Source organism: Eriocheir sinensis, chromosome 50, assembly GCF_024679095.1.
Source record: "Eriocheir sinensis breed Jianghai 21 chromosome 50, ASM2467909v1, whole genome shotgun sequence".
NCBI classification, from domain to species: Eukaryota; Metazoa; Arthropoda; class Malacostraca; order Decapoda; family Varunidae; genus Eriocheir; species Eriocheir sinensis.
In genome coordinates, this window is record NC_066558.1 from 8,341,668 (window position 1) to 8,485,846 (window position 144,179).

Sequence of the window (144,179 nt, forward strand, 5' to 3'; positions counted from 1 at the left end):
GACAACACAGCTTATCAAATGCCTCCAACCTTACCTAATGATAACACTGCTGAACTATAACTCCCTCATTCACTCAGCACAAATAGGGTCATGAAAATCAAGATCAATTCTATCCTCCAGCATAAGAAAATAAAGCAAAACAACTGTACAAATGCATTTATTTAACTAATAAAAACATTGAGCACAATTATCAACAGGTACAAAAATTGTTTTTTTTTCTTATTACACAGATTAATCAAGAAAGAAACTGAATTTCAAGACATTGCTGGGTTCCCAGGTGTGATTGGGGACATTGATGGAACACGTTGACACGAAATTAAAAAATACACGAAACTTAATAATGATTATCATAACTGGGTACATGTTAACTTTACAGTTTTGGGTAAATCTTAAGAATTACCACTCCACCCCCTCCACCACCCCAGCCCCCCCTACCCCCCAAGACAAACCTGGGGACCTGTGGGGAACCAGGGTATTGGGGGGCGGAGCCCATATCACTGAAAAATGGCCTTCCAAAATTTCCCTGGAAAAATCCCTAAATCTTCCAGGAAAAATTTCCTAGTCTCGAAGTAAGGAAAGTCCTTAACGCATACTCTTGTAGTCTATTCCAATATGACCTAGCATTCAATATGTTGACGAGTGTCAGGCGTGTCATCAGATGGTGGGCATACTGCCCACCATCCCCCCTCCCCCCACCGCCGCCCTCCCAATCCGTCCTGCGGCGCGTAAGTTTTGACGGGCCACGCCACATGTCAAATATATTTAAACTAATCCAACCGAACTTTACGACCTGCTCGCACTGACTTAGGAACTAGTTTGTAGGGTGCACTGCAAGGCAGGTATGAGGCTCAGTCTGTGTATAGAGGCGGTTGTGAAATAATAACAATGGACTTAGAAAATCCAAGCCACCTAACTCTATAATTAAAGAGGCTTGCCCCCCTGGCCCCTCCCCAAGGTAAAACGTATACGAAAATGCATTATAATAATAATTCTTTCACGTGCTAAATTACTACGAATATTGGTTTGGAGTGGTTATTCTTAAGTTTTGCCCAATTGATTACCATTTAAATATAATATTGAATTGTTACTGCTTCACTCATTGATAATCTAACCTAACTGGTATTTTTTTGTGATATCAGTGACCCAAATAACACAAAGTCACTGAAACAAACGATTCATCTTTACATTATGCATAAATGGGGGTTACCAATGATGAAAATTAACTGGGTAGGTAATGATAAATAGTAAATCAACATGTATCAGCAATAAACACGTCAGTCACTGTAAGGTAAAGGTAAAGTTGGGGGCATATGCTATAGCAGCGCGTGGCCTCTGTGCTCATCTCCGTCGCATTGGCCCTTGAGCCTGTGGTGGGAGGGAGCCCATTACCCCGGGACACAGCGCCAATGTGACACCCGGGTGGGTGTTATTCTGTATAAAACAGCCGTCGCGTTTCACTCCCCTCTCTCGCCCGGCCACAAAACCCTTGCCCCGCCATACATACATGGCTCTCCACACATCTATTCATCCAACTGTTTTCGTTTAAACCCACTACAGGCCTCTTGCTGGGCCCGAAATTAAAATTTCAACGCCCCGCCCACTGTACCACTTTTAACTTATTATCCATGGTTTTCGGCACATATCTATGGGTAAGTATGTAACTGGCATACAGTACCTACAATTTCGGATCACCAGGCACCACCTGGATGCAGTGGTTGTCGCAAAAAATACCCAAATATAGGAAATAAGGTATGCAAATGGCGGCGGCGGCGATAGTCTTGGTCTTGGCCTGGGTCTTGGGTCGAAAGTGATCTGGCTAACCCTGCTCGGCAGTGGGGTCCCTCCGGGTCACCCAAATCCTTTAAAATGGGTGCAGGCTGCGACGTCAGCTGATCGGTTCCGCTGAATGGAAAACGCCAGATCACGACCCAGAAACGGGTTAAGCTAAATGGAAGACGCTATAAGGGTGTTAAGTACTCGTAACCGACACAGCCACTGGAAACGCGGGAGTCATACCCGTGCCTTAAGGACCGGCAATGCACCAAGAGCTGCTAAGTACTTGTCACAGACACATCCGCTGGTAAGGTGGCAAGCGTACACCCGTTCTCTCGGGACCGGTATTACACCATATGGAAGCAAAAGACTCGTCCCAGACAGCCTCTGGTAACGCGGCAGGCGTACACATGTGCCCTCGGGACAAGCAGTGTACCATATGAAAGCTAATCACTCGTCACACAGCCGCTGGTAACAAAGCAGGCGTACGCCCGTGCCCTCGGGACCGGCAGTTTACCATATGGAAGCAAAACACTCGTCATAGACAACCGCTGGTAACACGGAAGGCGTACACCCGTGCCCTCGGGACCGGCTGTACACCGTATGGAAGCTAATCACTCGTCACAGACAACCGCTGGTAACACGGTAGGCGTACACCCGTGCCCTCAGGACCGGCAGTACACCGTATGGAAGCTAATCACTCGTCACAGACAACCGCTGGTAACACGGTAGGCGTACACCCGTGCCCTCAGGACCGGCAGTACACCGTATGGAAGCTAATCACTCGTCACAGACAACCGCTGGTAACACGGTAGGCGTACACCCGTGCCCTCAGGACCGGCAGTACACCGTATGGAAGCAAATCACTCGTCCCAGACAACCGCTGGTAACGCGGTAGGCGTACACACGTGCCCTCGGGACCGGCAGTACACCATTTGGAAGCTAATCACTCGCCACAGACAGCCGTTGGTAACGCGGTAGGAGTACATAAGGACGCTAAGCACTCGTCACAGACACAGGCATTGGTAACGCGGGAGTCGTATACCCTAAGCACACGTCTGTATGGTGGGTATTAGTCACAAACTCGGCCGCCCATCTCTCCCGGTGAGGCGGGGAGGCGTGGACGCCGGTTTGGGAGGGGGTCATGGGCCCGCATCTCCGGGGACGATAGGCAGCCGCAGGGCGCCAAGGATTCGTGCACGAGTCCGGTCGCCCATCTCACCCGGTTAGACGGGGAGACGTGGACGCCGGTTTGGGAGGGGGTCAAAGACCCGCGCCTCTATGGACGAAAGCGATCCAAAGGACGCTTAGCACTCGTCAAAAGCCCGGCCGCCCATCTCTCCCGATGAGACGGTAAGAGTGAGCGCTGCTACGGGAGGGGGTCGTCCCGGGACGAGGAACAGAGCCGCTGCACGAGGAGAAGCAGGTCGAGCACAGGTAGACACGCATCTCACCATGGCAAGCGGCAAGCAAGCAGAGAGAGGGGCAGCGTCCGTGCGGAGACAGACGTCTTGAAAGAATGGAGTGGGCGGCTTATGGCACCTTCCTCTACCTGTGCCCAGGTGGTGCTGCTGGCGCCCTTCTCGACACTTCATTCGACTGTTTCACGTGTGATTAACTCATTTTTACTAGTGCAGCCTAGACTCTTTGTAGTCTAGAAGTTGGGATATATGCCGTTTTCTATAGGCTTTATCGGGAGAGCGAGGATCGCTTTCTTATAATAGCTATCATGCACTAGTCATGGAGGGTTCCCAAAAGTGCAATTTTGGGTAGATGGAATCACGCCCCCAAGTATCCAGCTCACGCCCATCTGGGGGGCGTACCCCCCAGTTTGGGAACCACTGTGCTAAATGGTCCACTTATTGAGAAAGTTAAAACGAAAAAAAAAAATGTTTTCTGTTGCATTTCTGGAGATACAGGATATTGAGGATTTTTCTTGTCATTCTTATTCCATTAATTGTCTCTATATAGCTGAATAAACAGCAGGAAAATACCTCCCAGAAATGTCAATTTTCAAAACCCGCGCCCTTCTTCAAGGGGTTGAAAATTAAGGTTCACATTTGTAATGGAAAAAGCCCCCTTCCCGCTTTTACAAGTCTGAGTACGTCCTTGTTAAACCTTAGTCACTTTACAAACTTATAACAGCTACTTTCGCCATACAAATCAAAGGCGAACACGAACTGAACTATTCTTATTATTTCGCAGCCTGAGGACTTCGCATGATGTACGTGCGAAATCCTCAGCCTTTTTCAGTGGCGCATGCGCAGAGGGCGATTTGTCTACTGTTACCAGCACTCAGTAGGTTGTCTAAGGGAATTTTGTTAAGTGACCGAACACTCGAACATTTAAAAGGTGATGGAAAGAGTGAATTAGCTTAACCTTAATTTAATTTAATATAATTAACAAAACAGAAGTATATCATGAAATCCACCACCTGTGGCAAGTGAAAAGAAGTGATCTTGCCGTACGGATAATGTTTAATGCAATATTTAATGGTAATACTCTAAGACAAGACAATAGTAAACCCTAATAAATTAATTCTAACACAAAACCACATGAACACAAGAAGATAACACAAAACACGTAATACATAGGACAATAACAAATACACGAGATTCACCACCAGAAATGAGAGTCAGAGTATCACTGGTCACAAGAGTGTCGCACAGTATGCTTACAGACGAAGGAAGATGGATACCACTACTATAAAACCTTATTCCTCGGGAGGGAAGAGGCACCTCAGCTACCTGGGAGACGACTGCTTAGGGTGGCGCGGCGAGGTATGCACGTCACCTCGCAATAGCCCGAGGTTGCGTCAGTTGCAGGTTCAGTGAAGCAAGCCGACGAGATCTCGAATCAGTGCCGGGTGTTTTCCCGAGCTGAGAGGATAAGAAGTAACCAGCAGTGGGAGTGTTTGGGACAACAAGTAATAGCCCAGTAATACGTAGGGGAGAGTGCGAGGCTTGTGATACCTCCCCCCTGAAGACGACGCCACTGAGGAGTGGAGTCGTAGGGAGTTGACTTGGTGAAGACGAGCCTCTAGACACGGAAGAGTGCGTCTGCGATGATGTTGTCGGTGCCTTTGATGTGGATGATGGTCAGATTGTAAGACTGTAGGAAGAGGGACCATCGAAGAAGGCGTAGATTTGTAACTTGCTTCGATTATGGAAGGACAGAGGATTTCGGTCAGTATAGACTTGCAGGGGTTCTTGGGTTGGTTGGAGATAACATTGGAACTTCCGTATAGCTGAGACGATCGCCAGGAGTTCTTTCTCGATGGTGCTTGTGAGGGAAGACTACTTATTTACCCTTGTTTCACCTCAGCAAGGTGCACTTCGAGCCCTGCTAATCCTCTCAAAGGCCGCGGTAATGCGCTTCGAACCCTGCTCCATACCTCCAAGGGTTCGAAGGAACGTGATGTGGAGGACCGGCGTGGAGGTGTGAGGGAGACTACCCTGGGACTCAGCCGACGTTAACACCTTTACCGGCCTCCCATTCTGCTCACCGCCGAGCGGGGTTGTGGCTGACACGAGCCCTGCCAGTCTGCTGCCCCCGTCATTGCTCTCCTCCTCATCGGACGTCGTGGCTTCATCTCGCTGCCTCATCTCCATCCTACTTGTGGCCCCTGGGCCCTTCCAACTCCGACGTCACGACACCGTCTCGCCGCCGCGTCACCACCCTGCCAGTGGCCCCTGGCCCTCTCCAACCGGGACTCTGTTGACGCTGGGCGACGCTACACCGGGAATACTATACTTCTCCCGTGTGTGTGGGTGTTGAGGAGGCAATTAAATGTAAAAGCCACTCTAGTGTTTATCTCGCCACGCACCCAGGGAAGCTGAGGGATACCAGGCCTAACGAGGGACTTGATCTGGCGTCCCCTCCACCTAACTACGCCTGGGCCCTGTCCCTCACAGTGCTGTACCGTTTTTGGTGAACGTTGAACTTGCTGGAGTGATACGCCACGGGGTGGAGAATGCCCTCCACTTCTTGCAGAAGTACAGCTCCCAAGGCAGTGTCGCTGGCATCTGTTTGTAGGGAAAAGGGTTTTGTGAAATCGGGAGCGATGAGTACGGGACCCTGGGCCAGGAATTTCTTCAGTTGATCGAAGGCGGTTTGGCAGTCGTCCGTCCAGTGGTAAGTCACAGCCCCACTCGTGAGCCGTGTGAAAGGGACGGTAGCGGCCGCGAAGTTGGGACAGAACCTCCGGTAGTAACCTGCCATGCCCAGAAAACGCCGAAAAGCCTTCCGAGTAGTAGGGGCAGGGTACTCCAGGATAGCGGAGACGTTGCCCTTTTTGGGTCGTACACGGCCTTGCCCCACTTCATGTCCCAGGTACGTCACCGTCGCTTTGTTGAATATGGTCTTGGCCAGCTTGACGGTGAGATGTGCTCCCTGCAGCCTCGTCAGCACTTCCCGGAGTTGAATGAGGTGCTGCTCCCAATGCCATGTAAATATCAGAATATCGTCTAAGTAAATAGAAACACCAGACAAATCATGGAATAAATAATCCATAGCCCTTTGGAAGGTAGAGGGGGCATTCCTCATCCCAACTGTATATTGGAAAAGCCCAAAGGGTGTGATGAAGGCTGATATTTGTTGGGCATTCTCCGTAAGGGGTATTTGATAATAACCCTTTAGCAAGTCTATCTTGGAGATGTAATTAGCCTGTCCAACCTTGTCTATGAGATCATCTATTCGTGGCAGGGGGTAGGCGTCCGGGACCGTCACAGTGTTCACTCTGCGGTAGTCAGTGCAGAGGCGATATTGTCCATCCTCCTTGGGGACGAGAAGACACGGTGACGCCCACGGGGACTGGCTTGGGATGGCCAACCCCTGCTGAAGTAGATAATCCACCTCCTGCCTCATCTGGTCACGCTTCTGAGGGTGTAGTCGGTATGGAGGGTGACGAAGAAGAGAGGTTCCTGGGAGGAGCTTTACATCATGGGAGGTTAGGTTGCACAGTTTAGGATGATCGCCGAAAACATGAGGGAATTGGTGTAGGATGGTAGTTATGTCTTCTGCTTGAGTGGGAGATAAGTGTGCTAGGTACTTCCCTAGGTGACTAAGTATGAAGGAGTTTTTAATACCTTCTGTGCCAGTGATATGGGTGGTGACATCTCCAATTACAGACACATTAATAGTACATATAGGTTTCTCCTTTGTGTCGGGTGCAAGGTTAGGTCTAGTCTTGTACAATTTTAATAAGTTAATGTGAATCAACTGAGTGCTCTGAGGCGGTCATGAGTATTTATGATGTAGTTATTGTCACTGACCTTCTTATTGATGGTATATGGACCATGGTATTTAACCTGTAAGGGTGAACCAGAGACTGGGATGAAAGCTAAGACTTGGTTACCCTCATTAAATGTTCTTACTTTAGCTTTAATGTCAAAATGCTCTTTCATTACTCCTTGAGCTAGTTTGAGATTGCTGCGGGCGAAAGAGCGAACCTTGTCAAAGGTATTCTTAAGTTTCTCAATATACTTAGTGACTGTGACAAGCTTACAAGTAGTGTCACTGAGCAACTGGTCTTTGATTATTTTAAGTGGTCCTCTCACCTTATGACCAAATAGTAGCTCAAAGGGGGAAACACCAAGGGACTCGTTGGGTGACTCGTATGGCGAATAGGACGAAAGGTAAAGCCTCTTCCCATTCCTGGTCCTGGTCAGGACAAAACTTGCGGAGAACAGCCTTAAGGGTCTGGTGACATCTCTCCAAAGCACCTTGTGATTGGGGATGGTAGGCTGTAGTTAGTCTGCTTAATTCCAAGTTCTGCTAGGACTGCTGCAAAGAGATCGCTCGTGAAATTAGTGCCTCGGTTACTTTGAATTTCCCTAGGTATGCCAAAGGTAAGTGAACAATTGGGTGAGTTTAGTTACAATTGTTTTGGCGGTGATGTTCCTTAGAGGAAAAGCTTCAGGGTATCGGGTGGTTGGACACATAACAGTGAGGATTTATTGATTTCCTTTCCGGGTTTTGGGCAATGGGCCAACAATGTCTATAAATTATCTTGTGGAAAGGTTCCTCAGGCACTTTGATGGTTTGGAGAGGATACTGAGGAATGCTTTGGTTTGGTTTCCCCATAACCTGACAATTGTGACAAGAATTAATCATTGCTGTAACATCCTTTCTTAGACCGGGGCAGTAAAAATCATTAAGTAATTTGTCACAAGTCTTTCTTATTCCTAGATGTCCTGCAAATTTACCATGAGCGATCTCCATGACTGGCTCTTAAGTTGATTGGCAATACAATTTGATGAATCTGCCCAAGTAGCATCGTCTGGAAGTTTAGGTGGTTCAAATAGCTTCACAAGTACTTTGTCCTGGTAATAGAAAGGGGAATGTGTGATCGGATAGTTAGGAATGACTTGGGCATGGAAACAAGACAGGGTGACATCTTCTCGTTGAGCTTCAGCGAGTAATTGTTCAGAAAATACCTTGCCAAGGTTTACGTTAGATGTATGGAGAGTGGTAGTTGGCAAGGGCTGAAGCGGCATCTGAGCAGTTGCTCTGGTCTGTGCACGGGTAACGGCACAACTAGGGAAGAGGTGTGGCTGCTCCTTTTCCATGTCAGCTGTGGGATTATAAGATAGTGGTGGGTTATTGGTGATAAGGGGTGGAATGACTAACTCACCAGCCAGATCATTAGCTAACATGAAGTTAGCGTGAGGAATGGGCAAGGACTTGTCATCACTGACAGCAACGGTCACTGTTCCCCTGACAAGCGGACAATTAAGGTGCACCTTAGCCAGAGGTACGGGGAATGTCTGGTGAAAATCCTTAAGAAATACCTTCTCCCCAGTATACTTTCGTTCTACTCCTGGAAGTGCAGATATCAAGAGGATTGACTGGGCAGAGGCAGTATCCCGCATAATCTGAATAGGGCGCCCCTCAGAGTCAGTGTTGAGGGAGACAGTGCCTTGTGACCTGAAGGGTTTAAAAGGATCATCAACAGGGAGTGAATCCGAGGTGTTCAGTGAAGCAACAGGTTTAGAAAATGTACCTACTTTAGCCACTTTACACCTAGAATCAGGACAGTTCTTTATGAGGTGGCCAGTTTTCTTACAAAAAGAGCAGAATATACTGGACTTGGAATCAGTATCTACAGGTCTACCATCTTTCTGAATACTTGCACCTGACTTAACAACAGGCCGAGTTTTCTTCTCTCCCGAGAATGTAGGGCGATGTACTAAGGAAAACACATCTGCTATTTGTGCAGCTTTGAGTAGGGCTGTCTCATCCTTGTCTGTGATGTGCAACATCATTGAGTATGGGATCTTACGTTTGAATTCCTCCAGCGCTACGGGGTTTACCATATCATCGAAAGTGGTAACTGACGCAGACTTGAGCCATTTCTTAAGAGCTCTGAGTTTTTTTCGAGGCGACCGGCAGGTTTGTTCAGGTTGCGGAAGTTTTGTCGGTATCTTTCTGTGGTTACTGCATAGGCTGTAAGTATGGCATTTTTTACTACCTCATAGTCGGTGTTATTTTGTACTCTATCTAGCACGCTTAGAGCTTTCCCAGTGAGCTTTGGCTTGACGAGCCATGTCCAATCCTCTTTAGGTAACTGAAAATGGGTGGTAGAGGATTCGAACACTCTAAAGAATGATTCAATATCGTAATCTGAGAATTGAGGTAAAAGAGGCAGAAACTTAGTTACTCGTATCTTATTTGGTGTTTGAGAGGCGTGACCCTGATTCTGAAGTTTAAGTTGAAGCATTTGTAATTGATGTTCACGGTCTTTTTCCTCTCTCACGTTCGCGTTCACGTTCTTTTGCTTTTTCCTCTCTTTCACGTTCGCGTTCCTCTCTTTCACGTTCGTTTCCCTCTCTTTCATATTCTAATTTCATTTGTAATGCCTGCATTTTAACTTTCTCAATTTCCAAGAGAAGCATGGGGTCTGAAGGACCTTTTGAAGCGGTTGTTTCGGACTGAGGGCTAGCTCCCTGTTCCTCTCCGAGATGAGTTAGAATGAGAGTCATTAATTGATGTTTCCTGGTCTCGTGAGTGAACTGGATGCCAAAATTTGCGGCGATGTATTTGAGCTGGTCTTTAGTAACTTTCGCAACTTTAAGTTCCTCAGCAGATGGATTACCGACAAACTCTTCCGCATTGAACGGAGTATCCATAGTGGTTGTAACCGCAGTTATTTACAAGTCAATACGAAAAATAAGAACCCACAGTAGGGTTAGAGAGATGTACTGATCGAAAGTCAGAATAACTCTTAAGCTATTAACTGAACTAGTACCCAGACATGAGATTTGATAGGGGAGCGACCCCTGGAGAGATATCACTTCGATGGGTATAACGAGCCAGTGGAGAATTACCAGAGAATGCGATACCCACAATACGCACACAAGAACTGACAAAGGAGTACTGGTTTGAATTTGGACTAGTCAAGTTATTATCGAGTGAGTGAATTAGATTCGGAACGTCGCTGGTTCCGTGAGAAGTGAAAGATGAGTCCGTGTAGCTTAGTGGGGAGGAAGTGCTCCACCAGGGATATGCGAATAGGCTATAGCGTAATTTAAGCACTGCGATGTACTGGTAAATGCCTAACACCGGATCCTTGTGTAGTGAGTTTTTTTAAAGGCACAGTTAACCACACGCAGCAATTGAACAACAATTAATACACAGTGAACTCTCAAAAAAAAACATCTGGGGTGAAAATACACAAAAATATCACTAGGGTGAAAATACACAAAAAATAGAGTCTGAAAGCACAACGAATTTTTAGTCACATAAGGAGAGATAACAATCGTGTAGCAACAAAATCACTAACAATAGATTATCATCACGGACAGGCCCCCAAAAATGTTACGAGCACTCAGTAGGTTGTCTAAGGAAATTTTGTTAAGTGACCGAACACTCGAACATTTAAAAGGTGATGGAAAGAGTGAATTAGCTTAACCCGAGGAAGCTCCGCAGCTCCTTCACGTTGGTGGGTGTCGGCCAGTCCCTTACCGCAGCCACCTTCTCAGGATCAGTGCGTACTCCAGCCTCGCTCACGATGTGTCCTAAGTATTGGACCTCCTTTTGGAATAGGCAGTATTTCTTCGGACTGAGCTTAAGGTGTGCAGCTCTAAACCGGGCGAAAACCTCTGATAGCCTTTCCATCTCCTGCTCGAAGGTCTGGCCAAAGACAATCACGTCGTCGAAGTAGATGAGTGCCGTCTTCCAGTGAAGTCCCTCCAGCACCCTCTCCATCAGCCGCTCGAACGTGGCCGGCGCGTTGCACAGGCCAAAGGGCATGACCTTAAACTGCCACAGGCCTTGACCGTAGGAAAAGGCTGTTTTCTCTTTGTCCTGCTCCGCCATTTTGACTTGGTGATACCCAGACATCATATCTAGTGTTGAAAACCACTTGGAGCCCACCAAAGCGTCGAGCGTGTCGTCGATCCGTGGGAGTGGGTATAAATCCTTGATGGTGAGATCGTTGAGGGCTCGGTAGTCCACGCACCACCTGAGGGAACCGTCCTTTTTCCTGACGAGCACTACTGCAGACGCCCACGGGCTGCTGGACCGCTCGATTAACCCCTGTTGCCGGAGATCATCCATCACCTCATCCATCTCCTTGCGACGGGCTGGTGCCATCCTTCGAGGAGCTTGCTTCACTGGGTGTTGGCTAGCTATGTCGATGTGGTGCTCTTTCTTGTTGTTGCTGTGCTCTTTCTTGTTGTTCTTTGAGTTCTTGGAGTGTTTCTTCTTGTTGTTGCTGTGCTCTTTCTTGTTGTTGCTGTGCTCTTTCTTGTTGTTCTTTGAGTTCTTGGTGTGCTCTTTCTTGTTTCTCCCCCTGTAGTCTCAAAGTTTCCAAGAGTTCAGTCAACACGTCGTCCCTCTGTGCAGCTTGGGAACGAGTCTCCTTGGCAAAAAAACAAATGCCTACACTCCTGACGCCAAATGTTATGCCGGACGTGTTACTTTGTTCCCCGCCCCCTTGCTCGCTCCTCCCGGAGTCTGCCAGAGGCCCATAGACCCCGGGAGAAGCTTCCAGCACAACAGTACTTTGCACTAATTTTCTCTTCATATGCTAAAGTTTTCTGCAAGCAGGTAACGGAAAGGAAGCAAAGTGCCTTAATTTGCATTGATGGAGCCTGGGTAGTGTGTCAGCCACGTGGCCCATGACAAGTAGGGCCTATATCAAGGCGCATGACGTTCAGGAGGCAAAGTCCCTCCCTGCAGGCAAGGGTCAGGCGATGAAGGGATATGTAGGTAATAGAAAGACTTCCCCAACTGCTGCTGATAATATTTTACAGCGATAAGTATTGCTAAATCCATCCATCACAGCAGCAACACTAAAAGAGAGCAGACTTGTGTGAAGTCTCTCGGTACCCTCTGATCTCGAGCGCTGCCGCCTCTCAAGGTCGTCAGCAGCCCGCCTTGACACCCCTATAACACAGGCTGCGTGGGTTACTGAGTGTCTATACTGAGACAGTGGCTGATTGTAAGGCTAATAATTATCTCCTGTCACCTTACGGCACATTCCAACGGCTGGTGACCAAATTATGGTAAAGTATAAGGGCGTAATGGTGGTACTTCGACCCTATTCGACTTTCCGTATTTCCCACCCATCCACTTTTGAGAGTTATTGACACACACACACACACACAGCTATGCCGTCTCCCACATTAAAATGTAGAGAGAGAACACACACACACACACACACACACACATCGTCTCTCACGTTAAAATATTGTAGAGAGAAAACATTGAAATGTTGCGGGATGAGTGAAAATATAGAAAGCTAGCCTAATCGGATTGAAGTCGAAATATTAATATAATCAATAACTCTTACAAGTGGATGCATGGGTGGGAGACAAGGAAAGCCGAATAGGGTCGAAGTAAGGTAATATAATGTGTGTGTGTGAGAGAGAGAGAGAGAGAGAGAGAGAGAATACTCATTTTCAAGAATAACCTATCAATAACTTCTGTAGATATAACGGGATAAACTATGATTATACGGTTATACCCATTTATTATTTTTTTTTTTATATGGTACACTTCAATTTTTTTTTCTCTCTCTCTCTCTCTCTCTCTCTCTCTCTCTCTCACACACACACATTTCATTACTTTGACCCTATTTGACTTTCCGTATTTCCCACCCATCCACTATTGAGAGTTATTGACACACACACACACACACACACACACACACACATAGCTATGCCGTCTCCCACATGAAAATGTAGAGAGAGAACACGCACACACACCAACTCTATCCACTTCGGTTGTAAGAATGAGGTCTAATATGTTGCCCGATCTGTAGAAGGTGGACTCACTGACCCACTGATCCAGTGTTAGAGAGCAATGATAAAATCTCAGGTCATTAGGGGTAACACCATCGCAGTCCCTCTCATTGCCCCATTTGATGGATAGCAGGTTTAGATCGCCCAAAATAAGTAACTTCTTGCCCGTACAAAATAGACAGCTTAGTTTATCGACCCATTTTAGATTGGGATGACTGTCTTCGACTACAGGATGATTTAGATGCACTTGAAGACTGGGAAGCCAAGTGGCAGATGATGTATAGGGCGGCTTTCACAGTCATTTTGTTTGTTTTGATCGCTACCAATGGCGGCGATCGCCACTATAGTATTTCCACGTAAAACTTGCCGATGGGGTAGTGGCGGCTACAGGGTTAGCCTAGCACCGCACCTTACCTTAAATTTCCCCAGGGATAACTCCCCTTCTGGCTGCCGATCTGAGCGGTGCCTTGATAACTCCTCGAGACTTTCTCTTCTCAATTTCTGCAACATTCGCGGTCTTCGTTCTAATTTTCATTCTGTGGAACACCATCTCTCCTCCTCTAAACCTCACCTTCTCTTCCTCACCGAAACACAGGTTTATGAAGCTACTGACAGCACTCTCTATTCTTTTCCCTCCTACTATCTCTATCCTAAATTTCAATCCAAAGCTGGATGTTGCGTCTACGTGCGGAACGACATCACTTGTTCTCGTGCCCACGACCTTGACTCTTCTGAATTTTCCACCATCTGGCTAAGACTTCATTGTCATTCTATCACTAAATACATCTGTGCTGTTTATCTCTCACCTAACTCTACTATGTGAAATTCTTTGACTATATGAACTCTAAAGTGGAACACATCTTGACCCACTCTCCCTTCGCTGAAATCTCTATCTTGGGAGATTTTAATGTTCACCACCAGCTTTGGATTTTATCCTCTTTCACTGACCAGCCTGGTGAACAAGCCTACAACTTTGCTATCCTCAACGATCTAGAGCAGCTGGTTCAGCACCCTACACGTATCCCCGACCGTCTTGGAGACTAGCCCAACATACTAGACCTCTTCCTTACCTCTAACCCTACTGCTTACTCTGTCAAACTGTTCTCTCCGTTGGGCTCCTCCGATCATAACCTTATTTCTGTATCCTGTCCTATCTCTCTTGTACATCCTCTGGACCCAACGAAGAGGCGATGCTTCTGGCATTTTGCTTCAGGTCGTTGGAACGACCTGAGGATGTAATTTTTCGATTTCCCGTGGAATGATTACTGCTTCCAGGAAGGAGACCCCTCTGTGTGTGCCCAGCGCGTCACAAGAGGTGATTGTCTCTGGAATAGAGGCATATATTCCACGTTCTTTCTCTACTCCTCATGCTAAAAAGCCTTGGTTTAATCATGCTAGTTCTAGTGCTGTTAAAGATAGAGAGGCACCTCAAAAAAGGTTCCAGAGCCTTCGCACTCCTGCTAACCATCATCTTTTTATTTCTGCCCGGAATCATGCCAAATATATTCTCCGACTTACCAAAAACTCCTTCATTAATAGAAAATGCCAAAACCTTGCTTTCTCTAGTTCTTCCCGTGACTTCTGGCATCTAGCCAAAAATATCTCCTCCAATTTCACTTCTTCCTCTTTCCCTTCTCTCCTTAACCCTGACGGCAGCACTGCCGTCTCATCTGTATCTAAGGCTGAACTCTTCGCTCAAACTTTCTGTAAGAACTCCACCCTGGACGACTCTGGGCATATTCCTTCTACTCATCCCCCCTCTGATTTCTTTATGCCTATTATTAAGATTCTTCCTAATGATGTTTTCTATGCCCTCTCTGGCCTCAAATCTCAGAAGACTTATGGACCTGATGGAGTGCCTGCTATTGTCCTTTAAAACTGTGCTTCCGTGCTGACACCCTGACTGGTCAAACTCTTTCGTCTCTGCCTATCAACATCTACCTTTCCTTCCTGCTGGAAGTACGCCTTCGTACAACCTGTCCCTAAGAAGGGTGACCGTTCCAATCCCTCTAACTACCGTCCTATAGCTTTACTTTCCTGTCTATCTAAAGCTTTTGAATCAAACCTTAACCGGAATATTCAAAAGCACCTTTCTATTTCTAACCTTCTATCTGATCGCCAATATGGGTTCCGTAAAGGGCGCTCTACTGGCGATCTTCTTGCTCTCTTAACTGACTCTTGGTCATCCTCTCTTAGCCGTTTCGGTGAAACTTTTTCAGTTGCGCTAGATATATCGAAAGCCTTCGATAGACTCTAGCACAAGTCTTTGCTTTCTAAACTGCCCTCTTTCGGATTCTATCCCCCTCTCTGCTCCTTTATCTCCATGTTCCTTTCCGGCCGTTCTATCTCTGCGGCGGTAGATGGTCACTGTTCTTCCCCTAAACCTATCAACAGTGGTGTTTCACAGGGCTCTGTCCTATCACCCACTCTCTTCCTGTTATTCATCAATGACCTTCTTTCCATAACAAACTGTCCTGTCCACTCATACGCCGACGACTCCACTCTGCATTATTCAACTTCTTTCAATAGAAGACCATCACAACAGGTAGTACATGACTCCAGACAGGAGGCTGCAGAACGCTTAACCTCAGACCTTGCTATCATTTCCGATTGGGGTAGAAGGAACCTTGTATCCTGCAATGCCTCAAAAACTCAATTTCTCCACCTATCAACTCGACACAATCTTCCAAACACCTATCCCCTATTCTTCGACAACACTCAGCTGTCACCCTCTTCAACACTAAATATCCTCGGTCTATCCTTAACTCAAAATCTTAACTGGAAACTTCACATCTCCTCTCTCACTAAATCAGCTTCCTCGAGGTTGGGCGTTCTGTATCGTCTCCGCCAGTTCTTCTTCCCCGCACAGTTGCTATTCATATACAGGGGCCTTGTCCGCCCTCGTATGGAGTGTGCATCTCACGTGTGGGGGGGCCCCACTCACACAGCTCTTCTGGACAGAGTGGAGTCTAAGGCTCTTCGTCTCATCAGCTCTCCTCCTCTTACTGATAGTCTTCTACCTCCTAAATTCCTTCGCGATGTTGCCTCTCTTTCTATCTTCTATTGATATTTTCACGCTGACTGCTCTTCTGAACTTGCTAACTGCATGCCTCCACCCCTCCTGCGGCCTCGCCTCCCACAACTTTCTGATCAAGCTCATCCCTGTACTGTCCAAACCCCTTATGCAAGAGTTAACAGCATCTTCACTCTTTCATCCCTCACGCTGGTAAACTCTGGAACGATCTTCCCTCATATGTATTTCCTCTTGCCTATGACTTGAACTCTTTCAAGAGGAGGGTATCCGGACACCTCTTATCCCGAAATTGTTTTCTCTTTTTGGTCACTCTACTCTATTCAGGAGTAGTAAGCAGCGGGCTTTTTTTTCATTAGTTTTCTTTTTTTACGCCCTTGAACTGTCTCTTCTGCTGTAAAAAAAAAAAAAAAAAAAAAAAACTCAACACCTCTTGCTTCCTTTGCAGCCGCCACTGCCCCATAGGCCGGCCAGATTCACGTGGAAAACCATAGAGTCGATCGCCGCCATTGGTACCGATCAAAACAAACAAAGTGACTGTGAAAGCGGACGGCCCTTAGACCATACAAATGCCATCACATCCGTTTCACCCGTACTAACAAACCTATTCCCTTCATTTACAAACTCCATGACACAAATCTAAACACTGTCTCTTCACACAAACACCTGGGCGTACACATCTCAGCAGACATACGGTGGAACACACACGTGAGTAGCATCAGGGCCAAAGCTCACAGGGCCCTGGGGTTCCTGCGTAGGAACCTTAGCAGGTGTAACACAAACATCAAAATTCTTGCACACAAAACACTCGTTCAGTCACATAGAATATTGTGACACCGTCTGGGACCCACACACTAACACTAACATAAATAAATTAGAGGCCATACAAAACAAAGCTGCAAGATGGGCCAGACGTGATTACAGACACATTACATCAGTCACTTTGCTTAAACAAGACATAAAACTAGACCCATTAGCAACACGAAGGCAAATACACAGACAACATATGCTATATAAAATCACAAACAATTTAGTAGACATAAACAAAGACATTTACACCCGACAACTACACGATCCACCAGAGGCAGCCACAACCTTACATACCACACTTACCAGACTAACACAAGTATATTCAAATATTCATTCTTTCCCTGCAGCATCCAAGAGTGGAATCATCTTCCATCTCATGTAGTTAATAGTCCGCACAACCCCCGCATATCATGCCACCCGAGAGTGGCCCTCTGCGGGTCCTCTAAAAATGAAATGAAAAAATGAATACTACTCCAACCGAACTTAACATAACCACCTCTAAAGGGGGGGGCTTCGCCCCCCTGGACCCCCCCAGATGTATGATGCGCCGGCAAAACTAGAGAAGTACAACAGTATGTGAGACCTTGGAAAGGTTATTATTCTCGTGGGGGCAATATTGGAGGCCCGTAATTATCTCGATCCATATCAATCGGTTAGTTTTCCTTAGTTTACATTGGATTAGGTTAAATTTAATTCGAGTATTTAGTTTAAGTTACATTATGTAAAGTTGGGTTACATTAGAATAGGCAGGGTTGGTCATGGGCCAAGTTCGTTTTACTAACTATGCCCAAAGTGGATGAAAATATTTTTATTTCGCTTGTTTTACTATGCTTTTCCTCATATACATACCTACCTACCTAGTAACAGGTGCTAACCTGCATAATATATATTCAGCTTCCTTTACAATAATATTAGTGTGTGTGTGTGTGTGTGTGTGTGTGTCACCAAGTCTGCTGTAGCCTCTGTCAGTCATCATATACCTACCTACCTACCTACCTACCTACCTAATAACAGGTGCTAACTTGCATTATATATATTCAGCTTCCCTTGCAATAACATTAGTGTGTGTGTGTGTGTGTGTGTGTGTGTGTGTGTGTGTGTGTGTTTCACCAAGTCTGCTGCAGCCTCTATCAGTCATCATAAACATAGGTACCTACCTACCTACCTAATAACAGGTGCTAACTTGCATTATATATGTTCAGCTTCCCTTGCAATAATATTAGTGTGTGTGTGTGTGTGTGTGTGTGTGTGTGTGTGTGTGTGTGTGTGTGTGTTTCACCAAGTCTGCTGCAGCCTCTATCAGTCATCATAAACATACCTACCTACCTACCTAATAACAGGTGCTAACTTGCATTATATATATATTCAGCTTCCCTTGCAATAATATTAGTGTGTGTATGTGTGTGTGTGTGTGTGTGTGTGTGTGTGTGTGTGTGTGTGATGTTAGCAGGTACCTAGGTGCTTACCTGCTTACCTGCAGCTATTACTGTGTGTATAATATTTACTAGCTATGCCCAGAAAAAGACTGTCAGGTTCACAGCAAAAACTACCAGAAAAAACTTTAGTCAATCATTGTGAGTGGGGTGATATAGTTTATTTATTTATTTATTCTTTTTTTTTTGTACCCTCTAGCTGATACCACCCCTGCCGTAGCAGTCCCTGAACCAGTCCTGTCACCCAGGGTGAAGCGCATGAAGGCATTGCAGGAAGCATGTCCTTCAACACCAGCGGTCAGCAGGGAGAACATCATCCTCGACAAGAGTGTGCTCCTGCAGATGTTCGAGGCAAGCTCTGGTATTTGTTCGGTCTGTATGGCCAAATTGGAACTGGACATAGAGACCAAGTCTGCGGATGCTTGGCTTCGAGTGAAGTGCAAGGCCTGTGGGAGCAGGCTGTACTCTTCTGCACCGAAGACTGCGAACGATGGCAAGTTCACAGAAAATAATGTACGTCTGGTCGCAGGTGCCCTTCTTACTGGTGCAGGATATGAAGGGTACAGAAAAACCGCAGCAAACCTACATACCACACCCCTGTCATGCATTGCATTCTACGATGTACAGAAATATGTCGGGGAAAAGATAATGAGCCTCGAAGAAAGGTACCGCCCCATCATCAAAGAAGAAGTTTTCAAGGCTTATGCCAAAAGAGGTATCCTGCCTGATGACAATGGGATATTGGATGTTTGCGGGTCATTCGATGGCTCTTGGATGACCCGTGGACACAGTTCCCATATTGGCCTTGGGTGTTTCATTGACATAGAGACTGGCTATGTTCTAGATTGTGAAATACTCTCCAATTTTTGTATGCAATGCTCACACTTGAGCACAAAATTGAAGGAAAAAACCATCACCAGAGAAGAGCATGACCAACGTTTGCGAAGCCATCAGCCCAATTGCCAGAAAAACTTTGATGGGAAGGCAGGAGCCATGGAGGCAGAAGCTGCGGTACGGATTTGGGGCAGGTCCGTCCAAAAAAACCAGATGAGGTACCTAAAGTTCGTCGGAGATGGTGACTCTTCAGCTTTCCGAGCCGTCACCAACCTTCAGCCTTACGACGATGCCAACGTCGTGAAGGAGTGCATAAATCACATCAGCAAAAGGCTCGGGACTCGGCTCAGGAAACTGAGAGAGGAGACCAGAAGAAACCTCATCTGGAAGGAAGCGCACCACCATTGGAGGAAAGAACAAGCTGACCGACAAGGTCATCGACAAACTAACTTTTTATTATGGACAGGCCATCCGGCGAAACATTGGTGGTAGCATCGACGCACTGCAGAAAGACATTCTTGCAAGCTACTACCATTGCACAAGCACGGACAGTAGCCCGCAACATCAATATTGTCCAGCTGGAAGGGACTCATGGTGCTTCTATCGACGAACCCAAGCTACAGGGAGAACAGCGTCACATTCAGAGATGAAGGTGAAGTTCATCCTTCCACCCAAGGATAAGGCAAAAGTTGCCCGAATCTACAACGAACTCACTGATGATGACCTGCTCTCCCGATGCTTATTGGGAAAAACCCAAAATCCTAATGAGTCCCTCCACAGCAAGATATGGTATTCCATCCAGAAAATAAAGTTCTTTGGCCTGAAAACAACAACATATAATGCGCACCATACCATCCTGGTGCACAATATAGGCCATCAGAAGGCAGACATGTCGGAAGAGCTTGGCTTTGGTCCAGTCTGTGAGATCGTTGAAACTTTCCACAAAAGCCAAGACTACACCACCACCCGACGTTCCATTGCCAAAACATCAAAACGAAGACAGCCAAGGCAAGCACCAGGCGAAGGATATGCTGCAGGAGAGTATTAGAGTATGGCTAGGAATATAAGTGGAGTATGGGGAAGAGGCCCACCTCTGGTAAATAAACACCCCTATGCAAGGAAACTTATATTCCGATGATCCCCAGAGGTGAGGTAATTTGTTTACCGCCAAAGGCCAATATGTATGACTCATTCTACCATTACTATAGTAGCCAGAGCAACCATTTTCACAGAAATAGATGATCATAAGGTAAACATTGTGTGTACCAAATTTCATGCAGATCAAGGAAGTACTTCCGGAGATATGATGCATAATGTATTAGTTTTCTTTATCAGCTCATATCTCAAAAAAAAAAAAAATAACACTGTAAACGACAAGGATTTTTTTTATTTATCAACCAATACCTACAATACTTCTAAGTATTCTTTTTCAACCTTTTTTCTAAACTTTCGTGTAACGAAAATTTCCAAAATAATTTTTAAAATATTTTTTTTTAATTTTTCAAAAAAAAATATTTCAAAGTTTTTTTTGAAAATAAAAAAAAATATATAAAAAATTATTTTGGAAATTTTCGAATACATTGAACTTCAAAACAGCATGAAGCAGAATTACAATATATTAATTTTTAAAAAGTCTAATCACTTTACATTAACATGGGGTCCAATTGTTTAATCAGTAATTTATAATAAAATAGGATTGAACGTGAAGTTGTTTAAGTCGAAAATTAAACGCCAAAGATGATAGATATATTTAACTTCGGAATTATTAAGGAACTTGATGCTCGCGCGGATGCACGAGTACGGCGTCCCCAGGCGCCACTGCGTTACAGAAAGCGTTGAGAGGGGGAACTCTAGCTCTACGTACATATATTATGGGTATTCTTCTAACATTATACAATGTATAGGCTGTATGAATTATCCATAAGGATATTTTTCAGAATAAGTTATCATATTTGCCATTATCCTAGCACTTCTTTTATACATTAAAGGAAATTTTGTTTATTTGTTTTCTTTAATATACTATATAGAGGTTTTGCAGTGACGTCACGAAATAGCGTCGTCTGCACCTTGTGCGTCGTCTGCAAACCCGCTGGTGGTCACCTCCCCAGCAGAGTGAGCAGACGGACCACGTGTGCCCCACCCCAAAGTCACTACTCGCTGGCAAATGGCAGGACCTTCAGCATCATTTGTGTTAAGTGACTACGCGAGATCGCTTGAGGATGCTGCGAAGCTAAGATACATCGAAAAAATCAGTGCTTTTGGAGGAGGAGACTGGTAGACTGGCTGTCTAGCTGGCTGGCTGTCTGGTTGACTGGTGGGTTGACTGGATGCCTGGTGGGTTGATTGGCTGGCTGATTGGTAAACTGACTGTCTGTCTAACTGACCGACTGGATGGCTGACTGGTTGACTGGATGACTGACTGGGTGCTTGACTGACTGGCTGATTGGTTGGCTGGCTGGCTGGTTGACTGGCTGATTGGTTGGTTGGCTGACTGTCTGGCTGGTCGGTTGACTGGCTGTCCCTCTGCCTGGCCGATCTCCTGTTGCTGACCAGTGATGCCCAGGTAGGCCCAGGTATGCAGCACAGGCAGGCAAACAAGTGAGGGCAAGTGACGACAGGTGAGGGCAGGTGACGGCAAGTCACCTTACACTACGCACTCTGGGTCACTTCCATGCGTACACTTATATAATCCACCCAGCACTGAGCTCTGTCCCTCTGTGCACTTTGCCTCCACTGAATTTCTTTTCCTATTTTCTTCCCCTGCTTGAGCGCCGCCATGCGTGTTTACCTCCGCCAGTTTGTTTGCCTCCGCCAGCTCATGTAAATCCCGTTCCACAGTAATCCCCCGCCACACAATAATCTAGGGGACCCGGGGCAATACCTAAATGAGTGTTACCTCATGTAATAATCTAATCAGTCTTGCCTGTACTATTTACCTCTGACAAAATGAGCACTGCAGAGTCGAGATGAAGCAGCCGGCCGCCAGTTTTCCCTCCTCACAGCTGCTATCCACTTCCCCCGCCCTTCTGGATTCGCTGGAAATCTATAAAATGACACAGCATCTCTCCCGTGTCGGATAGAACATCCAACCGCACAGCATACGTATCCCATGACGAACACACAGAGCACTTGTGCAGCCGCCACCAAGGTTTGCTTTGATAAGTGACCACCGCCACTGACCACCAAGATGGCCGTGCAGGCCCGCGTTACCCCCGCACCCCCACTAATGACGTCAGCTGCAAAACCTCTATACTCTGTAATGCAATTAATGGAAATACACAAACTTATGGTGAAAAAAAAATAGCAAATAAAGATGAAAAATATTTTATCTTTCCATATTCCCATTTTTGAAAACATTAAATAAAGTCAATTTAAAGTGTCTTTGAAGCTTGCAAAAGCGTAATAAAGGCTTCTACAAGGTGTAAGGAAAGCATATTTGAAGCTGCTAAAAAGGCACTGAAGTGTCTTTGAAGCTTGCAAAAGCGTAATAAAGGCTTCCACAAGGTGTAAGGAAAGCATATTTGAAGCTGCTAATTAAGGTGTGTTTAAAATCTCTTTGAAGCTTGCAAAAGCGTAATAAAGGCTTCCACAAGGTGTAAGTAAAGAATATTTGAAGCTGCTAATTAAGTTGTGTTTTAAAGTCTCTTTGAAGCTTGCGCAAACCAAAAAGTGCCTACTAAATAAGGTGTTTTTTAAGCACATTTAAGGCAATATTGAGGTTTGTTTCAAGAAGTTTGCAAGCTTGTAACAAACATTCGCCAAACGTTTCATGAATGTTAAAATTCTGGGGGGTTAATATATATAGTGTACACTTATTGCATTTTATTTTCCTTAGTTTTCTAGCTATTTATTTTTATTTGAATAAGTTCTCACAAAAACAGATAAATTTTATATATATATATATATATATATATATATATATATATATATATATATATATATATATATATATATATATATATATATATATATATATATATATATATATATATATATATATATATATATATATATATATATATATATATATATATATATATATATATATTGGAAAATCATGCATAATATTCTTAATTCTTTTCATCATCAGATTTCCTCATTCACGATATATTGCCAACCGAAAATGATTTACAAAAATTGTAACTGTGGAGTAGGACGTATATACGTATCAAAGTCACAATAAATATATATAGGTGAGATGTAATGAGTAAATTTTCTAAGTCCTGCAACCGTTTAAGCAAAGTTACATTAACGTTCGTCCTGCGTTTGTTAATCACGAGCTTGAAAAATGCTTTCACGAACGTGAAATCCAGTGTATTTCAGGCTCGCGAACGTTTGCTTCGGGAGGGATGCAATGAGTATAAAGTTTTAAGTCTTGCAACCGTTTAATTATTAAGCAAATTTACATTAACGTTCGTGCTGCTTTTGTTAATCACGAGCTTGAAAAATGCTTTCACTAATCTGAAATCCACAGTGTATTTCAGGCTTGCGAACGTTTGTTTTGGGAGGGATATGCAATGAGTAAATTTTCCTAGTCCTGCAACCGTTTAAGCAAAGTTACATTAACGTTCGTCCTACGTTTGTTAATCACGAGCTTGAAAAATGCTTTCACGAACCTGAAATCCACAGTGTATTTCAGGCTTGCGAACGTTTGCTTTGGGAGGAATGCAATGTGTTAAGTTTTTAAGTCCTGCAACCGTTTAAACAAGGGTATACATTAACGTTTTTCATACATTTGTTAATCACGAGCTTGAAAAATGCTTTTACGAACCTGAATTCCACAGTGTATTTCAGGCTCGCGAACGTTTGCTTCCGGGGGGGTTATTGTTGATTGACTGATTGATGGTTTATTATTGCAAAAGTAGGTAGACAACAAAAGAGAAGGGAGAAACATGCCATCCCGACCCCCAGGTAATACATAGTGTGATTTAATATATATAGTTTGAGAAGTTGCACAATGTCATGGGGTACGTTACACCACGTTACAGACACCGGGGAAAGCCGAGATCCAGCCAACAGACCAGCTGGCAACCCAGACCTTCTATAGTAATCAACATCAAACCGTAATATCACACCTGTATAAATTACCATGCACGGGCTAATCCAGGTGCATGATGTACGGACCTGGTAACTAATAGCCGTGTTATTGTGGGTGTTAAAATAGCCTGTGTATGATTTATAATTAAAGATGTAAGTATGTGTAAGTGGCATTCTCGTACATCTGGCAGCGTCTGTCACCGCGCAGGGGTGTGTGTGTGTGTGTGTGTGTCACAAGGGGCGTGTGCGTTGCCAAGTGAACATTGACTGGAAGATAACCCGCAAATACCTGTATAGCTCACTCTTCAGGTTGCACACACAGGTAAGAGACGATCACCTTCACTTTCTGTCTCAGCACCAGACTGTCACGGGATAAATCAGCATCACTTCATCTTTTTCCTGCTTTTCTGTTTCGGCTGTTCGCCTGTCATTGGTTGGCATATACGCAGTTGACAGCAGTTTATTTCCCGTCTGAAGAATGCTTACAAGTGCCTTAAGTCTTTATTTGTTTGTGGGAAAGGTGAAAATTAATTAAATAGGAGGGAAATACAATTGGAGAAGAGGCGATGTTTGGTCCTGAGCCTAATTCTTATTCGTGTTCTTCCTTTTCTATTCCAAGTTCGTGTTTTTGTCATCTTCAATCATGCATAAAGTGGAAATACATCAGGTGAGAAGGTAAAAGGAAAAGAATTAGAAAAAGAAGAAGGAAAAGAGAAGTAAAAGGAGATCGATATAAGCCATTTTCTTCATGTTCCTTCTGTTTTCATATCCCCTGAAAAATGAGACCGGTGAACATGCATCAGGTGAGAGGAAAAAAACAGGAAAAAGTTATGTCAGTTTAGAATTATCGGAAAGCAAAGGAAAACGTCAAATCGCAAAGGTCGGCATGGTTATGGTTCGCCATTTTGAATTTAGAATTTTGGGAAAAGGTGTGTATGTTGTGTGGTGTGGATAGAGAGAGGATCTGTCTTTAGAGAGCATGCTGAACTACTGTGGTGTTAATTCGTTTCTCGGTTTTAAGACCCCAAATTGTCGTACACATACAACTAACGATATTCAATTGAAGTTATCCTTAAAACCGTTAAATGTGGATGCCTTTTTCCGATAGTTATGGGTCAGAAACCGGAATTTATCTACAGTGTGTTGAGTACGGTAATCTTATATCGGTGCTCTCCATCCTCCATTAAACATCTCGAGCTCGCCAAAGTTCACATATTTCACAAGGCTTTCGTAGGAGTTTGTGGCATTTCAGGGGGTAGTTTTATGACTCTTCTGGTAGTGTGGTCATTCATTTGTGCCACGGAGCTAAGACAACACTCATGAGATCGCGAGTGATCTCCTTTTCGGCCTTTGGAGATAGTTGCCGTGAGAGGCGGAATCATATTAAAGGTTTTCCGGTTATTTTCGTTGTTTTTGCCCTTGAGCTGCCTCCTTACTCTTAATAAAAAGACTGGGGGACACATGACTTTTATCTTGACGTTTTTCTAGCGATAAGAATTAACTGTTCTTATCTATCACGTGAGTCTGGGACCACATGGTACATACTATCTCTTCGTAAATGTCAGCAGGCGATAAGAATGTAGTTATCTCTAACTTACATGTGTAATATCTCAATTCAATTACTTATATTTTAACACATTTTCTGAGGGGTGACCGGCAAAAATCTCCTTTAAGCTGTGGCATAAATTAGCATCTCCATTTCTGTTAGTTTTTCAGCATTGTAAATTACCCTCATAATTATTCACTGTATTAAACTATTACATAATTTATATGCGCCATTAGTGTCGGTCTCAATATACAGTTTGTCAGTATTAGGTTTGCTGATCACTTAAGGCAATACTATGCGTTATTCAGACTACCATTTACCTGTAAGATATTCACAAAAGGAATTAAAAAAAAAAATTTAATATATTGATCGCGGCGTACGTAGCAGTTATCACAAATTTCCGGCCGCTCTTTCTTTCCACTCTTGCCTTGATCCTCTCAGATCCTCGCAGTGTCTGTGCAGCTCTGTTTACTTATTTATTTATTTATTAATTTATTTGTTTATTTTCTATATTGGGCACAGTTATCACAAATTTCCTGCCACTCTTCTTTTTCACTCTCGCCTTGGTCCTGCCCCCGCCCATCCTCTCGGATCCTTCCATTGTCTTCTAGTTACTATTTTAGTGGTGGTAGGTTACTGTTTTAGCGGCGATAGGTCACTCTCTGTCTCGTGGTGTTTTGATACTAGTATGTAAGTAATATATGAAGGGTCTCTGAGTACAAGAAAACACAGCGTGAGGACGACGGTTCAGGGTTCAGCAGCTGTTTCGTCGAGTTCGGGACTTTTCGGCCGTTGTCCTGTTCGGCCGTGATCCTGTTCGGCCGTGAGAACTTTAGACCGTATGTTGTTTAGGCCGTTAGATAATTCGGCCGTAAGACGTTTCGGACCCAGGAACGTTAAGGCAGTGAGATGCTTCGGCCGAAGGGGCGAAGGGACCATGCAGTGAGAAAAACGTGTAAAACAGGATCTTCATTATGAGGCAAGTAGGAATTGTCTAGCTTGGGAGTGACATGAGTCGTAATATTATTCCTTTGTATATCTATATCTATCTATCTATCTATCTATATCTCTTTATCTATTTGTTTATCTATCTGTATCTCTCTATCTATTATATCTATGTATTTAACAAGAAAAAAAATATCAATAGGATATTTATAGTTTAATTAATAATAGTGGTAGGATATATAAATAATTAATTAAAGTTTAACAAACAAAACAATGGAAATTGTCTAACAAAATAAATGCTATTAGTTCAAGCAAGTGTAACGGTAATGAGTTAACAGTGATATGCCTGACTCTACTGTGACAATAATTGTTTCCGGACTTCACATAGTGTCGTCTATCCATGAGATCTTGATTTAGGCAATTAACTCCTTGGGTCTGCAAGTTGTGCACGTGAAGCGAGCTTAAAAATTTCAAATGAATGTTTGATGTGCTCTGCAGGAGTGTATCAAGTGTCCAAGAACCTCCCAAGCCCAAAGCCCAAGGGAATCTTTCTTTCTTCACACTGCCAGTCGCCATTCGAAGTTACATTCCTTTATGGTGATGTCAAGAAATAAATTTCTCGTTGCTCCCAAAAACTAGCCCCAAAATCAGCCACTACAGTCTTTAGCTTCACATTTGGCAAGACGCTCTCAATGTACTGCATGACCTTCTAGCTGTCATCTTGCTGTGATTTTCTAGATCCCCCTAAAGCTCTGCCCACGTGACCTGCCATGCCCTATCCTACTCTCTCTCTCTCTCTCTCTCTCTCTCTCTCTCTCTCATGATAGATAAATGATTCCCCACCCACGTGGAACTTCTTTTCCGCATACCAAAGCGAATAGCACCCCACCCGGATTTGACCTTGCCCACCGCTCTCACTCTTTTCGGCTGTTCTAGGCGTCCTACCTCTGCAATATAGTATGAAGCATTCAACACTCTCTTACGCATACGCATTCACAGTCATTCCCCACCCACTCTCTCTCTCTCTCTCTCTCTCTCTCTCTCTCTCTCTCTCTCTCTCTCTCCTTCCCCCTTGCACCCCAACACAAACATACACACACACACGGCCACCCTTCTCCGCTGATCCCTTGCCGGTCCTCCCACCAAGCACACCTGCCACGGCAAGCCACACCTGCCACACCCCTTCTCTTCCCCAGTCCTTCTCTAGCTAATATCTCTGCCCACCCTCTCCTCACCTCACTCACTACCCGTCACTTCTCCCCCCCCCCCCCGACACACACACACCTCGCTCGTCCGCCGATTTCTGCTTTAGCCTCTTTCTCTCATTGTTAATTCTAATTTCTTTCCTTCCTTCCCCCTCTCCGAGTAACTGCCACTCTACGGAGGACCTGTGGGGATAACTCCGCCCTAGATGAATTGACATCGTCCAGCCTCCCTGCATCCTAGCTCTTACTCGCCTTTCCCTCCTCCCCCAGCCACGCAGCGTCACACACACGTACACACACCTGCCCTCGCTACCATGCGCCGACATGGCCTCTCCTCCGCCACCCTCGGCCTCTCAACACGCCTGCGCGGTCTGTGGGGAAGGCGGCCGCGCCAAACTTAACTACGGGACCCGCACCTGCGCCTCTTGCCGCGAGTTCTTCCGCCGCCGCAACGGGGCTGACCTGGGCCCATGCAAGAGGGAGGGCAACTGTCCCATCAACCAGCACACACGCGGCGCGTGCCCTCCATGTCGACCACAGAAATGCCGGGCCATCGGAATGCGGCCTCATGCCCAAGCTGCGCCCATCCTCTCGCAGCACCCCACTGATCAACAAGGCCCTCCAGCAACACCACCATGCTTCGCCTGCAACTCTGTCAACGACAGGAAACAGACCCGGACCTGTGCAGCATGCCAACGCCAAGCTCACCTCTCCTGTATAGGCCTCACACGCGCTCAATCGAACACTCTCCCCATTTGGCACTATGCAGACTGCTTGCGTCCCACCCTATTGGCCGGACCTGTAGGCGATCCCCCCTCTGCCCAAGACTCTACTCCCACCGACCTGGCAGCTACACTGGCCGACCTCAAGCGACGCACACGTGTGCCGAAGCGCATCCTCCGTCGTAAACGACACCGGGTCGCCTCTGAACTAGCCGACCTCATCTTCAGTGCTACCGTACATAACTCCGCGACTGCCTGGTGGAGGCTGCTTTCCTATGCTTATACCATCCTAGGCTAGCCTGTTCACAACTCTACCCCTGCTACGACCAGTACTACACGTTCACACCCGACAGAGACCAACCGCACGGAAGCCCACAACGACGCCCTTGCCAGACATATCACTTCAAAATGTGCCGACGGACACACCAGAGGTGCCTTTCGCCTCTTGACCACTTTCGACACCGTCGCCCAACCGGACGCAGGAGCTATAGAAGAACTCAGGGCCAAAGACCCCACAGCCTCTCCCGACGAAGACCTGCAGCATTAAGCTACAGTCACACTGACTTTACGACCTGCTAACGACCACCCGCGACCCCAAAATGCTGCGATTCACACCCACCGCTCCCCGACCACATAGATGGCAAAGTAGTCGTGCGACCGAACGGCTACCGGCGGTCGTTTAGTGTCCGTCCAGTGTCCCTCCAGTGGGTGGCCGGACGGCGACCAAAGGTAAGATTCACACCTTGACCTCACACCTGGAGTCAGGCCAAGACGCCCACCATACGCCGACCGGTGACCGACAGGCAGAGACCAGTATACGCGTCCTGCCGCAATGAGAACGGCGACCTCTCTTAACGACTTGCTGCTGACGCGTTAAAGTATAAAATATTTTCACCCAGTTATATTACACATTTCTCATTCTCATTTCTGTAAATTATTTGTAAAAAAAAGTTACTTGTAAAGGTAATGAAAGTATTCTGTGCTTCACTGCAGCAAAAGACTGATATTTGTGACCCCCCGCCTCCTATGTGCCGAAAACATGCAAAAAATGCTCCAATTAAGCAATCTTGGTTTAACTTGTTATTATGTATGTAACATTTTATTCGTTCTAAAGCATTTCCATCACCCTGGGCAGAGCAGATGAAATTAACAGTTCTTTTTGAAATGGATAAAAGCCATTAGCTCTACAGACTCTCATTAATGTTACTGCTGTGCACATCATGTCGATCCTGCAATAATTTATTTTCGTTAGGCAGAGGTGACCTATACACATTTGGCCGTGTGCTTGACCTGTGGAGCAGGTTGAGTTGGGACGGAGCTTGGGCGGGCTGAGGGGCGTGGGATGTCACTGCTCAGGAATGTACCTCATTTCCGGGCAAGGGTGGTTTGATCTACCACCGGTCGCCGCACAACTTGCCGTGTGGTGGAAGGCCGGACGTCGACCACGGCCAATGACAGATGAAAAGTGGACGGCGACCATCAGCGACCTCCTACTATCTGATGGCAACCAGACGGCGTCCGCTTGCCATCCGGTCGCACGCACGACCAATCGTCGACCATGTGAGACCTCCCGCGACCTGCAGGTCGCTGGAGGTCGGCAGTAGGTCGTAGAGCCAGTGTGACTGGGCCTTTACCCTTCGAGTTCTCCGAAGCAGAAGTGCTCGCTGCCATCCAATCCATGCCACGCAGCTCGTCGGCCGGTCAAGACGGCATCAGACCTCCACCTACAGCAGCTTACCACTGTAGTGACCCATCACACACACCATTTTCTTTCTCGTTCATTTCTTCAGTCTACTCTTAACTCGCCACGTTCTCTTTCTCTTCTCTCACTCTCAGCACACACTCTTCCATTTCCTTACATCTACACATTTCCAAAACATTTTCACTATCGCTATGGGTTGTACTTTTTTAGGTGTTATTTTTAAAGGTGGTTCGTGTTAAGTGTTATTAAGGCGCGAACTGTTATCTCACTCGTCACAGGGTCGGCGTTACTGTTGTCCTGCTTCACAAGTTGATTGTAATAGGCGAGATAACACAATGGCCTTTAGTTAAGTGAGGTAGATGATGTGTGGCCGAGCGGAGCCGTTGTAAGTTCACTTTAGTTCACTTTAGTTCACTTTAGTTCACTTTAGTTCTCTCTCTCACAGGGACATTAAAAGGTGCGTGGTTTTTAGTATAAAAATGGTATTGACAATTTTACACTACAGTTACAAAGTTTATGTGAGCGAGTCGCACTAAGATAAGCAGGCCACACCCAACACTCCAGGAGCGGAGGTGTTCGCGCCCGCGCCCCAGGTCCGTTTCCCCCTGCCAGGGCTGCGTTTGAGAGAGGAATCCGGGCCGCCCGGGCCGATCCGTGCGCTCTCAAATGTGTGACGCGGAGCCCGGATTCCGAATCCGGATTCCTCGCGGGAGCCCGGTTGAGAGAGGTGGAGCGCCTCCGTGCTGTGATGACGTCATCAGCAAATATGGCCGCCCAAACAAACACATATGTGTTTCCATTACGTTTCACCTCTCTGTGCCACTATAACCGCTAGCTGCAACTTCCTTTTCATCCTCTGTTGCAAGGAGCTCGTCGGCCAGAACAGCTTGTGATGAATGTTTAAACGTCGTCAAGAAGATTAGCGGACGCCATTTTGCTGCCAGAACAGCTAGATTTACATAGATTTACATAGAAAATCAGACCACACAGACCCCATGGTCCAGACTTGGTGGTCTGTCCTTAAACCTAAGTGATTTTACATTAATCAGAAGACTCCAAAACGTTGCATTTCTACTCTAGTTAATATTACGTTGAAGGAAGTGACGGTCGAGCTTATTTTTGAAGGAGTCAATCGTGTTGCACTGGACCACTGATGGTGGAAGCTTATTCCATTCTCGCACTACAACGTTGGTGAAGAAAAATTTGGTGCAGTCTGAATTTACTTGTCTACATCTGAGTTTTACGCCATTGTTCCTCGTGCGCAAAGTGTCATCGATCAGAAACAATGTTGATCTGTCTACATTCGTGAAACCATTAAGTATTTTAAAACATTCGATCAGTTTTCCTCGGAGGCGACGTTTCTCAAGAGAGAACATGTTAAGGGTAGAAAGCCTTTCTTCGTAGGATTTGTTGCGCAAAGAAGGGATCATTTTCGTTGCCCGACGCTGAACACCTTCTAATTTAGCTATATCCTTTGCATGGTGGGGAGACCAAAACTGTACTGCATATCCCAAGTGGGGTCTGACTAAACTGTTGTAGAGCGGGAGTATTACATCTTTATTCTTGAATAAAAAGTTTCTTTTAATGAAGCCCAACATCCTGTTCGCTTTATTTGCTGCATCGATGCATTGCTGTGAGAATTTGAGGTTTGACGCGATTTTGACCCCCAAGTCCTTGACGCATTGAACGCTTTTGAGTTTAAAGCCGCGCATTTCGTAATCGAACTTCTTATTCCTCGTTCCAACTTGAAGGACCTGGCACTTGTCTACGTTAAAGGGCATCTCCCATCTATCCGACCAAGCTGAAATTTTGTGCAAATCCTCTTGGAGGCTTTGCCTGTCTTCGTCAGTGAGAACCGAGTTACCAATTTTTGTGTCGTCTGCAAATTTACTGATGACGGACGCCATTTTCCGGCCAGTTAGAATGACGTACCATACCAACGACGAAGCTTAGCTGAGAGGCGCACAAAAGCGTTTGATAGAGGGGTCCGGGTCGTCCGGGCGCACGGGACGGCCCGGATTCCTCTCTAAAACGCAGCCCTGGTGGCTCGGGCGAGTGGTATATACGTGCGTTGCTCGTTCACCGGAACTATGATCCTTCCGGAGCTGACTTGGGATGATTTGTCATCATTTGCTGATTTAGTGTTAGCCAAGCATCTGCTCTCACGGCCTCAAGCACCTACGTGTTCTTAAACATCCTGTAGCGGTGTCGCAACACACACAGTCATACATTTATATACACATGATGATATATACATTACAGGGTCACTACATCTGTACATCATAAATACTCATTACCTTATCATCAGTAATATTATAACAAATCTACTCACATGTATAAGAATGCCAGTTCATCAACATTGTAAATATTTCTGTATATGAACTCTTGTAAGTAAGTATTCATCATCTCTTCGGACAAGGGCCCGTTCCCCTATACTAGGGGGGGGTAAATCTTAACAAACAACAGCAACAACATTCACAAGTCAGCCAGGTGGTTTTTTGTTTTAACGTACGCGCTTGTATCCCGCCACGAGCAAAACATGACAGTAGTGTACGAGTGTGCTCGCGCAGTTGCGGCACACAAGGGCGAGGCGGAGAGGTGGAAGGAGGAAGACTCTTCTTCCTTCCTTCAACCTTCAGAGACAGAGCGCCGCGAAGCTTACAGCACAGCCAAGTATGGCGCTATGCGTATAGCCGAATGCACAAGCATCATCCAGCTTGGCAGGTAACGCTGCAGCGCAAGTAAACCACAGCAACCCGCAAGCTTGCTAGCTCGTTTGCGCTTCAGCCTTAACCCCTTTATGGCTCATCCCCGCCTCTGGCTGCCGCCAGCACTCTCTGCGGTGCCAGTTTAAAAAGCAGGGAGGCCTGCGACCAATCGCCATAGGAAGCTCCTATCGCCGTCTCACTGGTAGACTCGTCGCCAGGCGCACGACAGCTTTCCTTTCCCCAATTTTATACCCAGCTAGGTGTCGGGTGCTCTCTTCTTTTGCCGAGGCCGTCCACCGCCATGCGCGAGTTCAGTTCACCACCCGAGGCAATGACGAGCTGCTCGTTAAGTACCTCTCCTGCAGGGGAGTCCAGCAGGGAGACCCTCTAGAGTCTACGACTTCTCCTCTTTGCTCTCGCTATAGACCCCATCATACAAAACCTACGTTCTCCACTCAACATCTGGTACCTTGACGATGGCACACTCGCCGGGCCAGCCGACTCCGTCACTGCCGACATCTCCACCCTACTCCCAGCCCTACAGCGCATCGGCCTCAAAGTGAACTACCAGAAGTGCGAACTTACAAGACTCGACGACACCCAGGCCGCCAACATCAGCATCCCCGCACTCCCTGATGCTCGCATTGTGCCTCTACACCAGTGGTTCTCAAACATTTTCGTGATCGACCCTATTTGGAACATTTCAATCCTTCGCGACCCAGAGTAAAGAGAAAGAAAATGTGCATTGATATATACATTTTATTTTGCAAAAACATAAATAAGGCGTACAGCTTCCCATTCACAAAACTAAACTAGTGGGATCCATGGTACTGCTTTTCTCTTTCACAAAACTAAACTAACAGGATTCCTGTGTCCCTGCGACCCATCAAAATTGATCTCGCGACCCATAGTTTGGGAACCGCTGATCTACACTCTCTATTCCTCCTTGGCGCCCCCATCCAAGCAGAGGGCCTCCCTGATGCTCTCGAAGGCTCCACACAATCCAGCAAAAGGATGATAGAACGTGTAGATGGCATCGGTAGCCACCTTGCCTTCTTCCTCCTCTCCCGATACTCCGTTGTCCCTCGCTGCACCTACCTGATGCGCGCGGCCCCCACCTATCTTGACCCTGAAAATTCTTCGCCGTATAGACATCACACGCACGGCCATCTCCAGCATTTGCAACATCGACCTCCCTGAAGAAAGCTGGATTCAAGCGTCTCTGCCCACTCGCCTGGGCGGGTTCGGCATCGTATGGAAGACGTTGCCCTACCCGCCTTCATCTCCTCCATGAGTGCCACGCAGGAGCTTGTCGGACGAATAACCTGTCGCTCAAACGACGACGACCCGACGCTCCTTGCCCCAGCCCTCACAGCCTTCACAGATCTCATCACAAGACGCTCAGGATTTCTCCGCAGAGTCGCCACTTCAGCAACGCCAGCTGGACGAAGCCGCCTCTCGCAAACGCCTTGACACTCTCCTCGAGGAAAGTAACCAGGTACATCGCGCCCGCCTGCTTGCTGCTGCCGAACCACACAGCGGAGCATGGCTTGATGCTCTCCCCGTGGAGAAGCTCGGCCTTCTCCTCCCTGATGAAGCCATTCGGGTAGGCGTTGCCCTGAGGCTCGGCATTCCCGTGTACCTTCCACACAGATGCAAGTGCGGCGCTATGGCGGACAGCCTAGGTCACCACCAGCTATCCTGCCCCCGAGACCCAGGGCGCTCCCAAGACACACAGCCATCAACGACATCATAGGGCGCGGCCTGGCAACGGCAGGAGTGCCGGCCCTCCTCGAGTCACGAGGCCTCGACCGCGGTGACGGCCGGCGGCCAGACGGCATCACCCAAGGTAAAGGGAGGCAAGCCAGGTAATCCCCCGTGGGGGGGCACTGGACCAGAATTTATGTGGACTGCGCAAGCAGACCGTGACGTCACAGGCTAGACGAGGAATAGGTATGATTGCTGCGGGGACTTCAGTCTTGACCTAGCCACCGGCGAGAGGAGGATTATCAGAGCGGTCCGCTTTCTTTGACATTTTTTTTTTTTTTTTTTTTTTACATTGCTGCCTATTGCGCCGGTAGGCTTCTTCCCGGTGGATCCTGATGGTCGGTCCAAGGCTTCATTCCGGTGGTTCTGGGATGGTCAGCCCAGCCTGGCGCAGGCGCAGGCGAGTGTTTATGGCGCTATCTTTTGATGCTCCTGCCTCCCCCTCCTCATTTTGATTTTAGAATCTAGAGTCCGGGTTGATAGGTGGTCTTCTGGACAGCATGGGACATGGGAAACTGTAGTGTTTTTTAAGATTAAGGATTTTGAATAGAAATCGGGATAACACCTCAAAGAAGGTGAATGAGAAAATAAAAAGTCATGATATAAAGTCTACAAACATAAAACATATTTCATAAGAATCTTTGTTACAAATAATACCCCTTTTGGCTTATTTTTCATGAGATCCTAAGCTAATTTAACAGTTTAGTACTGTGTTTAATTTCATCAGGCATATACTGTACAAATACAAATCGTAAGCCTGTAGCCTCATTGCATAGCACAGCGGAAGCTGCCAAGCTGTAGTGGGAAGGACTTCAATGAGTTTAGCTACACTGGGCAGTGGGCACCATGGTCTGTACCCAAAGACTTTGGTGAACAAATACTCTAAAGAGGAATGGGAACCCTGGATTATGTGTGAATGCACTTGCCCTATTGTCATTATTATTATTATTATGAGTGAATTGTCCTAACACTCCAGGGAAAATTAATGCAGAGGGCACTAAAACAGTACTGAAAATGCATTCCAGGATCAGAACCTACTTAGATGTGCAACGGACTACATTACATTAGGATACCTTTAAATTCTCTCTCTCTCTCTCTCTCTCTCTCTCTCTCTCTCTCTCTCTCTCTCTCTCTCTCTCTCTCTCGTCTAGCCTGTGACGTCACTTAGAATGCGCAGAGAGTGGTGGGGTGAGGGGGATCGGGACTACCTGGTGTTCCTTCTACCATGGCATCACCATCACACCGTTCAGCAGTGGAAGGCCGCTGGTCTGGGGCGCCACCTGCTCAAACACCTTCAATTCTACCCAAGTCACCGCCTGTGTGCCGTAACCCCCGGAGCCGCCGCCCGCGCTACTGAGCAACGGAAACATGCGCGTTACTCCGCACTTGTCCAGCGATACCGCTTCGAACCCCTTGCAGTGGAGACGACCGGCGTGCTGGGACCCGCGATCTCCAAGTTCCTGACAGAGCTTGGACGTCGTATTACAGCACAGACGGGAGAGAAGCGGGAAACCTGCTGGCTCAGGCAACGTGTCAGTCTTGCTTTTGTACGCGGCAACGCTGCCGCCATCACGGTGCCGGCAACGGACCCGTGATGTGCCCTTTTTTTATAAACGTAATATAGAATAAAATTTTTCCTCTGACACACACACACACACACACACACACCTTAAGAGGTGCACGTCACAGCAGCCTGCGGAAAGGTCGGGGCAGCTGCCACCACACTCTGTGATGCAAACGAAATAAATATTGGTGGAGACGTTAAAAAAAAATAACACTGCCCGCTCAGGCCGGATTCTTTCCGTTGACTAGGAGTGGTTACTGTTCCCCCTTGACCAAGGGGAATGGGGTGTGTGAGGTCCTGGCAGTACCCAGAGATCGACGATAAAGAGCACTTGCTCATGTCGATTACGGCGATTACGAGTCCAGCACGTGATCAGGCCGTGGTGAATCACACACACACACACACCCACACACAGAGAGAGAGAGAGAGAGAGAGAGAGAGAGAGAGAGAGAGAGAGAGAGAGAGAGAGAAGACGGGCGGAGAGCGGAGGGCAGGTGTGAGTCAGGTAAAGTGTCGTGGTGGGACTGATGGGGTTGCCTGCTCGGTCAGCTTTTTTTATACCCTGTCCTACGTCACTAGGATCTCGGGGAGTAGCCTCGAGAGGATGCGAGGAATGGGACGAATTTTGAGCCGACCGTGGGTTGAGCTCCCTTTATTTAGACCTTGGTCACAGCTAATACAATAGGTGTGTTCACGCCCCTGGTAAGTTGCTAAGGTGTGTGTGGGGGGGGACTCAGACCTCCTCCTGGGTCACTGAAAGACGGGTGAATTGTGAAAACATCTCTCCTATCGAAATAGGAGTCCAGTCGCCACAGTCAAAGTCCAATAAGAGTGTTCACGCCCTTGCTAATGGTGGGGGAGGGGGCTTCAACCACCCCTAGGGGCACTAAAAAGACCTCGCCCTCTACCGAACACCAAGGCGGAGCTTCAAATGAATCTTGACCGAGTTCACCCCAAAGTTTCTTTTCCGCCTGGCTCTTGCCGCCCCTGAGCACCTCTTGAGTTGATCCTCTTGGAAAGGGGGCTTCGTGGTGCAGTGGTTAGCACACTCGGTTCACAACCGAGAGAGCCCGGGTTCGATTCCCGGGCGGAGTGGAAAAATTTGGGCAACTTTTCCAATACCCTACGCCCCCGTCCACCCAGCAGTGAATGGGTACCAGGTATTAATCGGGGGTTGTGTCCTGTCTCCTGGGATCTGTTCCCTTCTCCTATAATTCCTTCCCCCTCCTGTCTCTCTCCGGCATATGACCACAGATGTTGCGCCGACTAAACGAAACTTTCCAACTTTTCCCCTTGGAAGGGTTTTGTTAAGTTGAGGTGGATGGTTGATCATCTGCCATCCTTGTACACATCCGTCCATCCAATATTTCATCCCCACATTCCATCTACCCTTTAATTGTTTGTTGTCCATCGTTTTCTGCAGATAAACCACCAGCATGGCCGCCACCGACACCCTACCACCGCACCTGTCCAGGTATGGACTGATGGGCTGCTGCGAAGGTAAGCAAGGTAAAAGTAGTAGTAGTAGTAGTAACAGTAGTAGTTGTAGTAGTAGTAGCAGTAGTAGCAGTAGTAGTAGTAGTAGTAGTAGTAGTAGTAGTAGTAGTAGTAGTAGTTGCAGTAGTAGTTGCAGTAGTAGTTGTAGTAATAATAATATTAGTTTATTATTTGTAAGTTAAATTCTTTACTAATTTATTGTGTATGATCTATTTTTCTTTACTAAAATTTTACCTACTAACCTATTTATTATTATTATTATTATTATTATTATTATTATTATTATTATTATTATTATTATTATTATTGTTATTATTAGTTTATCATTTATTATTATTTCTTTGCTTTCTACGATAACACACGTCCAAGGTGTTCCATCGTGTGCTGGTTTTACAGTGACCTTTTCCCCCAGGGTCATCGTGGTCCATTCTGGCCCTGGAGTCGGTGAGCACAGAGGTGAGGATCCGCGGCTTCGTGGCCCAGGTGTGCGCCAAGCTGGTGTACCTCAACAACTCCCCCGAGACTCTGCAGGTGTGTGTGTAGCCATTCACTTAGTGCCTTTGTAACATGCACACAGGTCCACACGTGAGGCACTTAGGCTGGTATTATAAGACACTTTCGCTTATCACATCAGCTATTTCTAAAGGTCAAAGAGGGGGTCAGTCGGGTTCTAATGAGTGTTTCTTCAGGTTGACGGTACAGAGGAAGGGTCAAACTACCACCAGGGTCATAAAAGTACTCTTGGAAATGCCCACAAGTCCTACGAAAGTCTTGTCAAATATGTGTTCTTGCCTCAACAACACCCCCGAGACTCTGCAGGTGTGTGTGTAGCCATTCACTTAGTGCCTTTATAACATGCACACAGGTCCACACACGAAGCGCTTAGTGTAGACGGAGTGACCAAACTAGTTAAGGCGGTATTCCATTTTTGGCGGCATCTGGCGGTATCTGGCGGCTGAATTCTTGCTGACACAGCTTCTGCCAAACTTTTGTTAAACTATCACTAAGGACTTACAACCACCCATAAAAATACTAACACAACCTTTACAAAATCCTTTGATGTGGGTGTTTGAGCCACTAAACTTTGACTAAAGGTTTGAGAATATGGACCTTCCTTATTTTCTGGAAGTACAGACAATTACTTAACATATATAGCAAGACAATTAAATAGATACCGACACCCCTCCACGCGAAATTGACCGCTCTTCTGGCCTTTTAATTATATTCTATTTTATAGGAGCAGTGCTTGGCGGACTCTTTTCGTTCATTTTGTTTTTGCCCTTTAGCTGCTGCCTTTGCCGTAAAAAAATAAAGAATGGAGGCGGCAAAGTTGATCGGCAATTGGTCTCGTTCCTTCAGGTGCAAGCCGTGTACCCCGTGGACGAGGGCGCCGCTGTGTACCAGTGTGAGGTGTGCATTGGAGGCCGAACCATCGTCACTCACTGCATGGAGAAGAAGAAGGTGAGACGCCCTACCTGCCCACCTACCTGCCTGCTTACCTAACTGCCTACCCACCTACCTGGTCGCTGACCTATCTACCTATACTTACCTGCCTGCTTGCTGACGTACCTGCCTGCTTACCTAATTGCCTGCCTTTGTCTTCCTTTAGGGGAGGGTTCAAATTCAATACAAGTTTACAAGTTAATATTATACCTTCAAGCTCTCCCAAGTCTCTTCCCTAATTTTCAAGTTACACGCAGGCTCTGGCAACACTTACCCAATTTCCAAACTACATTATAGGCTATATAGGCTTTCGCAACCCTCTTCCCCATCGTTAGGTTAGGCTAGTTTTGTTTTTTTGGTTAGGTTTAGGTTATGTTAGCTATAGGTTAGGTTAGGTTTAGGTTATTAGTGATCTCATGGTTAGGTTAGGCTAGGTTTGGTTAGGTTAGGTTTGGTTTGGTTAGGCTATGTTTGATTTGGGTTGGTTATGTTTGGGTTAGGTTAGGTAACGTTAGGCTAGGTTAGGTCATTAATGATCCCATGGTCAGGTTAGGCTAGGTTAGGTTTAGTTTGATTTGTTGGGTTAGGTTAGGTTTGGTTTGATTTGGTTGGGTTAGGTTAGGTTAGGGAATGTTAGGCTAGGCTAGGTTTGATTTGGTTATGTTGGGCTTGGTTAGGTTATACTAGGCTATAGTCCATCGACTCTAACTTGAGCCCTGTGGCTTGGCCCGGGGAAACCCCCATTGTTTACAGATCTAGCGATGACCTGGGCATGGCGATCTGTCTCACTGTTAGTCTGTACGGTATCTATTTATGGAATATATATACATTCATAATACGACTGCATGGTGTTATGAATGACTTGGGATTAGAGGGAAAGACAACGACTCAGTAAACCTTCCATATCACTTGGCAACGTGGCTCATGCGACGTTGCCGCCTGACGGACCATGGCAACAGGCGCCAGGCTGCATCATACAGCGTTACGCCACAATGGACAACTCAACTAGATCTCACTCTCGCGCCTTTTATACACACACATATATATATCTCTGGCTGAGTGCAAAAAGGGCCAATGTCCAAAAATTCCACTTTTCAGGAGAAGGAAAAAAAGATTTTAATTCTAAATAAAAATTCAGGTTGTGTGTAAATGTGACCAAGGGAAATACATGTTGAAGCCCCATTACTGAAGAACTTATTGTTGTATTATGAGGCTCCTTGTGAAAATTAACACACTCGTAGAACACTATTAATTTTACTTTGGCCCTTCTTGCATTAAGATGAGATTCAGTTTTAGTAGTGCAATGCACATTGGCCTTTTACAATTAATACTATAGAACAATATGTACGCACTATTACTGCATCGTGAAAGTCTCCATCACATTGGAAATTAATAGAACAATATTAGGTATTCCTATTTATTGAAAACACAAATACAGATTTACTTCAATATTGGTATGGTGTTTTGTTTTAGCACAATAGATTCCTGGTTCGGTCACCAAAAACAAAAAAATATACATAAAGTAATAGAAACATAACAGATAGTCTTGCATTGAAAGATAATCCTTACTTTCCAAACATGACTACTGAAATAACATTGAAAATATCACGACAATGAAAAAGAACAAAATAATAGATAGGAAAATGAAATTACAGCATCCATAGATATTGTAGAAAAACAAAACTGCTTTACCAAGTTTGTAGTATGTTGTTTGCCCTAAATTTAAACACTTATCCGATAAACTAATGGCAATATTCTGCTAAAATTCATGCATTGAAAAATTCCTGTGAAACATGAAATTACTGACAAAATATAAAAGAAAATTCTCCTTAAGCAAAAAAAAAAAAAAAGGATTGAATATAATAAATAAACCTAGCAAGTAAATAGTGTTAAGGACAAACAAGGCTCTTCTATCATCTAATCATTGTGGATGTCCATTTCCCCTGGTTCATCAAGGTATTCATCAAAGGTGTTTGAGTCATCACTCTTCAAAGCTTTATAATAGAGTTTGCTGCTTTCCGAAATATAAGGAAGCAGATCCATGAGGTCCTCTAGTTTTTTTGCTGGTATTTTTCGTTCAGATTGTTCTCTATGAACTAGTGAAAATACCGTTGGCCTTCCTTTGATGGTTCTTCTTAAATCCAACTTCTTCTATGCTTCCTGCTCGAACGATGTCTTGTATAGGAAGGTACCAATACTCTCTGCATATACAATTCTCTTGATTTTTAGCCACTGAATATTTTCCTTGTCCGTATTTTTCTTTCTATTCACGAGTGGACCGTCAGATTGGAAGAGATTTTTTGCTTGCAAAAAGTCTGATGCTTTCATTTCAGTCACCTGCAACCTGTTCTTTCTTGGAATACTTCGGATTATGTTAGCCCAATCTCTAGGCACTTCAATAACTGCATTTGTGTTCTTTTTTTGTTTTTCTATGGCTGCATGAATAGTATCAGCTTCCATGTGAGTATGTCCTGGCTCTAAGTAAGTGTGGCTTATGCTGAGATTTTTTTTGTATGCTATTTCCATTAGCATGGCTGATAAAAATACATTCCTATTTTGACCACTACAGCAGTCTGAGTAGAGGCGTACATCTGTGATATTTGGAGGCAGCCTTTCTAGCCATAATAGTAGCGCAGATCCAATTTCTTCACTTCCCCTTCCTGCAATAGTCTCATCCCTCAGCATACAATGGGCCTTCACTCCTTTATCTGATGTTTCAAAGATAGTGAGATTATATACTGCTAACTGCCTTTTGTAGAATGCTATACCTGTCTGTAAAAACGGGCACGGTAGAACCTTTTGAAGGTCAAAAGATGCTGTGACTACTCCTGGAGTCGTTGCTGCATGCTCTTTGTCAGCTTTTTTTGCCAGATTTTCTGCCAAACAATGATGATTATTTCTTGCTTCTTCTATATCCATTTTCTCCTGCCAACAGCAGTCATAAGTTTTTTAAATTCATCACATTTCCCACAAGTGTCTTTTACCGGGTGATGAAATGAGAGATTGAATTTTTCATTGAATACTTTCCTGTAGGTGTGTTCCTTACACGGTACAATGCTTTCAGCCTCACACATAGAAACATAGAGGCGATACATTTCTGAAATAGACAAATTTGGATCTAGGTATTTCCTGTTTGAGTCAGTTCTATTACTGTCTGTTTCAGGTTTTCAATTATATATATATATATATATATATATATATATATATATATATATATATATATATATATATATATATATATATATATATATATATATATATATATATATATATATATATATATATATATAAATATATATATATATATATATATATATATATATATATATGTTGGTGTCTTTTCATGAAAGTGTTTTAGTGTACTTTCATATTATATGCAATCATATACAATATTTGCTCAAGGGCACCAATAATATTGAGTTTTTTTCAAGAGGGCCAATGTAAGCATTTCGTTAGGAATCGTAAGTCATTTGAGAGGGAAAAGGGCCAAAGTTTGTATTGGCCCTAACTTCATGTGATAGTTTAAGATGAAAAAGGGCCAATGTCAAGATTGGCCCTTCTTGCTCTCAAAATAACAAAAGATTGGTAGGACATAGAACCAAGGACTCCAAATTTCTCACACTTCTAATGGAGAACAAGATTGGCCCTTCTACCACTAAAACAAACATCCGTTGAGAAACCGTTTGGTGGGCGAAAGTCAATTTCGCCATTTTTGGACATTGGCCCTTTTTGCACTCAGCCAGAGATATATATATATATATATATATATATATATATATATATATATATATATATATATATATATATATATATATATATCTTCGCCTGTGGCGCCGGTAGGCTTGATTTGATTGAACTCGCGTCGTCCTGAACGCGGCACCGTCACGCTATCCACTCAACCATCGCCATGCAAAAGAGAGAGAAATAGAGAGGTAGCGACCCTTTCTGAGTGGTACCAGCGCGGTCTCGTGGGGAATCCCTGAGTCGCGCCCAAGGGCTCAATTTAAAATCGATAGACTATAGGTTTAATAGCAGTTATCCAGTAACGATATAATTAACAAAGTACACTGAACTTCATAATATAAAACACCAATTACATGAAGCTATCTAGATGATGATAAGGGTTATATTGACGATGATGTTTCACAAATTTGCGTCTTCATCCCCCCATCCCTCCCCACGTCAGGCCGAGAAGGAGTTCGAGAAGGCGGTGAAGGCGGGTCATCGGGCTGTGATTGCGCGGGAGCATGGCGACTCTTGCGACATCTTCAAGCTGAACCTGGGAAACTTTCCGTCAGGTGTGTGTGTGTGTGTATGTGTGTGTGTGTGTGTGTGTGTGTGTGTAGAGGAGGCAGGCAGCTTAAGAGAAAAAAAGAAAAAGAAAAAGTCCTTTGGAGCTGCTCCTGTAAATAGTGGATATAGTAAAAGAGAAAGTGTGTGTGTGTGTGTGTGGTTCCAATCCTTAAGCTCTTTATCGTATACGCATACATTCTTGGCCTTCTCATACATCCATTCTCTTAGTCTTATACATCCATCCCTCTCCTCGTCACAGCGTCGCGTGCCGAGATAACTCTCAAGATGGTGATGGAGCTAAAGGTGCAGACAGACGGAGGGATCAGCTTCGTCTTGCCGACTGTGCTCAACCCGCGCTACTGTCCCCCCGATACCCCTATGCGGGATATCAGCACTCGAGGTAGGCAGAATATAACGGTTTCATCTTTGGGGTTTGATAGTGCCGTTCCTGTCTTTACTCCTCCCCTCTGTCCTCTGTGCCACAACTTTATCTGTGACGCAAAAACTGACTGATGAATTTATGATAACTGTTTCATCTTTCGGGCTTTGCTATCGCTGTTTCTGCTTCTATTCATCCACTTTATTACTTATATCACAACTTTCTCTATGACACAATAACTGACTGATGAAATTATGATAACGGTTTCATCTTTGTGGTTCGATATCGCTGTTTCTGCTTCAATTAATCCTTTTTATCTTCTATGCCACAACTTTCTTAGTCTGGGATCCAAAAACCCAAAACAGAAATTTGATAATTTTTGTCAACCTGCTGTAAAATTTTCGACCCTTGGAACATGATTATGTGGGTGTTAGACATCCGAAAAGTGAATTTGGACACTTGGGTCAGATTGCGCCACAAATTTCAAATCCTACAGCCTGAGCAGCTACAATCCCACGAATTCTAAACAGTGATTCTCGTCAGGCTTCAGCTTCCCCAGGCCTCCATCATCGTTTTTTGAGCACATCTGTAGTGGTCAGAACTTGGGCTTACAGATAACCCAAATTTTGAGTGGTAAATTAAGAGAAAAAGAGGAGGGTAAAACTGGGGTTTAAGAACTTGACTAGGAGATGTCTTGGGTAAGCTGCCACCACTCTAACGATCTAAGGAGAATAAGTCTCCTTAGCCTCGTAGGGAGAATTGAGTAGAATAGAAAAACAAATGCGTGTGTGGGGGGGTGGGGATTATATCTTGACCTTGAGGGTGAACTTAAGGAAGAAAACGGGTAACGTGGAGAGGAGCGAGGGGATATGAAGGTCGTCGGCTACGTCGTCACTCACACACCTTCCGGACAAACACCGTGTCAGGTTATAAGGGAAAAAAAGTTCGGGGGGGGGGGGGGCGTACCAGTATCAATTTATTTCCTGTATCAGATTGGTATATTTGATCGACTTTAACTTGAGCCCTGTGGCTTAGCCCGGGTAACCCACCATTGTTTACACATCTAGCGATGACCTGTGCATGGCGATCTGTCTCACTGTTAGTCTGTACGTTATCTATTTATGGATTATGTATTTATTCATAATACGACTGCATGGTGTTATGAATGGCTTAGGATTTGAGGGAAAGACAACGACTCTGTAAACCTTCCATTTCACTTGGCAACGTGGCTCATGCGATTGTGCCGCACCATTCACCCTTCCGCCACCATGGAAGACTCACGTAGGTCTCTCTCTTGCGTCCTGCACAGCCAAGCAAAAGATATTATATATAACGTAAATAAGAGAGAGAGGGGTGGGTGGGCGAGGGGTTAGCGAGCACCTCTGAGGAGAGTGGTCGGGTGATGTGGCGGGAGCGTGGCTCAGGAGAGCCGTGCCTAAAGGCTCAAGTTAGAGTCGATCGACTATAATTCAGAGCATTGTGGCGGTGTAGTGTCATCTGTCATCCCGTATCGTAAGACATCTCATCCCCAACTTCGCATCGCGGAACTCAATGTTTACTATCACAGAGTAACTAAGTGAACCATCTAAGTTTAAAGAAGTACCAAGGAGGACCTAAAAAGCGATGCAAAGCGGAACAGGTCACAAGAAGAAGAAGAAGTGATTGTTGATATCCTAGCTATATACATACATACGTCATCATTTGCTTTTATAATAATGTAAATAAACTTAGGTGAGACAGATCCCGATAAGCAGTCGACAAAAGACATGGTACCGTGTCGAAATTCATGTATGTATTCAGGATGGGATGTCTCACGATACTGGGATGTCTCATGACACCAGAGCGGGAACAATATTAGGTCCCCTCAGGGGGGAAATAGATCGAAGAACCCTTATTTCGTATCCCGCTAAAGAATCCTCTTACAACACAGTGTATATAAATATATCTATAAAGATACAAAGCCCTTTCAACCCAGTACTCTGCTGGCTGAGCACGAATGAATAAGTATACACGTACACATAAATCTCTCTCTCTCTCTCTCTCTCTCTCTCTCTCTCTCTCTCTCTCTCTCTCTCTCTCTCTCTCTCTATATATATATATATATATATATATATATACACACACACACACACACACACACTCGGGTTGAGCCTCGGCGTGAGGAATTCAATCCTGACGCGGAGATTTGACTCACAACAAGTAAACTGACTAGGGGGGGAGAAAGTGGTTAATAACAAATGTGTTTAATGTTTACGTGAGGCAGCAGGTGGGCAGACACATGGGGAATTCGTTGAGCCCGACCTGTGGTTGAGAAACAGCGGTGTGTTATTCCCTCTCTGACTTACGTTTAACGTGCGCCGAGTTTTTATGGGGGGGGGGGGACGGGAGAAATGCAAGAGTATAACAAATCGATTTTCTACGTCGATAGGGAAAAGAAAACCGTGTAAAGACTATTATTGCCTCAAAGAGCAACTCAGGCAGGTGATAGGAAAATTTACCGAGTGGCAAAAATCTTCGTAACTGTACTAAATTTATCTGATGGTAATTATGCTCCAAGCGGTCGGGGGCACTCGCATAGAATTCGCGCGCCACTCACAAGTAAAGGGGCTCTCACACATTCCCGGTCCCGGTCGCGACCATCCCCGATGGCTCCCGATAAGCCGGTCGCCGGTCGACCGGCTGTAAGATCGGGGATTGTCGGCGGCAGACCGCCGGTCTACCGCCGGTCGACCCTGAGGACCGTAGACGCAGCCGACCACCGCCGGTCAACTTTAAAATTTTCAAAGATATCGGCGATGCGCCCGGTCGACCGGCGGTGTCGAAAAATGTCGCCGGTCGACCGGCGGTCAGCCGCCGACACCCACGGCAGACCGGCGGCAGACCGGCGGTAGGCCGCGAGTGAACACCTGTGTCTGACCTGGGGATTAGCAAGGGAGGAAGGAGGAAAACGAGGAGGAACAGGTAGGAGCGAGGGATGAAGAGAGAGAGGGAGATGAGATAAGGGAGGAAGAGGAATGGGTGAAAGAGTGAAAATATATATATATATTTATATATTTATATATATATATATATATATATATATATATATATATAGAGAGAGAGAGAGAGAGAGAGAGAGAGAGAGAGAGAGAGAGAGAGAGAGAGGAAGGAAGAGGAATGGAAGGAGGAACAGGTGGGAGGGAGGGAGGAAGAGAGAGGGAGGGATGGAGGAGTGGGAGGGAGTGAGGAAGAGAGAGGGAGGGATGGAGGAGTGGGAGGAAGGAAGGGAGAGGATGGAAAGAGATGAAAAAAGGAGGAAGAGAAAGGAGAGAGAGAGAGAGAGAGAGATAGTGTTTTATGCATACGAATGAATTTAGGTATGAAGCTGTTTATGAGGTAATTATAAATATATGAAAATGAAAAGAAAGTGTTTGCTCGTCAATGTGCCGCAGGTCTGCCGCCGGTAGACCGGCGGTCTGCCGCCGGTAGGCCGGCGGTCTACCGCCGACTGACCTGCTGCAGTCGCCCGTCGGAGAAATCGAAAATCGTATGTGGTCGCCGGTCTACCGCAGGCAGACCGGCGGTAAGCCGCCGGTCCAGGGATTATCGCCTAGTTTGTCGGCGGTCAGGCCCCGATCGGCTTATCGGGAGTCATCGGGGACGATCGGGACCGGGACCGGGAATGTGTGAGAGCCCCTTAAGAGTTATGGGGAACAGTGGGAGACGCCATGCTTGTCGCTAGCGGGTGTTTGGCGCGAAACCCAGCCGGGGAGGAGTGGGTAGGGAACCCTGACGGGGTAATGCGCCATGTGTGGCAAGGCAGAATGTGTAGTGCGAAACAAGGAAGACAAGAACACGTGAGCGGGGAGGGAGAGGACTGAACACCCAAGCAGGGTATCCTGCTGGAGACAAAAGAAAAAGAAAAAAAAAAAAAAACATATTACGGAATGCGGAAGTCTAACGGATGGAGGGGGGGGGGGGGGGGGGCATACTTAACATTTACAATACTTAACATACGTATACTTCATATCTTTCTTGTGATCCTTGTACATTCCGTTCTTAACTTAACCTAAGCTATCCTGGCATTACACGAGTAGATTTTTGCCGAGACTCACCTGTAACCTGTCAAATACACTCTACATTCCAGCCGGAAAACTAAACGATCCCAAGGACGGGCATGTGAGTGGAGGAGACTTACTAAGCTGCGTTCCCTCCCTGAAATATTCCCTGTAACCTCTTAGTGGCACCTGTCGATCCACCTGTAATTTACATCCCCTGAGGGTCGTTTCTCGTCTCTTCACCTAACTGACGAGAGCAGCTATAGGAATGGAAAAGGATATCCCAGCCAACCTCACACCTGGTTCACTAGCTTGGCGGACAGACTTGCTCGCTCATGGCAGTCTCGCTATCGAGTTACCCCCTGAGAAGTGGGCGCGCATTCATTCTACCTGTCTCTCGGCCACAGTCACTTTCACATCACACAGTCCTTTCTCATTCACCCACCACTCAGTAACTGGGGAGCACCCAACAGGTCCTGAAATACCCGCTGCTACGCGAGCGGTGTTAACTTTAAAGTGAGAGGCTTTCCCTAGCCCTCCCGAATTAAAACACCCTATCAAGCACCCTACTCTGCCCCTTAATTGATTGGCGTGATACACCTACCGGTAGAAGGAAATAGGGGTGAAGCAGCCCGGCTTCAGGCACATACATCTTAACATTCTTTAATCAACCTCCAGGGGGGCTTCGCACTCGCGGTGGCAACTGTTCATCGTCTGCGGGTCGAGGTCGAAAATACCGTCTGGTGGTTCTACCAACCACTTTTCACTTCCATAGTAAGATTTCACGTGTCCAGCGGCCTCTGAACCCTTTTTCCCGTGAATAGGTTTTCTACCACGTACACTACCACCCAACAGTACTTCTACCACTCTGTACACACCATCCCACCTGGAGTTAAGTTTTCGGCAGGTGCCCGGTATCACTGTCTCTTTTTTGACCCATATTAACGACCCTTCCACAACACTGTGGTTTGCTCGCCTCCTATTGGCCACTTTACGGTACTATCGCGTAATTTTCTGTTGTGTGTTGCGGATGAGGGAGTGCGCTGCTGCCATCTCATCGTCTTCGCCGTCTACTAACAGAAGGGCAGCACTTATCGGGTGACGCGAGAAGAACGCGAAGTAGGGTTGCTGTCTCTTGGAGGTGTGCACACTGCACAGCCTGGTTCATAGTAATCTGGCAGGGTTGAAGCAGTTGGGGTCAGCGAAGGGGGTGGCCCTGGCAGAGGGCGGAGAGGACCGACTTGAGGATCCAACGCATCCTTTCCGTGATGCTGTTGCCTGTTGCCTTGGGGGTGGTAGGATGTGGTGTAGAACAGGGTGACGTGGTGCTTGTAGCAGAACTGTTGAAACTCCTTACTGGTGAACTCGCCTCCATTGTCCAAATTCCAGAACAATGCCACGGGGGACCCCATAGTCTGCCAGATACTGCCTTAATACGTATATAATGTGTGTGGAATGTTTGGTTTTAAGGGGGAAGAACCTAATCAACCTACTATAATGGTCAACTAAAGTGAGGGCGTAGCGAAACCCATGGGTTACTGCTACCATATCAGTAAGATCTATGCCTACCCTCTCCAACGGCTTAAACACAGGGGGAAGTTCTTTCCACTGTTGCTGCAGTCCTGACTCACCCTTGAACCTTTGACAAGTTACACATTTCTTAACATATTCACATACATCTACCTTGAGATTGGCCCAGTAAAACATTACCTCGGCCTTTTAAATGATTTTCCTTTTGTCCTAATTGACCAGACAACTCATGGGCATGTTGAGTGGCTTGCACCGTCAACCTTCGTGGGACTATGAGGCTGTAGTGGAGGCTGACGTCTGTCTTTTCCCGTACAAAGTATAACATTTCCTCCACTAAGGCAAATTGATCGAGAATGGCCATGGGGAGCCTTTTACTGGGGATTTTTCCACCTTGCAAATAGGAAACTAACTCTCCCCAGACCGTTACCTCTCTCTGTTGGACCATGAACTTTTGTTTGTCTAGGCCAAACTACGAAGCTTCGGGAGGCCGCACTATTATTCTAAGTGGGCGAGAGAGATGGTCAGCCACAAAGTTATCCTTGCCTTTCAAATATTGAATCTCGTAATTATACTCTCGCAACTCCAAGATCCAGCGGTTCATGTGCGGTGATTTGGTTTTTCGTTTGAAAATACTAGTGAGGAGTTGATGGTCAGTCACTATGGTAAATAGTGTACCCCGAAGGTAATGGTGAAAGTTTCGACAGGCAAGTATGACTGCGAGGGCTTCCTTATCAGTCGTCGAATAGCGCGCCTCGCAGGGGTTAAGTTTTATGAGAAGTAACCGATTGGTTTGTTTGAGCCATCGAGCTGTATCTGATTGCGAGGACGGCGCCAACGTGACTGTTACTCGAGTCGGTGGTGAGAATGAAAGGTTGGTCAACCTGAGCCTTGACTAAGATAAGCACGTCCATGAGGTAAGATTTTAAGGGTTCAAAAGACTGTTGGCTCTCCTCGGTCCAAATGAACGTGGTTCGGGTACGGGTGAGGTTAGTGAGTGGGGCGTCAGTTTTGGCAAACGAGGGGACGTGTATCCTATAGAATTCACACATCCCTAGGAAACGTCTCACTTCCTTCACCAAATTAGAAGCTTTCATCTTGGCTAGCTTCGATAGTCTTAGGGTCTGGCTTGCTACCTGCCGCAGATATGCGGTGGCCCCGGAAAGTGACTTCCTTTACCTCGAAGGTGCACTTGCTTAGGTTGAATTTTACACCGTTGTCGGCAAGAAGTGTGAAAAGTTGTTTTAGTCTAGTTAGTAGTTCGGGGAAGCTGGGGGCCCACAGAATCAAGTCGTCCAGGTAGTTCCTTACCCATCCCTGCTGTATAACGGGGGTGAGCATGGAAGCCATACGCCGGGAGAAAATAGCAGAACAGTTAAGCCCGAAAGGTAAACGCGCCTGAAACGGTATAGGGTGATTCCATCACTGAAAGTAGTGAGATCTCGACTTTCCTCGTACAACATTAGTTGAAAATAGGCTTCCCGCATGTCAAGAGTGACGTAGTAGGGATGACCTGCGGCCTGTTCAACTAATTCCACCAGGCGAGGGAGAGGGTACACGTCAGTAGCCAGGTGTTTATTCACATCCCGATAATCTGGACACATTATCTTTTTTACATCAAAGGATGCGGCTCAAGGGCAACAAAAAGAGTAAAAAAAAAGCCCGCTACTCGCCGCTCCCACTAAAGTAAAAAGCAAAGGGTAGGCAAAAGAGAGGTCACTTTCGGGTGGAGAGGTGTCTTGATACACTCTTCTTGAAAGAGGTCAAGTCATAGGCAGGAGGAAATACAGACAAAGGAAGATTGTTCCAGAGTTTACCAGTGAAGGGGATGAAAGAATGGAGATGCTGGTTAATTCTTGCATAAGGGGTTTGGACAGTATAGGGATGAGCATGAGTAGAAAGTCGTGTGCAGCGGGGCCGCGGGAGGGGAGGAGGCATGCAGTTAGCAAGTTCAGAAGAGCAGTCAGCATGAAAATATCGATAGAACATAAGAACATAAGAACATAAGAACGCAGGAGTCTACAAGAGGCCGGTAGGCCTGTACGAGGCAGCTCCTTTGACCCTAAGCTCCCGTGTATCTAACCCCACCTAATATCGCTGTCCATGAATTTATCTAATCTATTTTTGAATGTGACAATTGTATTGGCACTCACCACATGACTGCTAAGCCTATTCCACTCATCCACCACCCCGTTAGTAAACCAATTTTTGCCTATGTCCCTGTTGAATTTGAACATGGCGGCAAAATTTAAGATTTAGAAGGCTGTCAGTAAGAGGAGGGGAGCTGATGAGACGAAGACCCTTAGACTCCACTCTGTCCAGAAGAGCTGTGTGAGTGGAGCCCCCCCACACGTGAGATGCATACTTCATACGTGGGCGGACAAGGCCCCTATATATGGAAAGCATTTGTGCGGGGGAGAAGAACTGGCGGAGACGATACAGAGCGCCCAACCTCGAGGTGTATTTACTAAGACTATAGGCGAGAGCCAAGCCGCTGTAGATCTTTCTATGATATGTCGGTTTTCCATGCCTTCCAGCATATCAGCAATCAGCTGTTTAGCTTGTTCTAGGTATCTGTACATTGGCCCGCGACTGGGGTCGTCTACCTTGATGTGAGCGGGGGAGTCTCTATTTAACTCTAATTCCTTTTCATCAAGGATGGAGAGAGGATCATTTTGTAGAATGAGTTGACGCAAGTCTATTTGCTCTGATCGAGTGAGGTGCTGCCATTTTTATTTATTAATTCCCCTAGTCTTTGAATTCGAGTACCCTGACGGTTAACTTGATCGTTTTGCGGGAGGAGATCATTGTGGATTTGTTGGGTGGCCCAACAAACCGTCCCCTCCCGAGGGGAGGGGACGGTCTATACCTTCTCGAACGACCCTAGAATGGTTCCTGGCTTAAAAATCTTGTCGCTCTTGGTGACGTTTGTGAGAGGGAGGTTAATATCACTCTCATGGTTCACCTCGACAAGAAATGGGTGACTACTGTGACTGAATCTGGGTAGTGGGTAGACCAGTAGTGTGGTGCCTGGTTCTTATTTAACAGTGACTGACACAAAACGTGTTTGATAAGGGGACAGTTTCTCAAGGTGAAGAGGATTGATCTGTGGAACTGACTGGGTTGGTTTTGAAATCTCTACTAGGTCGAGCTTCACCCGTTCCCCTTTATTCCTCTGTCTGGGAATATGATTTACTACGTATGGGGTGTTTCCCCACACCATGACACGCCATTTTCCGTCCCAGGTAAGCGGGGCTTGCCCTAACACATCACACTCAAGAAGTATATCTGGTGAGAGATAGGATTCTGGCACTACAGGGAGCCACTGTTTACGTATGTGATCATTTCTGACTCCGATTTCTGTCCATAAAAGATTCTGAGAGGTGCGCCGGTGACGCCCTGCAACCAAGGTGGGTTTCGCCTGGCGTTAATTTCTTCCCAAAGTCGTTTGGCGACTGATTCTTTAACCAAAGTGTAGCTACTCCGTGTGTCGACTATAGCCTGGATTATTTTGTTGTTAACTGTTACACTGATGGTGGGGGAGATGTATTTGTCAGCCAGTCACGCTAGAGAATTTGGAGGCTGTGCGGGGGCTAGCGCCTGGGCCTGGGGTGGCTGGTAATTTTCCTTCAGACATTGGGGGTCTCTTTGCCGACAATTCGGCTGATGACAATCAAAACAGAGACCTGGGGCCGGTTTCCTCTAACATTCACGCAAGTCGTGAGAGGAATGGACCGTATTGGCTATACAGGCAGCTCCACATGTGGCCACTCATCTCCAAGCTGAATTTTCCATAGAGTTCAAGTTATAGACTAGAGTGCGTCTGAGGCTGCCTCAGAGATACACAGCCATGATACCACCCTCGCCCCAAACCGATGATTGCACACATTTCACTCCTACCCGATTTAATTTTTTGTTCCATGTCAAATAGTAGAGTCAGGAAATCGGGTAGGAGTAAAGTGTGTGCAGTCGTTGGCTTGGAGCGGTGACGGCACCAAGGCCTTGTATCATGGAGGCAGCCTTAGACGCACTCTAGTACATAACTTGAGTTCTATGGAAGTACTGCTCTGACAGTTCATTGAGTGGCCACGTGTGGCGCTGCCTGTATATAGCCAATACGGTCCATTGAGGCAATATGCGCAGTATTTCGTAGGGTAAGGCGATTTCTATTTGTGTTCCCATTCCGGGTGGGTAGAGTCGCTTTCAACTCTGACCTGCTTACGTAAGTCCTCCACTTCATCTGCTAAAGCCGCTGTGGCCGGGGGGACTGTCTTAATGATTGACATGAGTTTCCCTTCAACTCTTTCTCTCCCTTCACTCGACCAATGTACTCCATCTTCCGAGAGGGTTTCTATGAAATCGGTTGAGGTGAAATATGAGGTTCGGCTGGTTACGGTGTGTTTGATCCTCCTATTTACCGAAGGAACTAATCGGACTCTCCCCCGCGTAAAAACGAGGTTCAATCACGCAATTGTGCACTACAGCCTCGCAATCCCTTTCGATGGTGTCGTGAATTTCCTGAATGGTGCTGCAAAGTGTATTGGGGTTTGTATTTACATTCATATCATTGCTACCTAGCCAGAGGAAACAAAAGTCGTGTTCCCACTCCAGTACTCCGTTCAATCGGTTGTCCGAAAAAGAATGAATCTGTTCTTCCGCCTGGGGCTCTGAATATTTTAATTTCAGTTTCTGGTACAATTAACGTGTGAGGAAGCTGACTGTGCCCTACCAAGGAAACTTTAATCATGATTCAGAACTGTTCCCGACACGGGAGAGTGCCTCTGGTGTGCTACGAGTGATTATATCCTACTTAAGCTGCTACCAGTGTAGTGGTCAGAGCTTGGGGTATACAAATAACCCAGGGGTTTGAGTGGTAAACTAAGAAAAAAAAAAGAAAAAAAAGGAGGAGGGGGAACAAATGGGGTTTAAAAACTTGATGTACATATGACTAGGGGATGTCTTGGGTAAGCTGCCACCACCCCAAAGATCTAAGAAGAATAAGTCTCCCCAGCCTCAGGGGAGAACTGAGAAGAATAGAAAAAACAAATGCGTGTAATGGGGGGGGGGGGGGTGATTATACCTTGACCTTGAGGGTGAACTTAGGGAAGAAAACGGGTAACGTGAAGAGGGGGAGGGGATATGGAGGTCGTCGGGTACGTCGTCACTCACACACCTTCCGGACCAACACCGTGTCAGGTTATAAGGGAATTTTTTTTTTGGGGGGGGACGTACCAGTATCAATTTATTTCCTGTATCCGATTGACAATTCAGAGCACTGTGGCGGGCACAATATTAAGCCCACTCGGGGGGGTGATAGATCGACAAACATTTATTTCATATCCCGCTAAAGAATACTCTTACAACACAATGTATATAAATATATCTATATAGATACAAACCCCCTTCAACCCAATACTCTGCTGGCTGAACAAATATGAATGATACAAGTATACACGTACATATGAATGTCCTTGAACCGATCGATATATATATATATATATATATATATATATATATATATATATATATATATATATATATATATATATATATATATATATATTCGGATATATATATATATATATATATATATATATATATATATATATATATATATATATATATATATATATATATATATATATATATATATCTATATATATATTACAGCAAAGGAGACAGTTCAAGGGTAAAAAAAAGGTAACAATAATGAAGAAAAAAGCCCGCTACTCACTGCTCCAAAACAAGTCCAGAGGAGTGGCCGAAAGACAGGTCAATTTCGGGAGGAGTGGTGTCCTGATACCCTCCTCTTGAAAGACTTCAAGTCGTAGGCAGGAAGAAATACAGATGAAGGAAGATTGTTCCAGAGTTTACCAGCGTGAGGAATGAAAGATTGAAAATGCTGGTTAACTCGTGCATAAGGGATTTGGACAGTAAAGGGATGACCTTGAGTAGAAATTCGTGTGCGGCAAGGCCGCGGGAGGGAGGGAGGCATGCAGTTAGCAAGTTCAGAAGAGCAGTCAGCGTGAAATCATCGATAGAAGATTGAGAGAGAAGCAACATGGCGGCGGAATTTAAGAAGTAGAAGACTATCAGTAAGAGGAGAGCTGATGAGACGAAGAGCCTTAGACTCCACTCTGTCCAGAAGAGCTGTGTGAGTGGAGCCCCCCCACACGTGAGATGCATACTCCATACGAGGGCGGACAAGCCCCTGTATATGGATAGCAACTGTGCGGGGAAGAAGAACTGGTGGAGACGATACAGAACGCCCAATCTCGAGGAAGCTGATTTGGTGAGAGAGGAGATGTAAATTTTCCAGTTAAGATTTTGAGTTAAGGATAGACCGACGATGTTTAGTGTTGAAGAAGGTGACAGCGGAGTGTTGTCGAAGAATAGGGGATAGGTGTTTGGAAGATTGTGTCCAGTTGATAGGTGGAGAAATTAAGTTTTGAGGCATTGAAGGACACAAGGTTCGTTTTACCCCAATTGGAAATGATAGCATGGTCTGAGGTTAAGCGTTCTGCAGCCTTTAGTCTGGAGTCATGCAATTCCTGTTGAGAGGGTCTTCTGTTGAAAGAAGTTGCATAATGCAGAGTGGAGTCATCACCGTATGAGTGGATAGGACAGTTTGTTATGAAAGATCATTGATGAATAACAGGAAGAGAGTGGGTGATAGGACAGAGCCCTGTGGAACACCACTGTTGATAGGTTTAGGGGAAGAACAGTGACCGTTTACCACCCCAGAGATAGAACGGCCGGAAAGGAAACTGAAGCTAATGGAACAGAGAGAGGAATATAATCCGAAAGATAGCAGTTTAGAAAGCAGAGTTGTGCCAGACAGTGCCCAGACTCTATCGAAAGCTTTCGATATGTCTAGCGCAACTGAGAAAGTTTCACCGAAACGGCTAAGAGAGGATGACCAAGAATCAGTTAAGAGAGTAAGAAGATCGCCAGTAGAACGCCCCTTGCGGAACCCATACTGGAGATCAGATAGAAGGTCAGAAGTGGAAAGGTGCTTCTGAATTTTCCGGTTAAGGATTGATTCAAAAGCTTTAGATAAGCATGAAAGTAAAGCTATAGTGCGGTAGTTTGAGGAATTGGAACGGTCACTCTTCTTGGGCACAGGCTGTATGAAGGCGTACTTCCAGCAGGAAGGAAAGGTAGATGTTGACAGGCAGAGGCGAAAGAGTTTGGCCAGGTAGGGTGTCAGCATGGAGGCACAGTTTTTAAGGACAATAGGAGGCACTCCATCAGGTCCATAAGCCTTCTGAGAGTTGAGGCCAGAAAGGGCATAGAAAACATCATTCTTAAGAATCTTAATAACAGGCATAAAGGAGTCAGAGGGGGTATGAGTAGGAGGAATATGCCCAGAATCGTCGAGTGGAGTTGCTTCAGAAAGTTTGAGCACAGAGTTCAGTCTTAAAGATAGATGAGACGGCGGAAAGAAGTGAAGTTGGAGGAGATATTTTTGGCTAGGCGCCAGAAGTCTCCGGAAGAATTAGAGAAAGCAAGGTCTTGACATTTGCTATGGATGAAAGTGATTAATAACATATGTGTTTGATGTTTGCGTGAGGCAGCAGGTGGGCAGATACATGGGAATTCGTTGAGCCCGACCTGTGGTTGAGAAGCAGCGGCATGTTATTCCTGCTCTGACTTGTCTTAAAGATTCACCCCTTAATAGGGGACAGGGCCTTTTGCCGAAAGGCGGCCCTGTACAGGGGAGCGAGTAATTGAAAACTCGTTACGGGGTTGGGGATACCTCCGCCGCCGCCACCTTCTCTGACTTCTTCTTCTTCTTCTAAGATTTATCCCCTTAGAAGGGGAAACGGGCCTTTGTTACGGGGACGGCCCGTCGCAGGGATGGCAGGTTGAACCCACCGGCTGGCGTGCCGGTGGGGCCCCCGCCGGCTGGCGTGCCAGCCGGGGAAACGGGCGCACACGGCAGCCCGTAGCAGAGCCGAGCGAGCAACACAACAGTCTATAGGTGGCCCAGAGGCCAGAAGAGTTGCTCGCTCGACGAGTGCTGGCGTTCCACTGTGCTCTGACTTCGTCTTAAAGATTTCCCCCCTTAATAGGGGGACAGGGCCTTTGCTCAAAGGCGGCCCTGTAAGGGGGGGCGGGCAATTCAAGTCCCGGCGGGTGTAGGGACGCCTCCGCCGCCGCCACAGCCACGGGTAACAGCCGGCGAGCAGCGACGGAGGCACGGGCCCTCCGGGCAGGCGCCCAGTAGCAACCCGTAGCGGTACACGGGCGAGCAGCCGACCAGTCGACTTGACTGCAGCGGGGGGGGCCCAAAGCGAGGATGACCAAGCGGGTCAACCTCGCCGCCGCAGAAGGGCCACCCAGCTGTTCGCCCACGGAGTGCTGGCGTTCCACTGTGTGCTCTGACTTCGTCTTAAGATTTACCCTCATAATAGGGGGACAGGGCCATTGGCCAAAAGGCGGCCCTGTAAGGGGGAGCGGGCAAATCAAGTCCCGGCGGGTGTAGGGACGCCTCCGCCGCCGCCACAGCCACGGGTAACAGCCGGCGAGCAGCGCCGGAGGCACTGGCTCTCCGGGCAGGCGCCCAGAAGCAGCCCGTAGCGGTACACGGGCGAGCAGCTGACTAGTCGACTTGACTGCGGAGGGGTGGCCCAAAGCGAGGATGACCACGCGGGTCCACCTCGCCGCCGCAGAAGGGCCACCCGGCTGCTCGCCCGAGGAGTGCTGGCGTTCCACTGAGCTCTGACTTCTTCTTCTTCTTCATACGATTTACCCCCTAAAAAGGGGGACTCTGACTTACGTGCGCCGAGTATTTATAGTTGGGGGTGGGTGGGGGGGGCAATGCAAGAATATAACAAATCAATTTTCTACGTTGATAGGGAAAAGGAAACCGTGTAAAGACTAATTTTGCCTCAAAGAGCAACTCAGGCAGGTGATAGGAAAATGAATCGAGTGGCAAAAATCTACGTAATTGTACTAAATTTATTTGATGGTAATTATACTCCAAACGATCGGGGTTACTCGCATAGAACTCGCCCGCTACTCACGAGTAGGAGGTATGGGGGGACAGTGGGGGACGCCATGCTTGTCGCTAGCGGGTGTTTGACGCGAAACCTAGCCGGGGAGGAGTGGGTACGGAGGCCCGACGGGGTATTGCGCCATGTATGACAAGGTAGAACATGTAGTGCGAAACAAGGAAAACAAGAACACGTGAGCGGGGAGAGAGAAGACTGAACACCTAACCAGGGTATTCTGCTGGGGCCAATAACAAATATATAACGGAATGCGGAAGTCTAACGGACGGAGTGGGGGAACATACTTAACACTTAAAATATTTAACATATAATATCTTTCTTGTGATCCTTGTACATTCCGTTCTTCTTAACTTAAGCTATCCTGGGATTACACATCGTCCACGTGCCGAAGCCCTACAGCATTGACGTGAAGGCGACGGTGAGCGGCAGCCACAAGATTGCCCGCATCATCTCCAGCACCGACGGCATCATCACCACCCTTGCCGACGATGCCCTCTCTGCCCAGGTGAGAGAGAGAGAGAGAGAGAGAGAGAGAGAGAGAGAGAGAGAGAGAGAGAGAGAGAGAATATACACCATTTTCGTTTCTAAGTGTTCTCCTTATTTTCCTCTTCATGTTTTCTCTCCAGTTTGTTGTCCAATGCCTGGTTCATGGGTTAAGGATGACAGAGATGATTCACGGGTTAAGTAACTTGCTGTATGAGGAAAAACGTAAACAATTAAACTTATTTTCCAGAAAGGCAAAGGGGGCGAGGAGACTTGATCGAAGTTTTTAAATGGATGACGGTCTTTAATAAGGGGGGATATTAATAAGTTTCGGATGGTAAGAGAACCGGATAGGACACATATGTAGTAATGGGTTTAAACTGGATAAATTCAGATTCAACAAGGATACAGGTAAAAATTGGTTTACCAATAGAGTGGTAGATGAGTGGAACAGGCTGGGTAGTTATGTTGTAAGTTCCAATACAACAGTCACATTAAAAAGAAATTAGGTAAATTAATGGATAGTGATGTTGGGCAGGGTTAGGTTCACAGGAGCTGCCTTGTACAGGACTATCACCCTCTTGCAGACTTCTTACATTCTTATTTTCTAATGTACTCATGTTCTAAAGCCTTAATTTCTAGTTATTTCGTGTCTAAAGCCTCAATTTTCTATCAGTTTTCTGACAAGAGCCTCAAAAATCTCCTGTCAGTTTCTCACATAAGGACACGCAAGGACATAAGGAGACCACAAAAGGCCAGACTGCTTACAAAAGGCAGCGCCTGAAGATGGGTTGCCCACCAAATTCCCTTCACACTCATAATTGCATCTAATCTCTATTGAAAGGTTTCAGTAATTTTTGCCTCAACTACACACCTGCTCATTTTGTTCCACTGATCCACCACTCTGTCTAAAGCCCCAGTAAGGTCTTGTCAAGCTCCTGTCCAATCCTCCATTTCAACCCAGGTGGGCCAGGACGGAGGCTTCAAATGTGACCATGACTGGAGTTTCCTGGTCTACTACAACAACCCCTACGCACCCCACCTACTGCGGGAGACTGGCGACCGCTCAGCCACGGGCCTCATGAAGGACGACCTCCTCATGCTCAACTTCTTCCCGGAGGTCCCGGAAAACACTTACTCCAACAAGAACGAGGTCATCTTTATCATTGATCGCTCTGGTAAACGATACAGCTCCTCACGACATTCAGGATAATGTTGCATTGTTAGTCCAAGCTTGAGTTACGATGTATGCGACTCATGACCACTTGCGCTTACGACCAGACCAGTATATTAGTAATACTTGGGTTATCAATACATCTCCTTACGACACTCAGGATAAAGTTTCACAGGCAGTCCTTGAGTTACGACGTATACGACTCGCCGCTTACGCAACAACCAGGGCAGACCGGTAATATTAAAAATGTTTGGTTAAGTAATGAGTTGACATTCTAAATATTCCGCCTTGGGTAGACCAGCCGCTAGTTTACACAGTTCCCGCTCTTTCTCCAAGCTTACTGCTAGATCTAGCCGAGGCCCGTTGGTCAGCAAAATGGCGTCCCCGACATCAGCCCCCTCGCAACATTCCTGCAGCAGCTCTTGTGGGTGATGGTTCAATGGTAGCAGCAATCCTATATTCTGTTTCATTCCATCTGTTCACCCGCAAACGTAGATGTGGCCCCTGCGCATTGTTAGTTCATGATTGCGTGAAGATCAACATTTTATTTTTACTTATACATTTGAATGTTTGTGTATACAAAGAACCCTTAAACCCTCTTATATAAACCACAAACATACCGATTTGCATCGACAATATACCACACAAGAACACCAACGACAAGGTTGTATCAAACAGTAAAGTCTGATCATACTCGAACGATCTATGGCCTTTCAAATCACTGATCTCTATTATTTAAGAGATGAGTGTTTCAAAAACTTATAATTCATCTCATGGCAGGTACATAAAATGACATCTGACTCTGCAAGTGTCTATACATATAGAATTTTGATAATTTATTGCTTGTAAATAACGTGGGTAATATTCGCAATAGCCTAGCACCATAATCAACAAATATTTACAATTTCATGTTTTTTTTCGGACGTTAATCCTTATTTATATGCAGCAATTATTACAAAACGCTTAACCTCAGACCTTGCTATCATTTCCGATTGGGGTAAAAGGAACCTTGTGTCCTTCAATGCCTCAAAAACCCAATTTCTCCCCCTATCAACTCGACACAATCTTCCAAACACCTATCTCCTATTCTTCAACAACACTCAGCTGTCACCATCTTCAACACTAAACATCCTCGGTCTGTCCTTAGCTCAAAATCTCAACTTGAAACTTCACATCTCTTTTGCTAAGTCAGCTTCCTCGAGATTGAGCGTTCTGTATCCTCTCCGCCAGTTCTTCTCCCCCGTACAGATGCTTTCCATATCAAAGGTCCTTGTCCGCCCTTATATGGAGTATGCATCTAACGTATGGTGGACTCACACAGCACTCTTGGAGAGAGTGGAGTCTAAGGCTCTTCGTCTCATCAGCTCCCCTCCTCTTACTGACAGTCTTTTACCTCTTGAATTCCGCCATGTCACATCTCTTTCTATCTTCTATCGATATTTTCATGCTGACTGCTCTTCTGAACTTCCTAATTGCATGCCTTCCCCTCTCCCGCGGCCCTGCTGCACACGACTTTCTACTCAAGCTCATCCCTATATCCTTTATGCAAGAGTTAATCAGCATCCATTCTTTCATCCCCTTCACTGGTAAACTGGAACAGTCTTCCTTCATCTATATTTACTCCTGCCTATGACTTGACCTCTTTCAAGAAGAGTGTATCAAGACACCTCTCCATCCGAAATTGACCTCTCTTTTGGCCACTCTATACTTTTCGCTTTGTGGGAGCGACAGTTAGCGGGCTTTTTTTCTACACTTTCTTTTTGTTGCCTTTGAGTTGCTCTGTGCTGTAAAAAAAAAATAATAATAATAAAATACCCTTTATTTGCACTTGCAGAGCAAGAATTTTTCTAGTACCTGAAAAGAGATGAATCTATATAGGCATTTGAAAGCCACAGACTTACATACTAGACTGCTCGTCCCCTATCTCCCTGTACTGTGCTGAGTGAGGCCGGCCTGGGGCCATTTTTTTTTTACGTCGTGGCCTACTGCGCCGGTAGGCTTCTTCCCAGTGTATCATGATGGTCGGCCCAAGGCTTCTTCCCGGTGGGGCCTGATGATCGCCCCAGCCCGTTCTGGCGCAGGCGAGTGTTTATAGTGGCGCCATCTTGCATTGGCTCATGCCCTCCCGGAGCTCATCTTTAATCCTAGAATCTTGAGTCCGGGTTGATAAGTGGTCTTCTGGACAGCATGTGGGTAGTTTTAAGCCACTCGGCGGCGGCTGAAAGATCTCAGCTTGGTGGCACCGGGCGGGGATTGAACTCGCGTCGTCCTGAACGCGGCGCCGTCACGCTATCCATTCAGCCACCGCCTTCCCATGGGTGTGCCCAGTTCATCCAAAACCGACGACTTCACACACCTCAATCCCACCCTGTTTCCTGACCTGAAAAATACACAAACGAAAATCAGAGTTAAATGAAGTAGGGAATACACATTTTCTTGCATTTATTTCCCTTCAACTTCTTAGTACTCAGCTGGTTTTCGTCGCATCACTTTTATAATCCCAGATCCTAAATCTGCATGCTTTTCTGCTTCTGATGGTGTAGGGTACGTCACGAGGTAAAAATATACATAGGGTCAAACTCGCCTCCGAACATTAGTGGCGCCGTGACAGTGTTCATTCGCCTCGGCATTTGTTTACTCCGACTCGCCGCTCTTGCACAGAGACCGCTGTGGGAAGAGATTCCAGCTTACCTGTAATAAACTCCCGTTACCTTGTAATGGCCAGAAATGTGCTACAGCTGTAATGGTATTGTTACCCATGTAAATAGAGTAAACGGGATGTTTGCGCAGCCATATATATGTACATGGGTTTCTCATGACATGTGAAGGAAAGAAGTAAAGAAAAGAAAGGAGAGAGGGAGAAGAAAAGGAGGGATAAGAAAGAGGAGAGTAAGAGGAAAGAAGGAAGTAGGAGAGAGAGAGAGAGAGAGAGAGAGAGAGAGAGAGAGAGAGAGAGATGGGTATTGAAACATATAGGCTCGTCGTGCTCCATATCTATTGAATGGACGCACGGATCGACACTCCACCGTCACGGCGCGGCTTATGTTCGGAGGCGATTTTTTGACCCCATGTATATTTTTTACCTCGTGACCTACCCTACACCATCAGAAGCAGAAAAGCATGCAGATTTAGGATCTGGGCTTATAAAAGTGATGCGACGAAAACCAGCTGAGTACTAAGGAGTTGAAGGGAAATAAGTGCAAGAAAATGTGTATTCCCTACTTCATTTAACTCTGATTATCGTATGTGTATTTTTACATTATTGTTGTTACAATTTTATGCTAGCGTGATGCAGAATTTTCTCAGGAAGATGATGGTGGTCTCAGTTTTTCTTAAAAATGAAAGTTGCGGTCAGGAAACAGGGTGGGAGTGAAGTGTGTGAAGTCGTCGGCTTTGGATGAACTGGGCACACCCACGGCCCACTTGGAGGGCCTTGGCGAGCAGTCTAGTATGTAAGTCTGTGTTGAAAGCCCATAGATCATTCGAGTATGATCTGACTATATACTGTCTTTTCGTGTGCTTGTGGTAGATTATTGATGCAAATCAGCAAGCTTGGGATTTATAAAGACTGAGGGTTCCTTTGTATACATAAATATTAGCTTGAATATCAGTTACAACAGTTTATTTTCATGTATTCACGAGCTAGAAATGAGCAGGTGCCACATCCATCAAAATTCCCGCTTTGGCGATGGACAGATGAAATGAAACAGACTGCACTGTTCCCCCGCCAACACAGTTCCCGGTACCGTGACTTGAAGGGTGTTTGGCTAGTGCCGCCATCTTGGCAAAACTTGGTAGCTCCATTGCATAGCGTTGCACATGTTGCGTGGCTAACATGTCAACCAAATAAAGGACTGGGGTGAGGCGAGCACTTGAGGACAGAGGAGGGTTTACGGGGGAGGGTAGGAGGTGCGGCAACACCACTCTATCCACTGCGGGACATTTGAATGATATATTATTTTACTTCTTATTGTAATTTTCGACTTATACCTATGCGACTCATGACCAACATGCCGGCACTACACCATGTCGTAGCTTGATGAGTTCCTGTAATGTTAATGCAATAGTGTATCCAAATGTTGAGGTAGTAATGTTCCTTGTCACCAGGGAGCATGCAGGGCGACAAGATCAAGAATGCCAGGACAACGCTGCTCCTGTTCTTGAAGAGTCTGCCGGCCGGGTGCCTCTTCAACGTGGTCAGCTTCGGCAGCGATTACTCTCTTCTCTTCCCTGAGTAAGTGTTGAGGGGGACTGAACAAGTGTTGGCGGGGACTGAACATATGCTGAGAGGTACTGAGCATGTACTAAGGGGGACTTCATAAGCATGTATTAAGGACTTCAATGAGTATGTGTCTTGGGGCTTGTTCACCAATCTGTACTAATCATTACTCAGCAGTAGGTATGGCGGGTGGCATGGCTGGGGGTTGTTTGCCGGTTTATGCGCATCACCCAACTGTTACTCATCGCAAGATGAGATTTGCAGTAAATTGAACTGAGGAGTGTTTATGTGTTGCAGAGCAAGTCGCATGTACAAACTAGTTGAAGGCGGGTTATTAATATACAAAAAGACATGTATGGGAGTCATATATTCATAGATGACGGAGGTTATTGGGCTACAGCGACATGGACTTGTACCTTTCTAACCCCTGTTTGTGTGTTGCAGAGGAAGTCGCACATACACCGAGGAGACGCTCAAGATCGCCCTCAACCTCCAGGCCACGATGGACGCTGACATGGGCGGCACGGAGATCCTGAAGCCACTCCAGAGCATCTACTCCAAGCCTCTCAGACCTGGCTACTACCGACAGGTGTGTACGTCTTCTGTCTGTTTCTTCTTCTCTTCTCATTTATTTTTATTTTCCCTTGTGTGGTGGCTGGGCTGTGAGTCTCTCCCACTCCTGGTCTGCCTGTGTCTTCTGTCTGTTTCTTCTTCCCTTCTCGCTTATCTTTATTTTTCCTTGTGGGGCTGGACAGGCTGAGTCTCTCCCGCTCCTGGCAGCTAATCTAACTTGTGTTCATTCCAGGGATGGAGTGAATGCAAGAGTTGTGTTTTCGAATACGAATATTTCAAACTCCAACGAATACGAATACAAATTCGAATACACTGAAATGTTTTTAATTCAAAGACAAATACGATTACTTCTTGAACATATTCATGAATACATTCATGAATACTTTTCATTGAAAAATACCTTCTTGATATAGCTGGGTATAGCACTGTTCTAAAGTATTGCAACAGTAAAATGAGCTCATGAACCTGTACTATACACGACCATATTACACGTCTGCCCAGGAGGCTGGAGTTGTATGCATATAAGGAACAACGGCTGTTATTAATTTTCTGATGATAAGATTTGAAGTATTTGTCAGATTATTCACAGAATATGAATACTTTTCTCTTGTAGTATTCCAATATGAATGGGAATAGCTACTTTGATTACTATCAATAATTATTTGAATACGAATACACCCAAATACGACATTCGAATGTAGCGTACATATTTGAATACAGACACCAAATACGAATACTCCATCCCTGACTAATTCCACCTTAAAATCTTTCTTTGGGCACTTCTCAATGGATAAATTGTCTCAGTCTGTCTGTGTATCTATTGTAATCTTTAAACTGTCTTGTTTTACAGTAAGGGCAGCAGCTCAAGGCCAAAACAAAACAAAAAACACAAAGCCGCCATTACTCATTCCATTCTGCTCTCCTTGGCCACAGATCATCCTGATCACGGACGGGGAGGTGTGGAACGTTAGTGAGGTGTGTCAGCTGGTGCGCCGCCATGCCCACGAGACGCGGCTCTTCTCCGTCGGGGTGGGACACGGCGCGTCCACGGCCCTGGTGCGCGGGACAGCCAGGGCCGGGCGGGGGCGCTCGGAGATGGTGGCCGAAGAAAGTCACCTGCAGCAGAAGGTGAGGCTGTGGGAGTGTGCTGTTCAGGGTGTGCAGGAAACTGTGTTACAAAAGGTGAGGCTGTGGGAGTGTGCTGTTTGGGGTGTGCACGGAACTATGTAACAAAAGGATTATCAAAGTTGTGCTGCACTTCTTTAAGCATTTGTGATAATATTTTTTTTCTTTCTTTCTTCGTAGGAGTAATGGATGTTTTTTTTTCTTTTTCTTATGTAAGAAACTGAAATAAAATAGATTATCAAACTTTTGCTGCACTGCTTTGAGTAATTGTGATTATAATAGTTTTTTTCCTTTCTCTTTTGGACTGATAGTTATGCCTGCGTTTTTCTGATGTGGGAAATTATGAAAAGAAAAAAAGATTATCAAATGTCCTGTTTACGGTGTGCAGGAAATTATATTAAAATGGATTATCAGAATTTTGCATTTGTGATTAGAAAGTTTTTTTTCTTTCTCTTTAGGGGCAGTAGTTTGGCTGCCTTTTTTTTCTTACGCAGGCAATTATGAAAAAAAAAATCTTGCTCATCAAACTTTTCCCAGAGCATGATTGTCTGATAAGGATATATATTTTCTTCCTTTTAGGAGCAGAAATTATCCTCACTTTTTTTCATATGTGCTTTCTTAGTTACTTGTTTTCTTGTTTGTATGATCATTTTCACTCTTGATTGACTCCTCTGATGTAAGAAAATAACATGATTTTTTCCTTTGTGTGTGTGTTTGTGTGTGTGTGTGTGCTGCAGGTGATGGGGCTGCTGAGCTCCATGCTGCAGGAGAGTGTGCAGGAGGTGACCATTGCGTGTGAGGTGGAGCCACCCACGCAGGTCAAACTGGTGCCCAAGGTGCCGCCCGTCATCTTCGGCGGCCAGCACCTCATCCTCTACGCCCGGGTGCCAGCCACGACCCAGGTAAGGGGCGGCCAGCCATGCGCCGATCACTGTAACTCGCTGAATAAAGTCTATATTATTTAACGTACTGAGCTCCCATTACAACTATTTTCCAAGGCCACAGAGAAGACTAACCAGGTTTTCATGGGTGACTTTACCCATTCAAGGTACAGAGGCCGTGTAAAACTATTATCAGGATCACGAAAGAGTCACTCAGCCTTGTAAGGCCCATGTTATTATATGTGCCAAGATCCCCTTATTACTATTTCCCAAAGTCACAGAGAAGACTACCAGGGTTTTCATGGGTGAGTTTTTCCATTCAAGGTGCAGAGGCCGGGTAAAACTGTCACCAGGATTATGAAACAGTCCATGAAATCCCAGCAACTTCTCCGAGAGGCTTTCCAAACAGGCGAACTGAGGGGCCGATATGTTTAACCCCTTGACTGCGGATTTCCTATAAGAAGACATCACCAAGCTTCAGAAATGGAACAAAAAGTGGCTGCTACAATTCAATGAAGAAAAATGTAAAGTCATGCACCTTGGGAGGGGATACCCAGCACACTAATACCACATGGGAAACACTCCACTATCCACCACGGAGGCAGAGGAAGATCTGGGACTATATGTTACCAGTGAAGGCCAAATCCGTGCCTATCGCAGTGGACGGGTTAAAAATAGGAACTTACGCTCCCGCTTCCCCATTAAGAGCTTATCACTGGGCTGTTCACAGGCAACCCACGCCCTCTTGACCAGGAGAGTGTCGAAACACCTCTCCACCTGAAACTGACCTCTCTTTTGGTCCCTCTCCTACACTTATTATCATTGGGCTCTTCACAGGCAACCCACACTCTCTTGCTGTTCATCTTGACCAGGATAGTGTCGAAACACCTCTCCACCTGGAACTGACCTCTCTTGTGCCCCCTCTCCAACACTCTTTCATGGGGGCAGTGATTAGCGGGCTTTTTTTCCCAATCATTTTCAATTGTCCTTGAGCTGCTTCCTTTACTGTAAAAAAATGCAAATGTGCTGATACAATAGTGATTTTTTGTGCTCTGGGTGGTTCTTTGAGGTCTTGATGCTACCACAGCACACAAAACAAGTTATTGTATCAGCAGCAACATCAATTTCATGAGAATCTCTTGGTAACAACACTGCGCCAGTGTGAAGGTGGGCAAGCTGTCCTATTCTGTGGCTTTGACCTAACCTAACCTAACCTAATCAAACCTAACCTAACCTAACCTAACTAACAACATGACCCCAGTGATGAAGGTGGGGAAGCTCTCTTACTCTGTGGCTCTGACCTAACCTAACTTAACGTACTTAACTTTCTTGGTAACAACACGACGCCATTGATAAAGGTTGGCAAGCTCTCCTATTCTGTAGCCCTGACTTAACCTAACCAATAACATGACACCAGTATGGGAGGTGGGCAAGCTCTCCTGTTCTGTGGCTCTAAGCTAAGCTAATTTAATCAAAAACACAACGCCAGTGATGGAAGTATTTACCTAAAATTAGTATACAGGGTCTGAGCTCAAGCTCTGTCAGTCCTGTCTCCCAATCTATGTTTGTCCAGCTTTTCCTTCGTTTTATGGACACAGCCCGCTTCAACAATGTCTTTGCTAAGTCCATTCCATGTATCCACACTCCTGTATGGAAAGCTGAACTTCTTCAGGTCTTTCAAACAAGTTCCCTTTCTCAGTTTCTAAGTGTTTCCTCTTAGTTGTCTCCTCCCTTCTATCTTGATTAAATCATTTCTATCCAACACTTCTATTCCACTTGTATTACTGTACAACGCTTTTAGGTCTCCTCTTTCACTTCTTTCTTCCTTTCTGGACGATTCTGGCATATTCCTCCTACTCATCCCCCTCTGACTCCTTTATGCATGTTTCTAAGATTCTTAAGAATGACATTTTCTATGCCCTCTCTGGCCTCAACGCTCAGAAGGCTTATGGACCTGATGGAGTGCCTCCTATTGTCCTTAAAAACCGTGCTCCGTGTTAACACCCTGCGTGATTAAACTCTTTCGCCTTTACCTATCAAAATTTACCTTTCCTTTCTGCTGGAAGTTCGCCTTCATACAGCCTGTGCCTAAGAAGGGTGACCGTTCCAATCCCTCAAACTACCGCCCTACAGCTTTACTTTCATGTCTATCTAAAGCTTTTGAATCAATCTTAAACCGAAAGATTCAAAAGCACCTTTCCACTTCTGACCTTCTATCTGATCGCCAGTATGGGTTCCGCAAGGGGCGTTCTACTGGCGATCTTCTTGCTCTCTTAACTAACTCTTGGTCATCTTCTTTTAGCCGTTTCGGTGAAACTTTCTCCGTTGAGCTAGACATATCAAAAGCCTTTGATAGGGTCTGACACAAATCTTTACTTTCCAAAGTACCCTCCTACGGTTTCTATCCTTCTCTCTGTACCTTTATCTCCAGTTTCCTCTCTGACCGATCTATCACTGATATAGCAGACGGTCAATGTTCTTCCCTTAAACCTATCAACAGTGGTGTTCCTCAGGGCTCTAGTTCTATTTCCCACTCTCTGTTGTTCATTGATGATCTTCTTTCCAAAAACGAACTGTCCTATCCATTTTTACGCTGATGACTCTACTCTGCATTTCTCTACTTCTTTTGATAGAAGGCCAACTCAACATGAACTAGACGAATCCAGGCTGGAGGTTGCAGAACGCTTACTTAACCTCAGACCTTACTATCATTTCCGATTGGGGAAAGAAGAACCTTGTGTCCATCAACACCTCAAAAACTCAGTTTCTCCACCTATCAACTCGACACAATCTTCCAAACACCTATCCCCTATTTTTCGACAACACTGAGCTGTCACCTTCTCCTACACTAAACATCCTCGGTCTATCTTTAACTCAAAATCTCAACTATAAACTCCATATCTCCTCTCTCACTAAATGAGCTTCCTCGAGGTTGGGTGTTCTGTATCGTCTCCGCCAGTTTTTCTCCTACGCACAGATTCTGTCCATATACAGGGGCCTTGTCCGTCCTCGTATGAAGTATGCATCACATGTGTGGGGGAGCTCCACTCACCAGCTCTCTTGGACAAAGTAGAGTCAAAGGCTCTTCGTCTCATCAACTCCCCTCTTTATACTAACAGTCTTCTACCTCTTAAATTCCGCCGCCATGTTGCCTCTCTTTCTATCTTTTATCGATATTTTCATACTGACTGCTCTTCTGAACTTGCTAACTGCATGCATCCCCCCTCCCGCGGCCCCGCTGCACTCGACTTTCTACTCTACCTCATCCCTATACTGTCCAAACCAATTATGCAAGAGTTAACCAGCATCTAAACTCTTTCATCCCTTTCACGGGTAAACTCTGGAACAGCCTTCCTTTGTCTGTATTTCCTTCTGCCTATGACTTGACCTCCTTCAAGAAGAGTGTATCAAGACACCTCTCCAACCGATTTTGACCTCTCTTTTGGCCACTCTTTACTTTTGTCTAATATGGGAGCGGTGAGTAGCGGGCTTTTTTTTCTACACTTTTTGATGCCCTTGAACCGTCTCCTTTGTTGTAAGAAAAAAAAAAGTGTCGGCAAGCCCAGTTCTTCTAATCTAGTCTCGTATGGCGGACTTGATAGTTCTGGTACCATCTTATTCGCAATCCTTTGATCAAAACCCTTTCAAGTTTTCTTATGTCCTTTTTCTTGTGTAGTGACCAGACAACTGCCGCATACTCTAACCTTGGTCTAATCAATATCGTTATTATTTTCTTCATCATGTCCGCATCCAAGTAGTAAATGCCACTAATATTTTGCAGCAGACTGTATGTTTCTCTGTATATCTTGTTTATATGTTCCTCAAGTGTCAGTGTTTCTTGTATTATAATTCCTAAGTCTTTTTCTTCCTTCACTGCATCGACGATTGTCCCTTCCTTCTTATACACTCCACTTGATCTTTATTTACCCCAGTCCATTTTCATTGTGTGACATTTCTTTTCACTGAACTCCATTTCCCATTGTTTACTCCATTTATGTATCTCACTTAAATCTTCCTGCAGTTTGTTACAATCTTCTTCATCTCTTTATATAAGCAGTTGGGCGTCATCTGCAAACAACCTGGTGGGCAAGCTCTCCTGTTCTGTAGCTCTGACCTAACCTAACCTAACATCCAAGCCACACCTCTTCATCTCAGCCATACACCAGCCCTACCTAACTACACACCTCCCCGGACAGGTCAAGAATGTAACAGTGCGGGGTCAACTTGGCACCAAGCCTCTGCTCAGCACGGTGGAGGGCCAGCAGGTCACCACAGTGCATGACGAGGCCAAGTCGCTTCACCGCCTGGCAGCACGGGCCCAGCTTCTACAGTGGGAGCTGGATGAAGAGGGTGAGTCCATGTTCTTAATGTATTGGACACCATTATAACTACTTCCCAAGGCCACATAGATGATTAACCGGGTTTTCCTGGCTGGCCTTCCCCTTCAAGGTGCAGAAGTCATGTGAGGCTCTCAACGGGAGCACAAAACAGTCCATGAACATCCCAGCAACTTCTCCGAGAGGCTTAAACACTAACTACTTATCTCCTTCCTAGTCATTCTCTTCCCCCTTCTTCCCATATTCCTCTTCTAATTGACATTCTACCTTCCCTCTTGCCTCCCAGATGACGTCGCTGAGGACATGGTCTTACTGAGCACGGCCAGCGGTGTGGTGTGTCAGCGCACGGCACTTGTCGGCATTGATCAGGAGTCGGGGCAACCAGTCGCTCAGTCTTGTAAGTTCCATATTTTAAACATACCGAGTTCCCATTACAACTGTTTCCCGAGGCCACCAAGAAGAGTAACTGGGTTTTCATGGGTGGGGAAGGGAGGGATTTCACGGCTAAGGAGGGGAAGGGAGAGATTTAGTGAGTAAGGAGAGGAAGGGAGGCATTTCATGGGGAAAGAGGGGAAGGGAGAGATTTAGTTGGTAAGGAAAGGAAGGGAGGGATTTCATGGGTAAGGAGGGGAAGGGTGGAGGGAGGGAAAGGGGGAGATTTAGTGAATAAGAAGGGGAAGGGAGGGATTTCATGGGGAAGGGTGGAGGGAGGGAAAGTGGGAGATTTAATGAGTAAGAAGGGGAAGGGAGGGATTTCATGGGTAAGGAGGGGAAGGGTGGAGGGAGGGGAAGGGAGAGATTTAGTGGGTAAGGAAGGGAAGGGAGAGATAGACAGACAGACAGACCACTAAACAGCTTACCAAAGGACACATACACAAAAAAGACAGATTTGCCCTATTTGCATTTTAATCAACTCGCTTCAATTGATGTTTCACCGCCTTGGCATTCAGGGATGGCGCCATTTCACGTTAAACAGGTAAAGTTGGGGCCATGTGCCATAGATGCACTCCGCCTCAGTGCTCATCTCCGTAACACTGGCAAGGGGCTTACGTATATTAACAGTTCACATCAGAGGAAGAGAAGATAGACAGCATTGTGGGTTGATGTATTTATTTGTTTTAATATCTTGCCGAACATTAACTTTTGTGTTCTTCTCTCTTCCCAGCCACAGTTGAAGAAATGCAAGAGGAATATACCAATGTTTTTAGGTAAGAATTTGATCCTCCCTGTCCATCTCTCTCTCTGTTGATCTCCCTCTCTGCCTCTGTCTATCTCTGTCCATTTTTCTGTCTGCCTTTCTCTGCCTCTGTCTATCTGTCCAATTTTCTGTCTGCTTTTCTCTGTCTTTGTCCATCTCATTCTTTCTCTCTGTCTGTCTATATCTATCTGTCTGTCTCTATGTCTGTCTGTATCTTTTTTGTCTCTGTTAATGTCTATAATGTTTTTCTCTGTTAATGTCTATTTCTTTGTCTGTCTGTCTGTCTGTCTCTCTCTCTCTCTCTCTCTCTCTCTCTCTCTCTCTCTCTCTCTCTCTCTCTCTCTCTCTCTCTCTCTCTCTGTTCATCTATCTTTATATCCCTCCCTCCCCCATCAAAGCTAAATTACTGGTGTTAATATTTACATTGTTTCTGTTAGAGCTCATTAGTATAATCACAATGTTGGTGCCTCATCAGTTCTGTCGCAATACTTCCTTTTTCATTCTGTTTTGTAAGGCTAAATACAAGTGTTCATATGCCAGTCTTGTTCATAATGGCAGCAATACTTCATTTTTCATTCTGTTTTGGGAGGCTAAATACAAGTGTTCATATGCCAGTCTTGTTCATAATGGCAGCAATACCTCATTTTTCATTCTGTTCTGGGAGCTCTCTTTCCCACAGGCGTCGCGTGTGTAAACGCTTGAATGTGAGGTATGTGAGTATCATCTTTGCTACCTTGATTATGTGCACGGTTGTAGCTGTGGTGGGTGGTGGTGGTGGTGGTGGTTGATGGTGCATGCAAATATGCTTGTTAGTGGTGGTGGATAATGTGTGCACGGCGTGTGATATATAGTGTAATTAAACAACTGCATTCTCCTCCTCCACAACCACTACCACCACCACTACGTCATGGAAAATGTTATACTTCTTAGTGGTGGTGGATAGTGCGTGGTGTGTGATATGAAGCTGAATGAAACAACCTTTCACCTCCACTACATTATCCTCTTCCTCCTCTTCCTTCTCCTCTATAACCACCATCTCCACCACCACCACTATCTTCTCTTCCTTCTCCTTAGGTCTTGTGTAAGTTAGGTGGTTGGTAATCCATGGTGAACAGCAACATGTAATAGAAATTATATTTTTGTAGCTTCAGTGGAGGTGGACGACATATGCCAAGAAGTGCATTTTATCACTAATTAATTTTTTGAGGGTTTGATGATAGAGGTGACGTTGAGATGTGTACTGAAATATGCCTAACTTTGTCTCTTCTTTAGAGGTGGTGGCGCTCCACGGTCAGCTATGATGTGTCGTACCAAGAAATCAACAGCACCAAAGTCGGCATTCAACAGTTTTGGCCGTGCCAGTGAGCCCCCTGCACCACCGCAACAAGGGGGACCTGCACCCTTCAGCTTTTGCTCTGCAGCGGAACCGTTCAGAGAGGCTCCAGACACTGCTGACGGAGGTAAGGCCCACATTCTCAAACACGTCGGGGCTCACACACCCACAGTTGGTAAGGCTTTGGTAGAGGTTGTGTGTTCTATATTCATGGGTAGTTTTATGAGCCTAGTGGTAGGTTGACAAGGCTTCTGTACCGTGAATGTGAAGAAAAACTCGTGAGAACTTACTTATCTCCTTTGTGGCCTTTGGAAATAGTTGTCCTGAGAGCTGGAAATGTCTAAGAATATGGACAGTGGGGGTCACGGCAATCTCCTCACCTTTGCCTGACACCAGCTGATACACCTCTTAGGTTGTCACAAATGCCCCACAAATGCTAAGCTCATACGTGTGTCTGTCTGTTGCAGGAGACTGTGAAGGACTGCCAGCGAACAAGTCTGCGTTGTGAGTACATAAATGTGGCTCTATTTTGTCTGATTTTTGTTCTTTCTGTCTCTCTCTTGCATGAATAACTATAGGGCACAGTACTTTTGGTGGGTGACATTTAAGAACGTTTAATTGTGAGTACATAAACGTGGCTCTATTTTGTCTGTTTTTTGTTCTTTCCTGGGGTGTGGAGTCGGAGTCGGTGGAGTCGGCTACTTGTGGCCGGAGTCGGAGGAGTCGCAGTCGGAGTCGGTAAATATACCTCCGACTCCCTTGACTTTATCATTTATCGTGTAATGTAATTATGAAGTTTTTTTTAAAGTGCTGCCTGTAGCGCCTGTAGGATTTCTTTAGCGGCCTCTTTGGCAATCCCAGCCCGTCAGCGCCGTGATATATGACTGCTGAGCCAGTTTTGCTACTTCCCGGGGTATTCCCACAAATTTGTGGGAGAAAGTAGCTTTTTTAGGGGCTCCTGTGGGCAGACATTTCAGGCAAGCATTATGGGTTAAGTTATTATGGCGAGAATATTGATTTAACGTGGAATTTTTATTGTGTAAAAATGTTATATTTCATGATATTTCGCCTGATTAAATAATTATGTAGATCATTGAGATAAATTACTAGACGATGTCGGAGAAAACATATCCAAGAGCACATGAAACATCCTGTACTGAACGTGTCTGATTCCTGTAGTTCTCATAGGCGTCTCCACTCTCAGGTCTCAACCTGATCGAGGCTGCTCAGCAGTTGACAAGTAACGCTCATCTGAGATAGACCGCGTCACTGATTGCCATTATTTTATTAAACTACATAGGGAAGATCATTGAGTATTATGTGATTATAATAATAATAATAATAATAATAATAATAATAATAATAATAATAATAATAGGTTTATTAATGTATGGCAGCCGTTAGGTTGAAAATATACAAATTAAAAATACAATAAACTAATAGTAAATAGGCTACACTAGAGGGAGGGAGAGGGTGGGGGGTGGTTTGGGAGAGCTAAAAATAGAGACAAAAGGGAGAGGGAGGGTGGTGTGAAGGGGGCACTTAGAGGGTGGCGGCGAGGTGATAATCTCCACCGCGGCCCTTTGGGTTTGACTGTCACTGCTGGGCTTTGTTTATCATCTGCACTATCGCTGGCACTGCGCTACGTTTGTAACGGTCGGTATGCGGCGCTTTGAAGGGGGTGAGTTTGTTGTGGTGTCTGGTGAAGCGGGTGGCGGGGGAGCGCGTCGGGTGGCAGGAGGTGATGGTGGCGAGGATGGTGAAGGAGGGAGATGCCGAATTTTCTGAGGGCGTCCTGGTGCCTGTCAGAGAGCCTCGGGAGACTCAGGATGGTCAGGGCATTGTCGTAGGTGTGGTAGTCAGGGCCTAAAATAACCCTGAATGCCCTCTTTTGAACCCTCTCAAGCTGCTGTTGTTAGGTGAGGGTAAGGGACGATGACCACGCCGGGGAGGCATACATGAGTTTTGGCAGTATGAATGACGTGTAAATACTGCACAGCTCAGCAGCCGGTGCCCCCAGCGTCCTGAGTCTATGCAGCATGTACAGTTTGTAGGAGGCTGCTCTGACGGTGTTGGAGACGTGGAGCTTCCACTTGAGCTGGTTGTCCACAGTGATGCCGAGTAGTTTGGTGGACTGGACAACCTGTAGGTGATGTGAGCCAATTGACAGCAGGGGAGGTGGCACATCTCTCTTGGACATGCAAACGTGCATCACCATGGTCTTGGTGTGGTTGATAGTGGCACTATTGTTCACCGTCCATGCCTGAAGGTAGTCGAGCTACGCTTGAAGAGGTGCATAGTCTGGATCCCTGTTGTTGACGGGGACGCCCAAGGTGCTGTCGTCAACATATTTCCAGCGGTGCGGTGTGTCCATGAGAGAGTCGTTAATGAGCACCAAGAAGCAAAGCGGACCAATTTTAGTGCCTTGCGGGACGCCACACGTCAGCTCAAGAGGAGGGGAGACAGAGCCCTGGGAGCGAACTATTTGCTGGCGTGCGCTGAGGAAATCAGTCAGCCACGATACAATTGTTGTGCTGGAAGCTTCCCCCGGCGTCCATGGGGCTCTAGAAGGCTCCGGGAAGAGCGAGTAGGGGGGCGGGGAGCAAAGCCTCGTCCGCGCCCCGCGGGGCGCGGCCAGGCGCCAGGCGAGAAGTGTTGCCAACTCGCACATACTTTTGCTACATGTTCTTGTATGATCTAAAATATACTGTAACATTCTAGACTGTACTGTTCTGGATATATATAGGAGAAGAGGGCGAGAGGAGTCCAGTCCCAGTCATAGTAAGCTAGTGGTAAGTGAAGAGTCAGAGTGAAGTGTACTACTAAGGAAGAATATTAAACTACAGAAGCTGTGCAAAGTGTTTACATATCTCCCTCCCACGGAGTCTCCTGACGGCGACACGAAACCAAAGTAACACGTCCGGCATAACATTGGCGTCAGGAGTGTAGGCATTTTTTTTTTTTTTCGCCATGGAGACTCGTTCCCAAGCTGCCCAGAGGGACGACGTGTTGACTGAACTCTTGGAAGCTTTGAGACTACAGGGGGAGAAACAAGAAAGAGCACACCAAGAACTCAAAGAACAACAAGAAAAAGCACAGCAACAACAAGAAAGAGCACAGCAACAACAAGAAAGAACACTCCAAGAACTCAAAGAATAACAAGAAAGAACACAGCAACAACAAGAAGGAACACTCCAAGAACTCAAAGAACAGCTAGAAGATCGCTTCACGGGATTACAGCAACAGCTACAAGCAGTACCAGATGGAAGTGAGTCAGTACGAAGAGAAATGACTGATGTGACCACGAAGTTAGGACAACGCCTGATAGAAGTAGAAAAAGAACACAAAAATCTTCCCGCCGGTGGTACGGGAGACGACACACAAAGAAATATTAGAAGTGCAGGGAAAGGTGAACCGTACTGAACAGGCAGTTTGTGACGTAAGTGACAGAGTGAAGGCCCTTGAAGACTGCTTGGCTGGAAACGGACAGCCAGTGCCTGCAGGGGCTAGTTGTACCCAAGATGCTTCTCCTACGCAAGTCCGGGGTAGTTTGAACCCTGTTTCGCCTGAGTTTATCCCCGCAAGAAGTTCCGCCAGACCCATGAGTCTGCTGGGTTCGCCTGTTAGAAAGAAGCCTCAGGAGTTTGATGGCAAGGTCTCCTGGGAGGCTTACCGCGCTCAGTTTGAGCTGTTGGCAGCTCGGAACGGATGGGATGACCAAGAGTGCGCGGTACAGCTGGCCACTAGCCTGAAAGGGGCGGCGCTGGAGGTCCTTGCTCAGCTCGACAATGCGACAAAGGGCAGCTACAGTGGGCTGGCACAGGCGCTGGAGCAACGATATGGGACCAAGCACCAGAACGAGCTCTTCAGGGTTAGGTTCAGAACCCGCAGCAGGAGGCGCGGCGAGTCTCTTCAGGAACTCGCTCAGGACCTTGAGAGCATGGCGCACAAGGCATACTCAGGTGCCACCCCTGACCTGCTGACGGTTTTGCTGCGTGATCAATTCATCGATGCCCTGGACAGCCCTCTGCTGAAGATACAAGTGAACCAAGCTAAGGCAACATCAATGCAGGAAGCTCTGGCACGTGCCATGGAGTTTGAGTCCTTTGTTAGGTCTAGCTTGTCAAGCTTCAGGGACGACTCGACTTCTGGCTTTCGGGCACGAAAGGGCGCTGTCGGCGACACAGACAGGTTCCAAGGAACGTGCTGGTACTGCGAGAAGGTTGGGCACAAGGAGAACGAATGCTATAGAAGGAATATGAAGGTGGCGCTAAGAAGAAGCCCAGGGAAGGACCCAAGTGCTGGACCTGTGGAGAAAAGGGGCACTGGAAGAATGAGTGTCGGGAAAATGTACCCCCAACGAGGGACCACCACTCGGGAAACTAAGAAGGACTGGTTCACGGGGGCAACGACCAGTCTGTCTTGTACATGCCCCGAAGATATCAACGTGCAGGAGAACCACCATGACGAGCTGCCAAGTGGAGGGCAAGGGTGACGGAGTGTTGTGGCCTGTGGTCGTCGACACAGGCTCGGAACGTACATTGGTGCGGCCTGATGTGGTGAGTCATCGTCGGCTTCCTAAGACGCCGCATCGACTGTGCGGAGTCACAGGACACTACGCAGAGCTCAGAGGCCCAGTGGACGTGAAGTTTGAGCTCGGAGGAAAGGAAGAGTTCCTCTCTGTCTACGTGGCTGACATGGACGACCCCTGCATCCTAGGTATGGATTATCTTGTCTCCCACAGGTGCGAGCTGGACTTCCGCGCTAAGCAGCTGACTGTAGGAGGAAGGAAGGTGCCACTGACGACTGTGAACAAGGAAGACCTGCCAGTGACGGTCAAGCGCACCACCATTATTCCTCCGAGGTCGGAGATGCTGTTACCCTGTCAAATTACGGGTGCCCCCCCGGCTAGCCTGTGTGTGGTAGAGAGTGGAAGTCGATGCCCGGTAGAAAACGGGGTGATTGTAGGCAGTACTTTGGTAGACCCTGCTGCAGCGGAAGTGCCTGTCGTCGTGGCCAATGTCTCCTTCAGTCCAAAGAAAATAGAACAAGGGACCATGGTGGGGTTGTGCCAAGAGATCGACCAGGAACCAAGAACCTGTGTCTGCAGGAGAACCCTGACGAAGCCCCAGGAGGAGCTGCCCGACTACCTGCACGACCTGTTTAACAGGAGCTCCAAGTGTCTAGAGGAGCCCCAAGTGGAACAGCTCAGGGAGCTTCTCGTGAGGAATGCAGATGTGTTTTCCACAGGAGACCTGGACTTGGGGTGTACGGACCTGGTAGAGCACCACATCAACACAGGTAGCCACCGCCCAGTGAAGCAAGCTCCTCGAAGGATGGCACCAGCCCGTCGCAAGGAGATGGATGAGGTGATGGATGATCTCCGGCAACAGGGGTTAATTGAGCGGTCCAGCAGCCCGTGGGCGTCTGCTGTAGTGCTCGTCAGGAAAGAGGACGGTTCCCTCAGGTGCTGCGTGGACTACCGAGCCCTCAACGATCTCACCATCAAGGATTCATACCCACTCCCACGGATCGACGACACGCTCGACGCTTTGGTGGGCTCCAAGTGGTTTTCAACACTGGATATGAAGTCTGGGTATCACTAAGTCAAAATGGCGGAGCAGGACAAAGAGAAAACAGCCTTCTCCTACGGTCAAGGCCTGTGGCAGTTTAAGATTATGCCCTTTGGCCTCTGCAACGCGCCGGCCACGTTCGAGCGGCTGATGGAGAGGGTGCTGGAGGGACTTCACTGGAAGACGGCACTCATCTACCTCGACGACGTGATTGTCTTTGGCCAGACCTTCGAGCAGGAGATGGAAAGGCTATCAGAGGTTTTCTCCCGGTTTAGAGCTGCACACCTTAAGCTCAGCCCGAAGAAATGCTGCCTATTCCAAAGGGAGGTCCAATACTTGGGACACATCGTGAGCGAGGGTGGAGTACGCACTGATCCTGAGAAGGTAGCTGCGGTAAGGGACTGGCCGACACCCACCAACGTGAAGGAGCTGCGGAGCTTCCTCGGGTTGTGCTCATACTACCGCAGGTTTGTAAAAGGCTTCGCTACGATTGCTGCACCATTGCACTTCCTGACGAAGAAGGGGCGCAAGTTTGAGTGGACAGCGGAAACTCAGGTTGCCTTTGAGAAGCTTAAGGAGGCCCTCATCAGCTCGCCCGTACTCACCTACCCAGACCCCTCTAAGCCTTTTATACTGGATTGTGATGCCAGTGATGAGGGGATTGGTGGAGTGCTGTCCCAGGCATGTGCCGACATGGAACGGGTTGTGGCCTACTTCATCAAGAAGCTCACCCCAGCCGAGAAAAACTATTGCGTGACCCGGAAAGAACTCCTGGCAGTAGTCAAGAGCCTTGACTTTTTCCATGCTTACCTGTACGGTGCAACTTTCACCATCCGCACGGATCACGCTGCATTACGGTGGTTGAAGTCACTGAAAAACCCTGAGGGCCAGCTTGCTCGCTGGATAGGTAAACTAGAGCAGCATCACTACACTATTTTGCACCGATCTGGGCTACCACACGGTAACGCGGACAGCTTGAGCCGGCGCCCCTGCCTACCTGAGTGTCAACATTGCCTCCAGAGGGAAAGCGTCCAGAATATGTGCCGCCGCACTACAGTGGAACAGACAGCGGAGGTGCCATGGGAAGACTTGGGAAAACTGCAGCGGGAGGACCGAGATCTGAGACCAATAATGGAGTGGCTGAGTCAGTCGTCAACGCGACCTGGGTGGGAAGTAATCTCGAGAGAAAGCCCTATTACTGGACTCAGTGGGACACTCTTCGGATAGACGACGGGGTGTTGCAGCGACGCTGGGTTTCTCATGATGGTCTTGACCACTACTGGTCCACGGTGCTACCTGTGAAGTCCCGGGAAGGCGTCTTGAAAGAAATGCACGACAGCACCACCAGCGGACACCTTGGGGTAAAGAAGACACTGAGTCGCCTGCGCCAAAGGTTCTACTGGGTTGGCATGAGGAAGGACGTGGAAGAATGGTGTCACGCGTGTGAGGTGTGCTGTGCAAAGAAGGGGCCCAAGAAGCGTCACCGTGCCCCATTGCAACTATACCAGGTTGGAGCCCCCATGGAACGGGTGGCAGTGGATATAGCAGGACCCTTGCCTCTGACGACGAACGGAAATAGGTACATCTGCGTCACAATGGATTACTTCATCAAGTGGCCGGAAGCCTACGCCATCCCTGACCAGGAAGCCACTACCATCGCCAAGGTTTTGGTGGTGGAGTTCTTCTGTCGCTTCGGTGTGCCTAACGAGCTCCATTCCGACCAGGGAAGGAATTTTGAGTCAACAGTCCTTGCTGAGTGCTGCAAGCTTCTGGGTATCAAGAAGACCCGGACCACCCCTCTGCACCCACAGTCAGATGGAATGGTGGAGAGGTTTAATTGGACGTTGGGCCAGGAGTTGGCCAAGCAGTGCAACAATGATCAGTCTTCATGGGATCAGAAGCTGCCTGCGCTTCTCATGGCCTACAGGTCTGCCGCCCACGAGACTACGGGGTATTCACCGGCAAAGCTGATGTTTGGACGTGAGCTGCGATTGCCGGTGGACCTACTGACAGGAAGGCCTCCTGGGGAAAGCCTTCCAAGGGACGCCTCCAGTTTTGCCCGTCAACTAGAGGAACGGCTGGAAGAGGTGCACCATCAAGTCCGTGGTGCCTTGAAGTTCTCCGGGGACCGAGAGGAGGTCGACGACGACATAGGCCTTCTGGACCTTTCAACCGAGGGAGATAACCTCCCGGCTTCGGCAGATGTTCCAGGGACACCCCAAGAAGCGGACGACGACGAGGCGCACCAGGAGATAGACGCGCAGGAGACACCGAGCAGAAGACAGAGACAACGCAGGCGTCCACAGCGATACGACGATTATTATGTTTTTGATTAATTCTCTTATGTTTGTATATAGTTAAGTGTGTGATCGGGACGATCACAATTAAGAGGGGGGGATAGTGTTGTGCTGGAAGCTTCCCCCGGCGTCCATGGGGCTCTAGAAGGCTCCGGGAAGAGCAAGCAGGGGGGCGGGGAGCAAAGCCTCGTCCGCGCCCCGCGGGGCGCGGCCAGGCGCCAGGCAGGAAGTGTTGCCAACTCGCACATACTTTTGCTACATGTTCTTGTATGATCTAAAATATACTGTAACATTCCAGACTGTACTGTTCTGGATATATATATAGGAGAAGAGGGCGAGAGGAGTCCAGTCCCAGTCATAGTAAGCTAGTGGTAAGTGAAGAGTCAGAGTGAAGTGTACTACTAAGGAAGAATATTAAACTACAGAAGCTGTGCAAAGTGTTTACATATCTCCCTCCCACGGAGTCTCCTGACGGCGACACGAAACCCAAGTAACACGTCCGGCATAACACAATATTAGGGTGAAGCCCCAGCTCAGTGGCCTTAGTAATGACAACAGCGTGGTCTGCAAGGTCAAATGCTTTCCTGAAGTCGACAAAAGCAAGGGCAACGGAGGTGTCTCGTTTGTCCAGGTGGCTGTGTATGTAATCTAGAAAGCTGACCATGCAGGCAATGAGTGGTGGAGGAGTGCTTCATGTTGCCAAATTATTGGATGTCTATGAGGCTACTAATATCATCATAAGCCCAGTTAAAAATAAAATCTTCACAAATGAGGCTGGGAATGGGCGTGATGGCGATTGGCCTTAGGTCATTAAGGGACTGTGGGCTGGAAGTTTTGGGGATGGGAGTGACATAGGACGTTTTCTAGTCGCTTGGGCAAATGTTTTGTTCAAGTGAAGCATTTATTATGGAGCAAATGGGGGTGGCAAGTTCAGAGGCAAATTCCTTATAGATTTTGATTGGGAGGTCAGTGGGCGTGGTAGCTCTGTGCGTCCTTAATTTCTTTAATTTATTGAAAACATCAACCTCCTGGACGGAGGGGGGTGGGGAGGGGGATGGTAGGTATGTGGGCAGTTAGCTGATGAAATGACACACACACACACACACACACACACATATACACACACACACACACACCGTCGATACACCTCGTACACACACACACACACACACACACACACACACGCGCACACACACACTCACACTGCCGTCGAGACAACTCATACACACTAAAAAAATCTGCCGTCGAGACAACTTTTACACACACACACACACACACACACACACACACACACACACACACACACAAACAAACAAACAAACAAACACTGCCGTCGAGACAACTCGTAAACACACACACACACACACACACACACACACACACACGTACATATACACAAACACACACACTACCGTCGAGACACACACACACTCACACACACACACACACACACACACACACACACACACACACACACACACATGTATATATAAACAGTAGCAAGCACTTTCTTAGTTTAAATTCTTACGGAATCGTTTACTGTCATAAGTTTGGAGTATGGTAATCATATGCTACGTATTTTCTTTCTTTCTTTCTTTTCTTTTCTTTCTTTTCTTTCTTTTCTTTAAACGAAACGACGTTAGGGCAGGACCTGCTAGTAAACCCTAGGTTTTGCAGACTAACTTTGGGACCGTACTCCCAAAATGCCGAAAGTAGAGGCGGAAATTTAAAAATACGTATAATAATAAAGACAAACATAATAAATGTATGTTATAGTTTCTACTGAGTACATTGTCTGGACGTTGTCTATATAGAGTACATGTAATTTGGATGTAAATGCATGTAAGAGAAAAGACCTCAAGAGAGTTTACCGGCACTATAGGCAGCATCCCTCCCCCCCAAAAAAAAATAATAAAAAAATGATTTGCAGTAGAGGGGGAGGGGCATGGAGGTCGGTCGGAGTCGGAGTCGGAGTCGCAATTTACATTTTGTCGGAGTCGGAGTCGGAAAATTTTAACTCCGGCTCCACACCCCTAGTTCTTTCTCTCTCTGTCTCTCTTGCATAAATAACTAAAGGGCACAGTACTTTTGGCAGGTGAAATTTAAGAACATTTAAGCTATCTATGACACATCATTCAATCATATAGCGATGGCTGCCTGTACTGGTGCTGTGAGCTGACTGGAGGACATACTGATCCATGACTGGCATGTGGAAAGGATATCATGATGGAATTTTGTTTAACCAGTATTTTGTTCATAAAACCAGATATCTAGGGAACTGAGACCTGTAATATGAGTGTCTCCTGTATATGCTTGCACTAATACACTGATATCCTGTGAACTATGACACACGATGTCATGATGGAATTTTGATTATTCAGAATTTTGTCCAGAAAACCAGATATCTAAGAAACTGAGACCTGTAACTTGCATGTCTTCTGTATATGCTTGCAGTAATACACTGATGTCTTCTCAACCATTATCAGGTCCCGGGATCGCTCAGTGATTGTAGATTCCCCGTCCCCTTCACCTGTGGAGCAACCTTCAGGCCTCCTGGGGGTGGTCAGCCTGCAGCAGTTTGATGGGTCATGGACCCTGAAGGATGCTGCAGAGCTTACTGGCATGCCCTTTGATGCCCTGTCTGCCAGTAACCCTGCCAAGGTGAGTGGGTATTACCTAGTTAAGAGAGGTGACATGATTGCAGCTTCCAGGGCAGTAAAGAGAACAACAGACAAAATGAACAGAGATTCATTCACATGGGACACAGGAGAAACAATACTCATCCCGACCTTAAGTGGCGAGAGTTCCCCCCGTTTTAGGAGGATCCACCTGGAGCCTTACAACCCCGTGCTGCTGATTGGCTTACTGACAGCATGGCAGTTGTGGATAGATAGGAGCGCTTTCATTGATCATGTATATTATGTGGTCAAGTACTGTCAGAGTTGTGTTTTGAGACGTTCAGTCCTCCCCATAAGTGACTGCTTTGTCTCCTGCAATGAAAAATAACCAAGAGAATAACTAGAATAACTGCTTAAATTTGTTGATATACACTTTTCGAAAACTGCTGCACGAGAAAGAAGTCAAGTGACAGTTCCCGTCACCCTTCGGTAGGTCAAACCTAAGATGGTAATGACTTGACCTGAGGCTTAACGGAAGGCTTGGAAGAAGGAAAAGGTTAATTAGGGCAGCAGCAAAGGAGGCGTAGGAGGAAGAGATTATTCAAGTGAGTGTGTGTGAGAGAGAGAGAGAGAGAGAGAGAGAGAGAGAGAGAGAGAGAGAGAGAGAGAGAGAGAGAGAGATTAAGAAAGAAAGAGAAAGAAATGCGAGATAGAGACAGACAGGGGATTAAGGGTGGGGTTAGCAGCTGCAGAAAAGAGGAGGGGTGGTGGTGCTGTTGTCGTGGAGAGCATGTATTGAATGAGTACTGTATGGAAAGATTCTGCAGCCCCCTCCCTACCCCCCCCCCCACACACACACACGGACACACTTTACACATCTGCAATTTTTTTGTTTTTTTTTTGTGGGTGGGTGAGTGTACGAGAGAGAGAGAGAGAGAGAGAGAGAGAGAGAGAGAGAGAGAGAGAGAGAGAGAGAGAGAGAGAAGGATGAGCAAGGAAACCACAATACCAGTGGGAATAGGAATTAGGTAACCGGGGTAAGAAAAATGACTTCCTTCTTAGACCTTCCCATTGGCCAAGCCGCACCCACCCAAAGCCAATCCCATGCGTTCTGATAGCGGAGTGAGGGAGCCCCCTCTCGCCACTCAAACTCGAGAAGACTTGTGTGTGGGTACTATAGTCTGTTCAGAGCATGAAGTCGGTTCAGGGTGGAGCTGGTATCGTCGTTTACCTCTAGCCATCCTGCCAAATCAATCTTCGTACATGAATCTTTCTCTTATTTCCCATCCATGTGCTATTTGAAAGTGATATTTTATTATATTGTGTATATAGTAAAGGAAGCTACATAGTACAATGAGTGTCGATGCTTAGGATTATAACAACGATTTGTATAAATTCTATGACATGTGGCAGCGATTTTTTCCCATGGTGCCACGTTTTGGTGGTGGTGGTGGTGGTGGTGATGGTGGTGGTGGTCGGCGTGTCCCCTTAGGTCCCTCCCCCGGGTAGAGAAGGAGAGAGAGGGAGAGAGAGAGAGATAAACAGGTGGGTTGTGGGTGGGTAGGTAGGGAGACGGTGCTAATCTGATAATTGGCGGTCGAACTGGCAGAGCCGCACTCATGGGAATTCAAGAATGTGCCACACCTTGAACCGACTTCATACTCTGAACAGACTTTACCTAGAATCCTAGATAAACGAAGAAAGGTGACATGATTACAGCTTTCAGGCCAGGGAAGGGAACAACAGACATGATCAACAGAGATCTGTTCACATGGGATACGGGAGTAACTGGAAGCCATGAAAGAATCAAGAAGCACAGTTTTCCCAACAGATGCATGGAACACTGCCACAGCCTGGGCAGAGAGGCTGTCCAGTCTAAAGCCATGAAAGATATCAAGAAGCACATCTTCCCCAACAGATGCATGGAACACTTGCACAGGCTGACATAGAGGCTGTTCAGTCCAGCGACTTCAGTGAGTTTGGAGATAAGGTGATTAAGCTTCACCCACGAGTGCCGCTCATTTCTGCACATCACAGCAAGGAACACCCGCGGGTCAGTGGAACAGAATCTGAGTGAAATATTTAGACGTGATGTTGTGTCGGTTAGGTTGGTACCAGTGGGTAGACTAGCCAGAGGTACCAACCTAACTTACACAACACCACGTCCATAGATTTCACTCAACTTCTTTTCTACCAACCTGCGGGTGTTTGATGTCTCCTTTATCGGCTGTACCTTGTTGTGATGTGCAGGAAATGAGCTACACTCCTGAGGTCTCGTCTGAAGCTCAATCAGGCTTGTCTCTAAACTTAATGAAGTCTTTGTTGTGATGTGCTACTTATAAAGAAATGAGGCGTGTAATTTATGTCTCGTCTCACAGGCGAGTTTGCACCATAGCTGAGGCTCCAGCCGCCACGGGTAGTGGGGAACGTAAAGTTGCCAACAACGGCGAGGTCAGTTATCTCATACGAAAATTAATGGGTAATAATACTTTAAAATGGTAAAAGTATTGAATAGAAGTACATAATATCCATTATAATAGGGTTTTGTAAGTCTATAGTGAGCGTTTGAATGTAAAACGATTTTGATGAGGCACGCTGGCTGTCTGGCAACACCCGGCAATGTTTAGATTCGAAGGTCGAACCTCAAGACGAGACCCAGGATTTATGCCTGCCCGGGACCAACTTTAGCTACTCGCGCCGCGTCTCAGATTCACATCCAGCTCCACTGGGACGGTTTGGGCTCTTAAGACGAGCCGGAGACGAGGTGTTAGCTTTATAAATATAGGCCCTGGGTCCCGTCTGAAGCTCAATCAAGCTTGTCTCTAAACTCATGAAGTCTTTGAACTGAAGAGTCTCTCTGCCCAGCGCATCTGTTGGGGATGCTGTGTTTCTTAATATTTTTTTGAGCGTCTCATCTCTCTCAAACCTCTTTTATGGGTCCTAGTTACTCCCTCATTCCATACGAACAGATCAATATCGATTCTGTCTCCTCCCCTTCCTTCATTGCCTTGAAAACTGCAATCATAACACCTCTCTTCTAAGCCTGTATCACTTTATCCATCATCTCTTGGTCCACGTTGTGAATCATGTTTGGATCTGGATCTGGATCTGGATCTGGACTAATGATGCGCAGGGCACCTGTATAGGTGCATAACACGCATATTTGTTGGCTGTTGGGGGGACGGGGGAGCCGAGTGTGCAGGGGAGGGAAGTGAATCAAGTGTAATTGTTAGTGCTGGTGTGTTGTGGTGACCAGTGAGTATGTATTTGTTTTTTGAATGAGTCTATTGTACCGCAGTCTAAAATCTGTTGAGGGAGGCTGTTCCAGTCACTTATGGTGCGTGGAAAGTATGAGTGCTTGTATGCGTCAGTGTTAGTGTGATATGTTTGGTATTTATGGATCTGTGTGTTACGAGTACGTTGACTGTTTGCATTGTGTACATAGGTATGTTTGTGGGTCAATGTCAATGTGAGTATTTGTGATCTTGTACATAAGTGTAAGTCTGTGTGCTTGTCTGCGTATGTGAAGAGGTTCCATGTTTATCTGTTGTTTGATCCGTGTTGTGATTCCAGGCGTTCGAGTGTAATTGTTTGTAATGAACCTAGCCGCCTTGGTGTTGATTTGTTCTAACCTACCAATGTTTCTGTGTGTGTAAGGATCCCACACCGTGGAGCAGTATTCCAGTGTTGGTCTCTCAAGTGTGTCATAAGCTATGTGTTTAAAGTCAAGTGTGCAGTTATGTAAATTCCTCCTCAGGAACCCCAGTGTTCTGTTGGCTGTGGCACTGATATGGTCTATGTGGGTGTTGAATTTCAAGTTAGTTGACAGATGGATACCAAGGCACTTGTGTGTGTGAACTGATTCTAAATCTGAATTGTGGAGAGTGTAAGTGTGATGGATGGGGTTGTGCGCTCTGGTGAATCTTAATAGTTTGCATTTGTCTGGTCGGAAGTGCATCTGCCAGGTGCGCTCCCACCGCTCGCTTGACCATGCTTGTCAACAGATTATGAGTTGTGAAATTATCCTGGACATGCATTCCCACTGTGTGTGTGTGTGTGTGTGTGTGTGTGTGTGTGTGTGTGTGTGTGTGTGTGTGTGTGTGTGTGTGTGTTTCTTTGAGGGCACAGTCCAGCAATGGGCAGCATCTTGTGTGTAAGGGTTGGGTGGCTGTGTGCAGAGCTCACGTGTGGCTATAAGTGTGTGTTTGGACCCACAGGGCGAGGTGGCCTGGGCCACGGCCTTGGTGCTGGTGCTGTTGGAGAGAAAGTATGGCCATCAGAGGGAGCAGTGGGCCCTGCTGGCCACCAAAGCACAGACCTTCATCACAGGCTGTGGGGAGCAGGTGGAGGAGCTGCTGGCCAAGGCTCGCGACACCCTCCAGGCCCAGTGAGCGGCGACGGCAGCAGCGGCATCTTCTGTGTTGGCAGGCACCAGAGTAATTATCAATTAAAATGACACCCTACTTCTCTCCCCAGTCGTGTTACATACTTACTAGTTGTCCAAGATATTGTTGTTTAACATTCCCCCCCCCCCCCCCCCCCAAGTCACGTATTCAGACACTTCAGTTTCCAACCGTTAGCCCGCCCTAAGGAGTCTAAAGAAAGAGGAGGGACAATAGTGCCCCCGAGATGGAGGAAGCGGACTACTTATCTAAAGCAGGGGTTCTCAAAGTGTGGTCCGTGTACCCCCAGGGGTCCGTGGCACTTTGATAAGGGGTCCGAGAAATCTAGCGAATTTAGCGGTAGATGCAGTCGTCTTTTGAGAGACATCTGGTAACACTGGTTGAATGTCAACCACCGGCAGTGTACATCCAGCGGCCGTCAAGAGCGTATGTATCACGAGTCTTCAGGTAAAAAAAGACTTAGTTATCAGGCGGTTGCGAGGATAAAGGTGAACAATCCGCAGATAGTAGCCACACACTACATGCTGCAGAGGCAGGCTCTCGCCTCGAAAGACATTGCCTAGACCTGCACTCTGCTTTCAGTACTGTTATGTATGATGTGGTTAACTATGTGCAGTCAAGGCCACTACGGTTTCGACTGTTCACTCAGCTTTACAATGAAATGGGTGCAGGACATGACACACTACTCTTCCACTCTGAGGTACGATGGCTCTCCCGTGGGAAAGTTTTACAGCGGGTGTTTGAACTGCGCACCGAGCTGTGTGATGCCAAGCCCATCACTGATCACTGCAACACTTTTTTATGACCCAAAGTGGGTAGCCCAGCTCGCCTATCTTGCCGACGTGTTCAACATATTGAACGAACTCAATTTATCCATCCAAGGCGGCTTTGCCTCTGTCCTCGAGGTCAGCGATAAAATCAAGGGCTTCAGGGGGGAAACTGAGAACTGGAGTATGCGGGTCTTGAATGGGTTCACCGACACGTTCCCACAAATCACGGAGTTTTTGGACACGAACAAACTATCAGTCGAGTTGGTAAAAAATCAGATCTGCTGTCATTTTACTGCACTGAATGAACATTATAATTCATGCTTCACTGATGTTGACACCGATGCCTGGGACTGGGTTCGGGATCCTTTTGTTGCCCATCCATCAGCACGTGGTTTCAGTGCAAAGGCAGAGGAAAAACTGTTGGAGCTGTCAAGCGATGGGACCGTCAAAGTGCATATGTAGACAATTGGCCTTCCGTTAAAGAGGAGTATCCTGAACTCTTTGATGCAGCCTCGAAGGTTTTCCTTCCTTTTCCAACTACTTATCTCTGCGAGGCATCTTTCTCAGCTCTGACGGTCATGAAAACCAAGTACAGGGTTCGGATGCATGTGGAAGATGACCTGAGAGTATGCCTCTCGTCCATCCCTCCAAGGATAGAGAAGTTGTGCACTGGGAGACAGGCCCATCCTTCGCATTAACATAATGAACAAAAGACATTTGGTATTAATGAAAAAAGAGGGAGTGGGAATTTCTGGATTTTTCATGCTATTTCCAATATATATATATATATATATATATATATATATATATATATATATATATATATATATATATATATATATATATATATATATATATAATATATATATATATATATATATATATATATATATATATATATATATATATATATATATATATATATATATCCAGAAATTCCTCTCCTTTTCATTAATACCAAATGTCTTTTGTTTATTATATTAATGCGAGAAAAAAGTTCAAATATATATATATATATATATATATATATATATATATATATATATATATATATATATATATATATATATATATATATATTTTTTATTATTATTATTATTTTTATTTGTTTATTTTGATTGTTATGTGTGTGTTCACGTGCAGAGAAATGTGATAAGCCTCACCAACCAACACAACTGTCGTCACTGTGGCAGAGAGGGACTACGCAGTACATGTGAAGGCTGTTTTTTTTCCCCTCTTATCTAAGGATTGTACAATTTTATTGAATTGTTGTCTTGTGTTTTGATATTATCAGAATTGCCTCTTGGAGATGGAATTAAACTTACTTTTCAGTCTATGTATTTATAATTTGCAGCTTTCCATGAGTGTTGATAGTGTAAAATGGTGCATAGATATACTTTGTATCTAATAAATTTCTTTTGATTTGCATTTGTTTGTCCACATAACCTACATGGATATCGAATTGTGAAAAACAGGCTTTACATCAGTGGCGTAGCTAGAGGGAGGGCAGGGGGGCAGAATGACCCCCTGGGAAATTTTTGGGGGAAATGCTGGTACAGATTTTGTATGATCTTTTTGCCATAACTTTTAAACACTATTTTCTTCCTTCCCCTTCCCCTAACTCAACCTTCCCTTCCTCCTTTTTTCCCTCCCCTTCCCCTAACTCAACCTTCCCTTCCTCCTTCTTCCCTCCCCTTCCCCTAACTCAACCTTCCCTTCCTCCTTCTTCCCTCCCCTTCCCCTAACTCAACCTTCCCTTCCTCCTTCTTCCCTCCCCTTCCCCTAACTCAACCTTCCCTTCCTCCTTCTTCCCTCCCCTTCCCCTAACTCAACCTTCCCTTCCTCCTTCTTCCTCCTTCCCCTAACTCAACCTTCCTTCCTCCTTTTTTCCCTCCCCTTCCCCTAACTCAACCTTCCTTCCTCCTTTTCCTCCTTCCCCTAACTCAACCTTCCCTTCCTCCTTTTTTCCCTCCCCTTCCCCTAACTCAACCTTCCCTTCCTCCTTTTTTCCCTCCCCTTCCCCTAACTCAACCTTCCCTTTCCTTCTCTTCCCTTCCTCCTTTTTTCCCTCCCCTTCCCCTAACTCAACCTTCCCTTCCTCCTTTTTCCCTTCCTTCCCTAACTCAACCTTCCTTTCCTTCTCTTCCCTTCCTCCTTTTTCCCTCCCTTCCCCAACTCAACCTTCCCTTTCCTTCCTTCCCTTGCTCCTTTTTTCCCTCCCCTTCCCCTAACTCAACCTTCCCTTTCCTCCCTTCCCTTCCTCCTTTTTTCCCTCCCCTTTTCCTAACTCAACTTTCCCTTTCCTTCCCTTCCCTTCCTCCTTTTTTCCCTCCCCTTCCCCTAACTCAACCTTCCCTTCCCTTCCTCCTTTTTTCCCTCCCCTTCCCCTAACTCAACCTTCCCTTTCCTTCCCTTCCTCCGTTCTTCCCTCCCATTCCCCTAACTCAACCTTCCCTTCCTCCTTCTTCCTTCCCCTGCCCCTAACTCAACCTTCCCTTCCCTTCCCTTCCTCCTTTCTTCCCTCCCCTTCCCCTAACTCAACCTTCCCTTCCTCCTTCTTCCCTCCCCTTCCCCTAACTCAACCTTCCCTTCCCTTCCCTTCCCTTCCTCCTCTATTCCCTCCCCTTCTCCTAACTCAACCTTCACTTCCTTTCCCTTCCTCCTTCTTCCTTCCCCTTCCCCTAACTCAACCTTCCCTTCCCTTCCTCCTTCTTCCGTACCCTTCTCCTAACTCAACCTTACCTTCCCTTCCCTTCCCTTCCTCCTTTCTTCCTTCCCTTCCCTTCCTCCTTTCTTCCTTCCCCTTCCCCTAACTCAACCTGTCCTTCCCTTCCCTTCCCTTCCTCCTTTCTTCCTTCCCCTTCCCCTAACTCAACTTTCCCTTCTTCCCTTCCCTTCGAGGTGCTTTCATCTGCTCTTCAAGCCCCAAGTGGCTGTCGAGGAGATTAAATCACCAAAGCAGTAGACCTCGTAATGAGCCAATAGGTTTTCTGCTGCCTGCATTTCCATGTTTCCATGTTTCCTTTATTATTTCTCCTTCCCCTAAGTCAACCTTCCCTTCGTCCCTTCCCTTCCCTTCCCTTCCCTTCCTCCTTTCTTCCTTCCCCTTCCCCTAACTCAACCTTCCCTTTCTCCTTCCTTTGTTTCTGGTAGAATTTAACATCAAAGAGCGGTACTTCTGGTGTCAAATGTTTTGGGGAAATTTTTCAAGTTTTTGCCCCCTCTGGGAAAAATCCTGGATAAGGCACTGCATAACAAAAAATGATTTTTTTAGGAATATATGTGAGGGGGTCCTCGGTTTATTTTGTCATAAAAGGGGTCCTTCTTTGAAAGAAGTTTGAGAACCCCTAAATCACACCTAGATGGCAGCACCATATTTGAAAGGGTGAGGAGGCTAAGCTTGTTTGAAATGTTTAGCTTCTTTCTATACCATATGCTGTGCGTTAAACCTAGTGCTATTTAAAGTGCTTAAAGTCCCATGTGATTTCTATTGGGGTTAAAAAGTTTGTCATACCTATTATCAATAGTTTAACAAGTCAAGGATGATAGATAGAAAGTTGGTAGATAATTCCAAGTTGATAACACCGCCATAACACCCGGCATGTTTTCCCGGTGATATATTTTATCTCCGGATTGTATGCTTGGATCGTTAAGAACCATCTTGCCAGACGACCGTGTAGGTTTTTTCCATTGACAATTGTATGGCTAATTCGTGGTGATACTAAATAATAATAATAATAATAATAATAATAATAATAATAAAAATAATAATAATAATAATAATAATACATTGATATCCTACTATAACACTGCACGGCCACCTACCAGTGATCGCGACCTCGCGATATACAAAAATCTAACTAGCAGTCTAGTTACCATTATCATACATAGTGGGATCATGTTAAGCAGACTGCCTATGATACAGTTACAATAAAACACTGGCTAAGTAAGAACATTTGTGTAGTAATAATATAAATAGTGAGAGGTAAAACACAACGTGTGTGACATGAAACATAAGAAATCTCTCAAAAGATAAATATAAGGACACATGTATAAGTAGCTATCAAATGGCATAGTTACAGACAATGAAACGTTCATCTAGCTCCTAAAAAAAAAAAAAAATACAGTAGTGAAACATAGTACAATGTTAAGTACAGGAGCAGGGGAATGCCAGGTTTCTGTCATTTGACGTGCTTGAGAAAAGGAAAAAATACCTTGCCAGTGGCCTCCCTGCATCCAGTCGCCGTGTCTGCACAATCAAATAATCGTGCAGGACAGAGTTCCTCCTAATAAGGTAGCACATGACGACGAGACTGACGAACATCAGAAACATTGGTACAAAAAATCCAGGGTACAAGTAGGGGAGATGCAAGTATTCAGGCAGCGTTTCCTCCAGGGTTTCCGCAAACTCTGTTTTGTTTGCGAAAGACAATGAATTAAGGGAATCAGTCACATAAGAGATGCTGGAGAAGTGAATGTTATCGAGAGACCGTAGAGGAAACATTCGATGGGAAATATTGGCCGTGAAAACCAGACGGATCCGGGACGGGTACGTTGTTATGTTAATGGAGCGGATATAGCATGCTTCCGCTATGGCATAGTGACCAGTAACCCGTTGATAAGTGGTACCCTCCGGGCAGATGACTGATACATAGAAGGACTGAGGGAAATATAAATAATGTAGACCCTGAAAGTTCTTATGGAAATCAGGTGTTGGTGGTAGATGCTAGTGAGGGCACAGGGAAAGAGCGTCAGACGCGTTCACGCGGGTGAGGGCGATCTCGCATATCCCTCCCCGAACTGGGAGGAAGGCAAAGAGAGACGCAGAGCAATAGAATCGCCTGAAGACCGTCTCCTTGCAATGTTGCAAGGGTGAGTAGCTACCCGTTGAATACAGAGCGAAATCCTTCGCGATTAGAACAAGAGACGGGGACGTGTCCAGGGCTAACACACTGTCCTTAGCTGAAAAAGGGAACGGGACAATTTCGTGTACCTCAAACACGTCCGCCGTCTGAAATGGAACATGAATGATTATGGCATCGGGGGTGAGGCTGGACTCAATCAAGGGGTAAAAATATTGACTCATGTGTGGGTTGAATAAAGGTGTGAGGCTATAATTTTGATACCCGATATGGACAGTCGTTCTCAAATCGTGTAGAGGGAACAAGGCAGGCGTGACTACCGTGCGCTGCATCAACCATGTTGCTAATAACCTGCTGATTTGCCGTTGTGACAGAGTTAATGACGTTTTACAATACATGCAAGGCCTGATCTAGGAGGAGAAACTGATTCACCTGGTCGATCTGCTTGACAACTATGTTGATAACTTCTACCATCTTATTTGTTTGCTCTAGCAGTTCCTCAATGTGAGTATGCAACCGCGCAAGTTTTCTACAATTGGCGTTGATCACCCTGCGATTTCGGGCAGCAAAGGAAAGTACATGAGCGTAGTGGTCCCGCAAATCGCGCACGTCCTCGTCGGTTGCCGTACCGAAGAGGAACTTTGAGGCTGACCCAACGATGTTGAGCAACCCCCTCTTTACCCGAGAGTGAACTGAGTGAAAACTATAATCCATGTCTACCTCATCAACTTTTCCCTGCAAGAACAGAATCCTATCCTCCAGTAGTTGAAAAAGATTCAGAGAGTTGGTACTAGAAGGTGCCTTTGATTCCCTAGTCTTAGTAGCCCGTATGGCGTCTGCCATGCCGAGTAGTTTTTCTGAGACTATCCTGATTGTGTCTGTGGTATTGGTCAAGGAAGTATATGGATATTTTACGAGGAGCACATCTTCTATGAGGAAGACCTCTCCTATGTGTGCCGTGAGGGCGCCAGGCTTCAGGTGGATGGGTGTCGGTGCAAGCAGGGAGCCGAGGGACAACAAGATGATCAGAAAACGCAACATCATGATCTGAAAGTGGTGGGAATGAAGTATTTAAACCCGTGGTCTCAAGTTATAGCTATGGGTGTTGGGATTACCTTGTTGAACATATGACTCTGAGGGGGAATTACCAATATCAAGGTCCAAAGGTGAGGGAATTACTTTCAGACGATCACTGTGAACTTCTAGACTGACTCCACTATTTGACTCAAGAACCTCGAACCGATTTCCCCTGACATTCCGAACAACTCGGTAAGGACCCACAAATTTAGCCCCCAGTTTCGAACTCCTTTCCGCTTGCTTAATCATGACTGTGTCACCCTCTTTTGATTCCACCGGGACGGCCTGTTTGTGTTGTTTTGACATCATTTCAACCTTCGTAGCTTTTAACGTACGCCTAACCTCTAAGTGTATCTTGGAAAACATATGCAACTGCTGTTGTGCGTACCTATCAATGTTGTAGAGAGGTTGTTGTGGTTTTGTTAGGAAGTCGTACGGAAGACTTTTCTCCACCCCATATAAGATGTAGTAGGGAGACTTCCCCGTGGAGTCGTTTACCGACGTATTTATGGAAGCGGCTATATGCGATAGCCAATCCTCCCAGTTATCGTGGAGATCGTTCACGATAGGCCTGAGGACCTGTAAGATTTTCCTATTATCCCTCTCCGCCAACCCATTAGCAGCTGGGTGGTAAGCAGTGATGAAGGACTGCGTGATGTTAAACTGAGCGCATATTTCGCTCAATACTGAGTTCCTAAACTCGGCACCATTGTCACTCAAAAGAATTCGAGGAGACGAATGTGGACACAACACGTGAGTCACGAGGACATGGGCCACTCGTGTGGCTGTCTTGTCCTTGACAGGCGCTAGAACTAGAAACCTAGAGAACTGGTCGACGCACACCAATAAGTAGCACGAACCATGTTGGCTCTGGGGGAGCTGTAATAAGTCTATATTAACAACATCTCATGGCGCCTCTGGTACTGGGTATTGTAACATAGGCGCTGGCCCTTTTACGGACCCCTTGTGCTTAGCACAAACGACGCAATGTGCGACATGTTTTTCTACATCAACCCGTAATGTGGGCCAGTAGAATTTTCGTCTGGTTACAGACAGCGTCTTGTCTCTTCCTGGGTGACCCGTAATGGGTGTGTCATGGACCAGCTTAAGCGTCACGGGGACGTATTTGTCTGGGATGACCAGTTGTTCTATAGGTACAGGTTTGGTTGGCCATGACCTACAAAGGAGGTTGTCCTCTGATAGGAAGAATTGTGAAAAGGGAACTGGCAATTCAGGAAGGTTTGTTTCGTCTCCCGACTCTAGGGCGTAAATTAACCTCTTCCACACAGGGTGGTCTCGCTGAGCAGTGTGTAGCTCAGGTGAAGTGAAGTTGTGGATGACCTCTGGGGTGGTAATCGTGCATATCGGAATATTCCGAGATAAGGCATCTGCGACCACATTTGTTTTCCCGGTGATATATTTTATCTCCGGATTGTATGCTTGGATCGTTAAGAACCATCTTGCCAGACGACCGTGTAGGTTTTTTCCCTTGAAAAGATCAGTTATGGCCGCGTGGTCCGTATACACCACAATTTTGTACCCCATCACTATGTCTCGAAAATGCTTCAGAGCCCACACAATGGCAAGAGCCTCTAGGTGGGTAACAGGATAGTTCTTTTCCGGAGCTGTTAGTACTCGACTGGCGAACGCTATTACATGCTTTATGCCGGACTTATCTGTTTGCATAAGAGCGGCTCCTAGTCCACTAGCCGAAGCGTCGGTACAAAGCTGAAAGGGGTCCTTGAAATCCGGAAAGACAAGGACCGGAGCCTGTGTAAGCGCTTTCTTTAAATCCTCAAAGCTCGTTTGTTGAGCTGGGAGCCACTGAAATGGTACGTCTTTCTTTAATAGATGGGTTAGGGGATTCGCGCGTGCTGCGAAGTCCTTTATGAAAGGCCTGTAATAACCTGCGACTCCCAAGAAGGACCGTACCTTGTCCCCAGACGTTGGCTGAGGGAACTCGGCAATAACTTTTATTTAGTCGTCCACTGTGTGGATGCCGAATTCGTCCACGACATGCCCCAAGAACTTGATCCGAGGCTTTAAGAATTCACATTTGGTGATTTTGAGCTTTAATCCGACCTCTTGTGTAGGACTGCTTTTAGTGTATCCATGTGTGCATGCACGTCTCTACTTGCTATGATGATGTCGTCTAAATACACATAGACAGAGTTGCCCAGCAAGTCACCAAAAATACTGTTCATTGTCCTTTGGAAGGTCAAGGGAGCTCCTTTGAGCCCAAATGGCATCCTCGTCCACTCATAGTGACCATGAGGTGTGCTAAATGCCGTTATTTCCCGGGACTCGGGGGCCACTGACCAGGTCAAGACTCGTAAAGATTTTATTTCCTCTACCGAGACACATCAGAAGATCTCTAAGAACGGGAAGCGGAAAATGATCATCCACGGTCGCGTTGTTCACACGCCGGAAATCAATCACAGGACGATAAGAACCGTCTTTCTTTGGAACCAGAAACAAGGGTGAATTCCACGGGGAATTCGATTCTTTGATGACACCTTGTTCTAACATTTCAGATATAAGTTGCTGCACAACCTCCCTCTGGCTGTGGGGGAGCTTGTACGCATTGATATATACAGGATTGGTATTTGGTTTTAACTAATGTGGTGTTCAGCACACTGCGTAACTCCAAGCGGCTCGCCAGGTAGAGCAAGCGCCCCCCTATAATGTTCCAGTAGCTGGACTAAGGTTGGCTTAATTTCGGAATAGTGTGCAACTTTTAGGAATGCCTCTAAATTAGCTGTGTCTTGTTCGGGAGAAGCCTGACACGCCGAGGTTATGCCTGAGACTTGTGCTGAAGGGTATTCACCTGGTTCCGGGGCGACATTTCTCCCATACACTAGACACTGGCATAATCTAACACCTTGTTTTAAGGATACAGGGGATCCAGACGTGTTTATTACCAATGCCTCTGCAATACCTCCCTCCTTGACTGTCGCGAGAGTCACCTCCACCGTCACGCGGTGTATGTGAGGAGCTCCGTCGATACACACATCACTGCCCGTTGGAGGGGCGTTAGGTAACCGGATTTTAACAAGTTTTGCAGCACGATCCGGAACTATTTGAGGACCTTCTACGACTGCCGTTACTGTCCACCACAAGTCTGTAAAGTTTTCGTGTGGTTTGACCGTAAGAGGTGACACTTGGGCGGTGGCAGACCCTGAGTCTGTGGTGGGTTGGTCATTTTCCCCCTCTGAGGGCGGGATTACAGGTGACATAGGCGATGGATTTACTATCCCCCGTATGCGTCGTCCTTGATACACGATCTCGTTGCTTTCAGGGTTTATGGTTATGTGCAGGTTTTTCATGGCGTTTAATCCTAAGATCCCATCCACAGGTAAGGCAAACCTGCTAGAGACATAAAAGAAATCTCGAAAGGGACATACTTTTTCATGTAAGCTGACTGTTAGTGGTACTCGCCCATGGATTCCCAAAGTGGTGCCCGTCACGCCTACCACATTCAGGTCGTTCTCTTGGAGCGGCCAATTTTCCCCTCTCGCCTGTCGTGTCAGTGACCTGTAAGGGGCGTCTGAGATTACATTGAGTGTCGCACCCGTGTCTACCGCTAAGGTGAGTGAAATTTTGCCCACCTTGCAAGGGAGGGCAATTATGCATGTCCGTCCCAAGGCGGCAATGACGGAGTCTAGGTGCTCCCAATTAGTATCGTCCGTATTGGATACTTGGAGCTACGCCTTGGGGCTGTCACGCAGTCATGCCTTTTTATTCTGAGAAGAGGAGGAGTGTGGTTTACTGTCCGCCGAGGACTTGTTCTTCTGTCCCTCCTTGGCCTTTTGTATTGCCTAACAACTGTCGGAATCATGAAAACAATTCCCGTGGACATGGCAAAAGGCAGTCTTCCGCTGATGGTTTGGCTTAGGGTTCCTGTGTGATGAATGATGCCCGCCCCTGTAACCTCCTGATCTCCTATCAGAGCCCTGTCTTGAGTGTGTTGATTCCCTACGTTTCGCGAAGCAAGAATGTTCAGAATGTCCTGATTGTTTGCAAAAACTACAGGTGAGAGATGCCTTACTTTGCGCTTGCAATGCTGCGGCTGTTGCGAGGGGTTGATGGTGAGGGTGTTCTTGAACCTTGAGTGGGTTGTAAGTATTCCGACGGACCCGGGGGTAAATGAACTCTGCGGGCTGGAATTGATAAATAATGAGTGCCTGAACGCAAGATTACCTTAGTAAATTCACCGGTTTTTGTATCGTGTTCCATTCCCTCTTCGTCTGTGGTCTGTGTTAAATGCTTAAAAGTGTCGCCGAGTTTAGCGAGAGTGTCTTTGTTCATACTATGGATTAAATCAGTTACAATATAGGAGCATATTTCGATAGCTGTAAATATTAACCAATAAACGTAACGTGTATGAATTAATAGTTTGCGCCGAACCCCTAAAAACAAGAAAGGATGGCTAGCAAGGTGCCTGTTAGACGTAATAGAAGTTAAAGTTATAATGGAATGTCATAATGATATGAGTATATGAAATAATAATTCTATTAAAAACAGCGGTTTTCTTTTTTGTTTTTGGGTAGGAGAAAATTAAGTGAGTATGCCTTTAACTTGCTGGGTTTCCCTCGAGCGGCGAAGAGAAAACGGAGCAAGGGCACACTTAGGAAAATGAACTATGAACAGGGAAATCAGTTTTACCGCTAGCAGACAATAAGAAAGGATCAATATCGTATGCGAATGAACGTTACTCTCACAATTATGACTGATTAACATGTTAGGAACACAGAAATAAAAAGGTCGTGCCTCTGCTCGAAAGAAAATTGGAATAAGCTGAGCCGGCATATTTTGACCAGAAGGAAATATCCACAAATACCAAGATTAATCAGCTGATGTAGTGTAGAGGGCGAAGGGTGGCGACGCCCTGGGGTACGTGCAGTCTGGGGAGTCGCGTTGGAAGACCTCGGCCGCGGCAGGAGCGGCGGTGAGAGTTGATGGAAGGGCGAACATCGGGAGACTCGTAATGGCTGCTGGAAACTGCTGACGAGGCGAGTTGACTGGCAGTGGTCTGGTGCCGGAACACTGCTGCCAGACGTAGGACGACTGCGGCGTTCTTGTTATATTGAGAGATGGGCTGCGGTGGCAGATAAGGCGACTTGGGTGTGTAACCTCTTGAGAAGACGCCTTGCAGGAACGGTAGTGGTAACTGCTTGCAGTCACCGGGAGATGTCCACGGTTGCCCTGGTTGACTGTTTGCCGGAAGAGGTTTGGGCCGATGCTCCCGGCAGCGGCGGTGTTGCCGCCCGCTGTGGTGCGAGGGGCATGTGGGTTGTTCCAAGGCCAGTGGGGCGTGCCTCCTCCTGCGGGCGGAGGCCCGAGGGTGTGAATTCTTCTGCGTATCGTGGAGGGCTTCGATTGAGCTGTGAGTGGCTTGTAGTGCTCGTAGCAGTGCTGGCTTGAAGCGGGTGGGGCGGCTGTTGATTGTGGTCCTCGCTTTCGGCTGCGTAGGCCTGTTGGTGGCTCGAGGCTTAAGACGCCTGAAGAGAGCTTGTAGCTGGCGCCTGGTGAGTTGCCGCGGACGGCTGGCTTGTGACTCCTTCCTTCCTTCTACGCCTGTCCCCGGAGTTTGTTGGTGAGTTCTCGTGGTTTGGAGCTTGGAGGAGAACGAGGTAGCGAAGGCATAGGCGCAGTGGGGACCGCTGCCAACCAATTATGTAGCGGTGTACCGGGGGACGTTTAAAGGGCGTTGATTAAGACTTCAGCTTCCTTAAGGCGAATATATTCTTAGCCTATATGTACAAGGAGCGTCGGAGCGAGAGCGACTGCCATTGCGTGTCAGTCGGACTCTCGTGAAGGAGTGACGAGTTACAGGTTGGAAAATAATTGTTACAATTGGTCACGTATGTCAAGGTGACTTTCAAGCTTGATGAAATGCTTTGTATACAAACTGAGACGGTAAACACTGACGGACGACATTCCTATAAGGTGGCGTGATCTATCTGTCGTGGTTTTTTTCCATTGACAATTGTATGCCTAATTCGTGGTAATAATAATAATAATAATAATAATAATAATAATAATAATAATAATAATAATAATACATTGATATCCTACTATAACAACGTGGTTCGCTGCCATCAGGAGTCAGTTTAGTCATCAAAGCCTTCCCGACGCCATGTTTTACTACTCAACGTTATTCTTGCAGGTTTTGTGGCAAGAAAAGAAACTACTGCCTGGAGTTCTCCAGCACTCTATTTTCCTGAGATGGCAGACGGAAAGGAAGTGCAGAATGAGTGTGTATTGTGCGGGTATAGACGAGAGAAGACTTGGCAGGCTGGTGGAGTAACTGCAGTTACTGTTTTGAGTCCTGGCAGCCCCGCTCTCTCCTCTACACGATTGTTTACTAATTTGGCTAGTAATTGTTAGGAACCGTAAGGTTCTTTATGCTCCTGTATTTAGATAAATAATTTGGATAAATAATTACTATACAGTTATTTATATAAATTTTACCCCCTGGATCATTTAACGACGTAAATGAATCGGTGAGTCAGTATTCAAAGCTAACAGTACATAGCAACCTGTCGCTTGTCCTCTATTTCTGCCAATCGCTTGCCATATATTTATCGTCAATTCGACCAGCACAATACAAACTGAATAAAATAATGGAAAAGTCTGTTGGTCTGTTACTCAGCACTTCCTTATCGTCAGGCGTCTCTAGGAAATTAAATGATGGTGTACTCCAAGGCTAGAGTTACTTCTCTTGCCACAAGTACATCAAGAATTTCCTTTAAATAATCAAATATAAATAATAACATATCACATAAACGTATCCCTTAGATTCTTTCATTAGGGAAAATGAATTGAAATGCAGATATAATTTCAAAAAACTATTTTTTTTTACCCCTACGAAATTACGCTTCCACCATTCACCTTCTCAAGTCCAATAGATGGTGGCACCAGTGGCATTCAGGCTTTAACATTGGATCGCCCATGCTTAAACTATAGAATCTTTGGCCCGCCCACCCCTTACCGGCAGTCACTTCTTGGCCGTTGTTAGGTAAGCAGGGTGTGTTCCGTTTGATTGTCCTACCCCCTTTAAGGGGGGGTTGTAAAATCCCAAAATCCCATGTTAAATTCCTTATGTTCTAAGTGTAACTCCTTTATTTATGGTCCGATTTCTTTCATTTAAAAAGCATTTTAAGCAGGAAGGATAGGAGATTAACGCTTGCTAGCGTTTGGTTTTATACAATATTATAAAGTATTTTTTAAAGTTCGATGAAAATTTAAATAAATGACATACATTTCTCAAAAATCAAAATCAACTTCAAACAATAGATAGCAGACCCTATTCCTTACACATACTTTCATAGGCTACAGTAGGAGATATGTATATAACAAGAAGTGTAAAGGAGAAGATATTTTTTTTAAGTGCAAATCCATGGTTTTAAGAAATCAAGCGATGAAGTTGAACCAGTTAATGTATTTTACCTATTCCACCTAGGGACTTGAAATTCACAGGATATATACATGAGGGTATGAAGAAAAAAGCAGAAATGGTTTCCTTTACTTATTTTCATTGGTTGTGTACACAGGCTGCTTTGTTTACCCAAGGTCAGGTGTTTTGTACGGGGTCACAAATCCAGAGGAGGCTATGCTTTCGTGAATATTATCCGACAATTATAATATATATATTTTTTCACGGATAAATACGAGAAAATATTAGTGAGTGCTAAAAGATACCATTTTTTTAACTAGTGGTGCGAGAGGACAGACTAAGAAAAAAAATCATATAATTAAAGAGAGGTGAAAACACCGATTACAGCCCGTAGCGCCGCGGGAAACTCATTGCAGCACGTTGCAATGCATTGCATTGCATGTTGCATACCACTTTATTATTCTTTCATCATATTCATTCATATACCAAAAGAAAGAGAAAAAAATACAGAATTTTGTAAGTAAAAAAAAAAATTTGAGGCAGTCCCTCCCCTTTTTTTTAACAATGTTACGCCGCCCACCACAACACACCAACACCGGGCAGGCAGGCGGCGTGCTGAAAACCCAGAACAGCAAGGAGGGCGCCAGGCACCGACAGCGGCCCACAGAGCACCGAGGAGGGAACGCCATAGGCTGGGGCAAAAGGAAACACGTTCACCATTAATTCCTCGTTTAATGACTGGTTCCTCACACAGTACAGAAGTTCTCGGGGCACAGTACAGGTTATTCAGGCACACAGAAGCACAACAGACACGTGCAAGTGACGCACACGGCTCTTAGCAGGCACAAACACGAGCACACTGACTCCGCTCAGTCACGCGTCTTCCGTGACAGTTCCGTCCCTCCGCTGTCTCGCACGCAACTCCCTGCGGACCCTGCTCCCCAAGCCGTCTCTCTTCTCCGTGTCTCGGTTCCCCATACCCCTGCACAGGTCATCCCCGACTGTTGCACCACGTTACACATGCAAAGAGACACAAACAACACATACAACACAGACAAACACGCAAGCACACCTATTGGTATAACACTATCCCTCCCTCCCATTGAGCCAGACGACCCGGCTGCCCCAACATACACACATACAAAATAAACACAGGAAATATATAAAGAAAATTAGTCCTCAGGAACATCACAAATTCTTTGACTACTTGAACTCTAAAGTGGAACACATCTTGACCCACTTTCCCTCCGCTGAAATTTCCATCCTAGGATATTTCAATGTTCACCACCAGCTTTGGCTTTCATCCTCGTTCACTGACCAGCCTGGTGCACAAGCCTGCAACTTTGCTCTCCTCAATGATCTAGAGCAGTTGGTTCAACACCCTACTCGTATTCCCGACCGCCTTGGAGATACGCCCAATATTCTAGACCTCTTCCTAACTTCCTGAAGTCTGGTAGTTTTCCTTCTTGTTGGCGCAAGGCTAACATCACCCCCATCCCGAAGGGAGCCTCAGCTTCAACTTTTCCTGTACTGAGTACCGCCCAATTTCTATTACTCCTATCCTCTCTAAGATCTTTGAGAGGCTTTTGGCTAAACGGCTTTCCATATACTGTGATAAATTCAATCAGTTACCTGATTCTCAGTTCGGATTCCGTAAGGGTTTGGGAACATGAGACGCTCTCTTGACTCTGTCTCATGACCTGCAGTCTTCTTTGCTTATTTCATATGCTGATGACACAACTCAGTACTCCTCTGTTCACTCTGCTAGCAACAGAGGTGAAGTTGCTGCATCTCTGAATAGGGACTTGGCAATGATCACCGCTTGGTGTCAACTTTGGGGCATGAAGCTTAATGCTAATAAAACGCATTCCATTTAGTTTATCCTGTTCCTTGAATCCACCTCATCCTTGTTTGCCTATTTTTTGTGAACAGATTAAGGGTGTTTCTAGTATTCGTTTGTTGGGAGTCACTCTTCACTCTAAGTAAACTGACATTTGAGAAGCACATCCGTTCCATATCTTCCACTATTGCACAGAAGACAGGTATATTTCGTAAGTGCTTCAAAATATTTGCTTGTGACTCAAATGTAATCAAGTCTTTTTATGCATTCATTTTGCCCGACTTTGAGTACGTATGTATCGAGCGCTGCTATTGGTTGAATGAAAAAGGTCAACAGCACACTACGCCGTCTGTCGGCGGGAGTGTGAAACAGCGTTAAGGCAGGAAAATATAAACATGGCGGACTTAAGATTTTTTTGTGAATTGCAAGATACAGCATTCTTATTTCCTCCATATTGGATCCACTTAAGATCTTCGTATCTGTGAGGCGTTAGTGAATCCGGCCCCAGGGCGTTAAAAATGAAGCGACTACGTAAATGGTGGACCCACCCAATAAACAGCCTTATAGGCTCCTTCAAGGGGCATTCTACACATTATATTCTGACCTGAAAGTTGATGAAGAAAAGTACTAATAATAAGACTATTCAAATTAATACTTAAAAATGCATACCTGATTGAAAAATGACACCAGATGAGCAGCACCCAACCTCTTCCGCGCGGGGAAAATCCTCCCGCCTGAAGGGCCCCATAGACTTCAGAGTATTCTGAACCGCCTGGCGCCGCGCGGGTTGTCAGTGCACGCGGCCCATAAATCATTGCCGCGCATTGATTTATCGGCCGCGTGCACTGCCAACCCGCGCGGCGCCAGGCGGTTTAGAATACTAAAGAAGTGTATGGAGCCCTTCCCCGCGCGGCAATCGTGGTTAATCTGTGGCAGAGGTTAATTTTGCTCACAACTTCTTGAAATGTAGATGACATGCGTAATATAATAATAGTATTTTTATTTTCATCATTATTATAACAGGTTAATAATTAATTAATTTCAAATTCCCCCAGGGAGGACTCCCCTTCTGGCTGCCGACTTGAGAGGTGTAGTGATGACTCCTCGAACCTCTTTCTTATCAATTTCTGGAACATTCGCGGTCTTCGTTCTAATTTTCATTCTGTGGAACACCATATCTCTTCCTCTAAACCTCACCTTCTTTTCCTCACCGAAACACAGGTTTCTGAGGCTACAATCTGTACTCTGTTCCCTCCTACTACCTCTATCCTAAATTTCAATCCAAAGCTGGATGTTGCGTCTACGTGCGCAACGACATCTTTTGCTCTCGTGCCAACGACCTTGACTCTTCAGAATTTTCCACCATCTGGCTAAGACTTCATTGTCATTCTATTACTAAATACATCTGTGCTGTTTATCTCTCACCTAACTCTACTAACTATGTAAAATTCTTTGACTATTTGAACTCTAAAGTGGAGCACATCTCGACCCACTCTCCCTTCGCTGAAATCTCCATCTTGGGAGATTTCAATGTTCACCACCAGCTTTGGCTTTCATCCTCTTCCACTGACCAGTCTGGTGAACAAACCTTCAACATTGCTCTCCTCAACGATCTAGAGCAGTTGGTTCAGCACCCTACACATATTCCCGACCGTCTTGGAGACCGGCCCAACATACTAGACCTCTTCCTTACATAAAAACATAAGAACATAAGAACGTAATGAGTCTGTAAGAGGGCGGTCGGCCTATACAAGGCAGCTCCTGTACACTCAACCCCACCTTACCTCACCATCCATGGCTTTATCTAATGTCTTCTTGAATGTATCTACGGTATTGGCACCCTCAACATGGCTCCCAAGCCTGTTCCATTCGTCCACCACTCTATTGGTGAACCAATTCTTGCCTGTGTCTTTGTTAAAACTGAATTTGTCTAACTGAAAACCATTGCTACGCGTCCTACCTGGCTCTTTTACTATCAAAATCTTATTGACATCCCCTTTATTCAAGCCCTTCATCCATTTATAGACTTCGATCAAGTCTCCTCGCAACTGCTTCAGCCTGTCTTCATAAGGCAAGTTTCTCACCCCCTGAATTATCTTTGTCATCCTCCTCTGTAGAGATTCTAACATCTTGTTATCCATTCTAAAGTAGGGGGACCAGAACTGAACTGCATAATCGAGATGAGGTATAAATAGTGCTAAGTAAAGTTTGAGGATGACTTCAGCGCTCCTATTGCTTACGCTCCTTGAGATGAAACCAAGTACTCTGTTTGCCCGATTTTTAGCCTGAATGCATTGAGCCCCAAGACGGAGGTCAACCCTCACTAGGACTCCTAAGTCTCTCTCACGCCCAGACCTGCTTAGAGGAGTGCCATTTAAGGAGTAATTGTGTGAGGGGTTATTCCTACCTACACTCAGAATGCTACACTTCCCGACATTGAATTCCTTCTGCCACTTCCCCGCCCAATCATATAGTCTGTCAAGCTCATCCTGGAGAACGCTAGCGTCCCTGTCTGATTGGATTACTCTACCGATCTTGGTATCGTCTGCGAACTTGCTGACATCACTACTAATTCCTGTGTCCAAGTCATTGATGTAAATAATAAAAAGCAGAGGACCCAGCACCGACCCTTGTGGGACTCCACTCGTAACACTGCCCCATTCAGATTTTTTACCATTGATTTACACCTGCTTCCTACCACTCAGCCACGCCCTGATCCAGTTCAAAACTTTCCCATCTATGCCGTGAGTCTTTAATTTTAGTAATAGCCGGTGATGGGGAACTTTGTCGAACGCTTTACTGAAATCTAGTTACAATATGTCATAGTTTTCATCTCGGTCAACCGCCTCGATTACTTTAGTGAAGAAGGACAACAGATTAGTAAGGCAAGACCTACCCTTTGTGAATCCATGCTGTGAATCATGAATTAAATTATGTTTTTCTAGATGATCCCGAATGCTCCCGGATATAATTGACTCCAACATCTTTCCTACAACTGATATTAAGCTAACTGGGCGATAATATGAGGTGGCTGACTTGTCTCCCTTTTTGTAAATCGGCGTCACATTAGCTACTTTCCATTGATTGGGCACATACCCAGAATTTACCGACATCTTAAAGATATCGGTAAGTGGACCACTGAGGACCTCCTTGCACTCTTTCAGCAATCTTGGGAATACTTCGTCTGGGCCCGGCGATTTGTTTTTCTTTAACTTACTAATCTCATCCTGGACTACTTGCCTAGTGATGATCACACCCCTTAACTTCTCGTTCTCTCCGCCCTCATATACCTGAACTCTCTCCGGAATGTTTTTTAGATTTTCCTGCGTGAAAACTGAGAGGAAATAGTCATTCATCATTCGACTCATATCTCCTCCAATCTCAACGAGCTCGCCCGTGTTTGTTTTCAACGGTCCAATTCTGTCCCTTGTTTTCGTTCTGCACAATTTGAAGAAGCCCTTGGGATCGCTCTTGGCCTCGTTGGCTACCCTAATCTCAGAATTTATTTTTGCTAGGCGGGTGTTCTTCTTCACCGATCTGGCTAGCTCAACATACCTACCTCTGAGGTGGGTTTCTCCGTTCTTTATTTTCCTATAAATTCCTCTCTTCAAGCCAATCTCATGCTTGAGTCTGCGGGTCATCCATTTGGGGTCGTTATTTTCCTTCCTACGTGCTTGGTAAGGGATATGCCGTCTCTGACCCTCCGCATTTACTCTAACTAAATTATTGTAGGTCATTTCTACATGATTCCCCTGTCTTTCCGGTTCCAGCCCTGAGAGCTGTCCCTCATCCATTCCTAAGGTTCCCCAATTTACCTCCTCAAGGTGTCTTCTGAGCCCCTCATAATCAGCTCTTCTAAAGTCAGGCACCAACACAGGGTTGAGTTCATGGGTAACCGCCCAGTCTAATTTAAACCTAATTTCCTTGTGATCACTGCCACCTAATTCTCCCCCAACATCTAGCTCGCTGATCATATTCTCGTTGTTAGTTAGGACTAAGTCTAAAATGTTGTTACCTCTGGTGGGCTCCGTCAGTAATCCTTCTGCTTACTCTGTCAAACTGTTCTCTCCGTTGGGCTCCTCCGATCACAACCTTATTTTTGTATCCTGTCCTATCGCTCCTTTACATCCTCTGGACCCACCGAAGAGGCGATGCTTCTGGCATTTTGCTTCAGCTCGGTGGGACGACCTGAGGATGTACTTTTCCAATTTCTCGTGGAATGATTACTACTTCCAGGATAGAGACCCCTCTGTGTGTGCCACATACTTTCTCAACTCTCCATGCTAAAAAGCCTCGGCTGAATCACGCTTGTTCTCGTGCTGTCTTAAGATAAACAGGAAACTCATAAAAGGTACCAGAGCCTTCGAACACCCGCTAACCATGATCTTTACATTTCCGCCCGGAATCGTGCCAAATCTATTCTTCGACTTACCAAAAAATCCTTTATCCATAGCAAATGTCAACACTTTGCTTTCTCTAATTCTTCCAGAGACTTCTGGCATTTAGCCAAAAATATCTTCTCCAATTTCCCTTCTTCCTCTTTCCCGCCTCTTCTTAACTCAGACGGCAGCACTGCCGTCTCATGTACCTCTAAGGCTGAACTCTTCACTCAAACTTTCTGTAATAACTCCACTCTGGACGATTCTGGGCATATTCCTCCTACTTATCCCCTCTCTGACTCCTTTATGCCTGTTATTAAGATTCTTAAGAATTATGTTTTCTATGCCCTCTCTGGTCTCAACTCTCAGAAGGCTTATGAACCAGATGGAGTGCCTCCTATTGTCCTTAAAAACTGTGCTTCCGTACTGACACCCTGCCTGGTCAAACTCTTTCGCCTCTGCCTAGCAACATCTACCTTTCCTTCCTGCTGAAAGTACTCCTTCGTATAGCCTGTGCCTAAGAAGGGTGACCGTTCCAATCCCTCAAACTACCGCCCTATAGCTTTACTTTCCTGTCTATCTAAAGCTTTTGAATCAATCCTTAACCGGAAGATTCAAAAGCACCTTTCCACTTCCAACCTTCTATCTGATCGCCAGTACGGGTTCCGCAAGGGGCGTTCTACTGGCGATCTTCTTGCTCTCTTAACTGATTCTTGGTCATCCTCTCTTAGCCGTTTCGGTGAAACTTTCTCAGTTGCGCTAGACATATCGAAAGCCTTCGATAGAGTCTGGCACAAGTCTGTGCTTTCTAAACTGCCCTCTTTCGGATTCTATCCTTCTCTCTGTTCCTTTATCTCCAGTTTCCTTTCCGGCCGTTCTATCTCTGCTGTGTTAGACGGTCACTGTTCTTCCCCTAAACCTATCAACAGTGGTGTTCCACAGGGCTCTGTTCTATCACCCACTCTCTTCCTGTTATTCATCAATGATCTTCTTTCCATAACAAACTGTCCTATCCACTCATACGCTGATGACTCCATTCTGCATTATTCAACTTCTTTCAATAGAAGACTCTCTCAATAGGAATTACATGACTCCAGACTGGAGGCTGCAGAACGCTTAACCTCAGACCTTACTATCATTTCCGATTGGGGTAAAAGGAACCTTGTGTCCTTCAATGCCTCAAAAACCCAATTTCTCCACCTATCAACTCGACGCAATCTTCCAAACACCTATCCCCTATTCTTCGACAACTCTCAGCTGCCACCATCTTTAACACTAAACATCCTTGGTCTATCTTTAACTCAAAATCTTAACTGGAAACTTCACATCTACTCTCTCACTAAATCAGCTTCCTCGAGGTTGGGCGTTCTGTATCATCTCCGCCAGTTCTTCTCCCCCGTACAGTTGCTATCCATATATAGAGGCCTTGTCCGTCCTCGTATGGAGTATGCCTGTTACGTGTGGGGGGGCTCCACTCACACAGTTTTCTTGGACAGAGTGGAGTCTAAGGCGTTTCGTCTCATCAGCTCTCCTCCTCTTACTGATACTCTTCTACCTCTTAATTTCCGCCGCCATATTGCCTCTCTTTCTATTTTCTATCGTCATTTTCACGCTGACTGCTCTTCTGAACTTGCTAACTGTTTGCCTCCACCCTCCTCCAGCGGCCCCGCTGCACACGACTTTCTACTCATGCTCATCCCTATACTATCCAAAGTCCTTACGCACGAGTTAACTAGCATCTTCACTCTTTCATCCCTCACGCTGGTAAACTCTGGAACAATCTTCCTTCATCTGTATTTCCTCCTGCCTACGACTTGAACCCTGGGGGTATCAGGTCACCTCTCCTCCTGAAATTAACCCCTCTTTCGACCACCTCTTTTGATTCTTTACAGGAGCAGCGAGTAGCGGGCTTTTATTTATTATTGTTTTCTTTTTTGTGTGCCCTTGAGCTGTCTCCTTTGTTGTAAGAATTTTTTTTTACTGTAGTCGGTTCCACGAGAGCTGGCAGAGATTTTCCTTCAGGGCTGGACTAGCGGACTTGGCGTCATTGCTTGAGTGACGGTCTCCGCGCCGGTCATTGGCTGTTGTTTACTAGATCTAAGCTGCGGCAATATCATTTGCCATGACATAGCCTACTATCTCTCGCCCTCTGCTACCTTTTAAAATCAACATTATTTGTATGTAAATGTAGTTATTCTTTTAATCGCTCTTCTTTATGGCTATTTATTAGTTCATTATCCACACATATTAGAGACATATTTCAGGAATAATGACAGGACGGACGATGAAAGAAATGAGAAGGTTCTTGCCAAGGCCAATGTTTCTGTTACGACTATAGCATATATACATTATGACTACGCCAGGCCTAAAATATACCAAGAAATCTTACAATAAAAGAGTTAATTAGACTGAAACCTAGCACTTTGTCGTAGTAAAAAGTAGTAAAAAAGTCTAGCTTCAACAGTCGCTTCAGTCGCTGGACATTGTCCGTTTACGTGCAGTTCTGACTTAGTTTTGTTATGAATGTCGTTTCAGATTAATTTATAATAGGTCAAAAGGCACATACTTATCAATAAAGATATATTGCATTAGTTTTTATCGGTGCAATCTGTTACCTTACAACTCAAAAATGGTTTTGGTAGGAATACAAAGTCAATTTTATGCCCATCAGAACAAGTTAAGAATTGGCCAATGAGCGCGCAGTACCATCACCCATGCAATGATGCCAAGTCCGCGAGTCAGCCCCTGAAGGAAAATCTCCGCCAGCTCTCGTGGAACCGACTATAGTAAAATTATTAGTCATTATTATTATTATTATTACTATTATTATTGTTATTATTATTATTATTATTATTATTATTATTATTATTATTATTATTATTATTATTTTTATTGTTATTACTATTACTATTATCATTATTATTATTATTATTATTATTATTATTATTATTATTATTATTATTATTAGTGTGTGTGTGTGTGTGTGTGTGTGTGTGTGCGCGTGTGTGTCTGCAAAGAAATTCTGAAATTCCAGGAAGTCCAGAGAGAGAGAGAGAGAGAGAGAGAGAGAGAGAGAGAGAGAATTACATAACATTACATAGAAAATTAGACCACACAGACCCCATGATCCAGACTAGGTGGTCTGTCCTTAAACCTAAGTGAATCTACACTAATCAGATGGCTCCAAAACGTTGCCTTTCTACTTTAGTTAATATTAAGTTCAAGGAAGTGACGGTCAAACTGGTTTTTAAAGGAGTCAATCGTGTTACACTGGACAACTGACGGTGGGAGCTTATTCCATTCTCGCACTACAACGTTGAAGAAGAAAAATTTGGTGCAGTCTGAATTTACTTGTCTAAATTTGAGTTTTATGCCATTGTTCCTCGTTTGCAAAGTGTCATCGATCATAAACAATTTTGTTCTGTCTACATTCGTGAATCCATTAAGTATTTTAAAACATTCGATCAATTTTCCTCGGAGGCGACGTTTCTCAAGAGAGAACATGTTAAGGGTGGAAAACCTTTCTTCGTAGGATTTGTTGCGCAAGGAAGGGATCATTTTTGTTGCCCGACGCTGAACACCTAATTTAGCAATGTCCTTTGCATGGTGAGGAGACCAAAACTGTACCGCATATTCCAAGTGGGGTCTGACTGAACTATTGTAGAGCGGAAGTATTACATCTTTATTCTTGAATAAAAAGTTTCTTTTAATGAAGCCGAACATTCTGTTCGCTTTATTTGCTGCATCGATGCATTGATGTAAGAATTTGAGGTTTGACGCGATTTTGACACCCAGGTCCTTAACGCATTTAACGCTTGTGAGTTTAACGCCGCGCATTTCGTATTCAAACTTCTTATTTCTTGTTCCAACTTGAAGGACCTGGCACTTGTCTACGTTAAAGGGCATCTCCCATCTATCCGACCAAGCTGAAATTTTGTGCAAATCCTCTTGGAGGCTTTGCCTGTCTTCGTCAGTGAGAATCGAGTTACCAATCTTTGTGTCGTCTGCAAATTTACTAATGCGATTATTGAGTCCAACATCCAAGTTGTTGATGTAAATAATGAAGAGCACTGGGCCAAGAACCGAGCCCTGAGGGACGCCACTAGTGACCGGCGCCCACTCTGAGTTAAATCCGTCAATCACCACTCTTTGTTGTCTGTTGCTCAACCAATTCGCTATCCATTGGTTTACTTGACCGTCAATACCTATTTGCCTTAATTTATAAAGTAATTTATGATGTGGGACTTTATCAAACGCTTTCTGGAAATCAAGATAGACTACGTCCAATGATATGGTTACGTCATAAACTGAGAAGAGGTCGTTATAAAAGGTCAATAGGTTTGATTGGCAGGATCTTTAGTTACGGAAGCCATGTTGTGAATCCCCAATTAATGAGTGGCTTTCGAGGTAACTCACCATTTTGTCTCTAATTATGCTCTCAAGTAGCATACCTACAATTGAAGTTAGACTAATGGGTCGGTAGTTACCTGGTATTTTTTGTCTCCTTTTTTTAAAAATCGGTGTCACGTTAGCCTTTTTCCAATCCGAAGGGACGATGCCTTGTCGCAAGGACATATTGAATAAGGTTGTGAGGGAGGAGAGTATTTCGCTCTTGGTTTCTTTAAGCAGTATAGGATATACTTTATCGGGTCCGGGACTTTTATTTGTTTTAAGTGAATGGAGAGCTTTAAGGACTTCATCGGTTGTTATTTAAAAATTAGGCAATGCATGCTCGAGATTTACATTAGTACTGGTGTTGGTGGTAGTGGGAGGAAGACTGTTAGTATTAAACACCGAGGAAAAGTAATTGTTTAAGAGGTTTGCAATGTGTTGGATGTCAGTCACTAGTGCACCGTCGCTGTTTGTTAAAGGTCCAATTCCACTTCTGATCGCCTTTCTGTTGTTTATGTAACTGAAGAAAGATTTCGGATTATTTTTACAGTTGGCTGCAATATTTTCTTCATATCTACGCTTTGCCTGACATACTAATCTTTTTACTCGTCGTCTGGCATCATTATAAAGTCTAATGGTTTCGGGCGTGCTTTGTTCTTTCTTTAACCTGTAAGACAATTTTCTCTCCTTGACTGAGTGTTTAATTTCGCTATTAAACCAAGGTGGGCTTTTATTAGTGTTATTTCGCTTCTCGCACAAGGGGACGAATGTTTTCTGCTGAGTGAGTAAATGATTTTTAAAGCTTAGCCAGGCTTCCTCTACATTGCCGTCATCTGATAGTTGTATTTCTGTTAGTTTTTGTCGGATTTCTATGAAGTTAGCTCTTTTGAAATTGGGCACCTTTACTTTATTTTCAGTCACTGATGTTTGAGCTCTAATGTCGACGCGCACTAATTTATGATTCCAAGAACCGAGGTGTTCTCCTACCGTGACATTACTGACTAGGGCCCAGATTCACTAACGCCTCGCAGATACGACAATCTTAAGTGGATCCAATATGGCGGAAATAAGAATGTCGTATCTTGCGATTCCCAAAAGAATCTTAAGTCCGCCATGTTTAGATTTTCCTGCCTTAACGCTGTTTCACACTCCCGCCGACAGACGGCGTAGTATGATGTTGACATATTTCGTTCAACCAATGGCAGCGCTCGATACATACGTACTCTAGAGACAGTAGCCAATCACAGGAAGCTCAACACCAGTGCAGCATGTGGCCCGTGACAGAGGCAGACGATGTTGTCTGCCCCACCGGGAGTACGGAGATGAAGTGAGGAAGTTCAGGTAAGCCAATCACTTGTCATGTGGAGAGTCAGCTTGGTATATTGTTGCTAAAACGTGCTAGTGAGTGAAACATTTTTGTTAACCTGCATGAAGGTATCCTTAGGTAACATTATAAACGTGCCTTTCTGTCAGTTTTTAGCCATGACTTTGTCCTCCAAGTTGTCCATGATCAGTCTCATTACCCTGTTTTGACTTCCTCTGTAGGTAAAAGTGTAATATACTTGCATGCACCAAGTTATCTCACCATGGAGAGGGGAAGGGATGTGGGTGCACACACACTTCAGTACGTGGTGTCATTTCAGTATTTTCATAGAGGTGAGGCCATTTACTGAGCAGCAGAGCTTAGCAAACATATCAGTCATTAAGGTTTGCCACCAGGGCACTGCCCAGCAATTTTGTGGCTAGGATTAGGAGTGGAGCTCAGACATTGTCAGCTGCTCAGATATTGGGAAGTAGATAAAACGGCATACTTTCCAAAGAGCTCAATATGGCTTAAAACACTGTCGCACTACTATAAATGCAATAACAATAAGTAAAAAGCTCTTTCATAGTGCTTGAGATAAACTAACTTCCTATTAAAACATAGATACTTTACATTCTTATAATAGTGAATTTAAAGTATCTATGTTTTAATAGGAAGTTAGTTTATCTCAAGCACTATGAAAGAGCTTTTTACTTATTGTTATTGCATTTATAGTAGTGCGACAGTGTTTTAAGCCATAATACAGCGAGCTGCTCTTTGGAAAGTATTGTATTTCTTTGTTTTCTTCATTTCCACAGATTAAGTTTATTAACTATGTAAACTTTCTACTTCATTGCTTCTTAACCTTTAACTACTAGCCAGTCACTTTAACCTCTCTCTCTCTTTCTCTCTTATGATCCTGGTTATGATGACCAAGCAAATAATTTTCCTTTTATAGGAGACTGAGTGTAACCTGTAAATGTAGTGGGTGCTACAACACCTAGCAGCCCATATGTCCCAGCAGTGGTGCAGCGTCGGACCCTTAAACTTCCAGGCAGGAGACACAAGATAAAAGATTCTGAAGAAGCAAGACCAAGCATATATTACTGGATAGTTTGCAGAAATGTGTAGATTTCCTTGAATCGTCTCAACCAGAATGACTGCAATAGCTGGATCTTTACAGGACTTTGTTGAATATTGCAGGGCATGAAATTCTGTATTTCTTATGCATCACTAAAGGTCTCTTTTGATTTCTTCAAACATGTTTTGTATTTGCAATTTATTTAATTGTTTTCTGTTGGAAATAACATATAAAAAGATGTTTAATAGCAAGCTGTGAAGAATTGCTCCAAATAGTACACACCACGGTGCTATATGCTTTACATTTTATTAAGTGTATAATAAGCTCAGCCATATTGTCCTGCAGTTAATTTTTAGTCAGATAATTTCTCCCCTTTTTTTACAATTTAAGTTGTGATTGTGTTCATGTATACCAGCAGTTCTTTCTTTAATTATATTAGTAAAGAAGTTTTTATTATATATATGAAGTCAGATTAAGTGACTTTCAAAAGCAATATAATTAAGTCCATTTAGCCTGTGTCACTCTCAAAGTTATACGCCTCCGTGGTCTACTGGTTAGCGTGCCTGGCTTCTACTCCGCAGGCCCGGGTTCGAATCCCGGCCCAGGCAGTCTGCGTGCAGCTCACCCAGCTGTTCATCCTCCCTCTTGGGCTGGTCGATAAATGGATACCTGGGGAAATCTGGGGAAGGTAATCTGTGGTAACCCAGATATTACACTGGCCCTGTGTCCCAAGGTAATGGGGGCTCCCTTCCACCACAGTCTCAAGGGTCAATGTTACGGAGATGAGCACCGAGGCCATGCGCTGCTACTACGTATCCCCCCAACTTTACTACTCTTACTCTCAAAGTATATAATTGTGTGTTTGTGTGTATGTGAGTGTGTGTGTGTGTCACATCCTGGAAAGCCCAAGACTTCTCTCAAAACTCTGATGACTCGAGAAAGAGTCTGGCTTCCAGCTATATCTTGAGAGCCAGCAGTCATCGTGGAAATTTTCTAGGTATAGTGGAATGTGTTTTGACAGTGGGCAGTGCCATTGTCTTTGAAGAACTCTACCGAGTTCTTAACGAAACACACCCATACACCAATTTGCTCGATGATTTCCTTTATTTTATTGCCAGTACACTATTTAACACATTTAAATATTTAATAATGTATATATCAATGCCCACTTTTTCATTATGTTCTCAACTTGTGCCAGCAACATATGAGTCAGTACTTTAGTAAGGTTAGGTTACATAAATGAAAAAAGTGCATATTTGAGTTAAAAACAGAAACATTATTTTCTTGTCAATACCCAAAAATAACTTGAATTTCAAGGAGAAAGATTTTTTTTATAGTCTATGGACAAAGAACCTTTATTTTCTGGTTTTAATGTTGTGCTATAAGTAGAAAATGAAGTAATTATATATTTTTCACTTAACATGAAATAAATATCAATATATATAAATATTTTGCCTCAACCTAAAATCATAAAATACTTTTTTCAATTATAGTAGCTATTAAACTATGAGTGGGAATAAAACTGGGTGATGAATCAAACCTTGACAGGTGTTGCTAGGTTGCTAATTTACCAGCAATAGGTTACCATGTGATGGAGATGAGCACCGAGGCCACACACAGCTATGCGTATGCCCCCAACTTCACCCTACCCTTACTAGACACATCATCTATAACACCCAGTAAAACTAGCATACTAAATAGTAAATGTAATACCTTAATACAGTAAATATCATTGAGACAAGAATGAGCCATGGGATGACTCAATTACCAAAATATCCAACAAACATGATGCATGTTGCAAAGAATGGGTAATTGCTTAGCAGGAGCAGTCTATTTGAGATGCATATTACTTATTTCCTGTGATATGTTATGATGCTTTTTAATGGGGCTCTGTTTATTACCACAATAATTCAGCTATGAAAGTGCTACAGCAAATTTACCCCAGAATTCACTATAACAAGCTCTGCGGCATATATTGTCCAGCCGTCTTCACTCCCAAATCTATTTACAAACTAACAGACTCATTTTAATCTAGTGGATGGTAACCTAACTCTGATAAAATTGTAAACTATAATTGCCGCTGGGGATAGTAGCCTATCGTTACAGAGGAGAGTAAACTGTCAACCCAAGTATGAGACTCACCAAATCAACTCTAGTACTTTCATAATTGCTTCCTGGTGATAACTAACTCCACAAAAAAAAAACATGATAATTTACCCAGTAATGAATAGTTTGTGTCTCTAAAATAGGTCGCTAAAATCTGCTAAACAATGGCAAAGGGACACCCAGAAATATGTTCAGGGAGATTGGAGGGCAGAGAAAAAGACAAGACAAGATAAACTTTGGGGGTGCAGGGCCTGAAACCTCATCAACGGTAAACGGGTGGAGCCCGGCCCATCCTTGGTTGTGCTAGTGGTCTAAGGTATTACAAACTACAAATTAAGACTAAATTATTCACCGAGCATGTATTAGTACCCACATTACCCCCTGGTGGATCTCCTGCGAGCATTTCAAGCCCTCCATATATATTATCACGAGTGTTTACGGCAGGATATTTGATTCAGTAGTGTAGGAGTTCACAGTCACTACATATTCAGTGAATGGTATTATATACGGTTGACACGTCCTTATAAAGCAATGTTTTGATAGCACAGTGACGTTTTGTTCATTATTTTGGCAGCGGGTCTTTCTCTTCTTCTTCATTCCTCCTTGTGTTGTGGAGAAAATCTGCCCTACGTACGGGTCACGATACCTTACGCCATGCCTGGAGCTGCCGTAAAGTTACGGTGCCGGAAGAGTGTCGTAACTGTTTGGTGAATAGCCCAAAGCAGCCGAAAGTTGCCTTAAGACATTTTTTGTGACTTACGAACGTCGTAACTCGTTAGTGGATCCTGGCCTAGGTTATCTTGGGTCGTTATAACAAGGTCGAGTATGTTATTTTGTCGAGTTGGTTCAGAAACCATTTGGCTTAGATAATTTTCTTCTAGAAGTTTGATCATTCTATGTGACTCGCCTTCTGTACCTGACAGTGTAGCCCAGTCGATATGGGGGAGGGTAAAGTCTCCTAATATCAGTGAGTCGTTGTTATTAAGTGACTGCCTTAACACGCTGTACATTTCAAGGTCGTCATCGAGTGATTGCCCCGGAGGCCTCTAGGTGACAGATATATTTAAATTGACTTTTGCAATGTTTACTCGCACGCACAAATGTTCAACGTTACTGTCTCTTGCTGTTTTGTCAGTGGGTTGCAAATAGCTTTTGACAAAAAGGGCGACGCCACCGCCTCTACGGTTTACACGATCTTTGTTGAAGAGTCTGTAGCCATCTATGTTGTATTCGGAACTTAAATCAATATTTGTGGTGTCGATAAATGTTTCGGTTATAGCAATTATGTCAAAATTTTCTGTTAGAGCAAGACATCTCAGTTCATCAAATTTGTTTCTTAGGCTACGCGCATTGAAACTAAGGATTTTTAAGTTATCTAGAGGCTTGGTAATAGAGGTGGTGGTACTTGCGGGATCACGGTTACGGGTTTGTTGCGATGCATGGCGTCTATTTACACGGGCGGGGTGGAGGGACGTGGCTGAGGGTCGTTTTTTGATCGGGTGTCACGTACTGCGTCATTGAGGAGCCTTCCGAATCTGGCTGCCCCGATGGGAGACAGGTGTATTCCGTCCCTGTGGAAGAGCTCACTTTGTACGTAGAAATTGTCCCAGAGAGAGAGAGAGAGAGAGAGAGAGAGAGAGAGAGAGAGAGAGAGAGAGAGGTAGTCTTGTTTTGTCAACACAGGTGTGGGGTGATTAACTTATAATCCTGGCTATTGCTTTGGACAGCACTCTCTCTCTCTCTCTCTCTCTCTCTCTCTCCACTTCCTTGAATTTCAGAATGTCTTTGCACACACGCACACACACACACACACACACACACACACACACACACACACACATTGCACACACAGTGTGCAATGTACCGAACGGGCGCAAGCCACTCCCGGTGAGGTATATATGGGAAGTGAGGAGGGTGCTGAAGCCCTCCATAGAAACTTCCCATTACCTCATTAACCGTTTCCCTATTGTCTCATCTACACCGGAGAGTAGTTCAGCATGCTCTCTAAAGACAGATCGATCGTCTCTCTATCCACACCACACTACATTCACACAACACTCACACCTTTTCCCAAAATTCAAAGTTCATAATGGCGTTCAACAACAGTGCCTCGGAGTCCCCGCGTGGGGGGAGGGGGGCACAAATTCCCCCAGGGAGGACTCCCCTTCTGGCTGCCGACTTGAGAGGTGTCTTGATAACTCCTCGAACCTTTTTCTGATCATTTTCTGCAACATTCGCGGTCTTCGTTCTAATTTTCATTCTGTGGAACACCATCTCTCCTCCTCTAAACCTCACCTTCTCTTCCTCACCGAAACACAGGTTTCTGATGCTACTGACAGCAATCTCTACTCTGTTCCCTCCTACTATCTCTATCCTCAATTTCAATCCAAAGCTGGATGTTGCGTCTACGTACGCAACGACATCACTTGCTCTCGTGCCCACGACCTTGACTCTTCTGAATTTTCCACCATCTGGCTAAGACTTCATTGTCATTCTATTACTAAATACATCTGTGCTGTTTATCTTTCACCTAATTTTACCAACTATGTAAAATTCTTTGACTACCTGAATTCTAAAGAGGAGCACATCTTGACCCACTCTCCCTTCGCTGAAATCTCCATCCGAGGAGATTTCAATGTTCACCACCAGCTTTGGCTTTCAGTCTCTTTCACTGACCAGCCTGATGAACAAGCCTACAACTTTGCTCTCCTCAACGACCTAGAGCAGTTGGTCCAGCACCCTACACGTATTCCTGGCCGTCTTGAAGACCGGCCCAACATACTAGACCTCTTTCTTACCTCTAACCCTTCTGCTTACTCTGTCAAACTGTCCTCTCCGTTGGGCTCCTCCGATCACAACCTTATTTCTGTATTCTGTCCTATCGCTCCTGTACACCCTCTGGACCCACCGAAGAGGCGATGCTTCTGGCATTTTGCTTCAGCTCGGTGGGACGACCTGAGGATGTTCTTTTCCGATTTCCCGTGGAATGATTACTGCTTCCAGGATAGAGACCCCTCTGTGTGTGCCCAGCGCATCACAGAGGTGATTGTCTCAGGAATGGAGGCATACATTCCTCGTTCTTTCTCTACTCCTCACGCTAAAAAGCCTTGGTTTAATCACGCTTGTTCTCGTGCTGTCAATGATAGAGAGGCAGCTCACAAAAGGTACCAGAGCCTTCAAACTAATGCTAATTATGAACTTTACATTCCTGCCCGAAATCGTGCCAAATCTATTCTCCGACTAACCAAAAATTCTTTCATTAATAGAAAATGCCAAAACCTTGCTTTCTCTAACTCTTCCCGTGACTTCTGGCATCTAGCCAAAAACATCTCCTCCAACTTCACTTCTTCATCTTTCCCTCCACTCCTCAGTCCTGACAGCAACACTGCCGTCTCATCTATCTCTAAAGCTGAACTCTTCTTTCAAACGTTTTCTTAAAAATCCACTCTGGACGATTCTGGGCATATTCCTCCTCAAGGCTGGAGGCTGCAGAACGCTTAGCCTCAGACCTTACCATTATTTCCGATTGGGGTAAGAAGAACCTGGTGTCCTTCAACGCCTCAAAAACACAGTTTCTCCACCTATCCACTCGACACAATCTTCCAAACAACTATCCTCTATTCTTTGACAACACCCAGCTATCACCTTCCTCAACACTAAACATCCTCGGTCTATCCTTAACTCAAAATCTTAACTGGAAACTTCATATCTCATCTCTTACTAAATCAGCTTCCTCGAGGCTGGGCGTTCTGTACCGTCTCCGCCAGTTCTTCTCCCCTGCACAGTTGCTGTCCATATACAGGGGCCTTGTCCGCCCTCGTATGGAGTATGCATCTCATGTGTGGGGGGGCTCCACTCACACAGCTCTTCTGGACAGAGTGGAGGCTAAGGCTCTTCGTCTCATCAGCTCTCCTCCTCATACTGATAGTCTTCTACCTCTTAAATTCCGCAGCAATGTTGCCTCTCTTTCTATCTTCTATCGATATTTCCACGCTGACTGCTCTTCTGAACTTGCTAACTGCATGCCTCCCCCCCTCCCGCGGCCCCGCTGCACTCGACTTTCTACTCATGCTCATCCCTATACTGTCCAAACCCCTTATGCAAGAGTTAACCAGCATCTTCACTCTTTCATCCCTCACGCTGGTAAACTCTGGAACAATCTTCCTTCATCTGTATTTCCTCCTGCCTACGACTTGAACTCTTTCAAGAGGAGGGTATCAGGACACCTCTCCTCCCGAAATTAACCTCTGATTTTGGACACTCCTTTAACCTCTGTTCGGGAGCAGTGAGTAGCGGGCCTTTTTTCTTTTTTTTTTCTTTGCGCCCTTGAGCTGTCTCCTTAGCTGTAAAAAAAAAAAAAAAAAAATATCTCACAGCAAAAGTGGTAGCCTACATGGCAACTTAACATCCTTCATCATCATTTTAACAGAGATGTCTTTGGCTTCAAGCTTAAGAAAATGCTTTAAAAAGTATTTTTCAACTACTCCTTTTTGGACTGTTTAAAACGTCATTGTCCAAGCCCTTCCTGCGTCATGACTGGGTCGGTCTCGCTGACACAACTGACTGTTGATTGGCTGGTTGTGGGTATGGCGGGACCGAGCCATTATAACCAACAGTTCCGAGCCAGTATACCTACAGTTCCGAATATTACTCCCGGGACCGACGGTAATCCGTCGACCATATACGATTTTCGATTTCTTCGACCGGCGACTATTGCAGGTCAGCCTGCGGTAGGCCGCCGGTCTACCGCGGACAGACCTGCGGCACGTCGACGATCAAACACGTTCGTTGCCACACCCAGCGGGAAGGGTGTGTATAATAAACGCCCCTCCAGGTGTTTTTGATCATTCACATGTCTAACCTTGCCATGGCTTTCCTCAGCTCTCGTGAACGTGGGATTTAACTCCTTACATTTGACGTGGATAGTGACCAAATTTTGCTGATGTTTGCTTACCTGCTGGAAAATAGGCGATTGAAAAGAATAGAGAAGAGACGTGGAGCAGCGTGGGTGAGAACATGGATGCAGAGAAGAAAAACCTAATGTGCATGGACAGGGACATGTTCCAGGAGGTACTGAAATGAGTCGCACCAGGTGTTGTTTTAATGGGGTCCGCCCGCCTAATCGCATGCCACTCCTCCCTCATCTCTAGGTCTAACACAGGTGTTAACTCGCGGTCCACCGCCAGTCTGCCGCCGGTCTGCCGCTGGTTGTCGACGGTTGACCGCCGGTGTACCACCGGTCAGTCGCCGGTATTTTTCGATACCGCCGGTCGACCAGAAGCATCCCCGATATTTCTGGAAATTTTGAAGTTGACCGGCTGTAGTCGGCTGCGTCTACGGTCATCAGGGTTGACCGGCGGTGCACCGGCGGTTTGCCGACGACCATCCCCGGTCTTACCGCCGGTCAACCGCCGACTGGTTTATCGGGAGTGATCGGGGACGATAGGGACAGGAACTGGGAATGTGTGCGAGCCTCTTAAGGAAGTGGAGGCGGAGTAGTGGGAGAGAAGTGGGAGGGGATGTGAACCCTAATGAGGTGGGAGGGAGGGAAAAGGAGAAGGGAGGGAAGAGGGAGGTTATCGGCAAAGAAGGATGTAGGGAGTAAAATGAGCTGGAGAAATAGATGTGTATGTGAGTGTTTGTGTGTGTGTGTGTGAGAGAGAGAGAGAGAGAGAGAGAGAGAGAGAGAGAGAGAGAGAGAGAGAGAGAGAGACTTCCCAACACACACACACACACACACACACACACACACACACACACACACACACACACACACACAAACACACACACAGACACACACTGCAATATTATGTCTATCAATATATACACGATATGTTTGCCAATCGCCTATACGTGTTTGGCTGTGAGGGACGAATGTTGTTGTTCCGAGTGTTTTAGCAACTTCTGAGCAGCTTAGACCTTCTTGCCATGAACCGATAATGAGAATGGCAAAACTTAGGGATTGGCTAGTTGCAAGAAAGTATGAAGGATGGAGATGGTTTTACATGTATCTGTAGCTTTCCTGTGCCTTCTTCTTCTTTTTTTTTTTTACAACAAAGGAGACAGCTCAAGGGCACAAAAAAGGAAACAATAATAATAAAAAAAAGCCCGCTACTCCCTGCTCCTAAAAAGAATCAAAAGAGGTGGCCGAAAGAGGGGTCAATTTCGGAAGGAGAGGTGTCCTGATACCCTCCTCTTGAAAGAGTTCTAGTTGTAGGCAGGAGGAAATAGAGATGAAGGAAGATTGTTCCAGAGTTTACTAGCGTGAGGGATGAAAGAGTGAAGATGCTGGTTAACTCGTGCGTAAAGGATTTGGATAGTATAGGGATGAGGATGAGTAGAAAGTCGTGTGCAGCGGGGCCGCGGGAGAGAGAGAGGCATGCAGTTAGCAAGTTCAGAAGAGCAGTCAGTGTGCAAATAACGTTAGAAGATAGAAAAAGAGGCAACATGGCGGCGAAATTTAAAAGGTAGAAGACTATCAGTAAGAGGAGGAGAGCTGATGAGACGAAGAGCCTTAGACTCCACTCTGTCCAAGAGAGCTGTGTGAGTGGAGCCCTCTACACGTGAGAGGTATACTCCATACGAGGGCGGACAAGGCCCCTGTATATGGATAGCAACTGTGCGGGGGAGAACTGGCGGAGACGATACAGAACGCCCAACCTCGAGGAAGCTGATTTGGTGAGAGAGGAGACGTGAAGTTTCCAGTTAAGATTTTGAGTTAAGGATAGACCGAGGATGTTTAGTGTTGAAGAAGGTGACAGCTGAGTGTTGTCGAAGAATAGGGGATAGGCGTATGGAAGATTGTGTCGAGTTGATAGGTGGAGAAATTGGGTTTTTGAGACATTGAAGGACACAAGGTTCCTTTTAACCCAATCGGAAATGATAGTAAGGTCTGATGTTAAGCGTTCTGCAGCCTTCAGCTTGGAGTCATGTAATTCCTGTTGAGAGAGGTCTTCTGTTGAAAGAAGTTGAATAATGCAGAGTGGAGTCATCAGCGTATGAGTGGATAGGACAGTTTGTTTTTGAAAGAAGATCATTGATGAATAACAGGAAGAGAGTGGGTGATAGAACAGAGCCCTGTGGAACACCACTGTTGATAGGTTTAGGGGAAGAACAGTGACCGTCTGCCACAGCAGAGATAGAACGGCTGGAAAGGAAACTAGAGATAAAGGAACAGAGAGAAGGATAGAATCCGAAAAAGGGCAATTTAGAATATAAGAACATAAGAACATAGAAGTCTGTAAGAGGCCGGCAGGCCTGTACGAGGCAGCTCCTCTGAACCTAAGCTCCCGTGTAGCTCCCGTGTATCTAACCCCGCCTAATATCGCTGTCCATGAGTTTATCTAATCTATTTTTGAATGTGACAATTGTATTGGCACTCTCCACATGACTGCTAAGCCTATTCCACTCATCCACCACCCTGTTTGTAAACCAATTTTTGCCTATGTCCCTGTTGAATCTGAATTTATCCAGCTTAAACCCATTACTTCGTGTCCTACCCGGTTCTCTTACCAACAAAACCTTATGAATGTATCCCTTATTAAAGCCCTTCATCCATTTATAAATCTCGATCATGTCTCCACGCACCCTTCGCCTTTCTAGAGAATGCAAGTTTAACTGTTTGAGTCTTTCCTCGTATGGCAAGTTTCTCAACCCCTGAATCATCTTAGTCATCCTCCTCTGCACCGATTCTAACATTTTGATATCCATTCTATAGTAAGGTGACCAGAACTGAACCGCATAGGCAAGATGAGGTCTAACTAATGCTAAATATAGTTTGAGGAAGACTTCGGCGCTTCTGTTGCTTACGCTCCTCGAAATAAATCCCAGTACCCTATTTGCTCGATTTTTAGCTTGAATGCATTGTGCCCTTGGACGGAGATCAGAGCTCACTAAGACCCCTAAATCCCTCTCGCACCCAGACCTGCTAATGAGAGTATCATTTAAGCAATAGTTATGTGAGGGGTTGTTCCTACCTACACTCAGAATACTGCACTTCCCTACATTGAACTCCATCTGCCTCCGCCCAGTCATACAATCTGTTAAGTTCACCCTGGAGAATACTAGCGTCCTGATCCGACTCAATTACTCTACCGATCTTGGTGTCATCTGCAAACTTACTGACATCACTACTAATTCCTGTATCTGTCACTGATATAAATAATAAACAAAAGTGGACCTAATACCGAACCTTGTAGGACCCCACTCGTAACACATCCCCAGTCAGATCTTTTACCATTGATTTGCACTCTTTGCTTCCTATTGCTAAGCCACGCCTTGACCCAGTTCAAAACTTTACTCTCTACTCCGTGAGCCTGTAATGCAACAGTCGTTGGTGAGGAACTTTGTCAAACGCTTTACTAAATTCAAGATAGATTACATCATAATTTTCATCTCTGTCTACCACCTCAAATACTTTATTGTAGAAGGACAAGAGATTGGTGAGGCATGACCTACCTTTCGTGAACCCATGCTGCGAGTCGTGAATTAAGCTATGTTTCTCTAGATGCTCCCGAATGTTCCTGGCTATTATGGACTCCAGCATCTTGCCTATAGCCGATGTTAAGCTAATTGGGCGATAGTTTGAAGCAACTGACCTGTCCCCCTTTTTGAAAATCGTCGTCACATTAGGTACTTTCCATAGGATCGGCACATAGCCAGTATTTACCGACATCTTAAAGATGTCGGTTAGTGGGTCACTGTGTACATCACCTAATTCCTTCAATACCCTCGGAAATATCCCGTCAGGACCTGGCGACTTGTTCTTATTAAGCTTATCTATCTCATCCTGAACTACTTGCCTGGTAATGATTATATCCCTCAATTTATTGCCATCCCCGCCCTCGTACACCTGAACCCTTTCCGGAATAGTCGTTCGATCCTCCTGTGTGAATACTGAAAGGAAATAGTCGTTCAACAATGTGCTCATATTTTCCTAATTTTCTACTAGCTCCCCTGTGTTTGTTTTCAGCGGTCCAATTTTCTCCCGTGTTTTTGTTTTATACATCTGAAAGAAGCCCTTAGGATCACTTTTCGCCTCATTTGCTACTTTGATCTCATAGTTTCTTTTTCCTGTCCTGGTGTTTTTCTTAACTAAACTAGATAGTTCGACGTACCGGCCCCTGAGACGTGTTTCCCCATTCTTTATTTTCTGATAAATTCCCTTCTTTAACCCTATCTCGTGTTTTAGTCCACGAGTCATCCACTTAGGGTCATTGTTTTCTTTTCTAAGTGTTCGCTGTGGTATATGCTGTCTTTGCCCCTCTACTATTACTCTAACTAAATTATTGTAAGACATTTCTACTTGGTTCTCCTGGCTTTACAATCCGCAGTTCTGGCCCTCATGAATCCCTAAATTATCCCTTCAAGATGTCTTCGAAGCCCCTCGTAATTTGCTCTTCTAAAATCTGGCACTAACACTGGGTTCGGTTCGCGGGTTACCGCCCAGTCTAAGATAAAACGAACCGTTCTGTGGTCACTATTTCCTAACTCTCCGCCCACCTCCAACTCAAGTAGCAAGTTCCCATTATTGGTTAGGACTAAGTCTGATATGTTATCTCCTCTGGTTGGTTTAGAAAGCAAAGAGTTGTGCCAGTCTCTATCGAAGGCTTTCGATATGTCTAGCGCAACTGAGAAAGTTTCACCGAAACGGCTAAGAGAGAATGACCAAGAATCAGTTAAGCGAGCAAGAAGATCGCCAGTAGAACGTCCCTTGCGGAACCCATACTGGCGATCAGATAGAAGGTTAGAAGTGGAAAGGTGCTTTTGAATCTTCCGGTTAAGGATTGATTCAAAAGCTTTAGATAGACAGGAAAGTAAGTCTATAGGGCGGTAGTCTGAGGGATTGGAACGGTCACCCTTCTTAGGCACAGGCTGTTCGAAGGCGTACTTCCAGCAGGAAGGAAAGATAGATGTTGATAGGCAGAGCCGAAAGAGTTTGACCAGGCAGGGTGTCAGCACGGAAGCACTGTTTTTAAGGACAATAGGAGGCACTCCATCAGGTCCATAAGCCTTCTGAGAGTTGAGGCCAGAGAGGGCTTAGAAAACATCATTATGAAGAATCTTAATAACAGGCATGAAGGAGTCAGAGGAGAGATAAGTAAGAGGAATATGCTCAGAATCGTCCAGAGTGGAGTTGTTACAGAAAGTTTGAGTGAAGAGTTCAGTCTTAGAGATAGATAAGACGGCAGTGCTGCCGTCTGGGTTAAGAAGAGGCGGGAAAGAGGAAGAAGTGAAATTGGAGGAGATATTTTTGGCTAAGTACCAGAAGTCTCTGGAAGAATTAGAGAAAGCAAGGTGTTGACATTTGCTATGGATGAAGGAGTTTTAGGTAAGTCGAAGAATAGATTTGGCACGATTCCGGGCGGAAATGTAAAGATCATGGTTAGCGGGAGTTTGAAGGCTCTGGTACCTTTTGTGAGCTGCCTCTCTATCTTTGACAGCACTTGTCCTTTTCATTGTCTCTTCTACCTCGTTCTCTGTCTTCCTCATTCCGTTCTTCTTCGTCTGGTTATCTTTGTCTTCGTCTCCTGAAGCGAATACCTGTAGCTAGGTCATTGAGGCTTTTTTTATTGGATTGCAAAGTTTATGTTCGTTTTCATTTTATTACACACAGAGTAGTCTTGAAAAAATAATCGCTATATTTTTTTAATGATATGCAATGGAAGTTAATTCCCACGGAGTATAGCCTAATCCCTAATGCTTTCTAATTGTCATCGATATAGTAATGGGTTCGCTAAGAAGATAAAAATCTTTTCTTACTCAACAGAAGTTTGGTCACTGCTTCATTTCTTTTGAGATATGTCCACTTCACCTCATGTAAGTTTTGTTCCAGGCTTCACTGTGATACACCTCATTCGATGATATGCGCCAATAAGCTATAAAGTTTGCATGGGGTGCCGCGCGGGACACATCAATATTTGCTTAGGGTTAAGCGATGTCTTTACTGTTTATTTATTTATTTATTTATTTATCACTATTATTATTTTTTATTTGGGTGCTGCCCGCAGGGACGGTAGGCTTTCTTGAGGGGTCTCTTCGACGGCCCCCAGCCCGTTACTGGCGCAGGGGAATTTCATTTATAGTGGCTGCCGTGATATTTGACTCCTGCTTGGCCCATGCTGCCCCCCGGTGCTTCACTTGAAAAAAAGTCACTGAAGTTAGGGTAGATTAAGGATCTGGGCATCATGTGGGGAAATCTTCCGTTACCCGGTGATGGCTTGAAAACTCGGTGTGCTTTGGTGAGACTCGAACCTAGGTCCAAAGGCTCACTCGGCCACCGCCTCCTCAAGCATTAAATCATTTACCTGTTGGTGACGTAGAGGAATAATCATCAACAGGCTGTGCTCCCCTCCACCCCTCCACACCAATATCTAGCTTGGCATTCTCAGACGCTTCCACCTCTCACACCAACTATTTCCAAAGGACGAAAAGGAGATCAATCGCATTCTTATGGGTGTTTTTATACATAGTTTCATGGCACAAAAGAATGCTCAAACTATCAGAAGGGTCACAAAACTACCGCTGCAAATACCCGCCCAAAACTCCTGCGAAAGCTTTGTCAAATGTGTGTGCTTGGGCTCCGAAATGTTTCAAAATATTGCCCTATTAGTTTTAACCGATACCATTAGCGCGTTTATTACTCTTCTAAAGTATTAAATGAGGTACTTATTGGTGAAGGAGAAGAATTATGCTCTCCAACACCCGCATCTATAGCCTACTTAAAGTTTTCAACGATAACTTCAGCATCATTTAGTCTATCTATCTCGAGTATAACAACAAATCTTTACTTGTTGGTGACGCAGAGCTATTAGATTGATATTCTCAGACGCTTCCGCCTCTCACATTAAACAAAATCCAATGGGGGAAAAAAAAAAAGATTAATTGCTACTTCATGAGTATTTTTTTATTTTTAGATTCATGGTGTAGAAGCATTGTTAAACTACCAGCAGAGTCATGATACTGCTCTTGGAATTGTAGACAACTCTTCCGAAAGTTTTGTCAAATGTGTGTGTGCTTGGGCTCCGAAATGTTTAATTATTTAAGCCCGAAATACACTGCCGAAATTTGGCCACGAACTTGTCGCCGAATCAGTTCGTGAAAAAATTCGGCGACCGGTTTGCCGACATGACCAAGATTCTTACAGTTCGTGACCATTCGGCGACATGTCGGTGAATGCTCAAGAGTCAAGACAGTTCGGAGACATGTCGCCGACTATTTGGCGTTTTTGTCGCGTAATAATTGGCGACAGGTCTCTGAATTGTCTTCGTATGTCTCCGAAGTGTCGGCGACATGTCGGGGACAATTCTCCGACAGTGCCAAGATTTCTGACAGCTGATCATCTGATGCCCATGTGGCATATAAAAGCACGGGAATCCGGGGTGCAACATACTTCTTCACCAGCAGCTGAAGAGCCCACCTCGTCTCTCGCAAATTGTTCCAGGGGAATGGCGAGAGGGCGATCAAATCCTCCCACTTGACCCTCTGCGGAACCCATGAGCTAATGTAGACCCCAAGAATATCCGCGCCTACCTCATGGACTACTACAACACTCGGGGAGCAGTGGCCTGGCAGGACAGAATTGTGGGCGAGTAAATACCGTGTATGATAAAATGTGTGGTAATATGTACGATAGTATGTGTAATAAAATGTATAAATGTGACTTGTTTTTGTTTTGCCCTCCTACAAATATTTTAGAATGAATGAATGTTTACGTAATATTAATAAACAAATCAGTAACTGAAAGAAGAAATAAATCTAAATAACAAAAAATAAATAAAACAAAGGTTAAATAATGGCAGAATAATGATATTAAGAAATAAATAAAGTAGAAAATAGTAAATAAATCATGAAATAAATGAAAATGTTCGTTTCATACCTATTTTATAAATTCATGATTCTTCTTGTTTTTCATATTTTCTTGTTTACTATTTATTATTATATTATTTTATTCCATATATATATATATATATATATATATATATATATATATATATATATATATATATATATATATATATATATATATATATATATATAGATAGATATATAGATATATAGATATATATATAGATATATATATATATAGATAGATAGATAGATAGATAGATAGAGAGAGAGAGAGAGAGAGAGAGAGAGAGAGAGAGAGAGAGAGAGAGAGAGACCCGTGTACACTTACCACTGCGAGCCGATTGCCGTGTCGTGATTAATTCGCCGAATGTTCGCCGAATATTCGGGGACATGTCCCCGATTAGTCTTGGCCATTCGGCCCGAATAGTCGGCTACATGTCGGTAACATATTCGCCAACAAAATTAAAATTTCATCGGTCAAAATTCGGTGACAATTCGCCAAACACCGTTAATTATACGCCGAATTGTCTGGGACATGTCGGCGACATTTCAGCGACAATTCGGCGTCCATTTTGCATTCGTGCACATTCGGCGAACGGCCGCGAATTTTTCATGCAACATGAAACTTTCGTGGCGGTCGTGACCAACTGTCAAAAGTCGCGCGTTGGACGCAGACATGTCCCCGAACGCCCAAGAACAGGCAAGAAAGATGCCGAACTTGTCCACGACACAGGATGATATGCATATTCGCGCACATTCGTGAACCAAAATTCGGCAGTGTATTTGGGGCTTGATGCTGGGATCACACATCCGCGATTTCGCTCTGCGACGGTTGGAGATTTTGAAAAGTTACGAAATCGGCATATACGCTCGACATCGTAGCGACGTCCCTGCGATTAGTCGTAATAGTCTCGCGATAAAGTTCGCGCGACTTGCGGGTGCCGGCCCGTCGCGCAAACATTTTGAAATGTTCAAAAAGTTCGCAGAAAATCTGTGATATTGGCCAAATCGCACGATTATTCGCACGGTTAAGCGAGAGACCATCGCAGTATGCGCTCGCATACCCTCGTCAAACGCAAGGGGTCGCAGTGTATGCGCTCGTATTTGCGAGCGACTTTGTACATCGTGTGTATGGCAGCGACGCTGCTTCGGAAAGCGAGATGGCAGCGAGCGAGCGGGAGGGTGTGAAAAATCACTGGCGAGTGACCACTCGCTCGCACTCACACTGTCCTGCCACACGCCGCTACCCTGCCCGCCTGCAAAATAATAGCCTAATATACATGAATTTATAATAACAGCATATTATTCCTAACTGCTAAATAATAGCCTTGTTTCATGAATGGAAAATAATAGAATAGTATTCCTAAATGCAAAATAATACCCTAGTGTTCATGAATGCAAAATAAGAGAATAGTATTCCTAACTGCTAAATAATAGCTCAGTGTTCATGAATACAAAATAATAGAATAGCATTTCTAAATGCAAAATAATAGCCTGGTTTAACAAAATGCAAAATTATAAGCTTGTGTACACAGTAAAAATATTAGCTAGATTACACAGTAAAATTATAATGTATTTCTCTTGACTACTTCATTAGCTTATTAGCAAGTTATTACAGATTGTAAAACTCTTTCCACTTACAATTTATTACAGAAGTTGCAGATACGTTATAACATGCAGAAAACCTTACACCATACAAATAAAATCCAATGTTCCTCAAGACAACTTACTAGTTCCCAGGAGATCACGACCCCCAGGTCTGCTGAATTAGAAGCAAGAAACAATAAAGCAATATCAGCGACAGCAAGGGAGGGTAGCACGGGCTACTACTTACTTGAAGCACTGGGTGTTCGTTACTAACCGACTATCAAATTTGAGTCGACACAAGCAGCTGGCGTTGCCAGATGGGGATTATTTTACCATATTGAAATCCTATAAGGTTGATCAGCCGAAATAATAACCTTAGCGTTAGAGTGTCGGGATATGCAGGGTGCCAAGATTAATTTATGGTTAGTTAGTTAGTTAGTTAGTTAGTGTGTGTGTATATATATATATATATATATATATATATATATATATATATATATATATATATATATATATATATATATATATATATATATAATGTGTGGTGTGTGGGGGATGGATGGTAGAGAGATCGCGATAGTGTTGCCAGCCTATATGGGTCGTACAGCGACGCGCCCTCGACGCTTTCTCGACCATGCGTGCGACGTCGAGCGTCGTCGAGTGGCTAGACGAGGGGCGGTCGCGCATAGTCGCCAGGCCCTGCGTTCATCGCGAACCGTCGCAACGGGTTTTATTTTCAAAATTGGGCTCCTCTGCGTAAAGTCGCGCGCATTCACGCACGATTCACCTCGACGTCCCGTCGCCTGTCGCCCTCGTGTGCGTATAGGCGAGCGACCCTCCCTCGCCATGTTGCTGTGAGTTGAAACAGAGGCAAACTCGCAGAGACAATAGCGATGTTCCCACGATTTCGTGCATTTTCAAAATCGCCAACCGTCGCAGAGCGAAATTGCAGATGTTTGATCCCAGCATAAGGAAAAGAAGTGGCGGTCGAGTTTTTGAGAGAGAGAGAGAGAGAGAGAGAGAGAGAGAGAGAGAGAGAGAGAGAGAGAGATGTATTAGGGGTGATGTTACAGTGCTGTAAACCCAAATGGACTTAATATTTTAATCTGACTATATGAGCACACAAAAAACCCTATTGTTGCAGAAGCAATTTGAATCTCGCGCGGTTGTTTTGGTGACAACGATGAAGGTGGCCGAACCCTCCTACTCTATGGCTCTCTGTTCAAGCAGCAGGTGGCTTTGACCGTGAGTTCCATGGGCTTCTCACCGGACAGTGCGGCGGCGATTGGGTCCCTTAGACCTTCACTGAACTCTACCCGCCATCTGGTGGCCCTGGTGGAAACACCACAATAAATATTCATGCGGCGTACGTCCAAATATTTTTCTTACTAGCTTTTTGCTATTATTTAGAAATCACATGTTTTTCTCATAGCTACGGTATAGAGACACTTGACTTTCTAGTAGCATTATTTTAAGAAACGGGGAAATGCAAGAAATGGGAAATTTAAATATATTTTTTCCCTACATAAACAATCGTCACATGCTCTATGTTGTTCGGTTAAAGTTCCATATGTAGTGAATAATTTATAATATTATAAGATGCTTAAAGGGGCAGTAAGGGGGGGGGGGGAGACTCATGGTCAAAGTATCGAAAAATGCAGAAATGCAAGGAATTACAGTGATACTATCGAAAATGATGGTGCAAGGTTTACATGAAAAAAAAAAAATGGTGGGGGCCATTTTTCAGTTCAATAGATCTCAGACTCTAATACTTCAAATATAATCAAATTTTGTGTGTTTACTTCTTACAATAAAACAAAAATATTTAGTTGAAACCATTTTTGAACAATGTATTTTTTTTTTATAAAGATCGTCAAACTGCATGTTATTCAGAAAATTATGTTGAAGTGAAATTTTAGATTAGTGTTTCCCATCAATATGCCTTTTACAGAATGAAGATCACTTGAAAACTATGAGAGTTCTATTTATTTGAAGTTAATAAAAGTAGTTTTCAGGAATGCAGTTTTAAAGTTCGGGTGTAAATTAAACAACTGTTATTCACATTTTTTTTATAGATTTTTTGTACCAATTTATTTATAGCTGTTGTTAAACATTCCCCCTACAAACTGGGCAACTTCCATTCATCTACAAGTAATACAAAAAATATTGCATGTGGTTAATTACCACTATTTGGGAGCAACTCAAACTCGTTGTTGCCAGGATTGAATGTTAGAAAGCGCCAGCTTCATAGTCCGAACTTTTCCTCTGGTATCTTCCTCTTTTTGGCTTCCTGTGCACCCTTGTACTTGTACTATCAAACTCAAACTTTCTTTCTCCTTGCAAGGAATGCAGAGTCTTGGTCAAACCAAAAGATGTAAAGGCAGACCCCTCCTCATAACCGAAGTTATGCTGCATGGCAGTGACAATGGTAGAGAAGAGTACTTTTGTCATACCCAACAAACTTGACTTTTAGAGTGGAGTATTACGAGGTTTGTTTACTCCCTCCACCGGCGTCATATCAGGTGTGCCTGCGGGCTTCACACACACGCCGCTCCCTGCAACACCACTTACTACTCTCCTCCTCTTCCAGAATTGTTGTAGACGCTCTCCTTGAGCTTTCCGTGCAGTTATTTTCTTGGGAGGCATTGTGAGTGTAATAAGTCAAATAACTAGAAATACAAGGGAGAAATAGGCGCAAAAGCTCAACGCACCATCCCTCCCGACTGTTCTCCGGTCACTGAGAAGACCTAGACGTCCACTCTCAACCAGGGCTTCCGCGACCTGTGTTCCAGTTACCTTAAAGCTAAGCCAATTCTACCCTAGATTGCAAAATTTTACCCTAAAAGAGATCCTCTAAAATCTATAATCCCAAAATCCTAAATTCATCAGTCTGTTAGCTTACATGATATGTATATGTATGAATGTGCGCAGAGTCTGTGTATGTTTCAAACAAAGAACAGACAACTCCGCTGAAGCGTACAGCATACGTTGATTTTAAAACAATGGCAGTTAATGATGTGTTTGACATTTTAATGAGACATAAAATCCGCTATTACATATTTTTTTCTCCTTACGCACCCCTAATGATCAGCTCACGCACCCCCCGGGGTGCGCGCACCACACTTTGGGAACCGCTGGCCTATAGCTTGTATCAATCAATCAATCAGTGGGGGCATACGCCGGGGGGCGCGTCGCCTCGCCCACCCTACGACGCCAAGCCCGGGGGTCTCTCCGGGCGAGTCTCCATGCAGGCCCCCTTCCCAACCCGAGTACCTCCCGGCAGGATCAATCGACTTGCTCAGGCCACGAACTCCGTGGGCGTCCCCTTGGCCTTCTTCACTCAGGATTGTCTCTTACAGAAACAACCCGGTGAGCAGGATCAGCTTCCGGAAAACGTGCCACGTGCCCGAATAGCTGGAGTTGGCGTTGATGGACAATACAGGTAATATATGTCGAATCAGTCTCACGGAGAAGTCGCCGGTTTGACACAAAGTCATTCCAGTGATATCCCATGACTCTGCGTACACACTTATTACCAAAGGCATCAATCCGCCTCTCCAAGTCTCCACTTAGTGTCCATGTCTCACAGCCATAGAGTAAGACGGGGAGCACAAGGGACTTGAAGATCCGGATCTTTGTCCTACTGCACAAGTATCGACAACGCTATATGCTCGTGCTGAGCGAGTCCATAACACCGTGGGCCAGCCAATCCGCCGTAAGACTTCCTGGCCAGACTCTCCGTTGTTATGAACTACGCTACCAAGATATGTGAAACTTTCTAAGATCTCAACGTCCTCGCCACACGCATGAACAGACTGTAATTTTCACCCAGAAAGCCTCCAAACACCTGTACCTTGGTCTTGGCCCAAGAGACCTGAAGTCCCAAGGGCTTTGCCTCCTCGTGCACTGCCTCGAGAGCCATCACCAAAACCTCCTGCGACTCCGAAATGACTCTGGTCCACAACTCTGCTCAGTACCCAGTCCATACAAGTGTTGAAAAGCGATGGGGCAAGGACACAGCCGTGCCTCACTCCCACATTCACGGGAAAGAAGCTGGACAAGCCCCCCCCACACACTTCAGAGCACTGTCTGTCCCAGAATACAGGCCAGTCAGTAGGCCAATAGTCCTCGCAGGAATCCCACGGAGTCGCAGAAGATCCCAGAGTGCCTCACGATGCACTGACTCAAACGCCTTCTTGAGATCGACATAGGCTGCAAGCATCCCCTGTCGAAACTCACGTCTGCGCTCCACCAGTACGCGAAGCGCAAGGATATGGTCAGTTGTTGACTTACCAGGCGTGAACCCAGACTGTTCAAGTCTCTGCAGCTTCAGCAGCTGGCTGCGAATTCGCATCAGCAATACGTGGGCAAGCACGTTGCCTGGCACACTGAGCAGTGTAATTCCACGGTAGTTGTTGCAGTCATGAAAGACCGCATGCAACCCGCGGATCATGGCCTCACCTCCAGCTTTGGGCAGCTCCGCGCTAATGCTACAGGTGCCAGGTGCCTTCCCACTCCTCAACTTGGCCACAGCCTCTCTGACTTCGCCTAGAGAGGGTGGGCTTTCGTTAATGGGTGGATCAGCATCCGCCACCTGCAACCCAGCAACTGGAAGCTGCCCACGTGGAGGGTCCGCCATATACAGCTGCTGGAGCTGGAGCGGAGCTTCCTCAGGGCTCGGTAGGCAGGTCGAAGGTCATTCGCATTGAAATGGCTTGTAGGCTGAACAAAATATCCATCACAACTATGCGTAGCCGTGTGACAGCCCCCAGGCATGTGTATGTGTGTATTTAGGCCCAAGTTTGTCCATTAGCTTGTCTCAAATGTGGAATAATGGCGAAGGTCACGAGGAGACAAGGGAAGTACAATATAAGAAAACGGCCGGAGTCGCCCTTACGCGGTGTCGTGCCGTTCATGAGCAGTCCTTTAATTATGTTGGTTCATTATACCTGAAAGTAGAATTAATTGTTGATCATTTAAACCAGAAAGTAAAATTTGTGGTTTAATTACCAAGTTTTATAAGGCACCGTTATCGCACACAGGATTATCATCTAGCAAATAATATGGGTAGCGTGACTTTTTTTTTTTTTTTTTACATCAAAGGATGCGGCTCAAAGGCAACAAAGAGTAAAAGAAAAAAATGCCCGCTGCTCGCCGCTCCCACAAAAGTAAAAAGTAAAGAGGAGCCAAAGGAGAGGTCAATTTCGGGCGGAGAGGTACCTTGATACACTCTTCTTGAAATAGGTCAAGTCATAGGCAGGAGGAATTACAGACGAAGGAAGACTGTTCCAGAGTTTACCAGTGAAGGGGATGAAAGAATAGAGATGCTGATTAACTCTTGCATAAAGGGTTTAGACAGTATAGGGATGAGCATGAGTAGAAAGTCGTGTGCAGCGGGGCCACGAGAGGGGGGAGGCGTGCAGTTAGCAAGTTCAGAAGAGCAGTCAGCATGAAAATATCCATGGAAGATAGAAAGAGAAGTAACATGGTGGCGGAATTTAAAAGGTAGAAGACTGTCAGTAGGAGGGGGAGAGCTGATGAGACGAAGAGCCTTAAGCCTCGGTCACACATTCACGTATCAAGCCCACGTATGTGATTTTTGGCCCATACGTGGCCATACGTGGGGTTTGTTGCCGTAATCAACTGGATACGTGTCAGGGGCCGATGTATGTTAAGCTTGCACGGTCAACATAGGGACGCCATAACGTAAGTACGAGGTAATGCGTATTAAGCCTTCGCACTGCGCAAGCATGACGTGACGCTTACCGGAATTGCCACGACAAGAGGCCACACCCCCACAAGTAGTGCGTGGCAGAGCACGTAACACCCACGTACGTATACCGTATGTGTACCGTGGTGCGTTACGACCCTGCGTCATCCTCACGTTATCCCCACGTACGTCGGTGGGTAAACGTGAGAGGTACGTGCATAAGGGCCGTGCTGCACACCTGTGATTGCAGTTCCCTTCAACATCTACCTGCAGCAAGAAGTACTCCCCTTCCTGCTAAATCAACATGGAGAACATTGAAGACATCCTTGCCCTTATAACACCAGCAAACAGCCATAACACATAATTAATGGAGGCCATCCTGGAGCATGTGCATGCCATGGTACTGGTGTTAGCTGTGAAGGTCCACCTTGCAAGTGAAAAAACAGAAAAAAGAGGAGGCCGAGGAGGGTTTGGTCTTGGCCGTACCTGCAAAGAAGAGTGGAGCTAGGCCACTATGACAACCTGATGGAGGAGTTGGCAACCGAAAGTCCAGAACCGTACAGGAATTTTACCCGGATTGACAAGGACCTCTTCAGTGAAATAGCTGAACTTGTCACACCCCACATTCAGAAGCAACGCACATTCTGAAGAGAATCTCTTGAGCCAGGCTTGCGTGTAGCTATTACGCTACGTTTCCTCGCCACGGGTGACTCATACAAGAGTCTGCAACACTCAATACACCATTAGTTACATTGTGCCAGAGACCTGCAGGGCTATTGTTGCTGTCTACGGAGATGAGGAACTGCAGGTGCCACAAACACTAGACGCTTGGAAGCAGGTTGCCCGCGGGTTGTTGGAGGTTTGGGTGACCCTGAAGCTAAAGAAGCCCCCTTCCGTGATCTCTTGATGGTGTCCTTAGGCATAATTGAAAGCAGTGGCGACAAGGTCTACTGACGAGGGCGCTGGCGGGGGTGAAAGGCGGTGGTGGTGGCTTCGAGGTATATGCTGTTGCTAGTCCGAGAGAGGAACTGAAGCCGCAAGCCCGCCGCACGGCGTATACACACCATGCACAACGTTGCAACGTCGTCGTGGGTACCCGAGGAGCGGCGCTAGTGCCACGGATGCTCCTGCACCGCGTGAGGACCCACGCATTGCGTTGCGGGAACAGGGGAGCAGCGTGGGACCACGTGTAAGCGCCCCGCAAGCACGCCGTAAGCGCCACGTATGCGCCACGTTGTACGCGTGGAGCCACGTAAAATGGCGGTTGACGTGAGCAGCCACATATCTTTTGAACATGTCAAAAGATGCGTGGCTCCCCACGCACGCCCGGGTGATGCGTAGCGACCCCCCGTCTCCGCCCCGTATGCCCACGTAAGTAAATACGCATTACGGGACATTTACGTAGTATTTACGTAAGAGGTCGCCGATTTCTGTTCGTGCGTGGGCGTACGTGGCTTGATACGTGAATGTGTGACCAAGGCATAATACTCCTCTCTGTCTAGGATAGCTGTGTGAGTGTTCCCCCCCCACACGTGAGATGCATACTCCATACGAGGGCGGACAAGGCCCCTATATATGGAAAGCATCTGTGCGGGGGAGAAGAACTGGCGGAGACAATACAGAATGCCAACCTCGAGGAAGCTGATTTAGTAAAACTGCAGATGTGAAGTTTCTAGTTGAGATTTTGAGCTAAGGATAGACCGAGGATATTTAGTGTTGAAGAAGGTGACAGCTGAGTGTTGTCGAAGATTAGGGGATAGGTGTTTGGAAGATTGTGTCGAGTTGATAGGTGGAGAAACTGGGTTTTTGAGGCACTGAAGGACACAAGGTTCATTTTACCCCAATCAGAAATGATAGCAAGGTCTGAGGTTAAGCGTTCTGCAGCCTCCAGTCTGGAGTCTTGTAATTCCTGTTGAGAGGGTCTTCTGTTGAAAGAAGTTAAATAATGCAGAGTGGAGTCATCAGCGTATGAGTGGATAAGACAGTGTGTTATGGAAAGAAGATCATTGATGAATAACAGGAAGAGAGTGGGTGATATGACAGAGCCCTGAGGAACACCACTGTTGATAGGTTTAGGGGAAGAACAGTGACCGTCTACCACAGCAGAGATAGAACGGCCGGAAAGGAAACTGGAGATAAAGGAACAGAGAGAGGGATAGAATCCGAAAGAGGGCAGTTTAGAATGCAAAGACTTGTGCCAAACTCTATCGAAAGCTTTCGATATGTCTAGCGCAAATGAGAAAGTTTCACCGAAATGGTGAGAGAGGATGACCAAGAGTCAGTTAAGAGAGCAAGAAGATCGCTAGTAGAACGCCCCTTGCGGAACCCATACTGGCGATCAGATAGAAGGTCAGAAGTGGATAGGTGCTTTTGAATCTTCCGGTTAGGGATTGATTCAAAAGCTTTAGATAGACAGGAAAGTAAAGCAATACGGCGGTAGTTTGAGGGATTGGAACGGTCACCCTTCTTAGGGACAGGTTGTACGAAGGCGTACTTCCAGCAGGAAGGAAAGGTAGATGTTGATAGGCAGAGACGAAAGAGTTTGACCAGGCAGGGTGTCAGCACGGAAGTACAGTTTTAAAGGACAATAGCAGGCACTCCATCAGGTCCATAAGCCTTCTGAGATTTGAGGCCAGAGAGGGCATAGAAAACATCATTAGGAAGAAATGCAGGAAAGTAAAGGTATTGGGCGGTAAAAATATTACTTGAAGTATATATATTTGTTAAGAGATTCTGATGGTGAACTAAGGGTCAAGGGACAGGGTCCAACCCTTTGAGATTAACCTCCGTATATTACATCACTTATTACACTTGTAAATACCCCGAACACAGGTTATCATAACTCCTTAAACTAACATGCAAACATGGGAAAAAGAAGCACCGACAACAGAGCAACTGTTCCCAGCAGCACGGGAAGCAGCCTCCCGCTCTGACTCTACACCTTAATTAATTAAGCCCAAACCAAAACTAGTGAGTGTTTGCACTTATCCATTGTTACCCCTGAGAATGACACACACACCATTTGTCCTTTCCCCTCTTTCCTCCTCCCGCACCCTTTGCTGCACACAATCCCCGGGACATGTTGGTTTTTGTCCCGACGGCGGCCAGCCAGGCTACCATCAGTCAGACTTGCTTCGACACCTCTGTATGGAGCGATACCTTGTATAAGAGTGGGCCCGCTGCCTCGCTCTAGGGCGAGGGAGGACAGGCAAATTTTGTTGACGCTAGCAGATTGTAGGGTAGATAGGGAGCACAACGGGCGTCTTTGTTTCAACACCCATGTCTCTCTCTCTCTCTCTCTCTCTCTCTCTCTCTCTCTCTCTCTCTCTCTCTCTCTCTCTCTCTCTCATTCAGTCATGAGAAACTCACATACATAATTATATAATCGGTTGCGCAAACATCCCAGGTTAACTATATTTACATGGGGAAAAATACCATTACAATTATTGTACATTTCGGACCATTACAGAGGGACACTCGTCCTTTCACGGAACCCGTGCACCAGTATTTCCGCCTGCGGGTCACTCGTCCTTCAGGGGTTACTACAACCTCCTCAGCTACGGAAACACTAAAAGTAGAAGAAAGGTGAAGAAACAGTATTCCCAACTGTTGGCAAACTGTTTGGAAACATTTGTCTTCAAAGAATTTGGAAATTAAATTGTTTCTAGAGTTGGGAAACATTTCTTCCCTAGAGTTTCCTTCTGGGGGGACCTTTTTTTTTTTTTTTTTTTTTTTTTTACAGCTAAGGAGACAGCTCAAGGGCGCAAAGAAAAAAAAAAGAAAAAAGGCCCGCTACTCACTGCTCCCGAACAGAGGTTAAAGGAGTGTCCAAAATCAGAGGTTAATTTCGGGAGGAGAGGTGTCCTGATACCCTCCTCTTGAAAGAGTTCAAGTCGTAGACAGGAGGAAATACAGATGAAGGAAGATTGTTCCAGAGTTTACCAGCGTGAGGGATGAAAGAGTGAAGATGCTGGTTAACTCTTGCATAAGGGGTTTGGACAGTATAGGGATGAGCATGAGTAGAAAGTCGAGTGCAGCGGGGCCGCGGGAGGGGGGAAGGCATGCAGTTAGCAAGTTCAGAAGAGCAGTCAGCGTGGAAATATCGATAGAAGATAGAAAGAGAGGCAACATTGCGGCGGAATTTAAGAGGTAGAAGACTATCAGTATGAGGAGGAGAGCTGATGAGACGAAGAGCCTTAGCCTCCACTCTGTCCAGAAGAGCTGTGTGAGTGGATATAGATGTGTTAGATTTGATTTAGTATGGCTGGATTTGTTGAGTTCATTTTTTCAAATGTTCTTTCATGTATTTTTAGTGAGTCTCCTGCATTTTCCCCTACATTATAGCTTCAGGGTGAAATCCCTTGTGTCTGCCTCCTTAATCTCATCATGGCTACTATTTTCTTTGATTATAGCACTTGTCCCTTGCCATTATAGCAATAGTTGTACAATAACACTATGTATTGCCTGGGCTAGGTTGGGAGGGCAGGTTCCACCCTTCTCCTGTGTTGTATAACTGCAACAATAAATTATCAATCAATCCTATAATTATGTGGTAGGCTTCGTGCTGTGCCGTTGTCGTCACTGGCGGTGGAGTAGGCTGCTGTGGAGACCCTTGACAGAGGTCTCTATCAAGGGACTCCAGGCCTCGGCTGTTAGCCACGGGTCACGGCCGCCCATCATGGCCTCACGGTTCTCGCACACATTTCATGGATATTTCCACAACCATTTTCATCCCTACACTTTTTCTTAAGGTTTTCCAAGAGGTTGAATAATAACTTAACCCAACTGACGTGGTCATACTATGGTTATTATTCATGTGCACGATGCCGCACAACACTCCAAAGAGCTTGAAAAACTATATAAAGCCAAATGGAAGAAATAAGAATGAAAATAGAAATCCGCAACAAAGGTAATCTTCACCCAAGCAGGAGGGCTGAGTATTACTTGGTGCTGATACTTAAAGGTGGCTTACAGAGCAGGGTCTGCAAAGGTTCCTCTGCAACCTTCACCCAAGGAGGAGGGCTGAGTGTTGCTCGGTGTTGTTACTTACCTTCTTCAACACTAAATATCTTCGGTCTATCCTTAGCTAAAATCTCAACTGGAAACTTCACATCTCCTCTCTTACTAAATCAGGTTCCTCGAGGTTGGGCGTTCTGTATCGTCTCCGCCAGTTCTTCTCCCCCGCACAGATGCTTTCCATATATAGGGGCCTTGTCCGCCCTCATATGGAGTATGCATCTCACGTGTGGGGGGCTCCACTCACACAGCTCTTCTGGACAGAGTGGAGTCTTAAGGGTCTTCGTCTCATCAGCTCTCCTCCTCTTACTGACAGCCTTCTAAATCTTAAATTCCGCCGCCATGTTGCTTCTCTTTCTATCTTCTATCGATATTTTCATGCTGATTGCTCTTCTGGACTTGCTAACTGCATGCCTACCCCCCCCCTCCCGCGGCCCCGCTCACATGACTTTCTACTCATGCTCATCCCTATACTGTCCAAACCCATTATGCAAGAGTTAACCAGCATCTCCATTCTTTCATCCCCTTCACTGGTAAACTTTGGAACAGTCTTCCTTCGTCTGTATTTCCTACTGCCTATGACTTGACCTCTTTCAAGAAGATTGTATCAAGACACCTCTCCGCCCGAAATTGACCTCTCCTTTGGCTACTCTTTACTTTCTACTTTTGTGGGAGCGGCGAGTAGCGGGCTTTTTTTTTTGTACTTTTTTGTTGCCCTTGAGCCGTATCCTTTGATGTAAAAAAACAAAACAAAAAATTAATTATACGAGTGTATGAGGCGCTAGACAATTAAGAGGCAGGCTGTACCCAGCAAACACAATTACGCGTTTACTACGTTGTATAAATGTAGCGGTTTTGTAACTTTTAAGTAGCGAGGATACGTAGTTATTACGAAAATGCGTGGACTCCCAGGTACGTCCTTTGAACGTATTTTTACGTGACTGTAATGCGGCGAGTAATCCTGATGGGCGAGTCGGCTCTCCCATAACTCACACTGCGAGTGGGGTACCTCTTTGGCCGACCGGTTAAGGAGTGGCTCTCCCATCTCGCTGGTCGCGGGTTCGATCCCCGGCCCCGG

General features: G+C 45.5%; 2 protein-coding genes and 1 long non-coding RNA gene across 11 annotated transcripts; all 3 read left to right on the top strand.

Moving 5' to 3' along the window:
• The first annotated feature begins 24,376 nt into the window (after positions 1-24,376).
• Positions 24,377-102,023, top strand: LOC126982374 (von Willebrand factor A domain-containing protein 5A-like). 9 transcript variants are annotated; one of them, XM_050834387.1, is made up of 21 exons: positions 24,377-24,486; positions 37,747-37,832; positions 38,233-38,351; positions 39,180-39,281; positions 43,450-43,561; positions 43,816-43,956; positions 58,873-59,021; positions 59,964-60,177; positions 64,281-64,407; positions 64,837-64,981; positions 65,899-66,093; positions 66,828-66,992; positions 71,168-71,321; positions 71,595-71,705; positions 72,474-72,516; positions 73,779-73,966; positions 74,307-74,343; positions 74,509-74,577; positions 84,196-84,370; positions 88,545-88,763; positions 101,609-102,023. In XM_050834387.1, the coding sequence occupies exons 2-20, from the start codon at positions 37,760-37,762 to the stop codon at positions 88,716-88,718; spliced, it is 2,493 nt and encodes an 830-aa protein (XP_050690344.1). In that variant the 5' UTR covers positions 24,377-24,486; positions 37,747-37,759; the 3' UTR covers positions 88,719-88,763; positions 101,609-102,023. The 9 variants fall into 9 exon arrangements, 7 of the variants coding, with proteins under 7 accessions (XP_050690344.1, XP_050690345.1, XP_050690343.1 ...); XM_050834388.1 differs by lacking the exon at positions 101,609-102,023 and adding an exon at positions 90,644-90,928; XM_050834386.1 differs by lacking the exon at positions 101,609-102,023 and having other exon boundaries at positions 88,545-89,300.
• On the top strand, positions 28,185-29,129 carry LOC126982038 (protein ultraspiracle homolog). Its single transcript, XM_050833755.1, has 2 exons — positions 28,185-28,476; positions 28,936-29,129. Exons 1-2 carry the CDS (start codon positions 28,185-28,187, stop codon positions 29,127-29,129), a joined length of 486 nt encoding a protein of 161 aa, XP_050689712.1.
• Positions 102,024-114,452: 12,429 nt separating the features above from the next.
• LOC126982376 (uncharacterized) lies at positions 114,453-117,280 on the top strand. The gene is made up of 2 exons (XR_007735154.1): positions 114,453-114,790; positions 115,711-117,280. It is a non-coding gene; the product is annotated as an uncharacterized LOC126982376 (long non-coding RNA).
• The last annotated feature ends 26,899 nt before the right edge of the window (positions 117,281-144,179 follow it).

Excerpts from the sequence above, each read along its gene's own strand:
- LOC126982374 (XM_050834387.1), top strand. The coding sequence starts at position 37,760 with ATGGCCGCCACCGACACCCTACCACCGCACCTGTCCAGGTATGGACTG. Across the intron at positions 66,993-71,167 it reads GGGTGCCAGCCACGACCCAG|GTCAAGAATGTAACAGTGCG; the intron begins GTAAGGGGCGGC and ends CTCCCCGGACAG. Across the intron at positions 74,578-84,195 it reads AGGAGTCGCAGTCGGAGTCG|GTCCCGGGATCGCTCAGTGA; the intron begins GTAAATATACCT and ends AACCATTATCAG.
- LOC126982038 (XM_050833755.1), top strand. The coding sequence starts at position 28,185 with ATGGCCTCTCCTCCGCCACCCTCGGCCTCTCAACACGCCTGCGCGGTC. Across the intron at positions 28,477-28,935 it reads GCACCCCACTGATCAACAAG|AGACCAACCGCACGGAAGCC; the intron begins GCCCTCCAGCAA and ends CACACCCGACAG.